Here is a 141,656-nt window from a genome sequence, read left to right on the forward strand (position 1 = left end):
ACGCGGCGATTGAACAAGACAACGCGCCGCCCGCACAAATATTCGAAACGGAAGAAACGAACAACGATCGTTCCTCAAACAGCGAGTTCTCGTCGGACGACGAAGGCGCAAAGAATAAAAAGGAAAAACAAAGCAAAGCGGCGAAACGAAAATTAAAGAAACAAAAACAAAAAGAGTATCGAAAGAACAAGAAGCTGAAAAATTCAGACGACAAACTGAAAGAAGCACTGAGGAAGGAAGTGGAACACACAAAGAAGACGGATGAATTTTTGCGAATGGACGAGAGAAAACGTCCGTACAACAGCATGTATGAGGCAAAACCACCGTCCGCCGAAGAAATAGAAGCGTATCAAATGAAGCGCAAGCATTACGAAGATCCCATGGCTCACTTTCTCTAAACGCAACATTTATTATTGCGCTTGTTTTTATTTTTAATTAGACCACGTGCGTTAACATACGTTGTGTATATATGTATATGTAAATATTTGCAATGGCATAAGTGTACGAAAGCACGGGACAACCGAAAAGATTGAAGAGTGTGAAAAAACGTGATCGTAACGACGATCCAATGACTCGCGCCTTTCCGAAATATATATAGAATATTTATTTATTTTAATTTATATATGTATATATATAATTATTCGTAACTATGTGTATAAAAACAATTATATATGTATATACATGTAAATATATGTATAAGGAAAAATAATTTATTTGTATAAATAGATATTGTATGTATAAATATATGTATCTGGTAGAGAATGTGATTGAAAGTTTTTTTGTTCGTTCTGATTCTCATCTTTCATTGAAGTACAAAATGTCGCGCCAACGGTGATAGCGCGCTTTTCAAAAAAAACGCAGCCTATGAAAACCAATTTATTATTATATGAACCTAACTGGGAATCGATTCTGTATCACGCAGTGTAGTAAAAATTACAAAAATAAGCGAATTCACTAAAATATCTATGATCTCATTGGTCAACAATTGGTAAATTTGCTTCATCACTTTTGTAATTTTCATTAGATCACATGGATACGGAATCGATCCCCTGGGTCTGTGTGTTTTATGTGACTCGCTGTAAAGCAGAGCCTTTCAACTGATCACGTGACTGCATAGACTTCATAGCTGGAACTGTTGGAAGCGCAGTTACTCGCAGTTACTCGGTTGGTTGATCGTTGATATTTAGTACGTATCGTACGTATGTTACAATAATGGCGGGGTCTATAGAGATACCACTTCGTGACACGGATGAGGTAAGTATTTTTTGTTCTACCGATCATATGCTTAATTCGCTTCCTTAACAGTAGTCTACTCACAAATAGAAAAATATGTTTAAAGTGCAAAAGTTTTTTAACACAAATGATAATATTATTACAAAGTCTCTCTTAACCTCCTCAATGCAGACCGTTTACTGCCTATGTAAAAATTAAGATGTTTAATAGTCAACAATATTTAATTACAATAGAGAGTTTAATTTCTTACAATCTTGCAGGTCATAGAACTTGGCTTGGATCAGTTACCAGAAGGGGATGAAGTTTTAGGAATTCTACGACAGGAACATGCTCAGCTCCATATTTGGGTTAATTTGGCTGTATGTGTAAAAACTGATATATATATTTTATATACGTGTGTATTTATATTTTGAAGCAAAAACAAAAGTATATTTGTAGATGTAGTTTTCTCACTTATCGGGATTTATTTTTGTTTTAGTTGGAATACTACAAGCAGCAAAAGATCAGTGATTTTATTAAGATACTTGAATCATCTCGTCTCGATGCAAATATTGACTACCGTGACTATGAAAAAGATCAAATGCGTGCACTCGACATGTTGGCTGCCTATTATGTTCAGGAAGCCAACAAAGAAAAAAATAAGGACAAAAAGAGAGATTTGTTTACAAAAGCTACATTATTGTATACAACAGCTGACAAAATCATCATGTACGATCAGGTACGTTTCTTCAATTGTTATTTTTACAACAAATATATTATTTTGGCTTCAGTTTTTACACTTGCTTCAATTTTATTTTTTACAATTACAGAATCACTTGCTCGGCAGAGCTTATTTCTGCTTACTCGAAGGTGACAAAATGGAGCAGGCTGATGCTCAGTTCAATTTTGTGCTTAATCAATTGCCAAATAACATACCTTCTCTACTGGGCAAAGCCTGTATCGCTTTTAACAAAAAAGATTACAGAGGCGCTCTTGCATTTTACAAAAAAGCTCTGAGGACTAATCCGCACTGTCCAGCTGCCGTCAGATTGGGAATGGGTCATTGTTTCATGAAACTGAACAACCAAGAGAAAGCTCGACTCGCGTTCGAGAGAGCTTTGCAATTGGATGGACAATGCGTCGGTGCGCTAGTTGGTCTTTCCGTTTTGAAACTGAATCAACAACAGCCCGATAGTATAAAAACTGGCGTACAAATGCTATCAAAAGCCTATACAATCGATTCGACGAATCCTATGGTACTGAATCATCTAGCGAATCATTTCTTCTTCAAGAAAGATTACAGTAAAGTTCAGCATTTGGCTCTGCACGCGTTTCACAATACAGAAAACGAAGCCATGCGAGCGGAATCTTGTTATCAACTGGCTCGAGCTTTTCACGTTCAAGTAAGTTTGTCGAAAGAAATTTGTTTGAAAATTTATATTCCGCATCGGCGCGTTTTAAGCGTTCAATAAAACGGTAATATCTATCTATCATTTCAGGGTGATTACGATCAAGCGTTTCAATATTACTATCAGGCAACGCAGTTCGCTCCGCCTGTGTTCGTATTACCGCATTTCGGCTTGGGACAGATGTACGTTTATCGCGGCGATTCCGAGAATGTAAGAACAATACACACGCCGCCATGTGTGTGTGTGTGTGTGCAAAATGTATTTTTAAAACTAATCGATCACAAATCCATAAAGTAATACTTTTATCTCTCTAATAAAAGGCGGCACAATGTTTCGAAAAAGTATTGAAAGTACAACCCGGCAATTACGAAACGATGAAGATTCTGGGATCCCTGTACGCGAATTCGAGTTCGCAATCGAAACGCGACATCGCGAAAAATCATTTGCGAAAAGTAACGGAACAGTTTCCCGACGACGTCGAAGCCTGGATCGAGTTGGCGCAGATATTGGAGCAAAGCGATCTCAACGCAGCCTTGAACGCTTACGGAACAGCGACCAGAATTCTAAAGGAGAAAGTACAGGCGGATATACCACCTGAAATTTTAAACAACGTGGGAGCGTTACATTACAGGTGCGCATGTGATTTACACATTACACGTTAATTTCGTTAAAAATACACTAACCACCATGTATTCTTTACATTCATTGTATTCAGACTCGGTAATTTGGAAGAAGCCAGAAAAAATCTGGAGGAATCTTTGGCGCGTTCGAAAGCGGATGCCCTGCACGATTCGGTCTATTACAATTCGATAGCGGTGACAACCACATATAACTTGGCGCGACTCAACGAAGCGTTGTGCATATTCGATCGAGCGGAGAAACTGTACAAAGACATTCTAAAAGAGCATCCGAATTACGTGGATTGTTATCTTAGACTCGGCTGCATGGCCAGAGACAAGGGACAGATATACGAGGCGTCCGATTGGTTCAAGGACGCCTTGAGAATCAACAACGAGCATCCGGATGCGTGGTCCCTACTGGGCAATCTGCATCTGGCCAAGATGGAGTGGGGTCCCGGTCAGAAGAAATTCGAAAGGATTCTCAAGAATCCGTCAACAAGCACAGACGCTTATTCACTGATAGCTTTGGGCAATATCTGGCTCCAGACGTTGCATCAGAGTGGAAAGGACAAGGAAAGAGAGAAGCGACATCAAGATCGAGCACTGGCTATGTACAAACAGGTACAAAGAAGAAACGCGTCACGCGTGGACAGATCGTTCAGAGTGAGATTGCAATTTAATACATAAGATTGTTTTTGTTAGGTTTTGAGAAACGATCCGAAAAATATCTGGGCTGCGAACGGCATCGGCGCTGTGCTCGCGCACAAGGGTTGCGTGAACGAAGCGAGAGATATATTCGCTCAAGTGCGGGAAGCGACAGCGGAATTTTGCGACGTCTGGCTAAATATCGCGCACATTTATGTGGAGCAAAAACAATTCGTCAGTGCTATTCAAATGGTAAGTAGTCGGTGCTATTCAAATGATAAATAGTGCCACACATGTGTATAATTGATAAATACAAGCTGTGTCGATGTCAACCTTATTTTTCTTTATTTTGCAGTATGAAAATTGCTTGCGTAAATTTTATAAATATCATCACGTGGAAGTGTTGCAATATCTCGGTAGAGCTTATTTCAAAGCTGGCAAATTGAAAGAAGCAAAACTAACGTTATTGAAAGTAAGTAACGCGTTTGTGTGTGTCTTTTAAGTTCAATGAATTATTTTCCAATTTTGATGTTTGTAACATGTAATATTTTATGTTGATGCAATTTTTAGGCGCGCCGAGTAGCCCCACAGGACACCGTGTTACTGTACAACATCGCTCTTGTACTTCAACGATTAGCCACGCAAATCCTGAAAGATGAAAAATCAACTCTGACCACTGTACTTCAGGCGGTTCACGAATTGGGTCTTTCGCACAAATATTTCCAATATTTGTCGGCGCACGGCGACAGAATGGAGCAACTGGCCGATGGCGAAGCCAGAAGGTGTCAAGATTTACTGTCGCAAGCTCAGTATCACGTCGCGAGAGCAAGAAGATTGGACGAAGAAGAAAAAATGTTGAGGCGAAAGCAGGAAGAAGAGAGGTACGTCACGTTCTTTCGTTTGTACTACAATTTCTTTGAAAAATTACGTTATTTTATATTACACAAAAAATTCCTAAATTTATAGACAAGCTTTCAAAATGCGTCAAACGGAAGAGCAACGCAAACTGGAAGAGATGCGACGTCAAAAAGAAGAAGAGATGCTGCAGAAGCGACAAGAATACGTGGAGAAAACCAAGAACGCGCTTGTATTCGGAGAAATGCCATCGGAGAAACCTGCGAAGAAAGGCAAAAGACCTCGAACCGATCAATATATCAGCGACAGTGGAGGATCCGGCGTGGACGAAGGCGGCAGGGATGAAACAACGAGAGATAGAAAACGCAAGAGGAAACCGAGCGGCGAAAGCAAAGATAAAAAAGGCAGAGGTAAAGGAAGACGCAAGAAGGAAGCTGAAAGTGGCGAAAGTGGTAAGAAAATAGAGTTTATTATTATTACACTCGATCTTTTTCGATCGCACGAACTACTGTGAAAATGACTCTTCCACAGGATCGGAAAGCGATCAACCGAAGCCTAAACGCGGCAAGAAAACTACCAAAATTAAGAAAGAGAAACGCAAAGGTGCGGTTGAGACGCTCAAAGGTAAATTGGTTAAATCAAAGGAAACTATCTCGACGAGTGAATCCGACAGCGATTCCGCCGGTGGCCTTAAAATCGCTAGCGGGTAAGCAGATTTTCGCGTTTGGTTTAAAAGTAAATCAAGATTCAAATGTATAACACGATTTATATGATATTGTATAAAAATAATAATTATTATTATTACAGTGCTGAAAGCGGCAACGAAAACCAAGCGCGCAGCGGCAGCAGCAGACAGCGAATCCGATCCGATTCGGAAGAGTCTCGAGCTTCGCGCTCGAGATCTCGTTCAAGATCCAAGTCCGGAAGCCGCTCGAGAAGCAGTTCGCGTTCAGTTTCTCGATCTCGATCTCGATCCGTTTCTGGATCCAGATCCAGAAGCGTCTCGAGATCGAAAAGTAGATCGGCATCCGGATCAAGATCAAGATCGAGATCAAGATCGAAATCGAGATCAAGATCGAAATCGAGATCGAGATCAAGATCAAAATCAAGATCAAGATCAAGATCAAGATCAAAATCAAGATCAAGATCAAGATCAAAATCAAGATCAAGATCAAGATCAAGATCAAAGTCAAGATCAAGATCAAAGTCAAGATCAAGATCAAAGTCAAGATCAAGATCAAAGTCAAGATCAAGATCAAGATCAAAATCAAGGTCAAGATCAAAATCAAGGTCAAGATCAAGATCAAGATCAAGATCAAGATCAAGATCAAAATCAAAATCAAAATCAAGATCAGGATCAGCGAAAAGCGGGTCGCGTTCAAGATCCAATAGCGGTTCTCGGCGAAGCGAATCGAAAGCGAGATCAAGGTCGAGCTCGAGAAAGAGCGGTTCCAAGTCCAGATCGCCGAGCGGTTCAAGAAAGTCACGCTCGAGATCCAGATCGAAAAGTGGCTCGCGCTCAGGTTCCGAGGAACGTCGCCAATCGAGAAGCAAGAGTCGGTCGCGGTCCAATTCGAAATCCGTTTCAAGATCCAAGTCCAGATCGAGAAGCGGCAGCAGATCTCGTTCACGCTCTAGATCAAAGAGTGGTTCCCGAAGCAGGAGTCCGAGCGGATCGGCGCGGTAAGATCGCGGTTGTTGTATTCGCGCGCGCGCGCGCTAATTTTAAACTTTATTAGTTTGTATTTTTTTTTTTCGAGTGTAAAACTTTATTTTCCTATCACTTTCGCCACTTTTAACTTCCTTCTTGCGTCTGTCTTCTTTAACTTTTTTTTTCTCTCTGCTTTCACCGCTCGCTTTCCTCTTTCTCTCGCTACGGAAAAATGACACAACTTTTGTTTACAGATCCGCATCCCCGGTATCTAGAAAATCAGTGTCGGGTAGCGGCGGTAGCGACAGCGAATAAAGTTATCGGCTTTAAGCTTGTTCTACATTGATCGCAAGCGCAAAAACGCAAGGAACAGGTCTGGTAGAATTGATCAAATCAGCCAATTGACCAGCAAGATTGGTCAATTCTACGAGATCTACTATACCTTGCGTTTGCGCTTGCGATCAATGTAGAACAAGCTGTAGAATGGGCTTTAAGGAAGAACCAAGATTATCACACATAGAAGATATATCACCCTTAATTCGATCGAGTGACATCTTCATTATTTTCTACAATATTTCTTTTGTTATTGTCTTCTATATTTAATCGAATATATTATTAATACATGTGCTACTGTGTTTAAATATATATATATATATACCTATAAATACACATCCGTTTGTATTCAGAGCATGTTATATTGTTTCAGAATAAAATATTCTTATGTATATAAAAAATCACGAAATTAACTTGGACCAAGGACATGTGTCTGCTATTAAGAAACTGATCAAAATCTTGGTCCAAGTTCTAGACAAGTTACCTTTGTGATGACTTTTAGCAATTTCGACGGATTGAAACGCTTCCGAAACGATTGATCGCGTCGCGATGAATCAAGATGATCGTCGATTTGTCAAATTGGCGCCTTCGATCGAGCGATTCGACTCGATCGAAAAGAAAGTCAGAGCGCAATCGCTTGTTTACTTGCGATTGGTTGACTTCCTGTGTGTTATAAAATTTTCTTCCGATAATTCGGTTCGCATGTAACCGCGCCCTTATACCGGACACGGATCCTTAGCGCTAGATAGCGCGAATAACGTGATCTTCTCGAACGCAACCTGTCTATGTTCATCTATGTTTATGCTACAGTCTATTGATGACAGATTTCTTAACCTCTTGAACGTTTTTATATGAATAAGTTCGATTCATGTTTTAGATGAATTCTTTTTCTTACTTCGAGTGATCCTTTTGGCTCTTGTGATCTTGCGTTCTACATAAAATCGAAGACAAATGAGCACAAGATCGCTCTCATTTGCCTTGAAAGACAAATAGGAAATCATTTGTCCTACAATTTAGAGAGTTGTATCTCTCTCTCTTCCAGTACTATCTTCAGTTCTATAAAACTTATGTTTTTTATTTATCGTTGCAATAATATTTCTTTTTTTTTTTTTTTAGTAATGTTTATTTTGCACTTTGTAGATACTACATGTGCAAGCGGTAATAATGGACAGTCTATTCACGCAAAATGTTCTTGATGAAGCAGAAGATATACCACAAATAGATGAGTCTGTTTGGATTCTTGGCAAGAAGTACAACGCTATAAAAGGTATGGGAATTATTTAAACCGCAATTATTTTGAACATAATAATTTTTAATATTGTATTCAATTTTAGAACTCGATGCAATACGCAGAGATATCCGATCAAAATTGTGGTTTACTTATCGCAAAGGTTTTATTCCTATTGGTGGTTGTAGCTCTACATTCACATCAGACAAAGGTTGGGGTTGTATGTTGAGATGTGGTCAAATGGTGCTTGCTCAAGCTTTAATCACATTACATTTAGGTATAACAAATACAACACCTCAACAATGTAGTCACATTTAGTAAAATAAATTATTTGTAAACCTTATATATATATATATTTTTACATATATAAAAAAAAAAAATAATCTAAGTTTAAATTTGAGTCATATGTGTAGGATATATTATATAAATTATTTTATAATTCAAACTCAATAATATCTGACATATAAAATAGGTAAAGACTGGCAATGGATACCAGAAACAAAGAACAGTACGTATATAAAAATTTTAAAACGCTTTGAAGATAAACGAGCTGCTGCCTTTTCTATTCATCAAATTGCATTGATGGGTGCATCAGAAGGAAAAGAAGTTGGACAGTGGTTTGGACCTAACACCATTGCACAAGTATTAAAGTATGCATTACTAAAAATACTTTTAATGAAAATCAACAGACATTTATCTACACAAAATATATGCATGTATATATTTGTGAAAACTAAATATATGCATGTACAGTAGGGAGCACCATATCGTGCGACTCCAGGGGAAATATTTTTCGGAAATTTCTCCTTTGGATGCTCTGTACTATCGCGCGCCGTTCTTCTTCGGTCTCCGCCAACGGTCCGAGATCGAAGGAGAAGAGCGCGCGGTAATAGGAGCAGCTAAAGAAGAAATTTCCGAGAAATANTTCCCCTGGAGCCGCACGATATAGTGCTCCCTACTGTATATATTCGTGTAAACTTCAAATCTTTATTTTCTCTTTTTCAAATACATCATACAAAGTCAAATTAGTATTAATTTAGTTTTATTAATAATTGCACATTTTACTTATTTAGTTACTTATTAACTCCTTCACTTAATGTTTTGATATATTTTATTTTTCAGGAAATTAGTTGTGTATGATGAATGGAGCTCCATTACTATACATGTTGCGCTAGACAATACATTAATAATTAACGATATTTGTAAGTATGTAGGTCTATTAAATGTTAAAAGTGTAATAATTTATTTATATTGACAATATATTTGTCATAATGTGTGTGTTACAAAATACGTACATATTTTATATAATTTATAAAATAAAAAAAATCTATTTACTCCCAAACATCACATATAGAAACCACATAAAAACCATACACATATATGTTTGTGTTATTTATGTGTATACATATATGTATATTATACATGTGTATATATATATGTATATAAAATTGACACAGTGAGACAGTGTAGAATAGATGGGGGCGTGACGGCGGAAATAGATGGAGAAATGCCCTTGAGGGCACCTAGTCAATGGAAACCTTTATTGTTGTTAATTCCTCTGCGCCTCGGACTCAGTGAGATAAATCCTGTGTATATTAATAGTCTTAAGGTAATATATAGCAATTATAGCATAAATTAATTTTAATTGACACAACTTGGTGAAACTATTAAGTTATTTTAATACGTACACATGGAATTGTATGTAGAATATTGTCAATTAGAAAAAAAAAACAATTTTTTCAGACATCATTTAAGATTTCACAATCTCTGGGAGTGATCGGAGGAAAACCTAATCTTGCTCTATACTTTATTGGTTGTGTAGGTTTGTATAAGCTACTTTCTAAAATTATTTCTACTAAATTTATATTAAATATTAACAGTTTTAAGAGTATACTAGATTTTCACTTAAAAAGATTTACTTTTATCGTAAATATTAAATACAAATTATTATTTAATAATAATAATTAAATTGTAAATATAGATTTAAATTATTTTTTATATTTTATATCATCACGACAAAACTTTATTGAGATATAACATTTATATAAATATATATATATATATGACATTGTATAGAAGAAAATTTCTGCTATATAAATTTCTTTATGAATTTTAAAGCTAATAAAATATAAATTCTTTACGATGTTATATTTTAAGATGTTTTTTTGAAAGCTATAAAATTCACACAATAAGCATAGCTATGTGAATAAAGATGCACGAAATAATGTTCTTAGGAGATGAAGTAATTTATTTGGATCCTCATACTACACAGAAATCAGGAAATATTGAAGACAAGACAAACGAAGAAGAAATCGAGATGGATGCAACGTATCACTGCAAAACAGCTAGTCGAATGCCTATTACGGATATGGATCCTTCTGTAGCACTTGTTAGTATATAGTTTCTCATTTATATCACAACAAACTAACTTGGAATAGAGTGAAGTTGAAAAAAAATTGCCAATAGGAGCCAAACACGCAGTGTACCTATTTAATTATTAAATATGTTTTTCTTGTCTTCACGCTTCTAACAAATAAGCCATAGCTTATATATAATGAGAAACTCACTCAATCTATCGTGCATACAGACGACTATTGTTATTTCTACATATTGTTTTGCGATTTGATGATAAAAGGTTTTTAAAAGAAAGAGTTTATATTTGTCTATTTTATTAATACAACTTGCTAAAATTTGGAAATTGATTGTTAGCTACTTGCGTTTATATATTGTAAACGTGCAAATCTACAAAATGATTATAATAAAAAAAAAAAAGAAATTCACAGAATTCGTAATAACTTTTTACAATTCTAGTGCTTCTTCTGTGCCACAGAAAAGGAATTCAAATCTTTATGTAAATCAATGCAAGAAGAATTACTTTTGCCAGAAAAGCATCAGCCATTGTTTGATCTTTGTACAGAACGTTTGGTACACTGGTCACCAGCGAAAGAAGCTGTTTCTGATGTGAAAGCAGCTTCCAGTTGTAAGTATCTGTCACGAAGATAAACAATGTGTAAACATCGAAGAACACAGAGTTTATATTTTTGTTGATATAATTCAAACTGCATGTGCCGTACGTGCTTCATATGTCTATAATATCAAGCTTCTTATTAATGTGTCATATATATTGAGTTTTCATATTTACTATAGCAACATTAATATCTAAGAAATATCAACTACACTTAGTGTAGTGCATTTTAGTCAAACTAAATATTGATAAAGTTATTTTTAGAGATCATCACACACACACACATTATTTTGTTATTAGTTTATTCTACACACAAATTTAAATTATTTTTTACAGTTGTAGACTTTGAACACATTGAACGTCAGTACGACACATCTGATGAAGATTTTGAACTGCTTGGTTGACATCTATCTAGTTCATCTAGTGTTATATGATAAGATGTAAAATAATAATTTAATATTACATGATAATATATGTGTGTTTTTAAAGACAATTTCTATTTTTGACTAGCGCAATAAAAACTTCAATGTTAATATAAAACAATTTAGTTATGTACATATATATATATATATATATATATTTTCAACGTGTAAATATATGTAACTTTTATCATTAGATTTATACACACACTTACAATGTGATTATCATCACGTATATAAATTTGTACTTTTCATGGCACAGAGATTGTATTAATTTGAGATTGTAACATTTCATTATAACTATGTATTATTTTTAATTAATTATATATAATACTTATTTTTAAAAGTAAAAAAATATAAATTACAAGTTTTTTAAGGACAAGTTTTTTTTTAAGTAAAAACTTTATATGCTTTCCCACAAAAAAAAAAAAAAATTTGTGAGGAAGGAAAGTACCAAAGAAGTTGAAAATACTTGCGCGTGGAAATTTCAATGTAAAACTATACATTTACTGCAATTTTTTGTCATGCCAGATCATTTAATGTTTTATACATGTAAGACATTGTCGCTTTATTTATTTGTTTAAAACTGTCGACTTTTGCCGTATTAGTTCAATTTTTGTGCACTAGTTCGGCGCATGCGCCAATCACTCATGTGGGCATGCACACGTGATCTCCCGGTGCATCGTAGGGATATACGAGTGCTATATATCGGCAGCACACACATGGTTTTCATTTTAACTCGTTTCAACTGTGTAGTTTTGTCAAATTTGAATTTAAAGTGCAAAAGTAATACAATTTAGTAATATTGTTTAAATATGGGGGTAAGCATTATTAAATCTAAGTATATTTTCTTGAATTTGCAGAAATTAATACTCTAGAAAAAAAATATTTAACCTCTTTTTTTACAGAAACTTAAGAAGCCAAAAGTCAGTAAGATTAAGAAAAATAATCAAATAAAGAACAAACTCACAAAACAAGGAAAACTTAAGACTCGGAGATACAAAAAAAACCAACAAACTTCTTTAAAAGGGTATGATTTGTATATAAAACAAGAAAAAAACAAAAATTGTTATTAATTTCTATTTGTAATTTTAGGACAAGTAAAGGCAGAACACAATCAGGTAAAAGCGAGGTCTTCGAAAAACAGAGCAAAGATGTAAATGACAATCAAGCAGAAAAATTATATGAGAACAAAATATTAAAATTTATGGAAGAGGATGCTGGAAAATCATTTCGCTTATTGCTCCCTGTGAAAACACGGATAGGAAAAGTAGAAAAACGTCTTCTTCCAAAAGATGATGACATTGCAGACGAGAAAGATGATAAAATTGCAAATGACAGTGAACAGAAACAAAATAAAGAAGACGAACAGGAAGATATTAGTGACATGGAAATTGATATGGATGCATATGTAAGATCAAATTATGTTCTAAATATATAATAAGCACACACAAAATATAAATCTATTCGTGTGTTCACAGAACAATTTGCAAGAAGAGACTGATAAGCTGACAGTTTCTACTGTGGAACTTCTGGCAGCTCGCAAAGAACTGTTACAGTCTACACGTTTCAAAATAGGAATATTATCAAGTGGTATCTTGGAAAATCCCGAGCAGAAAATAGGAAATCTCAAGTTGTTGTTAGATATGATGGACGAAAAATCTTTTGAGATTTATATCACTGTGAGAAAACTAGCAATGGTGTCTCTTTTAGAAGTCTTCAAAGACATACTACCGTCGTATAGCATTATTCAAATTTCTCAAGAAGGAGTAAAGTGTACGCAAATAACATTTAAAGATACTACAATGCACGAAAAATCGCATATGTTTGCTATTCAATCAATAATAATTTTTCGCGAATTTTGTTTGATTTAGTGAAAAAAGAAACTTTGGCGCTGCAGAATTATGAAGGTACATTGTTGAGAAATTACAAAAATTATATGCGAAAACTCGAAAAGATGACAAAGATTTTGATTCGAAAGAAAGGAGACACGCGAGTGGTGAAGGAACGAGAAGTCAATTTAGGCGAAATCGCAATATCGTGCATGTGCGAACTTATCACGACTCATCCGTATTTTAATTACTCCGATAACATAGCCAATTATATTATTCCTTTCTTGGATAATAAGCGGAGTAGTGTAAGAGAAAGAGTAGCGCAATGTATTTCTCAAATATTCAAAGAAGATAAACGTGGTCAACTGTCACTTACGGTAAGTATTTTTTGCATTATAAAAATCGAAAATCGAACGCTTGATTTCTCTAAAATTTACATAAATTCTTTCTGATTAAATTGTAGATAGTTCGAAAATTAAATCAGTACATCAAGTCAAGAAAACATTCCGTTCATCCTGAAGTGATAAAAGTGTTACAATCCTTACGCTTGAAAGACGTTAATCTTGATAAGGAAAAGGAAGATGAAATGAAACAAAAAACGCTCAAGTCTCACAAACAGAGAATCATCGCGTTAAGCAAACGAGAAAAAAAGAAGAATAAGAAACTGGAACAAGTGGAAAAAGAATTGCTCGAAACAAAGGCTGAGGAAAATAAGGAGACAAAACACAAGATTCTCACGGAAATAACGAGCATAGTATTTACCATATATTTTCGAATTCTGAAACAAGCTCCTAATAGCAAAGTATTATCGACGTGTTTGGAAGGTTTAGCCAAGTAAGAGACTTTTTTATATCACACATCACTTGGTCATAGTTCTCGCGTCTGTTTTCAATGTTTTGCCGTACATTTTTTCAGATTCGCACATTGTATCAATATCAATTTTTACCAAGATTTAATAACTGCTATAGATAAGGTAATAGAAGACGGTAATTTGGGATTGAGAGAGCAATTGCATTGCGTTCAGTGCATATTTGCTATATTTTCTGGCCAAGGTTCAGCACTGAATATCGATGTGTACAGGTTTGTATGTAAATCTAATGTTTTTTTTTTTTTTTTTTTATGTTATGTGTTTCGTACAAATTACATTTCTTTCTGATATATATTTTTTCCAGATTTTACGTGCATTTGTATAAAAATATATTAAATGTCCATTGCGGGAAAACACACGCGGAAAGTGAGATTATATTGAAGACGCTGATAATGCTTCTTACACATCAGCGAAAGAGAATCGCGCACTCACGTTTGATAGCCTTTGTGAAGAGAATAAGCATGTTGACGCTGCAATCGCAACACAATGCGGCGCTGAGCATTCTCGGTATTATCAAGCAAATTATGCAACTCGATAAAGCGTCTCAAATCTTACTGGACACCGATTGCGCCGCAGACGGTTATTACCAGGCCGAAATCGAAGAACCTGACTATTGCAATGCACATTGCACCGCATTGTGGGAGCTTGTTGCTTTGCAGGTACGTGGTTTACTTCCGTTTGTGAACGAGATTACTAAATAATAGATACGATATATTCAATGCCTCATATTTTTACAGCGTCACTATCATAGCGTCGTGAGAGAACTCGCTAGAAATATCGCGTACGAAGTGCCCACGAGTGGTGAAGGTAGTTTATCTATTGAAACCGCGAAGCTGTAAGTATTGATGCTTTCATCGATTGTTATATTGTATTATTTTCATATATATATATATGTATATATTCGTTTTTTTTTTATGAATTTTAGAACACCGGAGGAGCTTTATACAGAATATGACCCGACTGGTGTGGCATTCAAGCCTGCTGTACCCGTCCCAAAAAAAACTACTGCGGTTAAGAAAAAATGTACGGACTGTAACTTAAGTCCTATATTCGAAGAATATATTGGCACCATCGACATTGACAAGCACTTAATTACAGACGAACATGTGGATTTTTATAAAGACTATAAATGTAATTTGTATCATATACAATAACAGAAGTACATATGTATATATATATATGTAGAAAAGAAGAAGTTTTTTCTATCAGTAAATTTTGCAACGTAATAGAAAAAATATATCTGATTTTTGTTGATTCAAAAATAAATTGAATTTCCTTTCACTTTGATCTCGATGATGAGAAGAGTGCACTGAGGTGTTGAAAGTGCGCAAACCAGAAGTGTAAGAAATCTGTCCGCGACACAACTGCTATCTTTAGGCGGTAGTGATAGGAAAGACTTCGTGTATCTGATACGTACGGGGCACCATGTTGATGTGCATGACAGACACTGACAGGTCAAATTAATGTCAAATTTTCATTCAACAACATTGCGATGTTTACGCAAAACAACAAGAAAGAGTGACTAACACATCGATAAGATTTGTTTCCGCGGTTATGGTTTCAAGATTCGAGTAATTAAATTTTCTCTTCATTTTATGTGTAAATACTAAAAATTAGATCTTATCCTATAGAGAAATACGTTCTTTCTTTCTTAAAAACCAAAAAAAAAAGAAAAAAAAAATTGGCATAACGATGACGTTCAATAGCAACCGTTACGGTGTTTTGGTGATGCGTAGAAGTTGCAATAAAAGGGAAAAACATCAGTATCAAATTGGGTTTTATAGAAAACGGTAGGAGCAGAGAAGTGAATATTTACTTGTCAGTTTTGTCAATGATCAATCGCAACATATTTTTCGTCTCAAATTCTGACCATCTCTATTTCGAACTCCGCATATATATAGCTCTAATGTATCACACATACATATCCGCACGCACGCGCGCGCGCAACACGCACACACTTTCTGTCACTCTCAGATATAAACAAGATATTATCGAGTTATGGCATTCTTCACTGTATGTTTCTATTGCTGTTTGAATACATTTCTGAAATCTATCTTGATGTTTGCGCAATCAACATCGATGAATGAAACAACACACTTACACATTATCACACTCCTTCTCTCTAAAAAAAGAATATCTAATCTAATTAATGTATTTTTTGTTTTTTTGTTTTTTATAGATCGTGCATAATGTATATGGTTAATGATATGGGTATTCTAAAGTAAGAGTAATCAGCAATACATGTCACAGAGTTGGATCGCTAGAACATGCTTGTCTGTTGTTTGTATAATTTTTGTTAAGTGACAAGTCATGCCAGGAGAACCATCAACTGCAACTGGAAATAAATCCAGTACTAAAGCAAAGAGAATCTCTGTAGAGGATCTCTATAGAGGACCTCGTGTTCAAAGTAGTACTGACACAGAGCTACAGAGTCAGAGCGGTTCGACCCCGTTGCAACCTACGTTGCACTATGTCAACTTTCGTTCCGAGTTAGAGGACACTTCCATCCCGTCGGCTCTGCGATGCCGTTTATATGATCTCTTTCAACAGATAGAAAAAGAATTTGAAATGTTGTACAATGAAAATCTCGGACGTACGTACAAGATATTTGTAATCACTTTGGTTTTTATTATATTTATTACGTATTAAAACTGTATTTTATTTCATTGCAGTGCAGGAAAAGATTGACATCTTAAATGACAGACTTGAAAGAGAGTGTTATGGATCAGGTGAACGAAGTTTACCTCCTAGAGATCTCACAGATTATCCAGAAACAAAAAATCTTTCTAAACAGAAATGTAAGACTCTTTGATTAATGTATAATCAAATATTATAGATAACATAATTACCTGAGAAAAGTATTTCATAGCGTAAACCAATTTTATGCTATTTATATATATAATTTTATATGTTATGTATTATCATACATGAAATTGAGACTATCTGTCATATATGATTGTATTTAAATCGTGCATCATCAGATATAGAATTTTCCCATGTATGAAGAACTTCTTTTCAGATTATTAGATTATTCTAGTACATTTAAGTAAAAAAGAATAATACATTTATGCCCGATTCTTCATACCTCCCGCTAGCTATATTCTCTGGATAAAGATATCTGTCAGTTACTAACACATTTATTTCATAAAGCTTTATAGAGATAAAGAAAATTGATTCTGAAAGATATCTTTTGAGTAAAGTTATTGAGAACTTATCTAGAGGTGAATACATTGGACATTAGACAAACATGAATGACAGAAGATAACAGTCTGTAACACCAGTATCTAAAACAATAAGTGATATAAGTAGTATAAAACAAACGTTGCTTCGTACTACTGATGTATTAATCAATTCTTGTAATTAGTAAATGATTGTTTCTCTATTTTCAGCCATGGGTGCAAACTCAGTGCAAAAGATTAAGACTTCTCATAAGTTGAAAGCGCAGACTAGCAAAATAGTATCAAGCTTCAAAAATCCGTCTATGTCTTGCACGATGCAAAAAGAATACGTGGGTCATCGGGATGGTGTGTGGGAAGTGTCCGTAGGCAGATCAGGCCAGCCGATTGTAGCGACTGCGTCTGCCGATCACACAGCACGCATATGGGCGATAGACAGCAGTCGATGTTTACTGCAATACAACGGTCATAACGGATCTGTGAATTCAGTTCGTTTTCATCCAAATAGAGAGCTAGCGTTAACAGCGAGCGGCGACTGTTCTGCTCACGTATGGCAGGCCGCTGTCGATTGGGACATACCGAAAAGAGTGTCGTCATTGGAGGAACTTCCGACGGTTGGTTCCGAACGCTCCGCTACAAATAATCTGATCGGTAATAACGACGAGCAAGACGATCCGCCGACATTGAGAACGCCGATACGTGAACTTTTGGGTCACACGAATGTCGTAATGGCTGCGGATTGGCTTGCCGGTGCCGAACAATTGGTTACAGCCTCTTGGGATAGAACAGCGAACTTGTACGATACGGAAACCGGAGAGATAATACATACGCTATGCGGACACGATCAAGAAATGACATACGTGTCGACGCATCACATGCAACGATTGTGCGTCACTTCTAGCAGAGATAATACATTCCGATTGTGGGATTTTCGAGAACCGATACACTCGGTTTCGGTGTTTCAAGGCCACACGGAGTACGCGCGTTTTATATTATCTGACAATTCTTCTTCGCAAGATTATTGTTTCAATTGATAAAATATTGATATTCAAACGTTTCTTACAGAACAGTAACATCGGCGGTTTTTACAAGAGAAGACAAAATAGTGTCCAGCTCGGACGACAGGAGCGTAAAAGTGTGGGAGTTACGTAACATACGCAGTCCGTTAGCAACAATACGTGCGGATAGCGCCGTTAATAGATTGTCAGTTTCTAGTACCGGGATAGTGGCAATACCGTATGACAATAGACAAATACGTTTGTATGATTTGAGCGGTCAACGTCTGGCGAGATTACCTAGAACTAGTAGACAGGTAAAACAAAATCTATGACTCTGTAGCTATATTGAAACAATTCTTTAAAAGTTCCGCAATGTTTTATTAACACATTTTATGCCTCGCTAAGTTATACGTAAATAATTTATAAAAAAAAAAAACACAGTAGCAATAATCTCACTCAAACGTCCTTCGTTACTGAGAGTTTGCAAAAAACTAATAAGTTACATATTTCCAAGTGAACTCAAATATGTTTTTGCATTTTATTATTTTGCGTTTTATATCTCGTAATTATTATTATTATACACATCAATTTTATATTAGACATATGATTATGTGCTTACAGGGACATCGCAGAATGGTGTGTTCCGTAGCTTGGTTGGAAGACAACAGCATCAATTTATTTTCCTGCGGTTTCGATAGACTAGTATTAGGCTGGAGCGTTCTTCCTATTAAAGACGCTTGAGAATTGCGTAACTCGATCAAAACATCGTATGTCATATTAATGTGATTTCGGGCATACGTATGTGAACATTAGAAACGGAAATACATATGTAACCGTAAACGAGAAATCCAGCAATTAATCCAGTCAACGATCCTCCCTTCCCGCTCTTGCAGACGACTGCAGTGAAAAACCAAAATATATATATATATATATCGTATATATTATTGAACAATATTTATCAGAGAAAAATAATAAAAATAGAAATTTTAAAAGTTAGTCATAGAGAACTGTGAGCGTCTTGTTTTATATAATACCGTTACCTGAATATGCCGTGAAAAGACATAAAACAGTATAGCCTTGAACAAGAAGATAATATGGACCCGAAGCTATGTGTCTCCAGACTATTCCTAAACAACCCAGCAATTTGCCGCAACCGCCGATTGTTAAAGCACGGATTAGATCTTTTACATTGTACTTGTACGGCTTTTTGCCGCCGATAAACCATTTCAGTTCGGTCGTTACAATAACGGCGTAAATGAATGCCGTAAATGCGAGCGCTGTGTGAATCAGCAAATCGTAAAAATTGCAATTATCATGTGCGTTCTTATCTAGATCGATTCTTGTATCGCAGGAGATCCAAGCCCTGAACGATTCGAATATCCATAGTATTACACACAATTTCCAATATGACTTAAACTTGCTGTTGTACAAGAGATGTCTGTAAGCTGGTTTTTCGATCAGAATAAGATCAACAAAGACTATAACGGGATCGTATTCGATGTATTTGTCAGCTATTAAGTCACATTTCTCCTAAAATATTCAAACTTAATAATAAAAGATTTATTTCAATTTATTAATTTAATTAATTTACATATCATTAATATAGATTTTAATATAAATATTAAATTATACATATATTGGATCATTAAATTTCTCAAATTTCATACTTAATGACCTAATATATAGATTTTCTCACTTATCTTTTTAGTTTCTTATTTTTCTTATTTAAATATTTTCTTATTTTACTTACACATTTTAAGATTTTGAGTACACTAGGGCAGTATCTTCTGTATAGCTCTTTACGTTCGGCTCCGCAATTTATGCAAACGTACATTTAGACAGATTAAATATTATTTCTGAAATAGAGCAAATAAAAATCGGTAAATATACAGAATAAGAGAGCCCCCTCCGATCGGCTTCTCGCGTTCACATATATTATTAAGATTATCTTCCTGAGTAACAATATGAAGCTTTTAGTCGTCGCTCACTGTTTATAAAAAAGTTATGATCAAAAAAAGTTTCATAAATAAATCTTTTTTCCCGACAACATGTACATTTTTTGTGTGTTGAAAGCATGTAGGCAGGGAGGGGGGCTGCGCTCCCCCGCAGGTGGAGGGGCTTTGCCCCTCTCCCCTGCTCCTCCCTAAAAAAAATTTATTTATGAAACTTTTTTTGATCATAACTTTTTTATAAACAGTGAGCGACGACTAAAACCTTCATATTGTTCCTTCGGAAGATAATTTTAATAATATATGTGAACGAGAAGCCGATCGGAGAGGGCTACCCTATTCCGTATATTTACCGAAAAAATTAAAAGTATGATCTCAGTTATTCTACAATACGTATCTATTTTCAAACACAATAGAGCATCTTTGTATCTGCTACAAACTCTTTTCTTCATTTTTAAGATAAAAAGAATATAACAATAAGAAAGATAGGGAAAGGTCGCAAAACGAGCAAAGACAGTAGGTGGTGTATTAAATAAGTCTATTAAAACATTAAACAAATAATAAACGTTTCAACTTACAATGAAGTCTTCTTCAGTCGCAATAATAAATAATAGTAATAAGAACAAAAATTAAAATAAAAATAAATCTAAAAATACAATGAATGAACGCACGTAGTTACATTTTTTTATACATAAAGATCTTAGTAATAGAGATTAAGGTCATACAGTACTTGAAAGCCGCCAGGTTGTCCATGATATTGAAACAAGTCAGTTTATCGATGCAAAGTCAAATTGATTACTAAGATTACTAATATAAATTACTAAGATCTTTATGTAAAAAAATGTAACTACGTGCGTCCATTCATTGTATTTTTAGATTTATTTTTATATTCTTTGCTCGTTTTGCGACCTTCCCTATCTTTCTTATTGTTATATTTACGAGCGGTTTCTGTTTCTTATTTAAAAAGAATATAATTAAAACCGTGGCAGACACAACGCAGAATAATGCTGGGAAAGAATGAACAATTAATTTTGAGACTTTAGAACGTTTTCGTCAGTGTAATAATTGTTTGCGACCAAACACGTTCTGTTTAACATTTTTATTCATTTTTTTATCTAAAAACAATACAGCTAAAACGTTTATAATTACATGGCTTCAAATGACAAAGCCAAAACATTTTGGAAACAATATACATTCAGTAAGCTTGCAATATCATTCTGCGTTTTGGTTTTGCATGTTGTTTTTCTTATCTTAAATTTAATATTACACAACGTTGAGAAACGTTCTACATGATTCTTCATTACATTCAACGAGATGTATACACTGTTGACAAGAGTGGGGCAAGAAGACGTATAAATAGACCTTCTTGGTAGACCTTTCATGAAAGTTTGTGCGACGCGCGCTGTATTGAAATACGCTTCATAACTACATACATCAGGAATATGGCACTACATTCTAGTATAATTATGTCACAAGGACAAAAAATGCCTATTCTAGGATTCGGAACATGGAATGTGAGTATATAACAAACAATACATATCTCTTCTCTATAAAGAAAAGTCATCATTAACGACTTACATCACTTTATTTTTCGAACTGGCTTGTGACTTGCTGATTTTTTTTGTATCTATAAAAAATAGATTTACCGCTAACTGCGCGAGTAATGATTTACGTTGCATATAGAAATTGTTAAAATAACTTGGTTTACGTCTCGTACATAGAAAATCCTCTTCTGAACTACGCATCCACCAAAACGTATTATTTTTTCCTCACATTTCTCTTTCATCACTTTTCTCATTATTTAAATATAAATTACAAATCATCACAGATGACAGATCGTGCCGGACAGTACCGAGAGTATCAAGGCGAGGTACTTCTACCGCTTCGATGCTCTCGAACGCAACACTCGAGACCGCGCACGGACACGGACACGGTTTTTCCTTGATGTGTACGAGAGCATCGAGACGATGGGGGGTATCCCGCTTTGATAATCTCGATGCTGTCCGGCATGATTTGACATTTTTAATGCAATCGAAACTAACGCTAACGCTTGCACGGGAAGTCTTTGCGAATGCGTGAATTAAAGAGTGAGGAAAAAGCGGAAGTATACGTTTTGGGAAGTTGTATTGTAATTTGAAAAACAAACATATCGTTGTAAAAACATAGTCAAGAATTCAGACTTTTCTTGTTAAAATCAAATAATGATGTTTCACAACGCGATGAAAGCGAGATAAGAATGTCAACGTGTCTTCTTTATCTGATCTGAAATAAATTAAAGATAAAAGCTGAATAAATTAAAGATAAAAGCTAAAAAAAAAACAAAATTGAATTGCAAATACAGTCGAACAACTCGACAACTCGAATTTCAAGGGAAGAGCTAAAATTTTTGAGTTGTAAAGGTTTCGACTTATCAAAGCGTTTTTTTTCCTTTCCGCGGAGCAGAGAAGGAAGTGAATAAAATTTCTGTCTTACAGAGATTTTCGAGTTATAGAGGTTTGACTGTACTTCTAAAGGAACAAGTATTTTCTAATTATACTAAATTTCCTCACTTCTGATAAGTTCTCGATAAATTAATCTAAAAAAAAAGATAAAATATCTTTTTGTATATCTTTATCCAGAAGATAGCTATCGGAAGATATGAAGAAATCGGGCTTTGGAGATATCGGTTTGTATCGCAGTAGTTTTAAAGTTTTGCAATATAATCGATTTAAAGCACAATTTTGTTATTGCATTATTGTATTTGTGCTAAAGATCCAGTAGGAACTTTTTAATAGATTTTGTTTCTGTTAAATCTTGATTTGTATTAAAACATTTTTCACAACAAATATTCTCTATTTTACTCGCGTATCAGGGCTTATTTTTTTTATGTTAAATTAACCAAATTCTGTGTGTACTTATTAATGAAAAATATTTAATTAAATATCACAACTATAGTGCAGCGTTTATGATTTTTATCAATTTTCCACCGAACGAGTAAGCAAACATTTTTAATCAACAATAGAAAAAAAAAAAAAACATTGCAAACCGGCGCATAATTGCGTTCTGCTGACCGCGATCATTTTTCATTTTACATTTTTTCGCGGCTATTTTATATAATATTATCATATTTGTTTATTTACCAAAACGTCGAACGCGTGAGTTTAAGATAAAAAAAAAATATAATTTTATAGTTTATTATAATACATATATTATAAATATATGTTTTAAATATTTTCATAAACATAGGCTAAAGAGGACGATCTAGAAGAAGCTTTGAATGCAGCTTTAGAAGCCGGATACAGACACATTGACACAGCTGCGGCTTATGAAAATGAGCATATCATTGGTAATGTCTTGAAAAAGTGGCTCGATTCTGATAAAATCAAACGATCCGATTTGTTTATTACGACAAAGGTATTATTCTTCGGGATTTATAAATTTTATATAAGTATACCGACACACGCGCGCGTATGTAACTTTAAATAACGCTTTTTTTTTTAGTTGCCGCCCAGCGGCAACAGACCGGAAGACGTCGAAAGATGGCTCAAAAGATCGCTGTCCCTGTTGCAACTCGATTACGTTGATCTTTATCTTGTACACACCCCTTTTACATTTGAAGCTGACGGAGACGCTATAGTAACATTTAACGAAAAAGGAGAAGTAAAACTCGATCTGACAACGGATCACATAAAAGTATGGTCGATGATGGAAAAACAAGTGCTCGAAGGACGCGCCAAAGCAATTGGATTGTCCAACTTCAACATTGCGCAGATAAAACGAATTCTGAATGTTGCTAAAGTACCTGTTTCAAATTTGCAGGTTGAACTGCACTTGTACTTTCAACAAAAAGAATTAGTAAGTTTTATAATCCTTACACATTTAGGTTTTAGTTTTCATTTAGTTTTGATAAATAGAAAACTTATGTTTTTTTTTGTTTGTACTTTTTTGTAGGTGAAGTTTTGTCAAGATAACAATATCAGCGTAACGGCATATTCTTCTTTGGGTACACGTGGATATGTTCAAAATATGAAAAAGACAGATTCTGTGGCAGATTTGCTGCAAGATCCCACTGTGTTGGAGATCGCGAAAAAATATAATAAAACACCGGCTCAAGTAGCGCTGAAACACATTGTTCAAATGGGTATAGCAGTTATACCAAAGAGCGTAAATCCAAAAAGAATTAAAGAGAACGCACAACTATTTGATTGGGAACTTGAATCTCAAGATGTTAACAAATTGATTAATCTTGACAAGGGAAAATCTGGACGTATACTTGATTTCAAAATGTTCAAAAATATCGCAAACCATCCAGAATATTCATTTTCTTAAGATTGTTGATTTCTTATTATTTTCTTTTTCATTCTCACATTCCACGTTTCTAGTTTTCTAGATTTCTTGATTTTATAAATTCTTTGTTTTGTTTGATTTCAATTCTTCGCTTTCTGTACGTGTATTTCTGCTGTTGGTGTGCATATTCTTCTACATTGCAATACTTCAATATATGTTATAGCTTTTGTTCTTATCAAAATTATAAAGCAACAATATGTATAATTGTAGATACATGTAAAATAATATGAAATACAGAAATACAATATATAATAAAAATATCTAAAATATTTTTAATATATTATTTTAACATCTCCCGATTTAAATCATTAGAAAAGATTGTTTATTTTTGAGAACACCATTTGGTCGTTCAATATATGTATATGTAAAAGTATGTATGCAGAGAAAGTCAAGCAAATAAAGATTATCCAAAGTAGGTTGCCCACTTTCAAACGTTACCTACTTTTATCGCAATTATATCCGGTCTCTCAACTCTTGTTATTACCTTTTTATTAAAAAAAAAAAAAACACGTTAAATAAACACTTATCAGTAGATACATATTATATCACAGTGACCTCGTCGTTATTTTAACTTTGTTTTAACTTATCACTGGCTATATTCTATATACATTTTCAACAAACATTGTGTCTTTTTAACATGTTTTTTTCCACAAGAAAATTACTAACCATACTTTCAGAGAATACCTACTCTGCGACTTTCAACGTAAGCAGAAAAAAAACTAACATACATACTAACCTAACCTGACACGCGCAAGAGAGACAGAGAAGAAGAAGCCAAAAAGAGCGGCCACCTTTTGTGTTTCCATAAAAGCACGTATATTACAAGTTCCCGAGCGCCTCGATGTCCACGTTTTGCGCGTCTCAACTACAGTGAACAAAACTGGTATCTTAACCGATTGAGATTTGGTTCTGTTCCGTGTGCGCGCGTTTTGCCGCGCACGAGTCGATTCAATATTTCGATTATCGAAATATCGCGCGCTTCGATACGCTTCAAGTGGCGGGCAGCGAGCAGTAATGGCGGACGCGCGACGAAGAGCTGTGAACTATGTCGGGAATTGTTCTCGTATTATCGTGATTGTTATCGTCTCGAGCGCGAATATCAGTCGCACACGCGTATCACAAAGCGGATCTTTGTAAGTGATACATGATTAATACCGCGTATTTGCTCTCTGTAAACGCAATCGACGAGTATATACAGTGAAATTGTTTCGTGGCCGCGGTTCTGCGAGACGCGCGCGAGAAAATGATCGACGCGCGACGCCGAAAGAATTTCTCTCGAATTGGTTCGTATTTTTCATGATTATTATCGCGGAAATCGTGCGAATATCATAAATCGGTTGTTTTTGTTGATATTTAATTATTGAATCGCCATACTTGACCATAACGGCGAGCTTGCACGGTGCAATAATCGTATCTCTGTCTCTTGCGTTTTCCGCAACGCGCGCGCAAGAAATTAAATTTCGCGTTTTACTACAAACTATATGATTGATGTGACCGAGAAAAAGTGAAACTTTTAATGAGCAGCAGAATTTATGACTACCGAGCAATATTATGAAACGGAAGTGTAATCAAGTAAGTACAACTCTTTAGATTATCGTATATTTTGTTGCTATTATTATTAAATATAAAATTACTTAGTGTATTCGCACTTCTACAGGTGAATAGCGAGCTGCAGCGGACGTCGATTCGATAAATAAACCGGGCCGATTTGTGAAAATTAAAACGAGGACATGAAAGAAAATTAAAGCAAAGATCTGCAACTTTCCACACAACATATGTGTGATTGTCAAGAAAACGAGAACTTAGCGAGCAGCATCAGAATTTATGGAGTGATATCAGGTATCATCTCCTTGTATATCATCATTTGCTGTCGCTTGTTTTATGAATTTAATTTTTTTATTTTTTTTAAAAACATTACATATACATATGTTACAAAATATATAACAAAAAACATGTACATTACAAAATTGTTTTAACGGTACACAAGTATATAATGTATGAAAAGTTGCAATTTCAAGAAGGGTTGCAATTACATTTTTTTTGTTGTTTTATTAATATTCATGTGTCACGAATGTTACAATTTTTTCAATTTTCATTTTACAATGTTTTTCTTTCTTATACAATATTACAATATTCTACAATACATAATCCAATACAAAAAATTTACTTACATATCAATAGTTGTGGTAAAATTACATTTATTGTATATCATCCTCTTTATTGCACAGAGTAATTCCGCGAAGTAAATTGTATTTAATATGTCGTGATTTTTTTATACAGTTCGTATCGTTTCTACTATTTCATTCTTTTACACATGTTTTACACAATAAATGTAATTTAACCTTACATGTACGTAAATGTACTTAAATCTTACATCTATATGCATATGCAGTGATTTATATCAATCAGTGCAGATGCATTTTCACTTATTTTTAAACCTATCCTATTTACCTATCTTACTATTCTTATTAATTAGCGCTTTACATTTGTATTCCTACCTCTATAACCCTAACTTAAGAAATTCTTAACATATACTTCTAATTCCTGCCTACCCGACCTAACATTTTCTAAAATTTTATAGATATATATTTCTATCTATTTTTTAGGAACGATTTTAAAACCTACTATTATTTTACGCGAGGGGCAATTTTTTTAAATAAAAAATATTATTGTGTACATATATTGTTATACCCGAGAATTTTTTTTATATTTCATAATTTAAAGACAAAGTATATACCCACTCCATAAAACCTAACATGTAATTAGTGGGAAAAAATAAAATATATATATTTTAAAAGAAAATATATATATTTNAAGAGGATATATATAAGTAAAGCACAAGTATAGGAAAAATAATATTAAAAAAAGATTCTATGAAGAATCAGTTCTTTAAGAGAAAGTAGAAAAATGAGTTCTTTAAGAGAAGAAAAAAAGATTCTATAAAGAATCAGTTCTTTAAGAGAAAATGAATAAAAATTAGTTCTTTAAGAGAAGAAAAAAAGATTCTATAAAGAATCAGTTCTTTAAGAGAAAATGAATAAAAATTAGTTTTTTAAGAGAAGAAAAAAAGATTCTATGAAGAATCAGTTCTTCAAGAGAAAGTGAATAAAAATTAATTCTTTAAGAGAAATTGAGTAAAAATAGATATATAAATAAAGAAAAAAAATATTAAACTTTTTTAAAAAATAATAGATAAGTGCAGAATAAATTTTATACAAAAAAATGTGTACAATGCATGTACAGAGATTATTTAAATCACACAATATAGAATATGTACAAATTTNATTAAAAGAAACTATTGAAAAATCAGTGCGATTACTACACATGCAATATAATTTATTCTTCTCAGATTTTCATGATAGAGAAATAGAAGATAATCGTTTAATTATAAATCATTACCTATTTTTTTTAAAAGTTTACAATAACAATTATCAACTTTGAAGTTGTATTAACAAAAATAGAGTTTTAGATATATAAAGCAATGTATTCAATTAACATGTCACTCACGTTTTTTATTATATGTATTTTATAGCANAATATATAAAAATGTGCATTTTATTTGAATTTACGGTGTGAATTTTACATAAACAACTATCAACTTTAACGTTGTATCAACGAAATCGACTGAAAATAATAAAACTAATCTATAACGTTTATTCACCTCCGAATTCTCTTCAGTGGCAGTTAAGATACAATGGTACCGCTTGCATCCAAACTGCTAAAGAGGAGAATTCGGAAATGGATAACCAGTTATAGATTTACCGTGGCTTTCTCACTAGCCTGCAACGTAACTCTAAGTTTTCTCTGTTTGTTTAAATATTAATACCGAAATGTAAAATTCTACTGTAAAATTCAAGTAAAAGACACATGTTTCAATATATGTTATAAGATACTACAATAAGAAATAGATATTATTAGTTGATTCGATATATTCCGAAATGACAATGATTTATAACTTCTTTATGTGTGAAAATTTTATATCAAGCTATAATTATGAGACTGATAAGATCTCATATATTTAATCTGACATAATAAGATATAAAATGTGTCTGTATAAAGAATTTTTATTTTGAAATATTATAAAAGAAACAATTTTAGAATAATTTAATTTTTCTCTTGTATCTAAAATTTATTAGATATATATTTTGTGACTTTAATTACTATAATTGTATAAAATGCTAATAATAAGATAAAAAATATGAATATATAAAAAGGCAAACACTCTCTAAAAGTGAGTTACCTTTTTACTTACTGAGAAGAATAAATTATTTATAAAAAAAACAACGTACTGTTGTGCGTAGTCCCTCGGCGTCCATCGACGTATCTTCTACTCCAGTCCCACGTAGCAATCAGGAACCTACCTTTACTGTCCCACGATGCGACGAGTGCGCGCCCACGACGAGATGACCGTAGTCCCACGACGCGGGACCACGTTTAACCTTACCGGTGGTCCCGTTGCTGTAATGTTACGCGAAAACCGCGAAATCGCGAATGACTCTCATTTAACTTTGAAAAAAGTTGATAGATAAAATTTAGACAAAAGAATGTGAAAAATACCGCGGAATAAATAACGTTATTTTAAAAGATAGAATATAAGAATAATAATAATAATGAAGTGAAAAGTATAACGATATAGAATTTTATTCGCGACTTTATACTTTATGTTTAAATATAAAAAATGTGTAGAGAGTAAATGTGTAGAGGGTAAATATGTAGGGTAAAAATGAAAAGGATAGAAGAATAAATTGAGGAATCTTACTTTTGAATATTTTCTCTTTTTTTTTCTTTTTTTTCTTTTTTTTCTTTTTTTTTTTGATAAAGGAAGGGTATAAGATAGGTGGTATGTATAAAAAAAAAAAAATATATATATATAAAATCAGTAATAAGTGATCAAAATAAGTAATCAAAAAGCACGAGATATATAATATANAATTTTACTATATAATTTTTAAAATATTCTGAAATAATACGTCGCGTGAATTTTATACAAAACTTANTATTGAAATTCAAAAAGTTTTATTATTGATTGTTTAGTTAGAACGGAACGAAATTTATTTTAATTATAATAGTAATAATTTGCGTACTTTTTACGCAAAACAGATTGCTTCGCAGACTCTCTGCAAAGACAGTCTCGCAACTTTTGCGAGAGTCACTCCGCTTAGCACAGCGAAGTATTTTGCTTCGTTAGTTCAACGAAGCACCAGTTCGCAATTATCTTGCGAAAATGATTTATCGAAAACGGAACGAAAGACGAAATAAATCAGAAAAACAACGTCAAAAGTACATGTAAAACTTNGATATCTATATTCGAAAATCTAAATAATGTTAAAATAAAACGCGATCAAAATTACAACGTAAAACTTTTCGTAGTATATGGACTTTATCCTTCTAATTAATATAATCGCGTATATTTGACAAATTTCAAAAGTAAACATCGCGATAATAATGCTAAATAAACTNGTTAAAATTAAATATTTATGTCGATTAAATTCTTTCTCGATATACTTTTCGAAAATCTACTTGTCTCAAAAGATTTAATTTTTCTGTAGAAATACTCGCGAAAACTTTATTCTTTCTTTAATCTCGATATTAATATAAACTACAATCAAAAAAGAAAAACTAGAAAAGAAGAAATAGAAGAAATAGAAGAAATAGAAAAATCGCGAAAACTAAAACCGCGTACACGACCGCGTGATTTCCTCGCAACTTGCGAGGTCCAGGGCGTCAGTTTTGACGCAAGGCGAATTAAATATGTGCAATTTGTTGCAAGTGAATCGTCGAGAAATAACATAGTCATTAATAAATAAATCATTGTAAAAAGATCAGTTAGTATATCTTTGAAAATGTTATGAANTATCTCGAGAACTGTATTTCTCTTTAATTATACTTTTATTCCGATTAGTATTTAAATGTATACATACGTATATATAAAACACGAAAAATAAATTTCTACTTTAAAAATATAAAAATATTNTATTTGTATTTCTCGACGCTTCAGGATGAATATGCAAAAACTATGTATCGCACTGATTTAGAAAAAGAACCCATCACCTACCCTAAAGGTGTACTCACGTGCGCTGGCCACTTCTGCTACAACACCACTCTGTAACAAACAAAAGAGAATTCTATCGTTAGATTAAGAAACTTGAAGAAAATAAGTTATTTAATACTCTTTTACATATAGTATTTATAATATTAAAAAAAAACCATGTGAGAGATATACCTTCGTGCCAGCATTTTGTTGCCCGAACCGGCTCCTCCGGTACTGCCGTTGTCCATCAGGAGGTACCGCCGTTGTCCATCAGGAAGTACCGCCGTTGTCCATCAGGAAGTACCGCCGTTGTCCAACACCAGCGTCATCAAATGGCACTTTATTCACACACGCGTACACACTTAATTCATACGCAATGAAATGATTTTCTTTTGTAATTTAAAAAAAAAATGCTTTTAATAATATTAAACGTTACTTCACGATGAAAAATTTCACGTATATCAAACAATTATCTTATCATTTCGAGATTTTTTTGATTTTGTAAAATAGAGTTTTAGATATATAAAGCAATGTATACGATTAACACGGAACTCACATTTCTCTATTATATGTATTTTATAGCATAATATATGAAAATGTGCGTTTTATTTGAATTTACGGAGTGAATTTTACATAAACAACTATCAACTTTAACGCTGTATCAACGAAATCTACTGAAAATAATAAAACTAATCTATAACGTTTATTCACCTCCGAATTCTCTTCAGTGGCAGTTAAGATACAATGGTACCGTTTGCATCCAAACTGCTAAAGANGAGAATTCGGAAATGAATAGACAGTTATAGATTTACCGCGGCTTTCTCACTGTAGCCTGTAACGTAACTCTAGTTTTTCTCTATTTGTTTAAATATTAATACCGAAATGTAAAATTCTATTGTAAAATTCAAGTAGAAGGCACATGTTTCAATATATGTTATAAGATAATGTAATAAGAAATAGTTATTATTAGGTGAATCGATATATTNCTTTATGTATTAAAAAAGTATTTTAAAAAATAACAAAGAAATTACNAAATGNAAGATTAATTAGTTATATGCGCGAAATATTTAATNGCGATACGCGGTATATCTGCGATAAAGAAGTTGTATGTTAATTGCGAAAGAAAGAAAGAAAATCAGTTTTAGATTTGCAAACTNTTNCGTAATAAGTTGCGATAAAAGTGTACGAAGAAGAAATTTTGAACCGCGCACTCGAAAACACGTCCGTCACTCGTGAGCGCTCGAAGAGAAGTGACGCTGCGCTGCGCAAGCTTCGCGCTGCGCAGTGATTTTTCTACTACACCTAGATATTTTCCACCGCACGCGCTTTTGCGCTTTTCGGTTTTTCTTCGCGTCGTGAAGTAAGGGAAAAGAATTTCTCGAGTGTCGAAAACAACAAAAGTATTCGTTGTCGGAAAAACATCTCGGTCGTTGACTGTAATTTACACGCAGTATATTTTCACGTTGCGTATTAAAATGAAGGAAATTTATCAAATTTTGTTGCTCTTGTTTTTTCCATAAGTAAGTCGTGAATAACAGTATTTGTCGCTAACAGTATATCTATTTCTCCTTCGGTCAATCGCGAGAATAAAACGTAAGAACTCGGAATCGAGATAAAGTTATATCTTTTCCTATAAACTCGAATAATCAATGTAATATATTTTTTCTTTGCTATCAAACAGAAGTTTTAATAAAATATTATTTGAAGAACTTATAGAATTTTACGAATTGCAACGTATAGAAGTCCCGTATACAATTTATACACAAAACACTGTTTTTTTTCGTCAAAAATATTTTACATCAATTATGCGAGTATAGGAAGAATAACTTTGTTGCAATTTCGAGTTCGTACGTTTTATTCTCGTGACTGATCGAAAGAGGATCATAACAGAATCATATTTTAGTAGCGAGAAATATTGCAATTCTCGAAAACTATTTAGAAAAAGAAAGAACGAAAATTTGATAAATTTCTTACATTTTAATATGCAATGTAAAACGTTTATATATGTATTATTATACATATTCAACGACTGACGTGTTTTTCCGACGAGGCAAAAGGTTTTGTTTTGACGCGCGTGATCGGGAAACTGTTTTTCTCTTTTTCTCCTACTGTGCCTACTCACAGTAGAGCTTTAGTTCTTTTCGAAGAATATAAGGAATTGAATTGAAACTTAGTAAAATACTTATTGTAAAATGGTAAGAGAAAAATGAGAAAGAACAGTGTTGAAGTGGCGTTTGCGGCACCGGAAAAGTTGATCCGGGTTATCTTAAAGCAGTATGAAGGTCAGTGTCGTATTTTCAAGTGCAAACCAACATTTCTGTCGTAAAACTTGAACTTTCAAACTATAACTTATTTAAAGATTTAATAATTTATCTCGTAGTTAATTCTCTTTATTAACTTGGTGTTTCAGATGCAAAGAAGAGGACTTGTTCATGCAAGGAAGAGGAGTTTGCAGTACGGGGCAGTTGGTTCAGGCAATGGGGTGCTGGCACGAAGGTATGTTGTTTTCGTAGTTATTTTTTATGCACAACTTATAACCGTCAGCTACATTTTCTTTTATAGAAAATTTCGGAAAGGTTTTTTCTTATCTATTAAAGCCACATATATTTAAAGAAATGTTAAAAAACGTATCTTACATTTAACAATAAAGGAGAAAATTTTCTTTTTGTTACAGAGTGGTGTGTAGCAGAAGGTGGCCAGCGCTCGGTAAGTACACTTCAGGGTAATGGTGATGATTCGAAATCAGTGCGAAACGCGTGTAGATCTTTTACGAGTTTTAAAACATTGAGTACGCAATTTGTATGTATTTTATACTAATATTTATGCAATTATATTTTACATTCACATTAAAATATTATAACTGTTTTTTAATATGATAAAAATTATGCTCGAATCTATATATAAACGAAAGAAAAAACAGATATACTGCATTGTGTCGGTTTGTTTGTAAAACTTAGTAGACATATATATTAGTAATATGATTTTAATATATATATTATTGGTTGTTTTTATAAATTAATTCGTTCTCGATGTTTTAATCTTCATCAAAGCGAAAGTTTTGTCCTATGTCGAACTCAACGTTTGAATTGCGCCACAATTTGCGAAGCTTTTTAGAATAAAATCGCGATTATTCCGCGGAAGATAGACTCACGGTGTTTATCATATTATATTATTTATTACCGCGTTTACTCTTTTCCGACTTTCATGGTTTATTATAACTACAATTATAAAGTCAAGTTAACAATTTATAAAGTTATGAGAAAGAAAGAAAAATATCTTAAAAGATTATTTGTTCCTTTTTTTATTAAAATCTGATTGTTAGTTTTACGAGATCGATTTTTATCGACGCGAGTGTTCACATTCGAGTTTTCTCATGTATTTGCAATTATTCAGTTCTTTTTCAATTCAAATTTGCGATATTCTGAAGTTACACGCGTATTGTAGAGTCACGAACGTTTTTATTATACGATTCGCAATAGTTATATTTATTATGCTTCGCTTGAACAAAAGGCGCACTAGCAATAAGTCTCGCAAGACTGCGGGAAGATCTTCGCAGTGATACACTGCGGAATCACATCGAGCTTTGCGTAATAATAATATTACGCAAATATTGGATCGCGCATCGAAATAAACCGAAACATTCGTCCCGTCATAAAAATAGTGTGTTTAAATTCGATTCCATATATGTATAATCTTTTTGATTATTATGCGAGTTTTGTGCCAAATTTTTACATGTCGCATTAGTTTAGAGAATTCGCGGTATTCATATAGTTTCATATGTTCGTAGCTTTATAATTTCAAAATTTATTTTCGGTTGTAACTTTTGGAGAATTCGAGCTTCGAAAAATTCGGTAGTTAAAGTGTGGACTTTACAAAAGAGTAGGGAGATAGACTGTAGAACAATTTGAATATCGCGTGTGTGAATATAATTTCGCGTCTTCCGCGTCGCGAGTGAAAATAAAAGTGCTACGCGACGTGGATTACGTGGGACAATCCAGGCGTTTATCCAGTGGACCATTCCCGAGGGCGATTGTTGCAGAAGAAGATACATCGATGGACGACGAAGGGACCGCAGAAATATGAGTCATATCAAAAATCACATTTTAAACAACTTGTTTCTTTTAGCTGTAACTTCTTCTTTTTATCTTTAATACACATTTCATACGTTTTAGTAGTAATTATTCAGAGTTAAATTTATATTTAGAAAAAAACTCTGTTCCACCTTTTTTCTACTTTTCTTTTTATTTTTATTAACACTAAATATCTATATAAAGAACTTTGTGAATAAAGATGTATATGTAACTATATTCAATACAGCCGAAAGGATCAAGTTTTTAACATTGCATGCGTAGTATCCGTATATTAATCGCACTGATTTCTAATGGCACAAATAAAGACAATTATACATCGTGGTGTGATTTTCTTTATTAGCTATTTTTATATATAAATTATGGTGTGGTGCATATATAAATCTTCATTCTTCTCAAACGTAATATTTTTTTATTCATGCTTGGTTTGCTCATTTATTAATTGTATATGTACACTGTTGAATTTTTCTGTTGTGTGATTTTTTTAAAATTTTACGTTTTATCTCTCCACTTTGTTAACTTTTTGTTTTACATTTCTTTAATATTTGTTGAAGGCTTTTGTAATTTTTCTTATATTTTCTCTCAACGTATCAGATATCAAACTTATTTGTTAAAATAAATCCTGTCGGGTTAAAAAATATAAAGTAATATAAACGTACAAATATATATTTATATTCGCGTATGTATAAAATCGCGAGAGTGACTCTGATGACGTGAAATTCATATCTGGTGTTTCTATCACTTGTTTTTTGTTTTTGTCTATAAGCGTTTGAATTACGCCGCCGCGTGTGGCTCGATGACTTCGAGAATCGCAATATATCTCGCGTTTCGATATATTTGTTCCGACGAACAGACATAGTGGACGCGGAGCGAAGCTTCTCCGTGAAATGTTTCGCTATCTGTTCGCGTTTCTCACGAGAGAAACAAAACGACGCGTGACTGGAGACAAAATCAAGTTTACACAATGTGTGATTGTTCTATTCTAAAATTTAGCAATTAGAATTCCTGGCAATATGCAGAAAAGAATCCAATCAGGCGCATCTCCTTAGGTCATTTCTTTGACATAGGCATTCAAGGAATATCCACTGAATATTTTCTGGATAATGCAATATATTCTGTAGATAATTCATATTCTCAGAATATTGTGTGCCACATGGACTTCTGCTGTAATATTAAATAATATACATTTATCACACACGTTTAGCCCTCCCCAAGTACGACTAAGTTGTAAAAAACAAAATCTATATTTTTCAAGTGTAGATAAGTCAAAAATGTTAATATCCTTTATTCAAATTTTATCCGTATTTTTCACAAACTTGATACATTTGATGCAAACATTACATAAACACAATCGCATTGAACATTTGCTGCGCACTACTTTTGATTATCAAAAAAGACTATGTAAATTATATAAGTCTCATATATATTTATCTATATAACAACTGAACTAATAATAAGTTATCTTTGTTTATTTAAATTTATAATTTTGATTGAAACTTGGTATTTGATGTGTTACATCAGAAAAACCGTATGTACGCAATTACAAAATATATTACAATTTTAAGCGATAATAATATATACGACGAATAAAAAATCGCACACCAGTCCGTCATTTCTCTATGTGTGGCTTATGAGAGAGCCAATATATTTTATGTCACAACACTTCGGTAAAATATTGAACACATTTTATATTACGCAGTTAAAATTTAAGCAAACGTTTAACCATAAAACATTTAAAAATATCTTGCTGAATTAGCACCTCAATTTTCCGACTCTATAACTTGCGCGTATTATATTTAATTATTGTGTAGTCTTGTATATATAATATCTAATAATATGAATTTATATTGAATATTACATAACAACACGAATTATCGTATGTGTATAACAGAGAGACAAAAATTTAAATGTTTTCTCGTAATTAGTTTTGTAAATTGTCTTCTCACCCTGTAAATCCTTCGCGATTTCACTACGCCGGTTGCAAATTTTAACAAAAAAGTTATCAATAATTGCAAAAACGATTCAAGATTCTTGTTATATTTGAATATTACAAACGAGATATAGAGCAATATTCATATATATGCGTTTATATATACAAGTATATATAGACGTTTTAAAGTAATTATAAGTTTTTGCAATGTTTGTTGTAGTTGCGCGCATAAATATCGTACTGTGATAATAGAAGAATATCATACTTTTATATATAGTTCTCTTATTACATGAATATTAATTTTGCTAAACAAATCGGTTCTTTTCTTTTCATTATTAATGTGTGTAATTTATAAATGCCTCTGTGCTTGTATAATGTTGTGCGTTACGGGCAATAATTATTGTTAAATTATTAGTCGCGCTAGAGCTGCATAAGTGCTTGAAAACGTGAACCTCTTCGCGGATATACGATTTTTGTTTATTACACTGCGGGTATATGTCAACATTCATTGTAACAGCAGCTGACCTCGTACGTTATCACTCGTAAATAACCTTTCTTTTCGTCACGAAGATAATTCGTGTTAGAATGTAAAAAAATTCAAAATGTGTATATATTACCGTGTATGCAAAACGTGTAATAGACACGCTCGCGCTTACACACATTCTTCTAGACCTAAAATCTAGATCTATAAAAAATCGAACGCTAACAGACTTTGACATTTGGCACATTTTTTACTCTCATAGAGCTAGTTTATTCGTTTGTAGAAACAAGAGTAGAAATTTCGATTAAAAAAAAAACAGGTATTGATAAAAATCCTAATTCGCAATATATATTTTTGATTTCATTTTAACGTCGTATCAACTCTTTATAACACAAAGACGGTTATCTTTTTATCGCGTCTTTATCGTTAAATATAATTATTGTTAGTAATGTTTTTTTTTTTACACACTAAGTTATTTCTAAACAAAATGTGTTATAAACACTTTTCTATATTTTTTTTCTCTCTCTTTTTTTCTTTCTCTTTCTCTCTGAGAATCCGATTTTAAGAAAGTATTTTCGAGTCGTATTTTTGAATAATAGAATAATTCGCGCGGCATTCCATTTTAGGCAGTCGTTTTCCTTCCGCTTATTAATTACAGGCAGAACCGTTGTTCCCGTTCGCAGCCTGAAAGCGTCGATAGATTTCATTTACACCGGCTTTGAGTGTACGTGTGAATAAATAAAAAGAAATACGGGAAAAACAATTTCATCAGAGGCAGATAAATTATCACGCAATTTAAACGTTTTTTTTTTTTTTTGCAAATCCGATCTGCTCGTTACGACGAGCGCATTCGCGATTTGAAATATATCTAAGAGTAACACGTTTACAAGTTTTATAATTGTCGCTTAGCTTTATTATCGCGTAAGAGACAGTTCTGTGATTTTCCATACAGAAGTTTTGGAAAAAAACAAATCTACTGGGTTTATCAGAATTTTAACTGTTTTTTTTTCTGTGAAAAGTTTTACACGGTAATATAATAAAACCATGTTAACACATGGCGGCGATAGGGGTTACGCTATAAAAAAAATTAAAATCGATTATTCCCGCGGACTACATCTGCCTCGGATATCCGTGAGATCGCCTGAACCTTGTACCCGCGTCAAGTTCGTCCCCGATCGGGACGATCTGATCGCGTTCGTGTCGAGATACGAATTGGATGATACACGTGGCATCGATCTCGATGCTACCTTTAAGTTCGCCTGACTGCCGTAAAACGAGGTAAAGGCCGTGTCCGAACTGACGCTTAAGGGTAAACTCGTCGCATCCATTGTCTCCCTCTCGCTTCCGAGGGTGGACGCTCTTATATCGAGGGTGCCGCTCACACCGGACATCCCGGAACTCGTTGCCATCTCCACTTCTCCAACGTCAGGGTGAGATATGTGTCTAAAAAAGATCGTCTAAGAATATACACATATTTATAACAAATGAGAGAGAGAGAGAGAGAAAGAGAGAGAAAGAAAGAATGAAAAGGAGGACAAGAAAGTAGAACGAGTAAACGTCGTTTGAAAAGTAACGCGTAATCTACCTGTAATCCGGAATAGGTGGTTCAATGTGTTGCGTCCGTGAGGTCGTCGACATAGGTGTTCTCTTTATGGCATATATGTATATGCCAATCATTGTGAGCGCATATGAAACGAAATACAACGCGTGGAACTAGAACAGAGGCAATTCAATCGCGCGATTCAACGTGAGATCTTTTTTAAAGGGAAAAAGTTAAACTAAAATTAAAAAATGAGACTTTATAGCTCTCGTACTCTGGATGTGTATATGCAAAATAGATATATATTTTAACGTGTAAAATTAAAACACATATAAATAACATATAAATCTTAGAATTGTTATTCAATTCGAATTTTCTATACGTATTAATTTACATTAAAAAAAACTATGTACAATATATTTTGCATCTAGCGTACACACATCTATAAAGTCCTATCTCTTGATTTTTCTAATGATTTCTAGAGAAAAAGAATAAAAAAAAAATAAATAAATAAATAAAAAGAATAGAAGATTACTGAAACGCGACATTAATTAGAAAAAACGCGTGTCTCTCAAACTATAGAATCATTTTATGTATTTCGCACACGTGCGAAAAAACCTACTACAATGACTTATGAATTAGTTGAACAAATTATATATTCGTGCGTGTTTACCGATGCGACCGCGCATCGTAACGTGAGAATTGATTTTGTTTACCTTGTAATAATGATTAAGCATGCCGGCTAGTATATTGAACGAGTCCGAAGTGAGTAGGGCCAGTTGCAAAGCGGTAGCGCCGGACTCGTACAGTATTACCGGTACCAGAGAGAAAAACATAAATTGGGTGATGCAGTAAAGAATTAGAATCGTTATCACCGGTGCATTGTCCCAACGAAACGCTTCTATTTGAAGCCTCTCGAGCACGGCACTTTATTGAAACACATGTGAAACGATCAGATCACGATGTGATCATATTATTGAACATCTTTTTTTTGTCATATTTGTGTCATATACTTACATCTGCATGCAACTTAATATCGTGCCGAAGAAACCGATCATACCCAGGTATTCGATAATATCGACCGTTTTGACAACCAATTCTTGTAGAACCGTCGTAACCGAGAATAATACCGCTCCGCCCAGACAAAGCATGTCGCCGACAAGTTGATTCTTTCCTGATGTCATGTGATAAAGCACACAGTATATCAATTGTCTTTATCTGTTTTTTTTTTTTATCACAACAACAATTTTTATCGGCTTTATTATGTACACGTGATAATTACCAGTTGACGAGGGATCATTGTTGTTGTCTATACCGGCCCAAACGAGACATCCCACACCCATTAAACAGACGGATACGCCAACGATGTGCACCATTCTATATCTGACACCCAACACCAGAAACGACAATACCAAAGCAACTGGTATTGCCACACAGTCAAGAAGCTGAAATATTGTTTAATTTTTTATAGTAATTTTTTTATGTTACGTAACGCAATTTAACTTTGTTTAAACATTAATATATCTTTTTAATATGTTAATGTTTTAAACATCTACGTGTTAAGGAACGACAGTGAGGCGACAATGAAGTAACGTTGCCCGCGATTAAAACTAGCGATTTGTAAAAAAAAAAAAAAACAATGAGCCCTTAATTGTCTGGTTAAAGTGTTAAATTAATTGATTATATAACAACTGAACGAGAAAGTATTTACTTGTATACTGGCGAGGCTGGTAAATTGATGCGAGGACGTGATAAGCGTGCACGCCTCGACGTCGATTAACGCCAGAAGCAGATATCTCCAACCACGGGCCCTTATCACGGAAATTAGATCATTTCCCACACCTCTGCAGGACATCCATGTCGTGTAAACTAAACACATCATCACGTAGTGCGGAAGATTTTGTCCTGTTTCGGAAAGAACAGATGTGCTTTAACACTTTAAAGAGGATTTTTTTTTCGATTTGCCACACTTTTTAACGGGCTTAAGTTTGTTTTTTTTCAACGAGCTGTATATAAAAACAAAAGCGAAGAATCGTTAGGTGAACAAGTTACCTGTTGGAAGCGAGAGCTTGTAGGGAGCGGTGGTGTTTATGTAGTGATTTACGAGCGTCATAAAGCACAACACTATCGAGAGAAACTGACCCATTATTATCGCTCTCCATACCGCCCTGTTTTACAATCAGTTAATTATCAATTAACAAATCTCAAGAGAGAGAGAGCAATACTTACATGACACACAAGAAACTACCATAGAATTAATTATAGAATAAATTACCTTAAATATATAAAAAATTAGATCGTTGAAATTGTAATCAAAATAATTTCCCGAGGAAAAAGTCGATAAAACAAATAGGAGATTACTGAAACGCAACATTTTTGTTAGAAAAGATACGCGTGTGTCTCAAAATACAGAATCTCGTCTCACGTATTTCGCACACGTGCAGAACCTACTGTACTGACACTAGCGCACGAGTTTCTCAAATCGTATTGTTATATAGATTTATTGTCATCGATCGCGCGCGACATATTTTTTTTTTTTTCGCCGAGAACTGAATCTAATTCGGAATTACGCCGCGGGGTTACACTTCGTTACAACGGCAATCGCGAGCAAGTTACACGACGAGAGCTAAATATCACCCGCCACTTTCACCCCGGGAAATGCTCAGGTCGTTCGCCCCCTTCTTCGACCCCACCCTCTCTACTGCCTACAGCACAGGGAAAAACACACACTGTGGTCCCTGCGGGTGTTCAGGGCGGTCACCCTCAACAGCGATTACTCACGTACCATCGACCCAGTTCGGATATGTAATTTTCGATTTTATCGCAGACCCCATTCCTGGCCTGCATCGTCGGGTTTTGAACTCCGTAACGATCGCTCACCGGACCTCTCATGCCATGGTGCATTTTCGTCCTGAAGACTCCTCGCCGGCGAGGGTTCGTTGGGCCGAGGCGCTTGCGCGTTCTCTTTCTTCTCCTTCTCCTTCTACTCTCTCATTCGACTCCGTTTGCTCTTGTCGCTTTATTTGTTTTTATTTTTCTCGAGCGTACAACAAAAAAAAAAGAGAAATATTATTTTACTATATGCGGCACGTGGGATAATGAGATACCGCGACCGATAAAACGACGCGTCGTCGCAACATCGCGTCAAATTTCGAAGTCGAAGCCAATTCTCTCGATCGAAAAATAATTGATTGCGCCCTCATTTTCTGACGTGAAAACACTTAACGTGCGAAAAACTTTTGGAAATTTAAAGATCGATTCAAGATTTTTTGTCTTCTGTGATAATTTGTTCTCGAATGAGCTCGAGAGAGTAGCATTTAATAATATTATAACGCGTCGATAGAAGGACGGAGAAGAGTAAAATGACAACGTAAAGAAGTACGTCTTTATTTGTATATACCGAGTAGTTCTTTCGTAGAATTTTATTTACAATATATTTCAACATTCTCGGATGTAATGTGAGCGCTCGGTTCACAATTATCCGATAGAGTTTGCACTTTTACACAACGATCTTTTTTTGTCAGAGAGATTTGCATACACACGCATATACACACGCACACGCACACGCACATTATATAAACTTTACATAAATCTTCAACTTACTTATATTCTATGTTTATTATATATCTCAAACTTGTTGTTTTGCTCAGATAAAATTACAAGTGTAGATCTTTCGACGTATGAAAAAGAAGGCGATTTTAAACGCTAAGAATTTGTGCAATCGATGTTTTTTTTTATCGATTCGAATAATGTACCGCTACTCGAATATAACGTTGGTTGGTTTTTTTTTTTTTTTTTTTTTTTGTTAAATCTTCTAATGATTGATCGCCCGTGTACAAAGAGGAAATTTCGAGATTTAATATCGTTCGAGCGTGCAGTCGCGCGGTTCACATAGAAAGTTGGAAAAATAGTATAATTTAATTTTTTCCACTAAATTCTCCGATCGCGCGTGTTCACATTGCACACGCCCGGAATAAATAACGCGCGAATTTCTTATTCTTGCCTGAAAAGACATTATTTCACTCGCGAGATATACGCACACGTGAATATACGTTCGATTGAAGTGCGGGCGCCGGATATTATACTCACACGTCGAAAAACTCGATCTATCGGTTAGTCGGAATAACGATAAAAAGTCGAATGGAAAAAACGGAGACAGAAGAGTATACGAGGTAAAAATTCTTCCTTCGTCACATCGTGTTTTACGATGCAAAATGTGTAGAGTATTTGAAATTTGATTATTTTCGAGCGAACGCCGCTTAATTTGTTTACTCCCGTTCGATATGAGCAATAAACAATTATCGAAGACTCTGAGGAAGAGAAATCTTTTTTTCGTCGATTGACAAATCGATCGATCAATTGGTCACTTTAAATCAGCATTAGAATTAATCTTATTTTTTCTTGGCCTCCTCCTCTACCGTCTCGTTCTGTTTGCGGAAACAATCGCCCACCGGGAAGAAGTCCCAACATCTTTGTTGATACATATTCCACACGTAGGTCTCCTGACCTGTGTACTCGGTATCCGGTTTGTTGATCAGGTGCATGAGAAAGAACCTGTTAGAGGAAAAATTACGTATTTAAAAAAATCACAAAATATATTAACACAGAAAACAATTAATAAATATTCTTTTGGCAAGAGAATAAAACGAGATGTCGTGCGAGACATTTCGTCGTTATATATATTTACATGTAATTTGCTAAGTTATGCTCTTGCTGAACGTGGGTGTCGAATCCGTGCGGTACCGCGTCGAAGTATTCTTTTCCCAAGCCGCATATGAAGCAGTTGCTTTCCATATTTGTCTTCACATTGTCGAGCTGATCTCGAAGTTCGCCAAACGCGTCGATAATCAAACCTGTGAGAATCGACAAATATCGAATCACTCAGTCTCTCTTACAAAGTCGAAGAAATCGACAGGGTGTTATATATACTTACCCTGAATGATAGCCAACAGAATAACAATCACGAAGAAGAAGAACGTGATGTCGAACATGATACGATAAACCTCGTAATCGTCGCCGTCGGGCTCGCCGATCTCATCACCTATGCCTCCGCCGGCTCTCACGCCTTTGTACAGGTGGAAGACGAAACACTGTCGAAACAATGAGAGAAAAAAATATATATATACAACAATACGTAACAAATCTGTGAAATTAAAATACTTATTAAAAACATTTTTTGTTTATATTTCTATATAACGTTTTGTACCGTTAACATATGATGACATTTCTTGTCGGGTTCGTCGTCTTCCTCCTGTATGTAAAACTTGCGGAAGAAATTGAAGGCTATTACGGTGTAGATGTACACCACAATTGTAAGCAGCATCACCGTCAACACCAGCTGCTTGCCGTTGTGCGTAACAGATTGCAAGATCGTTCTTAGCGTTTTAAAACCGACCGCAACGTCCAGCAAGTGAGCGGCGAAGAAGAAGTTGTTGTAGTTGCCCAAAATTGAAAATGTGAAGTACCACAAACTGTATAAAAATGCCTATAAATAAGAGTAAAATAATTAAGTACAAAAGAGCATATACACACATAATTTTAATCTCATTATCCTTAAAGTGCACATATCTTCTGTCGTAGGGTTATCGTATTTTAATAACTTTAATTAATTAAATAAATTTAATTCAGAAAAGATAGTTCTCTGAACTTCTTATGAAAAAATTAATTTTAATATTGAGAAAGTCTACGACTTATAAATTATATCTTTTTTTTCTGTTTTTATAAATTAATAATTTTTATTCTTCTCCAATTTTTATGACTACTTATTCAAAAATTTTATAATTACAAATCCAGGATTGTCCGAATCAATCCCGGACGTCTGATAACTCTACACTATCGCACTGTGGGGATATTTATAAGTATTCTTCCGTATTTTTCACCACATGTTAAAATATACATAAATGCGTAGAAAGTTCAACAGTTTGTTTGCAGAACTTCGTTTTGTTTTAATTGCACAATGAAAGAAAAAATCAATTTTCTAGGCTCGAAAAAAAGTTATAAAATAATTTTTTTTGTATCTCTCTCTATATGCACTTTAAGGGTTAAATTAATCTCGAGTGAGCGCTTACGTTATCTGTGATGGTAACGCCGGCTTTCCAGATCTGATATCGCCAATCGATATTTACGATGCTGCAAAAATTAATTTTTACGTTTTATAAAAAAAAACTATAAAAGATACATATTCATGTACACGTCCGTGTATAAAACTTACAAGTGTATCAAGCCAGAACCTTCTTCTTCTTGCTGACTGAACGAAGTCTTTTCCATTCCAAGCAAATTACTGATGTAATCGAAATCGTACGTCTCGCTGTATTTCTGACGGACTTTTTTCTTGACGAACTTGTCCCAATAATTCACGGGAAATGTTTTCGCCGATATCACCATTTTGTCCCAATGTGCCTTGATATCGTCCTCTTCCGGCGTCTCGGCTATGTACAAACCGTCGAATTCTACTCTACGCGCGATCTCCTTCTCTCGTTTGAAGATAGCCAACGGTACCTGAATAAAAAAAATATTTGTGATTCGAATCGCGACAATTGTTTGTTAATCACAACGCGAGATCGCGTTTTGTCGTCGCTTGAATTACCTTTAGATGATAATACGCCACCAGCATAGCGAGCGAAACGATAGAATGAAGAGCAGCCAATAGCCTCATTACGTGAGCCATGTAGTAATAATCCTCTGCCACTTCCACGAATTCGTTAGCCCCGTCGTCTTCCTCTTCGGAATCATTTTCGCCGCTACCGCTACTCATTTCCATGCCACTACCTCCTATTCCTGACGGGCCTTCGCCTGACATTTCCGCCAACAAATCCGCCATTTGTCCGCTACCTTCCTCATCTGAGTCTTCGGTTAAAGATGTCACCTGAAGTGTGAAGATAACAAACAAGTAACGACACGTCAGTTTTCGAGTTGTGTGTGTAAGATTTTATATAAATTATCTTGCGAAATATTTTATTCAAGACAAAATGTGTGCAAACAAATTGCAGTTTTGCAAACCTTGTAGAAAAGCAGCATGAAATTGATGCAGAAAGCGAGAACCAATGCGACGTATTTCAAATTGTAGAAATTTCTGGCCAAGAAGGATACCACCCGATGACTGTATTGGGAAAGATCGATACTAGATCCCGTGGATGGTTCGACCGTAATTTCTTGTTTCGCTTCAGCTTCAACCGCTGCCATGGCGGCTTGTTGAGCCGCAGCGGCTTCAGCCGCCGAAGCGGCTTGCGCTCGGGCTTGTTCCCCACTGCGGGAATGTTGTAATGAAAGATTTATTTTTAATTAAAAAACAAAAAACGAGAAGCATACACCACAGTCAATTTTGATACTATAATTAGATCCGCGAGAGCAGCATTAAATTTAAGAAAAAACTTGGCTCGCGTCTATAATTTTTCTACGCAAAGATTTTAAATAATTAGTTTACTTTTATTTAATTGTATTTTTTAAATTTTGTGTAATATATTATATTTTACATAATATAATATATTACATAATAAATTTCATTGTACTTAATAATAATTATATTCTATTATTACGTACTTTAAAAAATTTCTGTATTGAAAAAAAAATGGAGCTTAAAATTTATTAATTTATTGGTTTAATCGCTGTATGCACTTACCCGAGTAAATCGGCCAAAGTGACTGGTGCCTCGCTCTCTCCTCCCTCAGCCCTCGCTCCGTCTTCTCCGGTACCTTCTTCGGGTGTACTCTCGCCAGTTTCTTCGATACTAGATTGAGGCGTAGATGTGCTCGATTCATGAGGCGCTATCTTTATCTGTCCTCCTTCTTCTTTTGTTATATCCATTCCGAACGCTTGCACCTATATACGAGAATTTTTTTGTGTCTTAGAGTTATATTATTAGTAGAGCACAAATAGATACATAAATTATCGAGAAAATCCTACCTGTAAGTTCGATTCATCCGGTGTCGGTGGCAAAGCGGGCAAATGCCTGAATGGTTTCTCTTCCTCTTCTTTGACGACTATAGGCTCCTCCACATGTGGTCCTCTCATTAGTGTCAACAAAAGTTTCATGAAGTATTTGATCACGCAACCGACACCAAAACCAGAATAATAGAACGCGTAGAAGATCATTTTGAAGAAACCGACAAAAAGTTCCGGAATCGTCATCTGTTGCATCTCGGCAATTTTGTTCTTTATATTGGTCGGTGAGAACAGATAGAAGAAGTAATACACGCCATCCTTGAACGCCTGTATGCTACGTCTAATCGGATCTTTTCTTTCCTCATCGTCTTCGCTCATGTACGTGTACGAAGATTCCCTAGCTTTGCCAATTCCGCTGCTCTCCTCGACGGTCATTAACGCGCTCGCGTGTTGCATCTCAAAAATAGCATCCTCGCAGAAGTTAATGAACGTTTCCAATTTTTCCTTCTCGCCGGCCTCGACCACCGTGTTGTAGAAGTAAGTTCTTTTCGATTCTTTGATCTGCGGTTTCTCCCACTGCTCGATATTTGACTCTTTGATCTCGAAATACACGCGCTCGATCTTCTTGTTGCCGCCGAGAATTTCGATTCTACCCAGAAATGGTTCGAAGTAATTGAGAACGGAACCGGCTGTTTCGAGAAATTTGGCTAGTCTAGGCTCGTTAGGCATGTGCTCGGACAGATTGGTGAGCAACACAGCCAGATTGAAACCGATCTCCTTCGACGGTTCGTGAAAACGATCCATGAAAGCGACGTAATCGATCTTTCCGTCGTGATTTGTTTCGCAACAGGCCAGAAGAAAATCAATTTCCTCGCTGAAAACATTTCAGAATACAATATACAAGATATAGATATCCGCACACGTATTTATGTGTATGCGGTTGATTTGATTCGCGAGGATAAAAAAAAAAAAAAAAAAGAATTTTATAAACGTACTTGGTGTAACTCTTTTGTTGCTCCATCTTCTCTTTGAAATCCTTGGGATAGACCCATCCGTCGTTGTTGAGATCGACTTCCAAGAAACTCGGAGATGATACGAGATCCTTCAGCTTCAAGAACATATCGAAATACTTCAAGATCAATTCCACGTTGCTGGCTGACTCGACCAGAGTGTCAACCATTTGCTTTCCGATAGTTCCGTTCACAACGTTACCTGTGACAACAAGAGGCGAATATATTGAACTGTTTCGTTAAGTTCTCTGAATAGAATTTGAACAGAAAATCTTTCGTACACACCTTCAAGCATAGAAAGCATCATGGTGATCATGTCCTTCTGCAAGTTCAGCAACTCCTTCAAAAGATCCACTTGACTGGAATGCTTTGACAGCTTGTCTTGCATGTGGGAGAATAAGAAGAGAAAACCTCCGACAGCGTCCCACAATCTCGAGTGTGCCAACGCTTGTTGATTTTGCGCGCACGGACCCTGAATAACTTCAGTGAGAGTGTTGAAAACTTGACTGGCTACGCCAATAGCCTTGAAGAAGTTTGCCTTGCCGGCGGGATCGATGAGTTCTTTGCTCGAGTAATGCCAGTAAAAGTCCATGATGGATTCCTGCAGTCGCAACAGGTAATCGACGGTGCAGATGACCACGTTCACCGTCGTCGTGTTGCCAGCCTGCGTTCTGAGATAATTCTGCCAATCTGTTGCAGACAGAAAATGAAAGAAGAGATTACGAGATAATAACAAAAAATAAAAAAAAACATCACTCGATTTGATCTATTTTTTGTTAGAAGAAATGACTGACTGCTCACCGAGATTGTGACCCTCACAAGTCAACTGAATGAAACGGAACAAGGCGCAGGTGAATTCGGCGTCGTGCATATTTTTCTCGCCAGCCGCACCCTCGGACCCGACACCAAGACCCTCGGCCTTTGTGTTTCTCTCGAATGCGTCCAGATCCAAGACGCTGCAAGAATTCATCAGACCCGCGATCGACGTGAAGAAGCCGACGTCTTTCTTTTCCTTCAAATGATTCAACATTCCTCGCTGGATCTCAATATTGCCGCCGCGCAGGATCGAAATTCCAAGTTCCAAAGTCTTCATCACCATCTCGCTTGGGACACCCTTGCACGCCGATATGTGCAGTAGAACCATCTCCGCCACGCCGCGATTCGCTAGACGAGCTTGATGGAACAGCAGTTTCTGCTTTTCCATTTCTTGTTCCTGTGTCAAACACGCAAACGCACAAATGAACGCAAATGCAAAATAATGTCACAAAAATAATACAAAGTACATCGAGAATTACGCAAGAACGTGTGTAAATAAATTTTGCAAAAGGACGTACAATTCACGATTGCACGTGGAAATGAATTGAATTACATCGATTGCGATATTACAATAATTATTTGCACGCACACGCTCGGAAGTAATTTAAATTTTAAAACACGATTTTACAACGTGCACGCGTGTAGGTACGTATATACATATATAAAAAAAAAAAAAACATGTACGCAACCTCTTACCATTAGTTTCTGCATAGTCCTCTTGAGAGTCACGTAAAAAAACACACAGAGTGTACAGTTTATTTTATAAATACGTTATTACGTTAGCGAGATAAGTCGATGAGAAAGGAAAAAAAACGATCGCAACAGCCTACAATGCTTCGCTCGTGAATGATTTTGTTTTTTTGTTTTTTTTTTTCATATTGCTTAATTGCTTTGATAAATAGGACAATGTAACAATTCAATGTCGAGAGATGTAAACGTGACTATAATATTTTGGGCTTGCGAGCGTATTATTACATTAAGCGGATGGATATAGTCGCACTAACTACTTATTCTTACCATAAGTAGCTTATGCGCCGGCTTCTAGTGAGTTAGAAAAAGACGGGAATTCGTTAATATACGGTAGACAGGCTGTGAGAATTCGAACAGTTCCATTTTCTCACTCGAAGTAGTTTTTCTTTTTTTAATTCACGAGGTGGTTGCGATATCGAAGATGCTTACATGGATCGAGGCTCCGCCTTCCTCCTCACCGCCTCCCTCCTCCTCGCCCTCTTCCTCTTCCTCTCCGCAAGATTTGGAAATGATCTGAGCGTAACTCATGTAAAGCGGATCCTCTTGAAGCGCACCCGAACGTTCGGTCATGGCACCGCGACAAAACGTTGTTACCAACTGCGTCAGCGGATCCGGCTTGCTCTCATCCTCGGCCTTGTCCATCTTCTTCAATTCGGCATCCTCGAAGGATTGCTGAAAAATTGAGATGCAAATAGTTTTTTTGTTTGTTTTATTCAAAATTCTAGTGTACAAAATTACGCGCGTAATTTCTTTTTTTTTTTTTTGTTCAACTTGAATCACGGGAAAAATAATTGATTACCGTGAGATCTTCGATCATAACTTCTTGACCCACGTTTTCATCCTGCAGCCACAACTCGTAATATGTTCGCGCGAAAATGTTTATTGCTCTGTGCCTATCGTAACAGAAACGGGATTTTTTGTTAGAAAAAAAATTACAATATCAAAAATATTTTTTTAAATAATAAGTAGTAGTAGTAAATTTTAAATCCGCATTAAAATCGTACCTTCTTAATTTATACAGAGGCTCACTACGCAAACATGCAATCGCTGCTCTTTTTCTGGCAGCGCACAACACGCGTTTCCATCCATCTCGTGATGGTGGCGGTTTTGTCGCCTGTTAGCGTGCACACAAATAGCAAGCGCACTCATTAAAAACCATCAAACCATCAATAGTTATTGTTATGAATCGTGTGTGGCGAGATAAAACAATTAGTTTTTTTGTATTAGCGCTAAACACTGAATGTTGCACTAAAGTTCTTGTCGTCTAAAAAAATTTGCTCTCTTCTATCGACAAAAAAAAAAAAAAAACTAATATTAGTTACGTACATTCTATGCGTATGTATGATGTGGCTAATTCTCGTATAACGTTTTTATCTACGCAAAATTCAAAAAAACACACTCTAACACTCAAATGATTTTCTTTCTCTCTCTCTCTCTCTCTCTTTTTCTCTCACTCCTATGACGGTATTAAAAAAAAAAGTAAACGATGATACACGACGACATTACGCAATTGAAAGATTAACTGAAGCGCAAACGTAATAAGATCAGCAAAAACCAAAAACCCAAAAGGATACCTGGGCAAGGAATGTAGGGAAGTTTGACGAAAGCAAGCGATTACCGCTCGTTTACGTTGGATCGACACCACGGATCTGTACTGACTCTTGCTCTGCTGTTGTGGATGATCTATCTACTCGAGAACATAAAAAATTACGTAGAATGAATGACGAATGTCTGCGTGATCGCTTCAAACAAAAAGAAGATGACGACGATTTTCTCATTGACACTCTCCTCTTTCATTCCTCGATGATCGATAAAAATACAATAGCAAATTAAAATAACATTAACAGAGATCCGAAGAGATTATTCTTCTCTCTGAATAATCGAATATCGAAGAATTAAAAAAAAAAACTCTATATATATATATATATATATATGTACACGCGCGTACGCACACTCGCGCAAGTTTGTCACGCGACAAGACTAACCATATGTAAACCGTACAGGACTTTGGCCATGTCGGTGATTCTGGCAACCACGTCCTCCAGTTGTTGAGCCTTGACAGGTTCTATCGCGTCCTTTTTCTGACCGAGTTTCGAGTACAGATAATGCTGCCAAGACATTTCGTCGGCAGGATCGATCTTATCCGGCAGGGTTAATTGAGTTTTGGCGAATTCCGCGATCTCGTATTCCGGCATCTTCTTCAAAAATCTATCTTTGCAATGTTGCACCAATTCCTGTTCGCGACCGGCGAACAGATTCAAACCGACGGGCAGCAATCGCTTCAGACAAGCAACCATCAAAGAGGCTTGCACTTCTTTGTCCTTGTCTCTCTTCTTGTCGCGGTGCTTCTTCTTTTTCTGGAAATGGATATTTAGTCGGTCGGTTTAGTTGTTTCTCTGTTCACAAGATCGCGTTTCAGGGAAAAAAGTTCTTCACACGCGGACAAAAAATTGTCTCAACGTCAGATATTTGATTTATAATCGGATATCAAATTTGTTCAGGATGTGCAGGAGTTTTTTTTTACTAGAATATTAATTGAACGAGATTATTATTATCGAATTATCGAAATATTGTACAAACCTTGCCACCTCCGGAAGGTGCGGTGCCATCGGACACCGTAGCGGGTCTTCTGGTCGCGGTCGGCATGATGAGCACCATGTTGTCGATCTCGTTCGCGGATATGAAGTTTTGCTCTTCGCGCAAGAAGTACTGCGACTTTGACCAGATGTTAAATATGGCCGCCACATGATTGTAGAGATCCTCCGCATCGGAGATGTTGTTTCTGAGCCAATGATTTCTCTGAAGATCGACGTATTTGATCAGCAGCGGATAGAACGAGTAAATATCGCGAACCAGTAACTGCCAGTCTTCTTGAATTTGCGCCTCGACCTGCGAGGTGTCGTCCGTCGAAGATTTGATAAAACCGCGAAGAGATTCCTCTTTGTGAAACATGGTGTCCGTTCGTTTTCTAACGCGTTCGGCAAGAGGTAGAAACGGATCCTTCAGCAACTCCTCCGACGAGTTGATGATGATCTGCTGCGTGTAAGCAGCGATGCGCGTCATCCACGGCGCGTTCTCGTTGCCGATGTTCTTCTTGATCAGCTTCAGCACGTTCTTCAACAACTGATTCATGTGATCGCTCGTGACCATACTGACGAAATTGCCTTCGCTCGGAGTCGCGTTGTCCGGTCCCTGCGCCCACCAGAATGGCAAGTACGAGCAGAGCAGAGGAAGTATCACGTCGACCACGTGAGGCGCGTCGTTGTAAGTCTTCTCGGATTCGACGAATTGATCGACCTCGTTGAGAATGGTTTCCAGAGTCGGCATGCTGGATTCCATCTTCGTCATGATGTCCTGAGCCTCCAACGAATGATCGGCGATACGATTTAGAAGAGAAAATTGATTGTGTTTGTTCAGTTGCGGCTCTAAGAAAGCCACCGGGAAGCAACTCGAAAAAGCGCCCAGACAAGAGCCCAGATTGGGTTTGTGTCGCTCGATCTCGGTCTTCAAGTACTTTCTGTCATGCGTTAAAGTAGCGTCTGTTCCGAGAGTGTAGAGAGACGCCAGCATTTTGTACGACGCTACTTGAATTTCGTCAACTATCGGATGAAAATAAATTAAATAATTCATCAATCGATCGATCGATCAATTGAAATACAATATTGACACAAATATGTTCGCACATTGAATACAAAAATTTTTGAAATACTTACGTAACAAGTCGCTTCCGTATTCGCACGCGGCAAGATGATCGAACATTGCGGTTAGCACCGGCAGAACTACGCTGTTGACGTACGACAGCGACGTGGAAGTTTTCAGATGAGTACCTCGAAGATGACTGTATTTCCCTTCCTGAAGATTCAGAATTGTGTGGCCCAAATCGTCAGCGGTGTTGTTGAAGAAGGTTAACATCGACGTTCTGATGAATTCCGGACAATTCTTCACGAGACTCTTCGCGTCAATGCCTTTCACGAGCACTTGCAAACAACGAACCGTTATCCTCACATCCGCGCCGAAAGCAGCGAGTCTCGATCTCAACAAACTCGCCAACTTGCAGAAAAGAGAAGCCACCATCTCCTTCTCCTTCAATGACGCCGCGCCGACGTTGTTCGTCGCAGTGGCAACGGCGATAAAGTAATTTCTATGAGTGCTGAAGTACTTCTCCATGAGCGGCAAGACCACTTTGCTAAAGAACTTGATGTCTCTTGTGGAGGTCTTGAAACTGTTTCTTCGACTAAACGTGTCGGAAGGTTTCAACAACTTCATGTTGATCGTCGCCTTGTCCAGATAAGCTATCAACTTCTCCAGCAACGAATAAGCGAATCGCAACTCGACCGACGGAATAGCCCCGGCCACTTCTGTCTCGGCGCCACCGCGATTAGGTTTGTGAAGTTTGTAGCCTTGGTACTGCAAGTACTTGAGAAACTCCTGCGATCGCTCGCGATCCTTACGTTTCTCTTTGTCGGTCAGCAGATCGTAAGGTACCAGTTGTGGATGAATACCACCTCCTGGAAAAAAAATTATCGGAGAATGTAATTTAACGAGATAAAATATAATAATCAGAAGGGGCGTTGTGTCTCAGCGATCTGAGAAAAAACTAACCGCAAGTCACGAGTTCTTCCTTCTTCTTCTTCGCCCAGATATCGTGAGCGTTATCCGCCAGACGTTCGGCCATATTCTGCATTTCTCTGCTCAACGTCAGATTAGTCATGTCCACCGGATGAGGATTGTAATTGAACGGATTTGCGGAGTCGCCCTGTAAAGGCACCGCATGTTAGCGCGTGTTCTCTTTCTCTCTTTTTTTTGCAAGAAGTATAGGATAAATATTTATTCTGTATTTAAATATTTTTATCCCATATATCGATTTTTTCTTACCTGACTCTTGGAAGATCTTCTCATAGAGCTTCGGTTGGTCGACGGGACGTCGACCTCTGCGTGTTCCACGCTCCAACCAATCGCCAACAGAGCCTTCAAACTCTCTCTCACTGGTTCCTTGTATCGTTCTCGCTCGTAATCATTCAACATATGATACGGTTTCAATCTCGGATGGGTTTTATTCACGTCCGACCATTGATCGCCGTAGGTCCATCCGTTTTCCAACTTACGACTGGCCCAAGCGTCGTGGTAATGCTCGGAGAACTTTTGCACAATCTGATTAAGATCGTTATTGAGCACCACACTGAAAAAAGATTGTAAGCAAGATGTTGACTATACTCCGTGTGAGATCGCGAATTCAGAGATCTCCCAAAAAAAAAATCTTAGAATTATCGCCGATGAAAAATTTGACTATTCACGCATAACTTATTCGCGTGTGCAGACACTAACAAAAATTCCACAATTAAAATAATAAAAAACTAACCTGGACGTGTTGATCGGTTGTGGATTGTAAGGTCCGTCGGGCGATTGCGTGGAGGCCGATTTGCTGCCGTACCATTCGTCGTCGTAATTTTTCGACAAAGAATAATCCGGCGGTAAAGCGCAACCGATAGCTGTTAGGCAAGGTAGAGCTTTTCCGAATAGTTCCGGATCGTAATCCATTTTCGACAAAGAATCGAATATATTGCTGAACAAGACCATCGTCAGACGTTTCTCTTCGTCGCTCGATGCGCCGTACGTACCTTGACCGCCTCCCCCAGTTGAACCGTAATATTTAGCGCAACGATCGTAGTGTAGAGTTAATAACTAAAAATTAAAAAAAAAATCTTGTATTACAGTAAAGAGATTCGAGAAAAAATCCTGCACATGTGTAGACAAATTCAAATATTTACTTGCAAATATTAGAAACAATATTTAAGGACAATATTAAGTTATAAATATTAAACAATAAGTAATGATTATATATATATAATTCGAAAATTATAATAAACCTTGAAGTTATTTAAGTCCGTCGATAAAAGTGATTTGTAAAATTAAAAATAAAAAAAAACTTCTCAACTTTGCAAAGAGAAGTTTTTTCAATTTTCAGTTTTTAATTGTATGACTATTAGTTTTTAATTCAACTAGTACCATCGGTGGACTATAGCTTTAAGATTTATTTTAATTTCTGGATTTTTCCCAGAAGTTTTCGAATTAATTAACTTATAATATTGATGATTAATAATTATATATAACTTAGATGTGTAGAATTTGTGCACATATGAAGAACTTTTTCTCTTCTTAGAAGTAGAATCAACATTAACAAGCGCGTTTATTATTGCGATTATTAGATAACTTTTGCTATGCAGTGCGTGTATAGAAGAAGACAACAAAAAAAATAAACACTTCATCAAATTATTGACGTACTCTGAGAGCAACGGTAGTATATTCCGATAAGTTGGACACATCGACGGTCAGCTTTCTCAGCAATTTCAACAACATGCTCGGTTGCATTTGGCTGCAAGAATACAATTAAAAACAATTTTTTTAAATTGAATTTAAAAATGTAAAAGGAGTGTTAATTAAATAACACGAACTTTTCTCGAAGAAAAAGCGGCAAAACTGCTCGATTTTTTTAACACAAAAGAATAGAATTTAAAAAAATTAGAAATTAAAAAACTTCTCCGTTTCACCTGGTCAATGCGACGAGGAAGTCTGAAACAGCTTCGCGCTGTCCTTTGGTCAGCATTCGATTTTTACTCAACCGATAGACTGTATGCAACGTGGCGTCGAGTAAACTCGCGTAATTGTCAGCCTCGTTGTAAAACTTGGAATGTTTGATCAGCAAAGGCAGAATGCTGTTTCCAATATATCGGTTCATGGCGAGAGCCATGTCGGATTCGTAGCCATCGTTCTATGAAAAAAGAAATTCAATCAAAAGACAAATAGGGAAAAGAAAAGTTGAAATGCTTAGTCATAATTGAAAGGTGTCGTTGCAAAATCAGCGAACTCTACTCGCGTGTAATTTCAAAAGTTGAAAAACATAATTTTAAGTAAAAAAACAAAACTGCAGTAACTGCCCATTTTCAAACGTTCAAATTTATGATTCTGCTGCTTCAGAAACACATGTGTTAATTACAGTATAAGATTAGTTAACTATGCGGAGAATTATAACAATTAAAAAATTTTGAAAAGTGGAGATTGATCGCATTTGCAACGACGTCCTCAATTTAACATTTTTTCATCTTCTTTTACAATAAGATTTTTAATTCTTACTCTGTCAAGCATGGTAGCAGCGCGAAGATCTGGAAGAAAGGCTTCTTCCAGGATCTTGTAGAACAATTCCTGCGTTTCGATGCCATAAACGCGTTCGAGAAACAATACTACGCTCTGCTTGTGTCCCGGTATCAAACCGGACGGTGTGTCACTTTTCGGTCTTTCCTCGCCAGCGGCGGGATTGAGCAGTGTGAATCGTAACGACAGTACACCCTGAAGATCGTCGAGAGGTACTAACGATCTTAAAATCGCTCGAGCTCGAAGTGATTCGTTCTTTCCTGAAACAATAACGTGGACGCTTCAGACACGATGTTTACACACGGAATTAATTAACTCAAAACAAAATTTCTTCGTTTTGTATTACCAACGGATTCTGAAGCTGTCATCTCTTTGTTGGTCATTGAGAAAGGAATAAACGTTGTTATTAGATATTTTAATTGCACTTTGCATGTTTAAAATGAAATTGTCAGTGCGTGTCGCAATAACGTGGCTCTTATTTTTTTTTGGTGAAATTTGTTTTTGAATTTTTTTTTTTGCTATTGCTAAAAAAAATAATCTGCGAAAAAGTTCAGCCCGACCGAATAAGAGAAAAGGAAACTCCTCGGCGCTTAAAAAAATTAAAAAACTTTTTTAAATGCACAAATCGATATTATTTGATTATTTTCTAATTCATCGATTCTATCGAAAAATACTTTAAACGAAAGTTAATCTGGGTAGGATGTACATTTTTTTTTTTTTTATGAATTTTTTTTCGCGGCATTCTCTAGATTGATTCCACAGATTATTTTTTTTATCAGGTGGAACCATTCTAGAAGATGCCGCGAAAAAAGTTCTAAAGTCGAAAATAAGAGTCACTTTAGTGTCGCAAGGAATGAACGCACGTGTGAATTGAAGATGCCAAGTACAAGAATTTTAGAAATTCTAGAAGAGTTGTTAAGATTTTAATCCGATTATATTCGCAAGTAATTAATGCAAAAAAATCATTTACTATCGGGAGTCAGTCAGTAAAATGAGAACGTAATGAAATTGTTGTTTTGAACTGTGAGGTAATGGAAATGCGAATGTTCAAAATTCTTTATCGAATCGTGTGATTAACCTTGTTCTATGACGGAAGAATCCGGAGCGCATCGACCTAATAAATCGACGAGTGTGCAATAGAAATTTAAAATCGCCGCGCCCGTGTCTATGTAGTCCTCATCGTCATCCGATTCTGGAAGTGGATGCTCGAATTGCACCATCATGGTGCCCTCGGCTTCGTCATGTACCTGTGCAAAATACTGAGTTGATATCGTGTTAATAAAATATATCAGATACACATGTGGAAAAAAGAATTACAAAAAAAAAAAGAAAGGATCAGGTAAATTTCACAAATAAGAAAATATCAGTCATTTCTTCGGTTAAGAGAAAATATCAATTTATATTAATTTAATTAAAAAAAGTATGATAAGGATTGACAATATATATATATATATTTTCCGTGGTACCGTGTTTGAAACATCAGTTAGAACATATTGCTTGAGGAAATTTTTGTTTGATTATAATTCCTTATACTTTGCAATCAATTAAATAAAACAAAAAGTCAGCTCTCTTGCAGTCTCACAACGTGACTTACTTTTCTTCTGTCGGCAATACGTTCAGACATTTTATTAGCGTCTATGATAGCTCTCAAGAGACCTTCACCTTCACCCCGAAGAGCCGGGCCTAAGCATTCTGGTCTTCGAATTAGCAAACGAATGACCAAATTGGCATTTTCCTCCACACTTTCACCTAGAATGACGTAATATTGAAAATAAATAGGAAGTTTTTAATATTAGCCCGCGATACACAAGATATATATATATATATATATATAATAACAATTGTATATATACATATATTTGATATTAGTTTGAGACAAAAGAGAGAATTAAAGGATAAAAAATTTACCATTGACCCACACACAGAATCTCAAGAAATCAAGATATCGTTCACCCTCAACAGGATCCCAGCCCAAGTCAGGATAGCCTTTTTCCACCAATTCTGAGTTAGACTGCAAACCGCATCGCGACAGATAAATAGCGATCTTCTCCAAATAATGTTCTCTCAAGGCTAGAGCTAATTCGGTGTTTTCCATAAGCGAGGAATAAGCCACGTCCAAGGGCGTGGATCCTCGCAGCGACGGTCTAGCCAGTAGAATATTGCTGTTCTCCAGCAAGAAATCAAAATGATCGAACATTGCTTTTTGATTCTGTCTGGATGTGCGACAGAAGTAACAGAGAAATCTGCAGCAGGCCACAACCATCTCGTGAGATGTATCTTTCTCTTTCGAGGCCGGTTCTCCCTCGGCTGCCTGAGCTTGTGTCTGGGCGTCTGATTGCGCCTGGGCGCGTCTTCCCAGTGTGTTCATCATAATGGCCATCACATTCTCGTGAACTCTCAGAACTCTAATAAGATCGGGATGTTGGAAAAACGTGTGATTGTTCACCAACTTCCACAATCTCTCTCGAACCAATTCCTCTTCTTCCTGCGACATCTGCACAGGTAGCAAGGCGCGAATTTGACTCAATCCGATCCACATTAACGCGACATCGTCCTTAGTCTTGTTGTTGACGACGTAGGTTTTCTCCAAAGCTCTGATCAATTCGCCGACATTATCGTACTGTCTGACCAATAAGCTAAACATTTCCCGCACGAGTTTTGGCGTCTCGATTTGAGACTCTTCGGCCCAGCTTACAATGGTCGATATCAGCACTTTGCGGAAAACCTCTAAATTACAAAACAACTTTAAAAGTCTTACCTATTATTATCTACTAATTAGAAAATGTGTAAAGTAAATCGAAGCAAGAACTCACCTTCCGGCGTTTTCTTCGTGGGTTCGGGTTCAGGTTTGGGTTCTTCTTCGAGCTCTTTGACGGCGTTGATAAAGTTGAAGAGCCGCTTCATAGCACCGGGTTTCTGAACCTCTTCGGGTGACTCGTTAGCAGCATTGTCTGCTTCTTGAAGAGCAGTCAGAGACACGTAGGACATCAGCTCGCCGTGAAACTCGTTCATCTTTACGATCAAATCTTCTCCGCAAGGAGTATTCTCCGGATCCTCTTCGCAGTCGAAATTCTTGAAGCTCAGAATGGCGTTCATCTGCTCCCGCGGAGGACATCTGAATTCTCTGGTCTTTTTGGCAGCGATGGCCGACGGTAAATCCGACTGCTTGATCTCGATGTAACGTCGTAACTGATCGGCCTGCAAGTCCCCGACAAAATCGGAAGCGAAGGCGATGATAGATTCGACACGATGACGCAACTGAATGTCGTTCAGATGATGAAGCAGATAGCACATTTGTAGTTTCGCTCCCTCGGCCATTTTCATGTGTAACAAACCTTTCCGATGCTCGTCTTTCCCTTCTAAAACAATGTAAAAATTGTCATTATTACAAATATTATATGTAATTATATTATATTATATTATATATATATATATAAAGTAACACGAAGAAAAGAGAGAAATTATATCATCATACGTTTTATATCGATATCAATCAAGAAATTCTTCGATAATAACATTTTAACGGTCTTTCTCACCTTTGTCGAAAGTCGGATCCCAAGTTTCGGGATTTATCATGATGAGCAACTTGGATATATCCTCGTTACTGAGCAAGCCTACCAGGAGCAGCCTGTCTACCAACTTTAAGAGCGGTCTGTAAATGACGATAAATTTAATATCAAGAAACATTCGATCGTTAGATGAGCGCCGTAAGCGGTGCAAGCAGAAAATTAGAAATTCATTCATTTAGAAATTCCTGTTTCGTCCCTTGCCCTTATCACTTTTATCGGATTTGCCCGGAAAATCGCCCGACCAATTGTGTGCGTCACTATTGCAATTCACAGTCCAATTGTGATAGAGGCGTTAAAACAGGGCAAAGGAAGATTTTTCAAAGAAGAAAGAAAGAGAGTAAAATAAAAATATTATGTTCGAAGATAAACGACGTTTCCATTGACGAAGAACAGAGTTACATCAGCGGCAGCACGCGCAGCATCAGTCAGATTTATCGTTTTTACATACAGAAAGAGATTCTCGTTGCTGCCTCCGATCGGATCTCGATTGTGCACTTGATTCACCTCGACGGCTTCGTTGAGCGCCATCATCACGTAATCCCGCACAACGTCGAGCGGGAAATGCGGGCTGTACAGGCTCCGTATGTTCTCGATCGCTTGGTCGCTAGAAGGAACATCCCTTGATGGCGACTGATTAGTAGGGATCTCTCATCTACTTGGAGAGGGAAAGTTTTACCTACCTGATTTCCGTCATCTTCATCTGCGGCCGAATGGACTCGGTCTCCAAGTATCTAAGACTGTGTCTCATCTCGGAATCCTCGTAAAGGTCCTTTAATTCCTGACCTAAAAAAAAAAAAAAAAAAGAAAAACAGAAAAATTTTGTGAAAACATCGAGAACAACGTTTGTCTTCAGATTCCGTCTTCGAAAAATATCAAACGAAGTCTTACCGAGCGGTATTATGTACTCGTTCTTGCACACTTCCATCGTCGTCGCATGCGACTCGAGATGCAAGGCGATGAGCAAATCGTAAAATCCTTGTCGCAGAGGTCCGGACATGTACTCGGATCGTATCGCGTACAACAATTGTTTTTGATCAACATGTTGGCAGAGAGCGTGGGCCGCTCGGTAATTCGACTGATAGCACAGAGCTGCGTACAATGTTAACGTGTGCGCGTGGAAACTGCATATATGAAACAAAAATAAAAAGCCAAAAGAAGACGAGGTAGATTTTATTTAGAAGAAGAAAAGAAAAAATCTGTGCGAATCGAGAAATGTGTAAACAAATTCTACTAGCTTCTTGATTGAAAATTTTTACCTGAGCAGCTTGTCCATTTCGATGAGCTCCAGAATATCGATGCATCTGTCCTCCTCGGGTATGTGAAGAGCCAGCATCGAGATCGCGTCTTCGCACAGCATTGACCAACCTCTGATGTCGGAAAGTTTAAGCGCGTGCACTTGAAGCGACTGATTCGGAACTCTGGCCCACTGATGCGGTTTCAGACACTGCACCTTCAATCTGGGTGGGAATTGCGGTATCACGTGTCGTTCGGAATTCTGCAGCACGGCGGCCGAGAGCGGGAGCGTCGTCGAGGTTCTGCCGAGTTCGATCTGGAGAATCTCCTTGCTGGTGGCCTCGACGAAGATCGCCGGGAACAGCTTCGTGTCCGGCTCCATCTTGAACTTGTGACTTGTTTCCTTTCCCTCGCAAGTAAAGGACACCCAGCCCGTGGCGGTGTCCACGAAGCAACCAACGAACATACCCTGAGACGCGCCCTTGCCCGACGCGTCCTGAGTGACCTCGTTGTACAATTCGTCCGCTCGAACCATGTAACAACTTTGTCTGTCGACTCTGTAATGTTGCGATGTCGTTGGTTCTTTGTTTCTTTGCATATTTTACATTTCGTTCTCTTAACGCCAGAACAACCGGGGTTGAATGTACAATATAGTTTTTATCACGTTCGTCAATTTGACGGATGTGTGAAAAAACGTTAAAAAATTTTATTTAATATTTTCGTCATTATTTTTAATTTTTTTAAAATAATTAACAACGAAAAGTTTCTGCAGCTACAAAGATTTTTGATATTTCACGCTTGTGTGTTTTTATTGTTGAAGTAAAACTACCACTTAAAACATTTTTTTTAATTTAAAGTAAGAAATCTGGAATCTCCCGTCATTTTGACGTTTGATTGTTCTAGTGTTATGATACGAATTGCGCGCGCGTGATGGAAACATATTTAAACGTACTGTTCCATGAGACGATCGTATTCGTCGATAATGGCGACGGAAGCTTTTCTCACGCGGGACAGATTGAAGTCCTTCGTATGGAAATGATACTGCGACGTGACCCAGCCGACGTAAACGTGAGTCGGGTCCTGGCCGGGAAATATCCTCACGCCGTAGAAATATTCGTTCATCATTTTCATGCACTCGGCGTCGAAAATTTCATTACCGATCGCTTCGACGCCACTTCCGGTCAAAACGGACATTGCTTTCGGCATATTACGCTCGGGAATTTGAGGTGGCACGACTTTCAAATCCGTCTACAAGAGAGAAAAGAGAGAGAGAGAGAAACAGAGAAAGAAATGTGTATAAAATTATTTTTTTACGAAATTCTTAAAATACTATTACGTACATGCGCGTGCAAACGCAGAAATTCGATCGAGTAAAAATTAATTTATAAACTTTTCACAAAGTGTTCGTCGAAATAAGAAAAACTTTTCAGAAATATTTTTTAATCCGGATATCTACTATCTATTTACGCATATGTACACTCACAGTTGAAACACGAACTTGAGGAGTTTTGGCACTTTTGCCACCTAACATACTTTTGTCCGAAACGTCCGAGCGAACTTGCGGTTCGGGTGTTTTTGCTTTGGCTTCCGGCGACTTCGTTTTTCGGGAGAAAAATCTGCAAATGAGAGATAAGAGCCAATTGATTGAGCTCGTCAATTAAAATCGTTAACCAATCGAAGCATTACTGAATTGCCACATAAAATAAAGATGAAAGAGAGAAGAATAGGTTTGTTGATTTATCAAATATCACAAAAAAAAAAAAAAGAAGAAAAGATGTAAGAGCAGTTCTAACTGGTTCTAAGGATCGCTCTTAGAATAAAAAATTCAATATGTTACATTTCATATTTTACATATGCGAAAATCAACTCACGGTACATCCTCCATTTCTTTGCTAAGCTTGCTAACAAAGTTAAGATATCGTAGTTTGATTTGCAAATATTCGCAGCAACATCAACAGCATTACCTCGATATTAACAAATAATAATAACAATAATATTTTCCAAAAAGCCAAAACAGAAGCCAACAGGTTGTAAAATCGGCTCGAGTGACGCTCTTAATTGTTTTTTTTTTTTTTTTTGTTTTTGTTTTGTGCCTCCGAGCGACCGAGATAGCTTTTATCAAGAAATTAACGACTCTATTTCTTTTGTTATTAGCGAATTTTCGGACCAAAAGTTTTGCTAGTATCGAGGTAGCGTGTCTTGTAAAAATAATATAATTGAAGCTTACCGGAAAGGCGAGCGACCGCGTTTCTTCTTGTCGTCCTTTATATCGCCATTCATCTCGCCGTATCCATTCATTTCAGCGTCGCTAATAGCATTATCTAAATTACGCGATCCGTAAAGAGAATTTTTTCTAGGCGGTCTCGCAGGTTTGCCTCTTTGCATAGGAAGTGGCGACTCCTTCATCATCTCGTCCACCTCGGCCGCATCTTCCGAGTAATTTCTTTGCAATCCTGTTTTTATTTTACATTGCGAAACATCACACAGAGATAAGATAAATCAATAAAAATTGAATTCTTTGTGACTGACATTAACGCGAAAAATAAATCGTCAATTAGGTTTGACGGTTTTTTTTATTTTACCTTTGATATCGCTCATACTGAAACCGGACTTTATGATCTGTTCCAAATGAGCCGACGGCGCGGCTTGCTGCGCTTGTTCAACCTGCTCGGCGAGAAGTCGGTTTTGTCGCATTTTGATGTCCTGCCACCTTCGTAGCTTTTCACCTTCCGTTACAAACGTAGATTGACAAATCACGGGTAGCGACAATCGGAGAAATTCCCAATTAGCTTTCTCCATGGTCTCGAACGTGTTGTGAGAAATTTTTAGACACGGAGGCGTGTCGGAACCGGCCGGTATTCTTGCCACATCGATTCGCGTATCGGCCATGTCGTCGGTGTTTTCGAATATTGGCTGATCTTTCGTGTACCAATATGTAACCGGACGATTCATGTTTCTACGATACGTGCAATTTATTTATTGTGACTATGCGATATTGTGACGTAAATTCTTTAATTAATTCTTATAATTAAAGAAATTAACTCACACGCAGAATGGTTCATAGCCTTCTTGCAAACCGCACGTGGTGAAGAACTTTAGAGTGTTTACATCCTGACCGAATGTCAATTTCGCCTTTTGACCGACTCCAAGAGTGAACGCCGGTACGAATGAGTCTCCTTGCACGTCGGCGAAAGAAGTTTCACCGCCGAGCGCGTCCATGAGCAGTTCTCCATTCAGGGAGAAACCTGCACAAATCCCACATTTGTAGAAACGCGACGTGCTCAAACATCGAAAAGAGTCGAAACAAATAGTTGACAATAGGATGAGCAATAATACACCAAAAAAAAAAAACATGTAAGAAAATTTTGTTTAAATATCAGGTAGAACAAAAATAATTGTCTATCGGACAACTTTGTCGACTGATACTCCGTCTGATATTTGTTTCGACTTGCAAAAACAGAACGAAAAAATTCTACGTCAAGCAACCATACACATAAAGCGATACATAATACACATGTTACAAACAATAATTTGTGAGTGCCAAATGTTACACGATAAATAATAACATAGATTTTTTACTTACGATAATTCGTACAAATTATTGTAAGTAATTCAAAAACAATGAGAAACACACATTCGTACTGGAATTTTTAAACTTTTTTCAAGCACTTCTTCTTTTTTTTTTCTAGTTGTAAAAAAAAATACATTGAAATGTTTCCAATAATTGAAAGCATAAAATTACAGCAAAGCAGATGCTGGAATAAAATCGACCAAGTGAATAGAGTCAAACAAGCTTATATTTTTTGTTTCTTTTTTTATCTAATTGCACAGTTAGTTGAATGTTAAAACAAGGCGATAAAGCATTTCTGTATCTTGATTTTATTCACATACGTGACCTATTAACATAAATTCAGATAATACGCATGCAAGCGGCGTCACTCTTGAAGAAGCTTTGCCAACAACCCCAAAAAAAAAATATATATATATATATACATATATATGTAACGGTATCACATAGCAATTATACATCTTTTACGATAACAAAAAATAAAATAAAATATTTATTAATACTTAACCGGGATACAAAGAGAGAAGAAAAATTATAAGAACACAAGAACACATCGGATTTCATCTGGGAAATTTTGTTCGACTGTACGTTTTCAAATATATTTCGTGAAATGTGATATAATTTTCATGTCTACGATGAGTGTATGTAATTTTGTACACTAGTAACTTGATGCAGGTATACAACGACTATGTGAAGATATTTAATTCGGGAATTGTTTCTGATTACACAAGTGATCGATTGGAGGCACTCGGGTAGTTAATGATCGTTAGTAGTTGTGAATTATATGGAGAAGCACCGTATATAATCATAATCGTATACAACAGAGTTTTCCACTTCTCAAGTTCTTGAACCGACTCTCGTTACTTAAGATCATTCGGTTTTCAAGTTCTTCTCTCCTCGTGTTATTTACTCCCATTAAACTTGCAAATTGATCACACGCAGAACGAACACTGCGGTCGATATTCACAATCAAATCTCATATTTAACATCGTCTCAAGTTCCTCTTTAGATGCTTTGTACCAATAAAAAACGGTTCACCGTTTTAAGATGAACTTAGAGACGCGTATCGAGCGAAGCGAAATTATATTAAGAACGAAACTCGAGAATTGAGATGAATAATTGAATTCCCGATCACTTGAGAAGTGGACGAACTCCGCTACGTAAACACTGAATAGAGTACTGGAAAAGACACGGGAAAAGACATTGGGGAGACGTGATTTTCGATTTGATGACTGCCGATGACAGAAACCAGGACTGTCTCTGGTTTTGCAGTTATAAATCCAATACGTTAAGATGACAGTGCGGCAAGATGAAATAATTTTTGTGCAACATTATAGAAAAAAACGCATGATCGATCGTTTCCGTCATAACGGAGTTTTACTTTTCGTGTAATCTTAAGCACATTGATGTTTATTTTCAAAGTGCTTGGCGCGAAAAGTGTGTGCTTGCTCCGAACTTTCGCAGATAGAGAATGATTCTATCTAATTACAGCTTATGACCATGTTTTTTCTATTAAATGTTTGTTTTAATTTTATATGTTTTTTTTCTCAGTGATATCTGATAAACCATGTATAATTGTTTATTTTGTATATTTCTACATTTCTATATTTTATGCTATTACTGTCATATATGTGTTATGTATGTCTTTCTATATCTCTACTTTAAAAACATTTTCACAATGACAAAAAAAAAGAGTAAAATTAATTAATCTGGAACGTAAATCTTCAAAAACGCAAATATGAACAAGATTGTGTTAAAAATCGCATATAGGGTGCGGTGGGGTGTGTCTGTATCCAGTAATCTATCTTCAGATCTCAAATTATAGCTTGAAATGGCAGCTGAAAGCGTTTCGCTTAAAAATTCCGTCTTACTAATCGTTCGGTCAATTAGATCCAGGAAAACACCGACAACGTCTCCGATTTGCCACTGTTTGCCGAACGTCTCGGCCGTGCCCGAGTAAACTTTTTCCTCCTTTAAAACAAAATATTCACTGGTTCAACACTTCTAATATTCGTGAAGAATTCGGAAACAGATTGTTCGGCAATTGGAATACATTACTTTTGGCCACGGCTCTGGGTCTCAGATATCTCTTCTTTAAAAAAAAAAAAAAATTTGTTCTTGCTATTAATATAATTAATGTGTATATGTACATTTTCGTGCGAGATTACAATTTTTGTTTTTTTTTTTTTGCACATTACACAAATGAAAAAATTTCGCGAATTACCCTGATCATCGATGAGAGTCAAAGCCACACGTCGCCGAATGAAATTTCACCAGCGATTTTATTCGTCTGGGACACAAAGGATGCAAGAAATATAAAACCAAATCAACACGAAAGAAACATATAAAAGAGCGACAGACAAAGACAACAATAGTGACGAGAAAACTCAGAAAAAGAAAAATGTGTGTATACAGTGGGGGGAGCCTCTAAGACCGGCTTGTTCGGAAAATGGGACTCTTACTGATCGTTCGGTCTGCCACGTCAATGAAACATCCAACTATGTCGCCCACTTGATATTTGTGACCAAACGACTCGTGAGTTCCAGCATGTATTTTGGTCACCTGATATTTACGTTGTTTTTTATAGATTATTCGCATTTCACATATTACGAGCCACGTTATGTTAACACCATAAAAAAGTTATCAATATGTATAAGGTGAGCAGTGTCTCATGAGCTCTAAGATCTAATCATATCAAATTCTTACCTTTTCGTGAGTGACGAACCATTAAATCTCAAATATTTAGTCTTGTGTGTCAATACAATAAAAAATGTAACATATTGCGTGTATGTGTGTGCGATATCTTTAAATTTTTGCACTTTTTGTCTTTGTAATTTTTTAAATTCTATAATTAACAAATTTTTAATTGCAAAAATAATACGAGACAATGTCAATGTTACTTACGTTGTAACCGTCAAACGCCCACGTATTCTCGTCGCTACCCAGCATACTTCCCGGCGTGCAATCAGCTTTCGCCCAACCAACGCGCATCGGTCCGGCTGTGAGAACCTCGAACTCGAAATACCATTTTCCGCTAGTGACCGCGTAATGTTTCTCGACCCTGTAAGTCCTGAAGGATAATTGTCGTAACCTGCTGGCCTCCAAAAGCAATGCTACAAATACCAAAAAAAAAATAAAAAACATTATTAATATGCGTAAAAGTGAGATCCCAAAAGACCCAACAACATATCCTCAAAAATCAAAATGTTGCCTCGAATCGTTTCAATGCGAAGCATTAAACATTAAATGTCGAGAAATTAAAAACAAATTAGAAAAATAATTAGGTAATTATATACAAATCATAAATTTTAGTTATTATTGACAAAAATATTTTTCAATTAAATGTATAAAGCAAGTAAAATCGTTGTCCACGATTTGTGATAAAAATAAGCGGTGAGATCGTCTATTTATAACAGATATAACAAGAGTAAAATTTTTATTTATGTCGCTTACCCTCGTGCTGTTCTCCGGTGGGTGGATCAAGCATGTATCCATAAACCAATAGCGTTCTGACAGTTTCGCTGGCTGTATCCCGATTAGCTTTTTTGATAGCGTCGTCGACTTTCGGATAGGGTACTAAATGAGGACTTCTTCTCATTTCCGAATCTTCGTTCAAACCGTACGTCCATCCTTGGCTGATTCTCTCCTTTGCCCAGAGATTATGCGTGTTCTCCGCGAGTTGATCAACGAGCTCCTCCATCTTGGGAGTTAACGTGATCGCGGACAGATCGAGCGGAGCTGGTTTGTATCCGCTGCTTTGCAAAAACGGCTCGTTCGGCAACCGCAGAGTCTTTATTCTGGACGGTGGCTTGTCCATCGTGATGTAATAACCCAGAGCCAAAATGGTCTTCAGAGTCTGCACGGCCAGTTGAGTGTCGTAGCGTTTCTCCGCAGCCGGTAGTCGCTCGAACTGAACTATACAAGGATGTATCTTTCTAAGATCATCTCTGACTTCTCCATAAATCCAACCAGCTTCGATCTTGTTCATTGCCCACATCTCGTGAATGTTCTCCGCCAGCTTGTCTCTGATCTGTTCGACGTACGCGGGCAGATTGACCATAGAAGTGTCGACCGGGGCTGGAACAAAGGCAGTGTCGTCCTCTACAAGCCAAGGACCTGCCAAGACCACTTTGTTCATGTTGCCGAAGTAGAAACACGGATCCAGCGAAAGAATCTGCTGCGGCAGCAGACTCTCCACCAACGGCGAGAATTCTTCCGGCGGAAGAAACTTCAGTCTGCCGTGATCGCCGCCCAGTAAAAATCTACACGACAGCTTGGACGAACAGCTGATTGCGGGAAAAAACATGCCGTCTAGATTAAAGTTTCGAAATGAGCCCATGATGCGAGTACCGTTGAACGTGAACGTTATCACGGGCACCGTCAGATCCAAGGCGCAGCCGATCACGTCGCTTTTTCTGATGAAAGGTTCGGTGGTGTTCTGAACGACTTGGGTCTTTCTGCCACCTGTCCATAGATAAGCGCCGTCGAATCCGAACGAGTACAAGTCATCACCGACACCGTTTCCACCCCATTTCTCGCCACCACCGGGATAAGGCATGTAGCTGTTCGCAAAATAGTTGTAAAATCAATCTCTTTTCTCTCTCTTTGTCTCTCTCTCTTGACATTTCTCGAAAAATTCAAAATTAAATTTTATTACAGAAGTGTCAAAAGAACGAGTTCAACAGGTAAAAAATTTTTTATCAATATTTTTTGACGCTTTAAATATATAAAAAAAAAAGTTGTAAAAAATCTGTCTTATAACAAAATTTACCCGGCGGTATTCGCCCAGCCGATCCTAAGATGCGGCATCATGTGAGTCGTCTGTTCAATGTGATCTACGGTTACTTCGAAGTACCACTTTTGATAAAGAGCTGAACCCTCCACTCTGCCAACAAATATATTTGGTCTGACGCTGGCCACGTGGTCCACCAATTGCGTCTGGAGAAGTAGATTTTTCCCAGGCAGCAAAAAGTCGCAAATGTTATTCTGCGAAGAACGCACCGCGACGCCATTACCGACGCATAATGAACATAAAACGTCCAGAACCTTTGGATCCCTGCCATGTTTCTCGAGCAGAGAGATTATCACTTTTATGTGCTCGTCCTGAAAAATAGAATTTAAATTTCTCTTTCACTGTATTAGAATTTTTACATTCGTACAAAGATCGTTATCGTTCGCGCGGATCATTTTTGATTAATTTCCATTGGAAAATGTGATATGTACCCTCATCATGTTCAAGGCTTCCGGCGAATCAATTAAAACGCAATGAAGCACATCCAACATTCCGGTTCCCTCGCTGGAAGCCTGTGAACCCAATCGGCTGAACAGCCAATTAAGACGATTGCTGTTAGCGAACTGAGCGCAGTTGGTGTGATTGCCTTTGATAATGGCCGCTAGAAGTTGATACAGATATCCGGATATCTGATCCCAGGCCTGGCCGCTCTCGTCGCCGGAAAGAGCGACGAGAAATCCTTGCGAAGTGATGACGTTAATTTTGTCGATAGCTTCAAGGATAAGATTCAATATACCCTCTTCTTGAAACAGATCCTGACGATTTCTCAGAGCTCGGAATTTGTTCTGCTTCTCTTCGTGTTCTGGAGAAATTAACGATTCGCATTTTTGAAATCGAAACATTTTTACGATTCTTTTTAAAAAGTTTTCATATCTATTTTTTTTTTTTTTTTCCTACCCATGTCGTCTTCGGGTTGAGCGAAGTAATTGATCAAGTCCTCGAGGCACATTACCATCTCATTGAGATTTACGTTTTGAAAAAACATGGACGCTCTTCTGTCCACTTGAAGCGTTTCTAGGCCTCTAAAAGACGTTCAATATTTTTAGCGATTCAGTTTTGTTAGATCTGTGTATATTTTCCTTTGAATCGGTACATGTTTAAATAACTTTTTATAATATATTTTTTAATTACTTACGTGATAAACTGTGTAAACAAACTGCTGCACTTTCTGATGACTCGAGCAGTGCGAGATTCTTCTTCCTGAGACCTGGAGAAATCCAGACCGTCGTCCATCTTACCTTCTTCGTGAAGCACCGCTTGTTTTTCTTCGACTTTTCCGACGCCTTTCTTCTTTGTCTCGTATGACTAAGAAAATAATCACGTAAATAATTATTACAATATTTAACGCGAGAAAATTATTTCAGTTTAATCAAATGTAATCGTTGATTAAATTTTTTTAAATAAATTCAAACCGATATGATTCTCTCAGTTTAAATTTATTTAAACCGAAATGTATATCAAATATTTAATTTAAATTTATTTCTCTATAGTCTTGTACCTTATAAGACACCCAAAGACACGTAGTGGCATGTTGCATTATAACGGTGGAGTCGCCGTACTTGATAATTGGCATTCCGATGACTTCCAGATCTTTATCTTCGAGAACAATCTTTTGATCGTCCTTTTCTTGTCGCAGCCAAAACGTCGAGGTTTCGATCGTCGCTTCGTTCCTTCGAAGAAAGAGGATAATCGCGAATTTAGGAAATATATTATCACATGAGCTTTTTTTTTTTTTTTTTATAAGGATCACCATGACCCTTGAACTTTACTAAAAATAAATATGAACCTATCGACCAGATAGAGCTCGTTGTTCTCCTTCACGCCGAGATAACGTCCGGTCGTCAAATGTCTGATTCTCATGGGATGGAGCCAGTTGATAAAACCACCCGCCCATTTCGTCCTGGCGAGTTCTAATCTCCACAGTGATCTCGCCTGGCTCATCACGCTACCGCCTTCGTATATTACAAGACTGGAGAATAACAAACAAAATTCTTACAAGAAGGAACGCACTTTTCTCATCTCGAGAAGATTTTTGGGGACAATTTTTACGATCAATATAATATAAATATTATAAATAATCAATAATATGCATGTTAATCTTTTTAAATTCTTCAAAAAAATCTTGGCTACACACTAATTAGAAGACAAACAATCACTTTTGAGTAGGATCCGGGCTCCAATTCGAAGGTATCGTCAAACACTCGTCGCCGCCGTGGAAGAACCTCAACACATCACCCCCGAAAACGTAACCGACGTACTTCATTCTGCTGATACCCGTACCGTAAGGCTGTACCGACCAATGTGTCACATGGAATGATGCGTTGACCACCGACAGATCGTTTTCTTTCGTCGTATGCTGAACAAAAAAAAAAGAAAGAGATTTCTTATGTATTTCTTGTTTCGCGCAAATCGTCTCTTCGTCAAGTGTATGTGTTCGTGACTTACCAAATATCGCTCGGTAGCGACGGACACCAGGATAAGATCGTCACCCACGCGCACCTTCTCACCTTCCGATCTCTGTTTGGAGGCTGGATGCACGGTCCACCAACATGCCTCACCTGCAAGAACGATGTTGCTTGAAGAAATCAATTCGACGAATTACGACGTTCCGTTCGTGAAATACTTCTTGAAGAAATTTCCAGTAAAGCAACTTTAGATTCAATTTTAATTGTTTTTTTTTTTTACTAATTTTTGTTAGAAGTTATATGTGACAAAGAGCAATATTTCTCAGTGAAAAGAGACGATAGTAATATAAAATTTGCGAATTGGAGAGAAAAAAAAAGCGTTGCACCAACCTTGAGAATGTTGCTGCAGACCGACATCGAAGGCTAACTTGTCGTTCGACGAACTCGTGGACAGGCACGCCAAATACTACGGTAACAGAGTCGCGCATACATGAATGCAATGTAATTGTAAAGTGAAATTTAATCAACAAACACATATAGTATAGTAGCGGATATTTTATGATAAGAAAAAAATGACGTATATATACCATGTCGCTATTTAGATGTCGCAGTAATATGGCGTTACCGTACAACAAAGTTCTGTGGCCTGACCCGGTGCCCTTTCCCTGAAAGCAGGATTAATCAAGACCTCGGCTAACTCTTCGGCAGTCTTTACAATATATTTTTTATCTACATATATCTCTCGCGCGAGATATTTAATATCTCGCGAAAAATTAATACTTTCTTAAACAACATCTACACAAGCGTACTGATAAGAGAAGGCCATAAATGCTGAATATTACGTCAAACTACAAAGCAAGAAGATTTTGGCTTTTATATATATATATATGTAACGTCGACAGTTAGTGTATTAAAAAGCCAAACGTAAGAAAAGAGTTATTGGCTCCAATGTATATGTGTAGTGTTAATTTTGATTAATCAAAGGTTTTAGCGTGAATCGTTTCTTAATCGATCGATGTGGGTGAACGAACACGAATTCGCAATCGTGTCAAACCAATTTGTAAAATTATAAAAAAATTAATCTGGAAGATTTACCAGAGAATGATTTTTACGAAAGTTTATTAGATAAAAACTTATTTTTTTGAATTATTAAAAATTAAATAAAATTTGAATTATTAAGAATGATCAAAAGTGTTTATACTTTAGAGAAATAATCGCGAGTCAAGTGTGAAAACTGGACTCGCATTTGATTTCTGTTCCAAAAGTTTGCGCTGAATATGTGCGATTTTATTGTACAATGTTAGACCGATGCAACTTGAAATCACGTTTGAGCTATAGCGCTAAATACGGCGCTAAATAGAGACGCGAGTATCATATTTCAAAGTTTGACTGAGGCCGCGATATATAAACGGCTTAGTATTTCCACCCAAGCTCGATCGAATATTATGACGTTCCAAACACACAGACAAGTGATCGTTGTTTTACCCAAGAATGGCGCTCCGCAGAAACACGATACGTAAATTATACTTACTAAACTGTCTTGCTGCTGCAAAGAGAAACATAACAGGCAATGAATCTCCTTCATCAAATATCGATCCGGATTTATTGGAAAGAGAAAAGAACAGAGAGAAAAAGAGAGAGAGGAAGAGAAAGAAAGAGAAAACGAAAATGTGTATAATTTAAAAAAACGATATATATGTATCGTATGGATGTTTGTCGAGATGGGTGTCTCGGTTAAGTTTTTTAAATGATAATCTTATATTTTGTTCACGAGGCTAGTGTGTTTTGATGAGCGAAATCACAAGTGAAAATATAAAGAACAAATCAAAAAATGAACGAGAAGAAAAAATGGGAAAATTGTCTTATGTACGGCTACATGGATACATGCCACAATCATACGGACAAGGGGGTGGTGCAATGGCGGGGGGGTTGCGTGCGAAAATGCATTGAAGATAAGCTAATATTCCGATGTATCAGGAACTCTCTTTGGAAATTATTCGGCAGAGAAAAAACTCGAGCAGGCCTCCGAAGATCCAAAAGACATCTTCAGCTGTCTCGAACAACAACGTCGAAAAATTCTCTGCGATGACTTTTTCGACGTTTTTAAAAAAAATGTCTTTTAGAGACAGCGTCGGGGGATTGCTGTTTCACGTTTTGTATAAAAAAGCACGGGACGCGTTTTTATGGCCTACTCTTATGCAGATCGAGCACGTGTACAAGTATTTAATATCTATTTTTTTTATTGTACATTACGATTAATTTGGAAATGAGTGATAAGAACTTTTAATCGCAACTTAGATGACACTACTCAGAATTAGCGGAATGCATAAGTTAATGCTCAACTACACACTATCGTTCGCGTGTGATCGAGAAGATAACTCTCTTCAAATAAGGGAATTACTAATTTTTTGTTTTTTTTTTTTTGTTTTTACGGCATGTGAAGATGTCGAGTAGAATCTAACAAATATTCCTTGGAGCTACGGGAGTTTCGCTGGCATGGTTGAAGTCGACGAGATACGAGAACCCCTTGTACGAGTGTGTACGAGTTTAGGTAAAAGAACTTTATACGTTACCGTCTCGGAGCCAGCGGCGGTGACCAATTCCTGCAAGGCTCTCACCGAGAGAGCCTGCTCTATCACAAACACGCATTGCGACAGGTCCGGTGGTATGTTCTGAAAAAATATTAGCAATTAAACGTTCGACACACAATGCGAGATAGCAAGGTGTCAGAAATTGTCCGTGGAATTCTCTTTGTTCGTTACCTTGTCCGCGATATTTTCGAGGAAGCAGTGTCGATTGCCAAAACCTTCGGCCGCGAGACATACTCTCTCTCCTGTAGCGGTACAGGACAGACATACCATATCTTCCTGTAAATTTTCAATTAAGTCTTCATGTATTTCGAGAAAAAAAAACAAGAAAAAATTCATTCTCAGATTAAGTCTTTGGATTTTAAATAATTGTTACAAATGGGTTTGGTGTGTGAGGGAGAACCTCAAGGGAGAGAAAACTGGCGTAAGATTTTATTTATATTGCACGTGAGAGACTTTTCAACTATCTTTGCATTGTTCATCTCGCACTTATTACATAATTGCCATCCTGAACTTTAATTTTTGCTAAGTTGTAATACAATTTTTTAAATTTATTCTCTCTCTTCTCTCCTTTAAATATTTTACAAATTCAAAATGATTTCCGTTGATTTACAGACACACGGTTTCTAAATTAACACGGAGAATATTCGGCGCGAATTTCCGCTCGTCACGTATTCTATGTCGCAGTGCCGCAATAGTGCGCAATATCGCCAAACGATTTTGCAATCTGCGCAACAGATGGCTCGCGGGGCAAGTTTTCTAAGTTGCGATTTGCATAATGAAAATTTGTGACCGAACGAAAATAAGAATCCGTCGAAATATCGGCTAACGTGGCATAATCGTCGATCTGTCGATTGTGTTTTGGGAAAATGTTCTCGTGTTTTTTTTTTTTTTTTTCAATGACGGAATTTTGCGAAATTTTGCGTGAATTATGTTGCGAGCCGAACGACAGAAATGCGGCCGTCGTGCCAAAACCAATTTGGACGACCTCAAAAATACACGAAGACCAAGTACATAAGTATGCCGATTTTCGAGTGAGCTAATCTTTGGACACGCCACATAGCGTGGTGGGAAAATAGTATTTGTGTTGCATCGCTTGTAATAAAATGTTATTTAACTCGTAATCTCGCGCTATACAAGAAACTCATCGAGTGTGAGTCACACGATGTGCGTCGCTCGATTTTAATTCTTGACAGATGACAAAATCTCTTTCTATTTACTCATTCGTTATTTGCAGATTCAAAGATGTCGACTCGCTTTTTTATATTTTTCAAACAACATTCTCAATTCCGTTCAATGATTCCACTTTTTTTTGTACTTGAGAGATCGCGCGGTATTGTTTGACAAAAAGTCACATGTACGCACCAACGTGTCCTTCAATCGCAGAAAACTTTAAAATAGAAATATTGAAGATAAAGAGAAAAAAAGAGAAAGTCAATTGCAATTCGTGAAAGTTGTGTGAACGACTATAGAAACTGAAACCGAGCAAAAAATTGTTTATCCTGTTATTTCTGTAAAACATCTAGATAAAAAAATCCCATTACTCGATCCATCTCTTCTCTCACTCACTCTCTCTCTCTCTCTCTCTCTCTCTCTGGTACACATCTATATATAAATTATGTGCGATGGGTTTGCCGATAATGTCATACTGTGGTCAACAATTTCTAAGCCTAGCTTTAATAGTGTGTGTGGAAGCAAAATTAATTTACGATAACCGCAATCTATTCCGAAAACACAATTTTGCACCTCAAGCTACGCACGAATCAACCTAATAATCATTAAATAACCGATCGTTGTTGTTAAAAAAAAAAAGAGCGGAAATATAAATCTTCACGCGCACTCGTTGAAAGAGGAAGATTCTCTATTGAGGAGACGGTATTTAAATTCAAATTACGGGGTGTAAAACATTGAGCTATTATTAGACTAATAAAACAAAATATGCCGTAAAAATTATTACTCTACAACATATCATAACAAATAAGTACCTGAATATTGTTAATATCTTGTTGACTTTGTGGTTTACAAATGTAACTCGAATTTTTGAAATATCTTCCAATTGCAACGATAATTAGTGCTGTTTATTTGCAATCAGGAATGTGGCAACAACAACATAATCAAGACAATCATTCGATTATAGAGTTTAATTGAAATCGATGACGCAGCTCGGGTCGCAACGAAGCCACCATTCGTACGAATAAAACGTTCATTAGTGCACTAACTAGTGTTTGTTTATTCGCAATCAAAAATGTGATAACAACTTAATCAAGGCGATCATTCGATTACAGAGTTTAATTGAAATCGACGATATATGGTGGATTCGGATTGCATTTCGCGCGAAAACAAAATTACCATTTGTGTACGAATAAAAAAATTATTCAATTCGAAATTACTTTCTTTGAATGAGAAATATTATATACGAATTAAAAAAACAATTTTTGTACGAATGCGTTCCTCGAATATGTAGTTGACGTGTGCGTGCGATACACACTGTGTTTCTTTTTTTTTTTTTTTTTGAAAAGAAACAGTTTTCCCGTTCAAGCGTTCCAAAATTAATATGCAACGAAGAAAGACGCATATATAATATAAACGTAACTGAAAGGACGCATTAACATAACTTCGTGTCTTGGTTTAAACGGAATTGCACGCGATTCCGTCACATACGTGAGCTCGTACATTCTCGCCCGGAGACACGCGAAGTACCGAAGGTTTCCGCGCTGGAAATTTGGCAAGAAATGTTTGTGCAATCTTGTTCATCGAGAGATATAAATAAAGCGCAATCGAGCGATCTGGACGCGAGTGACCTTACGAATCGCCAGCTTTGCCAACTTTCGATAATTATACGAAGACACTATATTCATTCATCAAATTTCTACACATTCCGCGAGTTCTTTCTTCGTGCGATTCGGAAACTAAAGAAAATATAGTATTGTTAGGTTTTTTTTAAATAAATTATAAACGGAGTAATATTCCTCTCACTCTAATGTTAGCTCTTCAATAATTTACAGTGTTTTTTTTCTAAAATTTCTCAGGTATCGATTGACTTGAATCTCTAATCCGACGAAAATAGAAAATCGAAGATAACGTAAGAATGTAATTGGATGTTCAGCGAACAAACGTGCGACGCGCGTACATTGATAATGAACCGGTGACTTCCGACGTCCGACAACCGATCGAAGCTACCTATCACGGTATAGGTCAAGGATATACCTGCGTTTTATACGAGCAGATAATCTCTATGTTTCTATCTAAACTAGCAGACGTCATAAATCATCTTGACTATTTACGTACGTTGGATTTATTTGCTCGGTTATGCGCGGAATTCGAAACTTGTCGCTTGCAGTTCGTTTGACAGAATAAAAAAATATACATTTGATACAAAAAGAAGAATGCAATTTCGAAATTTATGAAAATTCTTACAAACGTCAGTTTTTTTCTCGTTTAATTTGTAAGAAAAAATTAGTAATTCTTTATAACTCCGCAATTTTTTTATCATAAATGTCAGTCATGTGTGCGTATAAGTGTATGTGTGTGTGTGTAGCGAAGTATTCAATAAATATAGAAAAATAAGCTTTGTGTGACGTCTCGTGGCATCACTTGAGCTTGAAGAGGATTAAAAAGGATTAAAAAGTTGTTGATGTACAACGTGCTTTCGTGCGTGCATTATATACCTGTCGTTTGTTGTTCAATATTTGCTGCATCCACACACACGAAGTATCGTAATGAAGTAATTATAAATTTATCATTTTTTGATGTGCTATAAAAGGTACGCGAAGCCATGTTGATTAGACGAAATAGAGAGAGAGAGAGAGCGAGCGAGTTGCGCTCATCAAACATTAAAAAATCAATCAAAAATCAATATTTTTCTTGTTTAAAATATTCTTGAAAATAAATGAACATTTATTATAAAGAAAAATATTAAAAAAAAAAAATATTGATTTCGTGTCAATGATAACTGGAAGAACGCGGGTCAGTCGGTCAGTTGGTCTTATTATACGAAACCAATGAATTGCAATGCTGACGTAATCGATAGGCTTGCAATCGACTATTCTCGCGAGCGTGCGAAGTGAGAGAGATATTGAAGTTCGTTAAACTTCAGATGTTTTCGTACGAACGAAATTTCTTTTCGACGCGAGTCGAAATTATCAAGTGAGAAATTGTGTCAGAAAAACGAAAGAAGATGGGCGATCAAAACACTTACGGAGGCGCGTCCGAGGGAGGCAGGTGAGCGACAGTCCGCGCGTTCTGTGTTGTCCCAAACAACGCCCGTAATAATAATTCATTTCCCAGAGAGAAGGTAGCCTGTCAACTGAGCGCGTAATTCTTTTTTTATAAAAAACGGCATCTCTCCTGACACTGTGCCCGTCCGATTTCACGTGACACATTTTATCGCGACGCGAATCTCTATCTCGAAGATCTCCCGCACACTTTGCACGCGATTTATCCACATTGTTTCAGCAAGAAACACGAAAACTCGTTCAACACGGGAGAACTTGACAGTCGTGACCGCGCGTCGACGAACGAAATTAACGCCGTTCAACGTCACGCTCGACGTTCTTTCTTTTCTCACGTATTCCGTAGTCGGTAAATTTTTCCATAAATTGGTGGAACATTAATTTTGCTTCTCGCAAGTTGCTGAGAGTTTTTCGAAGAAAAGTCGGAGAATCCGCGGGAATCGCGATAGTCGTTGATCGCTTCGACTTCGATTGTCCGCGCGCAACAGAGAAATTGTGTAAACGCGTGAAACGTATTGTTGTCACTAAGGGTGTGTGCGTTTTTTGAATATCATCTTGAAAGGAGAAAGAATTGTTTTTTTTTTAAATGTCAACTGTAATTTACGCAAAAACTCTCGTGATAATAAGACATATGCAGTATCAGATATATCGGCCGAAAACTCTTGTCACAGACACGTGGTTGAGGAAACGGGCAAAGAGTTAGGCGAGCCCATGGAAGAGGATGACAAGACACGAGAAGATCGTCGCAGACGAAGAGACGGGAGACGAGGAGGATGCGATTGCGTAACGAGGAGAAGAGGAGTTCGACGAAAGATTATTTCGCAGAATCCTTTTATCATCTTCTTTCTCGAGATGTACTACAGGACGCCCGACAAACATGTGACCGATGTGGCTCGCGAAGCCGGCAAGGCGTGGCGCGCCTTGTCCATAGAAGAAAAGAAAAAGTACATACTTCTGGCGGAAAGGGAACGAAAACGACGAGGAAAATTGCGCACCACGTGGGAGGAGAGAAGAAAAGCTTTAGACGCGCTCTAAGTACGTGAAAAAAAGAAAAGAAACCGCAGCTTTCGGACATCGTTAAATTTCTTTCGAAGAGAATCGCACGCACATTGAAAATGAGATACGGGAGATATTTGCGGTAAAATCTGCGACTTTTAAACAGTAAAAAAAAAAAAAAAAAAAAAATGACACGGACGTATCACAAACTAAGACACTTGGAATCGCGACTTGATTTTGTGGATTATAATTCGTAGCGCATTATTATGTACAACGCGACAATATTTTTTGGAATTTTTTTTTAACGTCGAATTACGTGCTCTAAATGAGAATGCGAATATGAGAAACAATGGCGAGCAAACACAAAGAGAACAGAGAGGAAAATACAAGCGAGTCATTGTACAATTTTGTGAGAAACTCGGTGAACCTTTTTAAACCTGTACAGTTTTTAAACAATGTTTTAATTAAATTTTACTTTTGTTTTTACAAGTGGCTACACTCTACAAGTCTCTATACAAGTCTGCTTTTATTATAATTAGATCGCAAATGATCTTTGAACTTGAAGTCTGTTGACAAGATCTCAGAATAAACAATGAACTATTTAGAACACGCGCTTGCGTTGACCAAACATTTCGGTTAATTGCGTGGAAATTTGATGGGAAAGCAAGCAATTTGAATATCGCAAACAAACGTGCGAACGTAACAACTTAAACACACAAATGTGCGTCGAACGCGACGAGCAAAAGCGCAAGGTTGTACCTTGACCGGTACAACACAACCAACATTTGATTCCCTGAAGTTTAAACGGGGTCAAGGCCGTTCTTGAGAAGGAACTTTAAGTGCTTCCACATTTCGTTAAAAAAATTTCGCAAGGTTTTTACTTTCCATAATTTTTCGCATAAATGTTTGCACGCGAGCGTTTGCAAAACGCTAGAGCTGAACGCAGAGCGCTCTCCTGATTGCATATCTCCGCCACATATTTCTGATTTAATTCGATTAGCCGGAAAATAATCAATATGTTATATGCAATAATTTATTGGATTTTTCGAAGTATTAATTTTGTACTCGCGTGTGAATTTGAGTTTTGCGTTTTAATTGTTTTCGACAAAACTGTTTTGTATAAATTGTACGCAAATATTTTCGAAATTTTTTTCTTGATGATAGATTGAGAAATTAGAAACACGCTGTCGTAGCAGCTGCGTCGATGCACCACATGCATAGTTTGCTCCTCGCCTCTTGAATAAAGTTTCACCGGCATTCATTCATTTTCACGCGACGAGCATATTGCATCAACCGCAAACTAGATAACCTCATGTTTCAAAGCGCGCGCTTTTCGTGGCTACGCTCTCACAAACAGTGTCAGTTTTGTATTAATGATAACAATATTCGCATTACATTATCTCTTCAAACTTCGCAAAATTAACGTCGAGATTGAAATTTCGCAACTTTAATTTACCGCAGATTTGTTGAAACCAAAATCATGAACCTCGCAACTACGTACGTTTTACAAGTGGAGAATGGACTATATAGTTTATTGAATAGAATAGAGAGAATAATAATTCAGGAGAGAGAGAGAAAGAGAAAACACACACAAATTATATTAAATAAAAACGTGCGAGCGCAAGTTGTACCAAAGATATAAATTTTATATTGCAATTTAACTCTCTTTAGACAAATTTAACACAACAATCTCTGCATTTTTTTTTTTTATTGTAACTCTTTTATTAACTTCTAAAATAGCAAAAACCGCAACAATCTTCTCGGTATCTCTCATTTGTAATCTTTGCGATAGTCTCCTGTGTGCGCGGAAATAACATTCTGTTCTCTCTCCCATGCTTCCTAATAACAATAATCCGTCGAGCGTTCACCGTAGATTTTTTAAGCCGGCTCTTTGCCACGTAATCTCGGAGACAATCATAAGCTCGTCCATGACAAAGTGGAACTTACCGTGCGGAGAAATGATACGTCGTCCTGTTCGGAGCCACCCTCGCTATCGGCCATCCCGTCGGCACGTTTTCACACGACGAGCCTCGTCTGTGTCACTTGTGTGTGTGTGTGTGTGTGTGTGTACGCGCTCGTACGCACGTATGTACGCGCGAGTGCGTGTGTATGTCACTTGGTGTGCGAGGCACCCTTATCGATACTAGAGCGAACGATCATGCAAAGTTCCGTGTAGTCAACATGTTCGCGTCGAAACACCCAGGCGGTCTCTCCTCGTCAGCCTTCTCGTCTCGTCAATGAAGCCGACGGCAATGACGATAGCGATGTCGACGTCGGCGCACTACCCCCCGACGTTCGTTCAACACCGACGATCACTTACTGCTGATCGGAGGGCACCCTAGACCTCTCGACGTCTCTCGCGCAAGCGCTCCACACCTTTAATCAAATACGGCATATTCGAGATTCTGTTTTTTTTAACGCAAACCCCTCTGTCGCGCAGTTTCTTTTCGCTCATCTTAGCGTAAAAAATGTTGCGGGAATAGTCTCTTTCCGAGATCAATCCGAATGACACGACGAGGAATGAATTTTTTTCGATAAGGCGAACACGTTGCGAATGTTGCAAGTAATAACGAAACAATTACTTTTTTCTCTGGTTTTTTAAAAGATTTTCAGCAAATAACTTTGAAAACTCATCAGCATTGGTAATTCGATAATACACAGTCTCTCTCACGTCACTTCAAATTGTCACTTTGATTTGCACATCTTAATGAAAAATTCTAAACAGCTTGTGAAACTATTTTGGCTAGACATTTAAAAATAGTTCCGAGCAACACAAGTTTTCTTTTAAATACAGAAAACGAATTTAAAAATTATTTAAAAAATTATTAAAAAAACAAACAAACAAACAAACAAATGTTGATGTTATAAGAATAAAAATTATCAGAGTTTTCGACGAGTTTTCGTACGAGTTGAATCGCATCCAGCAATTAATGACGTCAATTTGGCAAATCGACTAGTGTTGCTTAATTTATCAAACTGACGTCATTAATCGTTTCGGAAGCCATTCAACCCTTTTGAATCGATCACAAAAAATCATCAATACATATTTACACATACGCGAGATTACATTCAACGAGTAAATTATATGAAATGTTAAAAACTATTACAACATTAATCTAAATAGAATTATTAGATTTAAATATATAAAATAAGAAAAATAGGACGAGATGTACTTGTAGCTTTTACTTATATTTTTATATCAAGTGGTGTATATAAACAATTAGTTTTAATATCATTGCACACAGATAACAGATAGAACAGTGGAATTAAAACAATTAGATTGTGTCCGACTTCTGTTAACATTCATCATGGAGAAAAAAACCGAGAGAAGAAATTGACAACTCAGTTGAGCGATGCGATGCGTCGATGTAGAAATATATGCTCGGTTTGATTTTATCTTCTCAAAGATTCTATTCCCAGCAACAAGGCAGAAATAGATGCATCCGCGATGGCTTCCCGAAAATATCATTACGCGCTTAGCTTCATTCTCTTATTATCGCGTTTAATACCTTAATCAAAGGTTAAGGTTATCTCGCGAAACACGTGGTGGTTTTATCGTTGCAAAAAAAATCTCAAAAACAATACACCTACATTAAGTTATGGTAATTAAAGTACTTGTGCATTACGTATCCCAACGGACGTAAATGGCCTTTAAAGTTGCACCACCACAACGTCTCAATAATATCCAATGAAGGTGCAACTTTTTTTTAATGTGTACAAAGACATTTACGCCGTTGCCTAGTACTCGCATTATTCATCGCGAAATAAAAATTTCATAGAAAGTCGATAAAATCTCGATACATCTCATGTTCTATAAATATTTCTTCATACTTCGAGATATATATATATATATATATGTATGTATATTCAACATTCAGAACATAGATATATATTTATTTAGTCATATTGTTACAAAAAAAAATTTTATTAGAACAAATTACGCACAATGTGGCAGTTCGAATTTTTGCAACAACAATCGAGAATAAATTTGGTGAGTATACGCGCAAACGTAATGTTCGATTTATATCGAAATACTTTAATTTTGGCAATTAATTGTTTTTTGTTTAACAAAAAATATTTCACCCGCTGAATGTTATTTTACAACAGAGGCCTCTTTCTGGCAGACATCTGTGACATCTCTTTTGTCTGGCAGAAAGCTGTTTCGAAAAAATAACACATTGCATAAGAATTGAGAAAAACTGAATTTCTAATTTTAGGATAACACAACCGTACGAGTTTATTTTCTGTTAAATTAAGAATAGTTCGAAAATTGTTTCTCAATTTTTAATTTGTCGAGTCTAAGTATGTTTTACGCGTGTGTATAAAAATTTAAAAGTAATATACTTTATCACAAATTGAACATGTAACTATTACCAGGTTCTCTTGAGGATATTCCAAGTTCGTTAAGCGATAAGATCCGTTTTTGTTGAACACTTTCAAAGAATTACTCTAAAAAAAAAAAAAAAAAAGCAACTATTCTCGATCGGAAAAACACGCACGATAATCGTTCAGAAGCATCTCTCAAAATATTGCTCATCCCTCATCAGTGCACATACATACACTCACACGTACACAACTGTGTAAAGGGGAACGCGCGGTAATTCTCTGCAGATTTTGTTTTCGCAAAGTGTGTGTTTCAAGTGGGAGGATTGATCGCGAAAATTCACTGTGAAAAGACTCACCTCGAGCACTTCACTTTGTCACAAACTTCCGTTTCGCGTGTTATTTACTCACGTGATAATGCGGAGAATTTCACAATCAACCCGAGACGAGAATGGTCGTATATTTCGCGCTCGGCCGAGAACTATCTCGAAGTGGCGAGCCTTCGTTTCTTCTTTCGTCGCGAGAGAGACGGACCTCGCGACGAAATTTCTATCGAAGCTCAAGGAGCTATACCGAGCAAAGCGGAGCGGAGCGAGAGCGAGCGGTTCTTCAGCGGCTATTTTCATCCTCGAGCCGAGCGAGCGCTCCGCTCTGCACGCTTCACGTCGTACCCTGAGGAAAACTCGTAAGATCGGCGACAGTGACGTCGGACGTCACCTCAAAAGTTGTCACTTATTGTAACAATTACCAAAAGTTGAAAAAAATCATTAAAGAATTGTGTTCTTGTTTCATTGCGTTATTCTTCGTATGTTCTACGTTTTATTTATCTTGTTTCAGGAATTGTTTCTTCGACAAAACTAATTAATTAATTTTTCTTCGTTTTATTTTTTTTTAACAACTTTGTTACATTTATGTTTTATTAATTTAATACACATTTTCACTAAGATAAATTGCATCGACATTAAAATAGAGGTAAAAGAACAAAGAGAGAACTTTAATTTGAAAGTTCTAGTAAATAAATCTATGTATTTGACAATGTTGGATTCATCAAGAATCTCAAATTACAATGACTATTATAACCTTGTAGCTTGATTTTGTTGCCATCAACCCTTGCCAAGAGACTTTCAACCTGACATATCTTTCTTACGAAAAGACAAACAACATGATACATTTTTTAACAAAAAGATATACATATACACTATATGTAAATAAAACATTTTTTAAAGAAGTTTATGTATTTCTTTGAGCGGCGATTGTAAGTTTGACGTTTGCAAAAGTATTTACATATTACAAAGACTTTTATCAATAATGTGGAAGTATTGATATGAAGAGAAAACATTTAAATAAAATTTTTATTATAGCAAAATAAGTTTTGCATAAGCCGATAATTATTTTTATGTATCAAATACTTTCAATGATTTTGCACGAAATGATACGCTTCGCAGGGAGTTTTAAATTACCGCTGTTTTCTCGAGTTTTGTACGCAGACGCTGCAATCAGCTGACGTGTCTTGACAGAAGCAGCCGAAAGCATCCAACGATAATATTTCGTTTATGTATAAAATTTTCATTGTTAGGTTAAGTTTTTGGCAAATAATAGAATCATGTTGGGAAAAATAAAAACAAAACAGGAAAAAACAGGGGGTAAGTGAGAAAATTATTTCAAAAGTAAAACGCAATTGGTGGAAATAAAAATTACATACGTGTCAACGAGAAAGGTTATGTTTGTTATTTGTGTGTTCTGTGTTTCAATTTAATTGCAATTAGTCAATAGATAAATTAATTCAGGAACATGTAAAAGAAAAATTGCTTAAGAAAATAAATCTCTTATTACAATTAAAATGAGTGGAATATAAATAAATAAATATATAAGTTTTAAGAACATACAAGTTTGTAATTTTTGTATTAAAAAGTATATACTGCTATGTATATGCTTGTGTGTATGTGTGCGAACAATGTAGTAAACTAGTACAAAATATAATATTTTTTTTGTATTGCAGAGATTGTTGCATATAGCGAGGCAGCACTTGTAAACAATTCTGCTATTGTAGAATATTGTAAGATATCAATGGCAGCTCTTTCAGGTGGTACAGCTGGTTTGTTAGGATTGACAGGATTATATGGTTTCGGATTTTACATCTTTGCAGTTTTAGGACTTTGGGTAATCTATTATCTTGGGACACATATTACAGTATTTATTTACATATATATTTAGTATTTATTTACATATAATATCATACACACATTTTTATAGGCAATGTTATTAATGAAAGTTGGTAGCCAGTGGAGAAAATATTTTATTAGCAGGCGAGGTCTTCTTACGGGAGGTTTCTTTGGGGGACTTTGTGTATCCTTTGAACCATATATATATATAAACCTAATTTTTACTTTCAGGAATAAATTGTTTTCCTTAATAGCAATTATTGATTGTGAATTCTACAGACATATGTATTATTCTGGACGTATCCTTTTATATCACATATATTTAACACTATTCTAAATATTTTACACACATACACACACGTGTCATCTGAAGGCTAAAGTGTTCTGTATTAATTTTCCACCAAACATCGAAAACTCTAACCTTCAAATGACAACACATATATTTCTTATATAATTCTTAATATTTCTTAGATTTTTATATGGAATGGTCCATGTTTATTAGGAAAAAAAAGGCACGGATAGCTTGAGCGAAATAACGTGTAACAATTACACACCAACATATAGCATTTATATCATTGTGGATACTGACCAAACAATCAATAAAAAACGTTTTCTTATTGAATAAGTATGTTGATGTGTATTTAAAAAAAATGCACTTTTATTAATATAATAAATAATTGTGTCATTTTTCACTTATATTTACGTATAATATTTTAATATATAATGTAGAAAGACAATATGAGAAAGACAATGCAAACGTGAGTAATAGAATATTTATGTTCTTGATTGGGAGAATGTGTATCATTTTTTTATTTTATTATACATTTATATATAGTCAGAGTTCTCGGTAAGTTATATATTTGTATGTGCAACATGTGAACACACATTTGTGTAAATAGTAAATTGCTATTGTTTTTAATCACACAAAAAGAATGTTACAAGAGAATCTTAAATTATTCATAAATATATATTTCTTCAATATATATATAAATATTTTCTATCGGATACAATACCTTACACGCTTTCTCTCTACATATCCTACATTTTACTGTACATCTTTTTGGTATTCTTGTGTTATTAGTTTTTGAGAATTAAAAGAGTACATACAGTAAAACACTTTCTCTTATATGTAAATATATATAAGACAAAAAATAAATTGATATATAAACTTTCATTATACTTTGTACTGAATATGCTCATATTCTCTATTTCAAAAAATGTAACTCTTTAATCCATCCTCATTAACGCGCTACAAACAGAGAGAGTTGTATATTTATATATACTATTATAAATAAAAATTTGTGTACATCTATAGCACATCTTGATATGTAATTACATATTTTACTTATTATTATGTTACTGTATATTTTACATATTATTATATTTATTTATTAATAGGTACACACAAGTAATTTTTCGAAATTATTGATAAAACTTAAATTACGAAGAAGGAGCACGATCTCTCGGCAGTGAAAGTCAATCATATCGTACAAATATACTGGCGCACAGTGATATTTTTGCGAATTGACTGTATCGAGAAAGTTCTTAGAGATTTTAAACTTTTGTTTCAGAAGTTTGTTCCGCTATCTCTTCTTGTTGACAGCTTTCAGTAACAGGCGGTTGAAGAGGAATGTCGGGAGGGAAAGTTCCAGTTTCTAAATTCTCCAATCTTCGCTCCTCGTCCATTTTATCCAGTTCCGCTTTGCTCAAATGATAAACTATCCCAGCTCCGTAACCATCGCCCAAAACATTGATCGATGTCCTGATTCGATCCCTTTAAAGCAGAGCGATTGCTTTAATTTACACAAACGCGAGAGCGCAATAACACGCGTGCTACTTACAGCATCCAATCGATAGCAAATAATAGAGAAACGTCGTTCGTGGGAAGACCCAAGGCAGTCAACACCAGAAGCATGGTGACCAATGCGGCACTGGGGATGCTTGCGGCCCCCACGCTCGCCAAGGTAGCTGTAAGGCTACGATAAAAAAAAAAAAAGCCAATTAAGTCGTGAAAAAAATATATTCTTTTCGATTCAGTGAATTTGAAAATAATAAAAAAAGATCGAAATAGTTTTTTTTTTATCAATAATTTAGGACGCAATGTGAGAAGAAAATGATTTCACGTACCTGACAGTAATTATTTCAACGAATCCCAACGAGATCCCATTCAATTGCGCGATGAAGATCGCGGCTACGGCTTCGTAAAGGGCTGTCCCATCCATATTCACGGTAGCACCTACAGCTACGACGAAGCGTGTCACTCGCGGATCGATCTTGTTGTTTTCCTCGAGACAACGGAAAGTTAAGGGCAAGGTCGCTGCGCTATATATCCACACATACATATTATATAAAAGCTATTAAAAAGAGAGAGAGAGATAGATAGATAGATAAAAATCATTTAATCACACGCTACAAAGATGAATTTTATTGCACTTTGTGCAATTTACATTACGATCGCGTGCTCTAAGATAAGAAAATATGATTACGAAAATATGAAACTTCGTCAATGAGCGAGTTAATTAAACGTAACAAATCAATAGCCTTACCTCGAAGCCGTGCCCAGCGCTGTAACCCAGGCTTGCATCATGCCTCTGAAGAACACCGCTGGATTTTTTCGTGTTATAAACCAGTAGATCGTTGGCAGCGTGATGATAGCGTGGATCATCAGGCCCAACACAACTGTCACCATGTAAAGACCTAACATCTGAGCGGTCGCCGCTAGATTTGTAATCGACATGATTTTTCCAGCTATCAGACACATAATTCCGAACGGGGAATACCTGATATGGCAATTGTATAGCATTACATTAGAGAAGATACTTCTCTTTAGATATACTATAGAAGACGGGAGAGAGAGAAAAATTGTTTTAGACAAATCAAATTTTAGCGCGCATGTTGTACATCAAATGATTAACGAGAAAAAAAAAATTACTAGACATCCGCGGTTGTTTGTTTACTGATTGACACGAATTTTGTTTCTCAAGCAATGACGTAAAAATGACCATTACCAGACGACGACTATCGAGACGAGCTTCATGATGATCTCGTTCAGCACCACGAAGAAATCTACCATCAGTTTACCGCGCGGACCGATCTGGCCCGAGAGCACGCCGAAGATGATGCAAAACACGATCATGCCCATCACATTCGTGCCGTCCTTGTAAACCAAAATCGGTTGCATCATGTAATCGGTCTTGTTCGTGCCGAACACAACTATCTTCTTCTTCACGTATGATGTTTGAACCTGCTGGAAGCACGCTTGCACCAGATTTTCCGGCACCATGTTTCTGTGAATGTAAGATTACGAATTTCGAACGAACGGATTACAAGGACAAGATTCTCTGTTCTCTCATACCGAATTATGTCGAGAATCGCGTCCAGAGTTGAGACTTTCGTCTCCTCGGTCTTTACCACAGCCGCAACCGTGGTTTTGATCTGCGGATTGCCCGGATGGATCATCAGCACCATCGCAATGCCCACAATAGCGGCTAGTATGGTCGTCACCGAGTAATACGTTAGCGCTCTGAGGCCTATTCTACCCGATCTCTGAACGTCCAATTGCGCCATTCCTGAAATTCCGACGTGTCGTGTCTCAAGATAGAAAGAAATGGACGAGTGTGAGAAAAACTTTTTTTTTGCATTCCGTCATATCTGATCAGACTTCCGTACCGGAGATGAGCGACGAAATGATGAGTGGCAAGATGAACATCTTGAGCATTCGCATAAGGATCTCTCCGGGGAAGCTGACGAGGATTATGGACTGTGGCGAAAGATCGGCCAATCGACCCAGAAAACCGAGACCTAGGCCGACCAGAACTCCAGCGACGGTCAGTGCGAGGAGCATGTTACCTTTCATCCATTCTATCACCTGCATCGTTCGTAAATGCGCGAGAAAAAATTTAATTCACACTTTATCCGAAAAAAATTTATATCTCGAACTTCTCCGATATATTTTATGTTTTAGGCAACTCGACAACATTTGGTTTTTAATTTTTTAGCCGAAACAAATTTTAAATTTTAATTTTAATTAACGAGAAAGGAACGCAAATCAAATCACGTCCTGCAAAACGTTTGCATTTGTTTTTAAAATCCGATCAATTATTTAACTGCGCTGTTGCCAATTTATTTATTGTATTTAATAGATCTCTCGTTCAAATTTAGTCGTCGCACAGTGATTGGATAGCAAATATTTACTAAATACCATCTGCAATCTGTCTTCGACCGTCGCTTTGCGCGGTTTTTCGACCTCGATCTTTTCCTCGGACGTCGTCTTTTCGATCTCTTCCGCATGTGACCTGGAATACATTCCAGATGAGATTGACGGCAAATTTCCATTAATGTATGTGTGATAAAAATCTGTTTTTTTTTTTTTGTTTTTTTTTTTGTTTACGTGTGACCGCCTTCTTTGGCTTCCGTCGAGGTTCCTCGAAGAACCGCAACAGCGCCGGAAATGCGTTGTCCCAAAGACATCTTTCAGGCTTTGCGGAAACACGTCGCTTCAGAATATTGTGAGAGCACGGACGGTTGGAACACAGATCCTTGCGCGAGTATCATCCCGCTGCTTTCATGATTGTGCCGCGTCTTTCCATGACGCGAATCATCTTCGTTCGGATGTCCGAGCAACGCGATTCACAATTTTTCTAGATTATCTGGTGTGCACAAGAATAATTTTTTACTTTTGCGTTTGTGTCGCGTAACAACGTTTCTCGTATGTTATCGCGTCGATTGTGAGAAATTTCGAAGAGCTAAGATAACGCATCTAGATGTGATCGAGATGGTCTCGGTAAAGAGGTACGGCGTCGTACCGAAAAAACCGTATCATCGATGATTCGAAATTCTCGAGGCGAAATCTTGGTAGTCCCGGCTTCTAGTAAGAGTCGGAAACTATATACTACCGTAGCTACACTTATTGAAGCGAATATAAACGAGACCCTTTCGTACGCGTATATTTTAGCGGTACAAGATTTATTCACGAAGCAAACAGAAAAAAAGTAAAGAGGTAGCGAACGGAAACAAGATAAAAAAAAAAAAAAAACTATGGCGGGCGAGGAGTTAAATAAATTTAAATAAATTATATTTCGAACACCGCGTGTATTGTTACGAAGTTTTTAAATAAAGAATCGACCTTCGACCCGCAAAGGATTGATTGATTTCAACAATAAGCCAAAGATCGTAACAGTTGTATTCTCACAGTCGGCCGTGACATTTTGGTAGTTTATATACGCGCGAGCGTGATATTTAGTTCTTTAAATAAATCTTTTTTTTTCACTTTTTTGTGTATTTGTCAAAAGTGTGCGTCATTTATCAACGCGGCGAGCATCAGTTCATTAGCATCTTCGATCCGTTCCGACTCTTACGTAAGAAACAAAGCAAAAATGTTTTTTATTTTTTGTTTCACAATTTTAATTATTAAAATATAGAAAATAAATGCACTATTTATCGCTGCGCATGAGCGATGAAAGAAGAAAAAAAGAAGGAAAGAGTAAGAATATTTTTTTCGCGCGCAAAAGTTCTATTTTATAAAAGATACACAAAAACTATATATATGTGTATATGGATATGTATATGTATGTGTATATATATATATATATATATATATATATATATATATATATATATATGTATATATCCTTGAGATTGTGTAATATTTTTATCTCTCTTCTGTTTTATATCTCGAACTTCTTTCTTTACACTTTCGAAAATCGCAATGGCGGACACTTTTCTTGACGAATAAATCGTCAAGATGCGCGCAAATCGTTCGCGTAAACGTATCGCGACACACGGCGATGCTTTCGCGCGTACTAGCAAGACCCATCGCGGCAGATCGCGCACAAGGGGGTAAGGCCCCGAAGGAGGTCACACCTGATCTGATTACATCCAGGATCATTGCACCGCACTATTGCAAACGACATCCGCAAGAGAGCTTCCGACGGGCTTTTCGCGATCGACAGATCGGTCAGATCTGCTGGTGGGCTGGATATCGCGGATCTGCCTACAATCAGCCAGATAATGCGCCCCATCCAGGAAGCTTGATTAGTGTGCGCGGGGAAGCGAAAGGCGCTTATATCGAAAGGGGAAAAGGGGACGTAGACGGACGGAGATGCTTCAAGGGAGAAAGAAAGACCGGTAGATCTCACAGGAAGAGGCCACTCATCGCGGCGGGTCGCACGGCACCGAATAATAAACGCCGAAGAGAGGAAGAATGCAGTCGCATTTCGCAGAAAACTGCCAAAATATCGAGCCGCTGCTCGACACATCGGGCGAAAAGTGAGAAAACGTGAGATGATGATAATAATAAGTAGAAAAGAGCGAGAAACTCTCTCTCTCGTCTCGACGCTGAGATAAATTGTCGAAACTGACGTCGGAACGTCAAGTGCTGAATGTTATCTCATAACGCGCGTAATTTATAAGAGCCTGCATCAGATCCGGAACATATGTGACGCAAAATTGTTGGGGGGGGAGAAGGATGGGGAAGGAGAGGGAGGGGAGTACCGTGTGTCTCTTGGAGAATACAAAATTTATACAACACGTACGCGTTCACAGAGATGTAAAATAAAAATCTAATATTACGTACATGTAATTACGCGTACAGAGGGCAAATCATATTTTTGAACGTATACATGCAAACAAATATATTTTAAATTAAAGTTTTCAACAAGATTGCGCGCGATTTCTCAATTGTTTTTTTTTTTTTCCACGTAAGCGATTGTTCGCGAAAAGAAGAAATACACACACGGAGACTGTAACGCGGAAATATATTTACATGTGATTGTTTTACACGCACGTAGGATACGACCATTTACCAGACCCCTTTCTATATCCGTTGAGAAGTAACCTAATTCTTCTGACTAATGACGGCTATGACTGTGACTATATATAGACCAACATTGAGTTCACGGTGGTAGCGTAATGTGAGGACAAATCGAATTTCCCCGCGATAACGCATTTAATAACATCTCGTGGACGCGAAAGAGAGAGCGAGCGAAATAAAATTAATAATGCGCTCCGGGAAATCGAGTTATGCAAGACGCACGTTCTTGCGCATCTCCTACATTTTTTATTTTATTTGTTATTTATCACTAAATTGTGCGTTTCGTCGTTTTAATTATTTTGTCAACTATATCTGTAGTCGCTAGAAAGCTTAAAATGTTTAATAATTATTACACAATAACCAACAATATTTTACTTAACGTTAATATTATAATCCGGTTTAGAGAATTGTCCGCCACTTTAAAATAAATCTAATATATTACATTTAATACACGTGATTAGATGATCTAGAAGATAAAAAATAAAGTGATAAACCAAGATAGAATTTATATACGTGAGACACACACACTTTACATAAATTTTTTTACATAACTAAAAAAATAACTTGTTTAATAAAACACGTTAATGAATTTTTTTCTAATATAATTTTTCTATGACACGCGAGTAAAATATTTTGTGATATCACATCACAAAATGTACTGCAATGTAGTGCGCTTTGGTGATTTCTTTGACTTGTCAATTTACGCGCGAATTTGCGCGTGAGAGTCACGTGATCTCTCGCCGCTACCCTACGCCGACGGTGTCACGTGTGTGTGTTTACTCTTGTGATCGCGACGATAGACACGGATTTCTATGGTGGTGTAATTTATAGAAATCTGTGCGCGATGGATAACGTAAACAAAGATTCGAAACGCGAGAAATACTACTTCTACAATAGTCTGTCGATTCTACTGAAAGCCGTGGAGAAGCAACAAACGACAATAGATTTGCGAAATGAAGCGTACATTTTTGGCACCGTCGAACACGCCGATGCGTACGTAACTTTTATCGACATTGTAGGGAATGCAGGGACACATAGAAAACTGCTACGTATCGATTACGTTCAGAAAACAACAACGGTTGCAACTGTTGGGTTTTTTTTGACAAAAACGTGATCATTGTTAAAAAAAAATTGAAATATTATTGAAAAAAGAGAGATGTCACGCTTGGAAAATTAATTAGTTTACAAAATTCTGCGCTCAGTACATGTGTACTGATTACAATAATTCAATTTTAAAGACTTTCACCTTGAAATTCGATTATATTTACATCGAAATTTTGCGACGCATTTGTGTTTTGTTTTGTTTTTTTCGCAGATACATGAACGTCGTGATGAGAGACTGCGTGTTCACGGATCCGTGCGGAGACTCCTTCAAGTACGACATGTTTTTCGTGCAAGCGAGAAATATCCGTTGCGTTCATATCCCGCTGAACGTAAGTATTTTATCACTGAAGAGATTTTGTTCAATGTTTTTCCGTCGGTAGGTAACACTTCGAGATGTCGAATTTAGGGAGTATGTGTGTGTGTGTGCAATTAGGTGCGTTTGATATCTCGAAGTTGCCGGTTCCGAATGGCCTCGTTGTTGGCTACGATTTACAATGTAACGTGGCGATGGCGGCGGCAAAACTTGTGCATTAACACACACAAATTGGTTCATCAGATATGATTAGAGGCTTCGGCTCTTATCGTAATACCGCAAAGTTATGTGCAATTAAATACACTTCCGCACGTAAAGAAATACCTGGTAGACCAGAACTAGTATATACGGTGCATATAAACATGGCAGTAAGTACATCTGCTGATAACATGAATGTTTTTAAGTTCACTGATTACGATTGCATCGGTTTTGATCTGGATAACACCCTGCTACGTTACAATGTCACGAATCTGACGAATATGGAGTACGAGATGTTGGCTAAATTCTTGGTGAATGAACGGGGATACAGTAGCAAGCACCTGTTAAAACCACTGACCGATGATGATCTAGATTTCATGCAGAAAGGACTGTTGCTGGATTTTGAGAAAGGAAACTTATTGAGGGTAAGCCCGGACGGTGTTATCCGTAGAGCTTGTCACGGCTCGCATTTGTTAAGCACAGATCAAATAAGAGAATTCTATCCAGAACAAAGATGGGAAGTTACGGATGCCTTTTGTAGTGACATACTGACAACCTGGTACGGTCCTCTGTCTGAGAAAGTGAGGAGTTTATTGGATTATTTTGATATGCCAACAAGTGTTGTGTTCGCACGAATTGTGGATATGCTTGACGAAGAGCATGGCTCACCCTTGGATGTGTATAATATCTGGCCTGACATATTGGCTGGACTGATGCACATGTTCTCCAGAGAGAAGTTTCAATTGGACGACGGGATCTTTGCTCACATTAAACGAAATCCAGAGAAATACTTACGAAAATGTAGCGAGAAAACTGTGTCGTGGTTGAGAGAAGTTAGAAAAAAATTCCCAACTTTTCTTCTCACTGGATCAAATGCAGACTTTGCAAACTTTACAGCAAGTTACTCTCTTGGAAAAGATTGGCAGTCTCTTTTCGACATTGCGATATGTTTTGCAAAGAAGCCTGGTTTCTTTACTATGAAACGACCGTTTTTGAAAGTTGTAAATTATAACGAGACTGATATAAATATTTCGAGCCAAGATTTAAAACGGGGCGAGTTATATAGCCAAGGGAATTGGAGCGATCTGTTAGAATTTTTTTCACGCATAACAGGAAAAGTTGATCAACGATGTTTGTATGTTGGCGATAATTTAGTGCAAGATATTTACGTGCCAAATGCGTTTGGGCGTTGTGATACATTAGCTGTGATCGAAGAGCAAATGGCAGAAGGAATGCTTTATCAACGGTTGACTCATCCTGACGAGAAGATTTTGAATTCCAATTTATGGGGTTCTTACTTTTGCTTGAAAGACTCAACAATTAATGTAGACTCTCTGTGGGGACATTTAATAAAGAAACACGCAAAACTCTGTATACCAGAAATCGATGTGGTGACACAGAAATCTTTGCAAGAATCATTTCCGTGTTTTGATAAAAGTGGAAAGTCATATCACGGATATTATCCTGCTGTGCCACTTAGTATATCGGCTATGTAATGCAATAATACATACGATTGTTTATCTTTTATTAATTAGTAGCAAAAGTTACAGGTTTTACAGACATAGCACTGAATAGTTTTTTTATATATGTAATAGTTTTTTCATATTTATACACATGACATTTAAAAAATATACTGTATTTAGAAGACCGTTTTACAAAATTTGTTTAATGCCGTGTTGTTAAAAACATCGCAACTTGTAATAAAAAGTTTAAAAAAAAATAGGAACTTATCTTTTCACGCTTTTTTGTTTAGTCTAATGATAATATGTATTTCACTTTAAGATACGGATTATACCAGCTATCAAGAAGCAATTGAAGCAAGTCGGCAATTCGTCGAGGAAAGAAGAGAATACAAAACCTACATACAAACAAATACGTGACCAGCAAAGACAAAAGGAAAGTCTAGCAGCTGTAGAACAAATTTTTAAAAGTAGAAGTACAAAGAAACATTAAAAACAAAGATTAATAAATTTTTTAATTAGTGTATGAGACTTGGGAACTCAAATACTAACTAGTGTATGAGACTTGGGAACTTAAGCGTAATGTTTGCTCATATTGATTAAATTTGGAGACATGTAGTTGAAACTTTTTTTTAATTTTTTAACCATGTTTAATATTTATACAGAGTAAAAACATTTTTATAATATTTGTATACTTTTTTCTTAAATATTCTCACAATGTATACAAGAGAATACTGCAACATATATACATTAATATGTATTATATACAAGTATTCATAAAACACTATATTGGTTTTGTTTTATAAAAAAGAATAGATAAATAAAATACTTAATATATTATATATATATATATATGTTACATATTCAACAACCCTATGTTTTGTTAGCAATAAATGTCGCTATGATAAATTTTATTATTTAGCAAATTAACACATAAACAGTGATAGTTATAAGCAATAAAAGAATTATTGAAATTTTATGTAAAATGTGTGTGTATATTCTACACATATGTAAATACGTATATATGTATGTATGTACATATATACACTGCACACACACATGTATGTATATTATGTGTATATAAGGATAAAATATTTGTTATTTTCTTTCAATAGCAATAGCAATGCCCATTCCTCCTCCGATGCATAAAGACGCAACACCTTTTTTCTTTCCAGTTCTTTCTAAAGTGTACAACAGTGTGATCAGTACTCTTGTTCCTGAAACGAAAACATTTATTTTTCAAACAAAAATTTGATAAAAGCAAATCGCATCATGTATTTTCTGTGTGCATACCAGACATTCCGAGCGGATGACCCAGAGCAATGGCACCACCGTTTACGTTAACTTTCTCAGGATCTAACCCAAGTTCTTGAATACACGCAATTGATTGCGCTGCGAAGGCCTCATTTAATTCGTAAAAATCTACCTCTTCTTTTGTCCAGTTGGCTTTTTTCAACTAATAAAATAAATTAAGCTTTTTCAGTTATAAAGAAAGTCTATCACATCGGGATACAAAAGTAAGTCAAAACGAAACATGATGTACCAACAGGATACGAAAGTAAGTCAAACGAAATATAATGTACTAACAACTAATTTCACAGCTTCAACAGGACCGATGCCCATTATATGAGGTTCACATCCCGTTTGTGCAACCGCAACAATAGTGGCTAATGGTGAAATTCCTTTTTTAGCAGCGGTTTCTTGTGACATAAGAACTACAGCAGCTGCACCGTCACTTATACCAGAGGCATTACCGGCAGTAATATATTTCTAAAATGCAATATCAAAAAATGTTATATCTCTAAAAACTTACATAAAATATTATGAGGAATGACTATTTACGTACCAGATCAAACACTGGTTTTAGTTTTGCGAGTTTCTCCACAGTCATTCCAAATTTTGGAAATTCATCCTTGGATACGACAGTGGATCCTGTTTTGCTTGTAACAGTTACTGGGACAATTTCTTTGTCAAAATGTCCAGCAGTGATAGCGGTCTCTGCTCTCTGCTGAGATTTGCACGCGTATTTATCCTGTGCTTCTCTACTTATTGCATATTTTTTAGCGAGATTCTCAGCTGCAATAAAGTGAAGATATAATATTCATTAACCAGAAATACGCAAAATTTTACGTCCAGACGTAATAGTTTTCAAACCTGTGATTGCCATGTGAATGTTATGGAAAGCATCTGTTAAACCATCCTCTAACATTGAATCAACTAAACTACATTCGCCCATTTTTGTACCGCTTCTCATATAAATAGTATGTTTAGATCTACTCATGCTTTCTTGACCACCAGCCACAACTATATCACTCTCTCCTAATTTTATGGAAAAAAATCCAGTTGCTACAGACCTACAATGTATTACAAAACACTTATGTAATTCACATTTTCTCTTATTGAAAGAGTTGCTATGTGATATTTAGCAAATAAGATGAATAGCTGATAAGATAAAGAACTGATTTATATTGTGCATACTTCACGCCAGAACCACACAGCATATTTATTTGATGTGCAGGTACATGAATAGGTATTCCTGCATTTATAGCTGCTTGCCTAGCTGGATTTTGACCCATTCCAGCAGTGAGTATCTAACAAAAAATTAATATATGTACATATCATCTATTTTATATGTGCATAAATTAAGTTTTTTTTTATTGGCAAGAGCCTAACATATTGGAATACAAAGTTTGAATACCTGTCCCATGATCACTTCAGAAATTTCACTTCCATTTAGCCCAATTCTTGACAGACTTTCCTTGATTGCAATACTACCCAGCTCCGAGGCTTTTAATGAAGATAAAGAACCACAAAATGACCCTGGTAAGATAAAGAATTTTGTTATAATAATAAAATGCGATAATAAAACAATTTTTATATGTTTTTTATTATATAATGAGGTAAAATCATGTGCTTTCTTCGATTTACTATATAAAAGTGTTCAACTCGTATTGTTAAAATAATATATTTTATGACTCGTTTGTTTATTTTACAATTTTTTATATTTTTTCACAATTATATACTAATTTTACAATATTATAGCGTACAGATAGAACTTTTACATTATAAACAAAGTATAATAACCTGAATGAGCACACTAAACACTTTTATCAAATAATAAACAAATGTATTCTGGCTATTAAAGCAAAACACTGTTGTTGATGTGCGAATATTTAAATCAGTTTATTGAAACTTAGTAGCATTAACGAACCTAATACAAGGTCGAAAGCGTTAATGCTACTAAGTTTCAATAAACTGATTTAAATATTCACATATCAACAACAGTGTTTTGCTTCAATAGCTAGAATACATTTGTTTATTAAAAATTCTTGAAGCTACATTCACTTAACTTTTATCAAACTTTGCAAATTCTATAATTGTTTACATTTCAGTTTTTCCTTAAACATTAGCAAGTGTAAGTTGAGTAACAACTTAGACTGTATGCGTCATTCTTACCTATCGGGGTCCTAACAGCAGAGACTATTACCACACTACGTTCGCTCATCTTTAGCAGGTATTAACAGATCTAGATGTGCGGATCAACAATGGAAAACTGTCGCTATCGTACTGACACTACTGAACTGGCAGTGGCAGCTCTCAGCTCGCACATTCTCCCACCAAGCGGCATTTTACTCCTATCTATTAGGTTTCGATCGGTACGGGTTGAATCATTCCCGGAATGTTTAAAGACGTCATATTTTCGCACATGTGGACCAATCGTATTGCTTGATTTACCTAGGTGACGTAATTAATCGCTCCCGAAGCGATTTAACTCGTATCGAAAATGTCAAAATGAGAGAACGACGCGGGAATATATGCGTCGACTTCTACGTGACGCTATTAGAAACGAGAACCTGTCAGGATCTGTATGCGAGAAATGACATTGTGAAAGCGTGCCACGTGTGCACTTGCGTGGAAGAGGAGCACAATTGAGGTTGTTCTCTGTCTCTCTCTCTCTCTCTCTCTCTTTCTCTCTCTCTCTCTCTCTCTCTGTCTCTTTCTCTCTTTTTTTATAAGTTTATTAAACATGAATACAAACGTAACTTTATATGTGATAATCATGTGATAATGTATGAGAGGAATTACCTTTTATCACACAGAGAGTTAAATTTTATATGAAGGCGATCCTTGATACGTGCGAAAGATAAAATACATGTGCATACATATACATATATGCACGTACGTACATAATACATGCATTCAAATTTAGTTCTTTGCTTCTGCGAACACATATATATGTACATACATTTCACGTACACACACACATATCTATTTCTTTTTTATTTAAAAAGAAAACTTATACATAATTTGAAAGTGTGTCTCTCTTTTGTCGAAATATTATAATTAAATATTTCTTTCTTCAAAAAACATTTGCGATATGTGCATACGAATGTTATGTGCAACACAGAAACAAAATAAACATATATGTTTAATTTCGGCGATGCATATTACATATATTTATTATTCATTTTCATTCAGAGGAGTACAATATATATACGTGGATTTTGTCCGTACACACAAATACGATACACTAAAAAGCCTCCGTCTGCCAAATATTGTCAAAACTTTGTAACGCAAATGCATTACAAACGTACAGAGTTAAAGCCGATCTGACAATGGGACAAAAACTCGTGAGACGATAAAATAAAAATGCTGTGTACAATAGTAAAAGAGGAAGGTCAAAGGAGAAAAAGATCAGATTGGGAAGCGATTTGTCACACACGTAAACCAAGAGCGATGAATTTTATTTATTCATTGTAGATGTGTAGACGCAGTATTAGAAAAAACTAAAAAGTGACGTGTTATATAAATAGAGCGTCGCCATCGAATGCGACGCACTAGCATCTTTGTAAGATAGAGAAGTGGAATAGAACTTTGTCCACATGATTCTTCTGGCCACCTTGATTCTTGAAAAATATCGCACATGTGGATGTTTTATGAATTATTTATTATATTAGAATTTATTATCTATTATCATAATAACAATGGATCTAATATTTTTTTTTCATATATTTCATAAATATCTAATGATATTATATGCGATATTTTTCGCGAGATCAAGACCGGCTGCAGGCAGAACGTCAGTTTCGTTCTACGCGCAGCTAGAAGCCAATCGATATGCCGCTTTTCCACAAGAGCAAAATGCTGATTGGCTTTTAACGCGTTGTTTCTGACTTAAAAATTACATCTTTTGACTATTATAAACATGGACTTAAGAACTTAAAACAGATGTACAATTTGTGCTAAGTTTAACCCTTTCATTGCTATAGGCGTCTGTGGGTGCTTTGAAAGTTTGCTCAGAGCATATATTGTTGGGAAGCGCCTTTAGACGCTCAACCGATGCTCGCTCAAATGATGCTAAAGACTCTTCAAGGCGTTTCGATTTATTATCGGTATATTCATATATTTTTATATAAATGCGATAATATTCAATATTTCGACGACTTTTGTATTATTTTCTAAAGAACCTTTATACTTTGCGCACCAGCGAAAATTTCTGTCATCTGTCATGTCTGCGATTTTTGCCGCAGCAAAAGGGTTAAAGATTATCGTTAGCGCTCTGTAAGTGGTCTAGGCGTTCGACCAGTCATTAAGTTGTGAGTTAAGATAAGAGGTATACGTTTACGCAATATTATTGAAAAAAAAACAGAAGATATGATTCGATACTTTATCGAAGGCTGCAATAGTTCAGCATATATATAAGCACAAAAAATTTATATTTAAAAAATTGCAATATGAAAAACGCATTATCATTAATACACGCAACTCGAGAGAGAATTTTTAATATTACTCCGAACCAAAAGATACATACGAAATTGTATACGTAAGATTGCAAAAATTTTCACATTAATAATTTTTCAATTAATAAATTAACGACGCGTTATATAAAAATCGTTGATATTTTTACGCGCTTAACCGTTAGATATCTCTATATCTTTAACATATCTCCGCAATTAGAAAACATTTTTAACACTTAAACTGCATCATTATAGTAAAAACAACATTGACAGTATGTTTTAAAGATCATTAAAACAAATAGAAAATATGCACGTCACGTTTGATTGTGCTTCTTTACACACATATTCTCTTTTCAAAGACTCTTCTCTCTTATTTTTTTTTTTATTGTTGCATATTAAATAGCGCTATTTTTATGAACATGTTCATATTTACGTCTTATATATAAATATAAAAAACAAGCATACATAACATACGTAACATTGTATACAGCAATTATTGATATATTAACGATTATTTTTGAATTTCGCGCATTTCTCGTATACCGGACATGTTGACGCGCTATAGTTTATGCAAACCGTTACAGCAGTCGATATATATATTTACACAATCGAATATAACATCTATATATATCTATGATAATCATCGTGTTGAATCATCTGACAGAGTTAAGTCCGCCGCGATGCCGCAGGTGTCGCGGCAAGCGCGGCGCGCATCGCGGAGCTCGAGGCGCCGCGGTGCGGCAACGGTTCGTTTGTTTTTACCCAGCGTGCATTGTGGGACAGTGACTGGTGCTAAGATGGCTGACAACAGGGAGGAGATTTCGGAGCTCGTCGAGAAACGAGGTATTTGTCGGCGCGTCGCGCCTATTATTCACCGTGATATCGTCTAGTCGCGGCGTCTTTTGATCGCGCGTGTCGCCGTGACGACGCGTCGCGTTCCCCAATTGTCGCGAGACACGCGTGCCACCGCCGCAGCTGCACGTCGCGCCGCAACGGTCGGGAAAATGCGACCGATAGTCGTCCGCTGATAAAATTCCGAAACCGGCTTCCCACGAGGCTAGTTCAGTTTTTTTAATTATTCGGATGAGACACGCGACGTCTCGGTGACGTCGCGTTTTGTGTCCGCGGCGGTTGTCATCGTCTCGACACATCGCTTGTCAGACGTGTGTTCGGTGGACACGCGTTTGACAGCGCCGCGCGACTCGGTCGGTCGGTCGGTCGGTCGATTGGTCGGTCGGTCGGTCGTTCGAACCGCACGACGACTTGGCGTAACACGTGAATGAATAATTCTCGGACCGCCAGCCTGATTGCTCATTAAGGTCGCGGCCTTGCAATTCGCGTCGCCGCGACGTTTTCTACCAACCGCTCGAAAATTACCGTTATCTGTCTTCGTCTGTCTTGCCGTCTCCCCCGTGCGCACGCCGTCGCATCACGTTGTCGCACAATCGCAAAATTTAATGCCGGCTAATTCGCTCGGTGCGTGCAACGCGTTTTTCGGATCGCCGCGGTCTCCCACGTCATCCGCGGATCCGGTCCCGCACAACGTGTTCTTCTCGTTTCTCGTCATCGGTGCGTTCAGTCAATGCGCGTTCCCCGTTGCATGTGTAATATTAACGCGTTGAAAATATCGACCGATCTCTACAATTTCGACCTCAACTTTGCAGTTCACATACAAACATTGCTTCGTGAATAACTTCTCTTGTCTCTCATGATCATATATGTAATGTATGTGTTATCTCGTTTTGTGCCCGATGACTCACGTTGCGTTTTAAATACCGTGGGTTGCACGTTTTGCGCGATTGTCACTATGGCGTGTCAAAGTGCTAGTCACGGCTCAAACGCGTCAACGACGCGGTATGGGCGATTTGAATTTTTTTTGCAACTTTATAATCGCGAACTTGCGAGCAAACTTGGACGTTTGATTCGGGATTTAATTGTGCGATAAAAGAATCTACCGCATCTACTCGAGTTTTTTTCTTTTAGCGTCTACTCGCCGCACAGAGGAAAAAGTGACTCAAACAATTTTTGAAACGTATCCATGAAGTAACTGCAAACGGCGATACTTCCAAGTCGCCCTTTTATGTAGCTAGAATAGAAGTACACTTGCCTTGAGGGATATCGGGTTTCGTAAAAACGCGTACCAACACATGTCAAAGTCTTCGTATCGATTACACACACATCTATATTTTTCGAAGCTAAATTATGTGAGCTGCTAAGTTGATTATTTTATATTTTATGTTACATTATCTGTTTGTATATTGATAGCACTTATATTTATCTAAACAAATTTTTTTTCGTTTGAACTAACTGTATTGTGCGCACAATGTCTAACTATGTGTACATAATATACATATTAATCATATTTTATTATATTATACGCGTATACATATTATATATACATATACTATGTGTATAGTTTGTAAAAAAATATATTTGAAACGGACGTTTTACTTGAAACAATCGCGACTTGAAAAATATCTATTTTTCCATTTCAAAATATATGTGAACGCACGCGTGTTCGGTGTCTTAAATAGAATCAATTAAAATGTTAATTGACTCGGTAACGGAAAATTTTACTGGTGTGTATCGCTAATTCGTAGTGATAAAGATAACACGTTTGAATTCTAATAGAGCCAATTGTCCCGAATGTAACTGAAATGCGAAATTTTCGAATCGCGAGTGTTCGATAAACATCGTACATAATAAGGCACATCGAGACGAATAAAAATCGCAATCACTCTTTGCAATAACTCTGATAGAGCTTGTTTCGTAACGAGATCAACCAAAATAGACGTGTCCAACCGATGCGCCGTGTGATCTTGCAACGCCGCGCGATGATTTACACAATCGAACCTCCAAATTCTGACAAAACTTATCTGTGTGTTCTAAACAACACTTCGAGTTCGAACGTAATACCGACAATTAAATCACATCACACTCTCGTGACATTTCCTTCGAATTAAAAAAAAAAAAAAAAAAATATCGTCGAGTCAGGTTTTTGAGACTCTCTTCGGAGATAAATTATATTTGACACAGAAATGACATTTCAAACGGACATTCGCGGACGAGAAAGCTTTCGAGTAAATAGCGTGGAATTTAATCTCTTCGACAGAATCCTTGCAGGGGACAGTTTTTGTGACGCGAGATTAACAATTAATCGATAAACAGTTGAATCTGATACTTCGCGAGAAATGTTGCTTTGTTTGCAATCGGTTATTGTAATAATTTCCGATATGAGTTAACGATATTAATTCTATCGAAAATTACGTGGAATGGAATTTTACCGATATTTTTAATGGACGGTGTCGATGCACATTAAAAAGACGAGCATTTGAATATAGTTACATTAAACTGTATGCAATATATTGCTCTCTCTCTCTCTCTTTCCGATTCGCTTCGAAATCAGATAACGCGATCACTTTACATCGGCGATTAATACTCGGGCTTTTAGCAACGACCTTGTTACGTTGAATGATAGATAAATTTTCTTACGTCACGCGTAATAACATATGTAAATCGTAAGTTACATCGTTAATTACCGCTGTTCGAGCTTGTTCCGCGTTTTATATCTTGTTTTGAATCCATGAACGATGCACGGCGGATAAAAAAACGTTGCACATGCAAGTAAGCCATTGGTCGCTTGCGTATCCGCCAGATGGTTTTGGTGCGTGGTGTGTGTTCAGCGAACTTTTAAACACGGAAGGAAGTCGGTCGTTTAAGCGCGTTTGCGGAAAGCGTCTCGGTTCGTTCTAAATCAACTCGACTGTTTTATCGGGATATATATATTTTTTTTTATGGGTATTTTTTTATTACATTTCCCATTATCATTATTTAAGTCCGTCACTTTTCTGTATTTTTTCTGCATTTTTTATGAGACTTTTCCCGGAAATAAATAAGCGAAAAACAAATGTACACACATATAAGTTTATTTACGTAGTTTCTATTTTTTTTTTTTTACACAACCGTACGTATAATGATTCTGCATTTCACGGTACACATTCGTGATGTGGTGACATAACTTGTTACACTCGAGCACGGTTTTTCACGGTTAACACATTTTCATCTCAATACGTGCGATATCGGAATTTTATCTAAAACAAACACGCGATCGTAATTGCAAAATTGTATCAATTGCAAATTGAATGAAAAGGTATTTCGACGATCAGATAAGGTATTCAACTGTCTGTAACATATACGTGTGTGTGTGTGTGTGTGTGTGTGTATTGTTATATGTAAGCGAGCAAACAAGGAAATAACATCTCATTCGATAGCTGAGAATAATGTGATGCGTTTCTCAAGCTTCGTATATTCTTTAAAGTTCCGACGTTTCTATTGTGTGTGCACGCGTGAGACTTATTAGCAGGATTTTCATCTCTTTCGTCAAAAAATCCAAGTCTGTTGACTTCGTCGATTCACTCTCGAGGCGCAACATTCGATAGGTGTGTTTGGCATACGAGTAGCATACGAGCATGTTTAATGAACGCGCTTAAGTAGGTTGAAGTTATTTATTCTCGTAACACCCGTATGGGTTACTGTGCGTGGTATAAGGTATTGTTGTGCTCGCCTCCATCTCTCGCGTTTCAAAATCCGGCCATTTATTAATGTTTTTTTTTTTTTATTGTTTTCCGTCGTTAATCCCTCAGTGTCGAATTCTCGCGGTGTCCACTAGAAAAAAACGCAACTTACCGTCTAACGGATCCGCGTGTGTATCGACGCGACCACTTCATTTTAATCCCTTGCACAGTAGTAGAACAGCCAGAGTGAGTGTAGTTTTGCCACATTCGTCAATTTCACGGATCAAAAAAACTTTTTCATTATTATTTTTAATTTCTGTAACATTTAAGTAATTAATTAAAAAAAGCTTCAAGCTACACAGAGATTTAACGAAGATTTGATTTTTGAACAGTTACACATTTAGATCTAGATTTAAGAAAAAAGACATCTTATTAATTTTTTTAGTTATTTAAAATAAATCTGAAATCTATTAGAAGCATCTTATCTTAATTTCCTTATTTATTTAAAATAAATCAAAGGTCTATTATATGACTAGTTATTTTAATGCTGATCTTATATGTATATACAATATATATACAATACATATATATATATGCGCGTACATATACAATACATAGGTATAATTCGCATTTTCTCTCGTCTTTGTTTCTATTCGAATTTAAAGATCGGGTCTCAAAATAAATTCTTTTGGCAACTCGTATTTCTATCATGTCACACATCCATTCAACTTTTGACGCTATTATACAGACAGAATAACAGACGCTTGATCAACAACGTCATGTGTGACTCTCATTACACGTTTATCAAACGACAAATTTGCACACGTAATTTTTCAAGATACGCCAAGTCAATTTATAAATCAATCAATACGAATTTGCATGTTACTTGCTCGCGTCAGTTAATATCACGTAGCAAGCAATCGCGCGGATCAGAGATGTAATAAACAGGAAACGATGTGATACGCTTTAAATTGGTCGACATTCGTCGACTACGACCCAAATCGACAGAGGGAAGTGGTGCCCGCTTTAATGAATCGTCCGTTTCGCATCACGTCGCCGTTGTGTCATGTAGCACCGATAGGTCCGAACTCTAGAAAATGCTCGATACGGTTCGATATTATTTTATATACGTATGCGCATGTATGATGAACTCGAATTACTCCTTGAATCTTGTTACCTTGGAGAGAAATACACGTAGATATGCAATCAACACATTTTTTTTCAGCGCAAGGTCAAGAGATCTCCAATTTGAATTCTAATCTCTATAATGAATATGTTCAATCGCGAATCTTATTGATTTCTAAATAATGATAGATGATAATTGAGCAAATATTAGAACAACCAGAATGTATATATCTAGTTTTATCATATCCGTCATAATTTGACGAGTGTTTGAAAAAATTTTATTTGTTATTATTTTTCATTTCTTTATCGTTGAAATAATCAATAAACAAAGAAGCTTTTAGCTACACAAATTTTTAATACTTCACACTTATTTTTTTCTTTGTTAAACTACTTTGAACATTTTTTGCAAATAAATTAAATTTCTGAAACCCGTTATTTTGACGGAGTTTAATTGTTCTTTCTTTTGGCGTTAAGGAAATAGCTTTTTTTGACGGTATAATTTCACATAGATATCTCCGCTTGCCTCTTCATTTTCATATTAATTACTTTTCATCGCGCGGAATAAATTAAGATTTATTGGAAGAAAAATTAAACCGGCTGAGAAGCTAGTCATAGAACACACACGTAAGAAGAAAATTAACGTTTCGTGCGGTTTAAAACATTCCGCGTTTCATCGCGTTTATATCTCGTGTTCTTGTGCAGCCTGTTGTCTCTTGCAACCGCGCGCAACGCAAAAGAGAAACGCTACGTAATACGCACTAATTATTTTAACACACACTGTTTTCCGTTACGTAATCTTCGGTCGGCCGGTTAATTTTCGGTTGGTGTTTTTCATCGAGAAATTGCCTCTTCTCTCGAGCGCGACGGCTTTAACAAAAGAATAAAAGAGGAATGACCGAATAAAGATCTCCCGGCTCACCGCTCATCGTTATAATTATGCATAATTTATCAGATAAGATTGATCGATCGACGCGTCTCCCTCGATCCTCGCTGCTATCCGCACGAAAACGCGTTACTCGCGTTGCGAACGAGTCTTGAGATAATAATCCGCGCGCGCTCCTGTATATTTATTATATTACACTTGCTGCAACAAGCAGGATTTTCTATCCGTATTTTTCTCTGTTTACGCGAATCTCTTCTCAGAGACTGCTCTTTGAATTATTTATTTATTTATTTATTTATTTACGAGAAGAATCTTATGAAGAAATACGGAAAAGAAAAAACACAAAAATATGACGGATTTAAATGACGATAGTGAGAAATGCACGTAATACGTAGTATATAAAAAAAAAAAATAAATATAACATATAAAAAATTAAAAGAACAATGTGGAATAATTTTCGGTAAAAGTTTATTAGCAAACTTCGAAATTGCTTCTCGTCTTCGCTTGAAAAATTTAATTTTCATTTAATTTTCTTTTAATTATTTATTATTCAATATCTTGCACACAACACGAGTGACGTGTATCGTGAATCTTCTCTGTCGCGCATATTGCGTTTATTCTTTCAGGCCTGCTTATCTTTTGTATTACATTTTGAAATATCGGAGTTTCGCGACTTATTATCTTGTGTCACATTATCTTGGCTCTATTTTTATTAAATGTCTTACCATAAACCCACACGTACTATACTTACGTAACTTTATCTGTGCCTCGTTTTTCTTATTAAATCCAAACTCTAAACAATTAGTTTTTTAGATGTTTGTATTTTTACTCATCGTCTTCGCGATGACTCGTCTCGAATAGCGTCACCTGATAAATATATCTCTCATCGCGGAATGCATTTCTCGTTTCTCATTACCGCTTTTGCTATCACTTACACAATTATACTCGGTATAATTTATTGAACATTGATGTCGGCTTATCTCGTCGCAAGATAACGTTAATTTTGCATGGAGTGTTCTTGTTTGGAAGTGTTTCTTGCATACGTATTCTCTTTACATTTATATTGGCTGGTCTTCTAACACAATTTTAACGCTTTCGCGTACAATGAAACAAACAATCGCGATCTGCACATAAATACACGCACGTTTTTTTAAACGATTTCTCGAACGGGGGATCTAAATAAACGACAGAAAAGTATTGCGCGCGGTGAGTAAAAAGTTTCCCGCGCGTACTCGTGATTACATTTTGAGAAAACTTTGATTTGCTCGGGGATTGGTGAGGAAATGTTACGGTACGTCGCGTACAAAGTGGAACCGATCTCGTGCGGTTGTCGTCTTATTAGATACGCGACGTTAGAAATCGCCCCCGAGAAAAGTGTGCGAGCCGCTCGCGCGCGGTGCTAGAAACCTCTTCTCTCAGTCACGTTTTCACACATCCGTGCGTTAAACGCGCCGCGCGATTGCATGACGAACCGACCAGCCCCGTTCCTCTCGATTTCTATGCACGGCACCATCGGTCACTGGTTGTCCGCTCTGTCGAGCAATTCCGCCCCGTCGTAAGCCGTTGCTCCGTGAAAGTTGCATCGTGCTCACTTCGCGCGGCATGTGGCACATTCGTGCGGTATGGAGATCGTGAGTTATTGCTCGCGAGTAATTACCGGCAGTGCCATTTTTTTTTTTTTTTTTATTCCTTTCCTCCCCATCCACATGGATAGAAAACATCTTTTGCTACGGAATTTCTTTTTATCGCGTCACAGCTATGCGTGACGCTTTCTATTCTTTAGCGTTGTTACAAAATAATGAATGAAATAAGTCCGACGCGTATATACGAACGTCTAGGTGCGCGATTCACATTGTTTTATTATAGTTTTTACTCCAATTTGTGATCACATTTTTCGTGGATGGTTTTTTTTTTGCAAAGGCTGATCAAAATTTGAATTTTTCGTAATGTTAGTTTCTTTTTTTTTATTATTATTAACTTAAGAGGGATTTTTTCTATATGTATGAGATGCAAATGAAGCATCTCCGACATAGATTTTGCATAGATGTAAAACCAAGCATCCGATGTAGATTTTCGGAGTAAAATTAATTCGAATAAATATGTGCATTAATTTAAAAAAATTATTTCTTTATTAAAAATTTAAAATTATTTTTATTTATATTAGTATATATTTATCCAGCTCTTAGAGACTGTTATTTAGTTCGAAATTAAATAAAAAAGGATTGAAACGTCAATATTGGAACTAACTCATTGAAGTAATTCTACGTTCAACAAACACACACGCACACCAGCGGCCTTGCGCTCCTTATTTTCTTTATTTTAGTAATTTGCAATTAGAGAAGATAACATTTAATTTAGAGGGTTTACTTTTGTTCATGAAAGTCAGAAACGTGTCGCAAAATATAATCGCGTTCAAGGGTTTCGAAAAATAAATCTCACTTGGAATTAAATTCAACTTGCTACGTAAAAAAGCATTTTAGTTATGATTTCACCAGGTGTGTGTGTGTGTGTGTGTGTGTGCGCGCGCGCGCATGGTGAAAATAGGCGCAAGATTCATCAAGTGTTACCATGAATCTCACGTGTTCTCCTAACACATTATCTGACTCAGTCGTTGGCATGTTTTCAATGTCGTCACACACGTCGAGCTTCGAAGCTTGCGCTAAGTAGAAACGAAGATGCTTAACCGCGCACCAAAGTGCCGACCTCTTCTCTCTTGTCGTCTTTGTTCCCACGGGCTCTTCTCGCTTTTTTTCTAACTTTCAAAGACATTTTTACGCCACGTTAATGCTATAAAACAGTCATCTCGATGATGTTTCGTTAACTGTAATCTTTCTTCGTTATCTTTGCGGGAGAACTCGGTCATTCAAGAACGGAAACTACTCGAACAAGAGATCTTTAGACAGTGTGAGCTGTCTGCATTTCACGAATCGGTAATTAAAAATAGAACCTCCTGGTGCTTGTGACCCTTAGCAGGAGTCGTCGCGACGATCGTCGCGGCGACACGTCCGTTATATTATTTTTCGCTCTCGCGAGGGCGGGGTAAGATCCGCGTCGGAAGGGACAGAGCAGGGAGAAGGCCATCGACTCGGGAAGTAAAGAGGGGGTTAATTCATCGCGGAGACCCGCTCAGCACGCAGTCGTGGAACGAATCTCGTCCACCTCGATCCTGAATTCGCGAGTCGGCCGACCAGTTACGCGTCTTCCGCGCGAAAGTCAAGGACGCTGAGGTGTGTGTTCCGGAATTCTCTTTGACCTTCGCGAATACGCGCGCGCGCGCGCGCACGCATACGGTAGATCGAAGTAGAATCGTGTACTTCGCCGAGGTCAGTGAGTGTTATCGCGACGAGAAACGGGAATTCTCAATTGTTACTGCGATTTCTGATTTCCGTAAGCCGTAAGATCGAGCTCTTTAATTTTTCGTTCGCTCTCTCGGCTGGGGGAAAAAAAAAATTGTCTCGGAAGAATTTTATGTTATAAATAAATAAACCGCGAAAGAAATAAGAAGAACAAATAGAGATTCTGTAACATCGGAAAAAGTTTCGGAAAAAATTAAGAAAAACATTCTTTTGTGAGAAAAAAAAAAACAATCTTGTAATTGACTCGCACACTCGCATTTTGCATTTGTATAAATGTCTCTCTTTGGCAAACACAATCGTGTTGTCGCGTAGAGTCATGATCCGCGCGTTATACAAGGTTTGCACACACAAACATTTGCGTATACAAATTGTAATAATGCTAATTGTAATAATGTAAAAAAAGCGAGACACGAGTTTAATCTAAAATGTTTATTTTGATCGAATCCCGTGTCGCATTTCAATTTTCAAAATTAATTTAATCGACAATATCTTGCCGATATCGGTGTAAGTTTTGCTACTTTTTTTTGTTGCCACTTTTTTTGTTGCACTCGTTGCGTATCACTGTTACGTAAAATTAAAGTATAAACCGTATTATATACCGTCTGGGATTATATAAAAGCTCGTGCAAAATTGTCCTTAACACAAATTACGCTCGTCTAATGACGGCAATACGTGCGGGGTCTTAACGTGTGTGTGTGTGTGTGTGTGTCTTAAATTGATGATTCATCATCGTTTATATCGATGAATCGTAAACACACGGAAATCGCACAATTACTTTCTTTGATCATCATCTGAATCATGTTTCTCGATCTTTCGTCCCGATATCTCGCTGTCTTCTTTTAAGTGTGAATTATATCGGTGGTGAGAGAGATTAGTGCGCGCGAAGGAGTTCTCGAGTTGAGCGGAAGTTCACAATGGTGGTCGCGATGCTAGAAAAATATGGACAATCTGATCGAGGTACGTCTGAAAAGCGCAGAGATGTTTAAATATCTCACGCTTGTCTGTTTTTTTTTTCCTTATTAAATCGAAACCACTCGAAAACATTTTTGTTTACAATCAAAAGAAATCGGAGAAATCCGTCATTTTGACGCATTTTTTCTCGGGTTGGGTTTTTTTTTTTATATCGAGTCTTTATCTCGTCAATGTAATCGCCCGACGTTACGTCAACATTACGTTCCACTACGACGAGAATATTTTGAAGAATTCTTACTCATTTTCAAAAAATTCAAAGAAAAATCTTTTCACGATGTTGTACAAATCACACACGCAAGGCTCTTCTAGTAAAGGTAAAAACTCCAAGTCTGGATGTGCACGCGAAACAATATTTAAAGTAATAAAAATTAACTTCGTGGACAGACTCCAAAAACGAATCCATTAGTTTAACAGACTGGATCTGTGTAAGACTGACGCGACTTTAAAATCGATATTTGTTCAATTTGTTGTTTTTTTGAGTCGAAAGGTCGAACAATTTTGCGTCGATCAAACAAAAAATTTCTAAAAAAACAACTAATGCTGACTAGAAACACCAATTTGAAATTTTTGAGTGGGTCTGGGGGGGACCCAGTTCGTCCGCGAAAGATTAAAGTCCGTTTTTTTTTTATTATATCCCAACAAAAAACAATAATAAAATAATAGCTTTAATCTCGAGAAGTTTTAAATAAACGCAAAAATGATTTTAATCCGACGCGAAAAAATCGACTCGTTAAAACGCCTTCGCGAGGAAGGCGCATTCGCGGAAATCGCAAAGCGTAACTCCAAAGCGTGCCGCGTTTAGCGCGATTTTTCAGCGTAACGAGTGTAACATAACTGTTAAGAGCCGAGTATTCAAGACGGATGCAAAATGTAGGATGGAGATAGCGAGACGATTCAGAGGGAGCCGGAATGTTTCTTCTATCATTCGCGATCTACCGTGAAGTCTGGCATGAAACGAAGCGCCGTGAATTTCTGCCTCGCAGTTCGCGTGCTCACGCGATATCTTACACCCGTAGGTAATGTAAAGGAAAGGAGAAAGGGGGAAAGGGGGAGGAGGTGAAGTGTGTAGGAAGAACGATCGAATATGGTCGCGATAATCGTCGATTCGGGACACAGCTTTGCGGGGTTAACCTCGGAATTTATCTTCCCGCCGTTGTTGCACGAGTCGCGCGGATATCGCAGATCGATAATAATCTCGTCCGCTATCGATCGCGGCGGAAGCATTAAATCGCACAAGTTGCGCGCGGCGAGACTCTCTTTGTCTTCAACTGGAAGCGTACGCTTCCTGCGCAATTGTCGTTTCCAGAGTCATAATCAGAGGAAAAAGATATATTGCGCTTACACACAATAGATCCGCGCGAGACGCTTCTAACTGTGTGAAATTTTATAATGTACCCTTATTTCACGCGATATTTCATTCTGCAAAATCAACGACGCGCGTCGTTGGTATGTGTGTGTGACACAATTTTAAATACTGACATTTCGATATTTTTCTGTTTCAGGTAAGTCCCTTTATGCGGATTCCGTGAACAGCTGCGCCGGCGTGTGCGCGACGCGCGCAACAGCGAGTCGTTGTTTGTTTTGCGAAAAATGCGACGGTAAGTTTGCGTCGAGAAAACAATATTTGAAAAATGTGCAACTGAGTTGCTTCTTGCGATTAGAATCCAATATACAAAACAAAAAGGAATTTTCAATTTCAATGGGGAGGGGGGGAATTAAAGGTTAAACAAACGTCAGTTTTCGCTTTCGTTGACAATAGGGAGTCGTGACAAAACGGAATGTTGACAATAGGCAAGTTTGTAACTACATCGTTTTAATTCTCTTCGCATATCAATTTATCTTTGCTGACAGACCGCGAGCGTCTCTTTGCATAGTTGCTGTCGATCATTGTCTGCGTTTGAAAAAAAAAAATGCAAAATAATTCCCATTGAAACAATTAAAGCGCAAACGTTGTTTGAAATACATTCTGAATTGGAAATGCAAATTACATAGTAGCGCACCAACGCGTCTCGAGTTTTCACGCAAAGTGAATTATTTAGCATTCAATGCCCGCTCGATGAATAGACTAGGACTAGGGTTCTGATTCATCGATGCGAGAAGCAAGCCGAGAAGAAGTAAACAAGAAAACTCGCTTGCGTCGAAGATTTCGAAACGCCGGTGTTGCGTGTAGGTCAGCAGGAGGCAGATATATTCGATCGCGGCGCGATAGATTCCCACGATAGGCGGGTTCGACGAAGGTGCTGCACTTGCATTTCTCGATCGAGGAATCCGTGCCAGGGGAACGGTCGCTATCACGAACGGATCGTTTCCCCGCGGGCAGATATCATTTACGCACAAATCGTTCTTGTCACTACAAATCGTTCGTATCTCTCTCGCGGATCTGTGTGGTTACACGTTTCTCTCTCTCTCTCTCTCTCTTTCTCTCTCTCTCTCTCTCTCTCTCTCTCTCTCTTTCTCTCTTTCTCTCTCGCATTTAACCTTTTCATGGTCCCGTGCGTTCACAGACTACTTTTAACGGTAGAGAAGAAAGCAGACGTCATCCGATCGTCATTAGAAACATTGTTCAGTACATTGGAAATACAAATATCGTATCAGCGCGTCCTTTAGAGAGAAAGAGAGAGAGAGAGAGAGAGAGAGAGAGAGAGAGAGAGAGAGAGAGAGAGACTGATAACAAAAGATAATCGCGGAATCGATCGATTCGGTCGCGATCTTCTTCGCGAACGACAGTCACGTCGATGACCGTCGACGAAACCGAGATTCATTTCTGTCATACGATGCGATTCTGATTCCCGATCGCGAATTCGTTCTCCGCGGAATTTTCTCGTCGATGATTAAACGCGCGTACGACAGTAATTGCGAGGAGAAAAAAAGGACTCTAACGTGTTGGTACGGCGAGAAAATCCCGCGATGTGCATTAAAACGAGCAGCAAACCGTCTCGCCGACTTGATTAGCATCCGCGAATCGGACGCCGTTAATTATTTCCATTATCCCGTGCCATTCATAATTCAACGGCGCATAATTTCATACGGTTGCGAGACCGTACGCGTTCGGTTTAGCGGAAGGAGGAAACTGCCTGGTTGTTTTTGCTAATATTTTTACACCCGAAGGAATATCTGTCGCGCATACGCTTATAACCCGGTGTGTAATAATAATTAACAGTTTTTGTGGAGGGGCTCGGTCATTATCTGAAAACTGATACTTGTGTGACGCCGGTGATTCTTCATAAAAATTAATCTAAACAACGCGCGTATTGTGCGAATAAATAATATTTTGCACGCAATGTATTTAACGAAACTTCATCGCGCGCAATTTTTATCGAAGCGATCTTTTCCGATCGATTCGAACGTTCGAACGGCAAACAACAACGAGTGAACTCGTCGTCCGGTTAATAAAATATTAAACAGCCGCGTATATACCCATCTCGCAAATGTTAATCACGCGCTCTTTCCTTTCACGTGCTCATTATTGTTTATATCATAATGAGCTTTTTCACATGCGGTGTAATAATTGTTCATTATTCGCAAGTCGGACGTTTAATGTGTTTTTTTTTTTTTTTTTTTTTCCTAACGATTTTCATCTGCGCGCGCAATATTCATACATTCACAGCGATGCGCAAAGATGGCGCGCAAATTCTTCGATTTCGTGGCCGGAAGAAATTAAACCCTCGCGGAAACGATAAGCTTCCTTGAGCGTGTCCGACTAATTTTCTGAACTGCGGATAACGATAAGAGGCTCGTTAAATTTCATTTAATTGCATCCCAAGCCGCGGCTGGCGCTCGTGCAACTTATTCATCGCGATGATCTCTGGTAAAACGGTACGTTTCTCCAGGCTTTTCCTTAGAGATTGACGGCTTAAAAGCCGCATCGGATAACAACGCATCGATTGGGGATGTTTGACGAGCGAGTGTCGCTCGTAAACTATCGACTTATTGCTCTCGGAAACAGATTTACATCTCGGTTCTTTTTTTAATTTCAAGCTTTTAAGCTGTTATTTTAAACGAAGTTAATTGACTCAAGATCTCAAGTTTTTTTCGCCAGAAAATTTGTCAGCTGTTCGAGGTGCAAAAATAACGGAGATTATTTTCGATGCGCTAAACGCATTCGATTTTTTGCGATTGAAGTTTGAAGTGTGAAAAAAAAAAACATCAAATTAAATTACACACGTGTATAATATTCGATAGTTGAGAGACAAGTGATGATGTTTCTGATTTGCTTTGGTGTTTTCCCTTGCAAAAGACATATGTTCTTGTTAAACGCGCGGTGATGGATAAAACCTCATTTCCGTATTGGTGGGCGCGGCATAACTCAAGAAAAGTGGATTTTACACATAGCAAAAGCAAGTCGACACTCTCCAATAGAACCTGATACATGTACAGGCTTGGTCGACGGATTTCTCAGTAGCGTGATAAGAGGTCGCGGAATGTGTTCGCGGTAATTTGTTTCCTCGACCGAGATGTTGACCGAAGATAAATTATCGATCATAATACCAATTGCAACGAGATAATTTCAAGTAGCACACCGAAACACGTATTCGCGATATAACGTAACGTGCTCGCGAAATGCTCGTTTCGATACTTTTCTCACGAAATGGGAATTTATGTTTTTTTTAGATTGTTTTTTTTTAGACGCGAAAAATAAAAGAGAGTTCGCTTTGTGAGAGAACACACGTTGTGTGTGACATAATTGCGCACTCGATTTAATTCCACGAGATCGGAAATGAAATATTGTCTCTCGAGCGACGACGGGGGGAATAGGTTTTCCTCGAGGAGGAAGTTGACAAGTTGTCGCTCGCGACAAAGAAGTCCCTCTTCTCGTTTGCAACACCGTTGGGTTTTTTCGCTCGAAAACCACCCACGTACTTTCCGTTCTCGCTTCGAGGCATTTCTTCTCTCGTGCGCTCCGCGCGCTCTCTTGTGCAATCGTCACAGCGGATTAAACGCCGACAAATGAGAAAATCGCCCAGAACGTTTTGTACACGAACGCAGATATTGTTTCGCCACGGTCGTTTACCCTCCCGTCGACGCTCACAATGCGATTGTTCACTTCGCGACACGCCCCGAAGACATTGAAGAATGAACCAGCTTCAAATTTCGTCGAATTTGATTTTATCGTCTAAAGTTGCAGTAGACGTTTACTAGAAGATTTTATATTTGAAAGAGTTAGTTTTAATTTGAAGGCTTTTTTTTTTTAATCGAATTGTAGAATTGATTTGTGCGTTTAAGGTCGCGTGAAGATCAAATTCTAATAACGCTTTTCTCCTCAAAATGATGCCACGTGTGTGCATCATTTTGCATAGAATCGCTGTGATGTTACTCGATGTATTTCCTCACTCTTCTCGGTCAGACTGCTCAAGTTCGCGGATGACCTCAGGAGCGGACAGAACTTCGCCCACGTCTCATTACGCGATTACATAAACATGACAGAGTGATTGGAACGAGCAAGTTATTCAGCACAGCCAACGCGCGCGGAGGCCAATGATGTTAAATGCGAAGGCCCACTTAACGTCACTTTAGTTGGGTGTGACCCTAGCTGCGCGATATACGTAACACACACATCTTGCCGCGAATCGCGGAAATTGATCGTCGTGTGTGTGTGTGTGTGTGTGTGTACGAGCGAGATCTATTAACGAAGAATGTGTGATTTTCGAAATTTGTTCCGCGTCGTGACACATTCGATACGTGTATCCTACATCGAACTTTCACGCAATAGTCCAACAGTGTCTTAACAGTGGCTTAACACCAGACAATCAAATTCGTCAAAATGACAGATTGCGAAAAAATCTGTTTGCAGAAACTGTTCTGAGTGATTTCATTTTAACGAGGAAAAAAGCTGGTAGCTTTTGTTGATTAATTATTACAAAAAAAAAAGACATAAAGAGTAAAAGGTTTTTTGAATAAAAAAATTGGACGGATGTGATGAATCCATACGTTGAACTCTGGTTGTCTGGTGTTAAAAAATGAATGAGAGATTTCAAACAAATTCATTCTCTTAAACTTTATGTTTACGTGAATACTAATTTTTGTTATAATATATATAGACATAAGGAATATTATTTCCGCGAAAAGACTGTATTGCTAATTGCGTCATGTAAAAAAGTTGACGCAAAAGGGGGGGGGGTCCTTTGAGTACGTAGGATAATGCCGCGGCGGCATGGTTGCACTTGCGCTTCGTGGGAAGATGCATACAATAGTGAGAAAAGATGCGAGTCGAAAAAAGAAAAAAAAAGAAGAAGAAAAAAAAACGCAATTTGCCATGGAAAGGCGTCACGCCGCTCCTCGTTCGTTATTAGCGCGAACACGTGCTTGCCGTTGTGATAATATCGCGTGGAAACAATAGGAACGCGAAACGGTCTCGCTCGTTGTCAGCGGAGATTTCAGTCAAATAAATCGCCGTAATCGCCAATTCGAATCTAGAAAACGTTTCTCAGACGTTTGTATCTGAGATGTGGGTATTAGTCATAGAGCAATTTAACAGTTTAACTATGCGGACGGTTATTGTATACAAACGATAATTTAACGACTTAAACGCGAATTTTAACATCCCATTAGAGAGAATATGTAAAAGCGTCTTCTAAGAAATTTATTATCTCCATTAAGAGAACATAATTTTTCTTCTTGGACGCAGAAAAGCGGATTTTTCGGATTTGTGCTTTTAGAATTTTTTTTTTCAAATAATACGTTTTTAATAATAATTTTACTTAATAAGGCAGAATGCGATAGACGACTTGCGAGTGTAACGCGTTCACGGGAACGCTTCCGGGATTGTATAACGTTGGAAGGCATTCATTATGCTTGTTTGGCGAACCGAGCGGAGACCGCTTGTGTTGTTGAAGGTGCATCGTTCGTTCGTCCATCTGGTTCACCTTTGCTAGGACGCGGTCAGTGCTTTTCAAGGCCGAGGTAAAGGTCTTTCATGAACTCGTCGTCCCTCTCGCCAGTCGGTCTAGGTCGTTGAACAACAGAATGGACAATCACGGTTTCGTCTCGTTGCTCCTTTAATATCTTCCATTAATGTCGTCATAAATCAAAGATAAAAGACCGAACCGCTATTAAAACTTGTAAATCTCGAATCCTTATCGGGTGTCAAATTATATATAAGGTTTTCAAAAACAACACTTTTAATTATCGAAATGTATTTGTTGAAAAACAAATTAAAACCAACACGTGAACATTAGGTCAAATTGTGTTTTGATTTTTTATAAATTATACTCGTTTAAATAAACATCGACGCAATTGTGCAATAAGTTTTGTACATCGCGCAATTGTCACGATTTAATCGAAAATTAAATATACATTAACTTTTTTACGTAAACGATGTTAAATGGAATCTTGTCACGTGTAATTTTCCTCGGCGCTCGGTTTATCAATAGATTGTTCTCTCGATCTCTCGACATGTAAAAAAACATATAATAATGTGTTTTACATTTATGAAAATATCATCAAACATTATCTCGGGATCTCAGCGTTTCTAAACGCTTAACCAAAAAAACATTTGGTCTAGCGTTTATTGAGTTAACTCAAACGAATTTTATCTGTTTCTGTGAGACTACGTGTCATATCGCGCGTACAATACTATAAATCTGTTTGAGATATTACTTTGGAATTTGTATACGTACAAGAGAGTTGATATCATCTCGACGGACAATTCCGCCTCGACATGATCTACGATATTAATCTTGTACCGTTATTACTTCGCGCACGTCAGTCTTTATTGTCTCCGGAACTTTATGTTCGGTCTTCGTACTTCCGCGATCAGCTGTCTCATGCAATTTTATCAAACCGACACTCGTTTCAGCTCGCACTTCCACACGCGAAGCGTAATATTTCGAACTGACAATTGAGGAGCGTGGAATTCGAAACACACAAAGCGCAAATGTAATTTGACTTCAGGCGCTTTGTGATTATTTTCACTTACGTGCAATAATAAATAAAAATTATATGACATTGATAAATATTCACGTAATCGTTTTGATGAATCACAATTTAGTTCAAAAAATAAGTGTGAAAGTGTACACATGTACTAGGCGCTATTAAAGTTCTAATTAACACATTCGTCACAATTGTAATTAAGATAAATCCCCTAGACGAGTTTATATCTGACGCGGTTTTTTCATTGGTTAAAAAACGTTGCCAGAAAAATTCACGGGGTTTTATTCAACATTTTATATTGAGGAAATAACATTAGGTTTGTTATATTTTTTTTTTTTTAGTTTTTAGAAATTCTTCCACTAAACAGTTAATGAGATGTTCTCATTTTCAAGACTCGCTCGGACATTAATGTCCGGGACTTACGGGAGATTGGGGTTAATGTAATAAAACACTCAAGTTTATTTCTGACGAGTGTCGCAAAACATCAGACAAAGATTTGATGGAGATTTTGACGCGACGCTTGGCGAACACTCAGCGAAATTATTTCTCCGTTACGCTCGCGAATTGCCGATTCGTTATGCGTAAATATTTCTCACTTATTACACGTCCGCGGAATTAATTACGCGAAAATGTACGCGCGCGAGAAACCTGAACAGCGTGAAATCCGACGATCGCTTCGATATTTTCAAATGAAAAAATAAAAAAAAAAATCATTGTCCGTGTTTAAAAAGATTCGCTCGACGAAGTTTCTCTTTCGGACAGTCCGCGTCGGTCCGCCTTTCTTCGCGACTTTACCGAGCGCCATTGTGCCGTGTAATTATTAATTTTCCACGCTCGCTATCGTACCTATTCGCACGATTCGAAAGAAGTCGGGACACCGAGTGTTTCTCTCGACAGGTTTATCAGACGAGTTGCACCTAATTATCCATTCTCTCCGCGCTTGAGATGTTTCCGTTTCGCACGATGATGCGAAAGTACTCATCTAAGGGGGTCTCTAAGTATCTTGTATCAATCTCACCGTGTTGCGCATCGCGTAATTATCCATTTTGCTCGCTCGATCCCGCTGGTTATTGGCGAGGGAAGGAACGCGCTCGATCTCTTTCCGCTATGCAGTCTCGCAGGTGTGTGTCGGTTTGCTTTACCGAGATCGATAGAGCTTGCCCGACGTGCAATAACCTGACGTTGAAAACGACTCATTTATGGGTTCGAAGGAATTTCGACGCCGTCGCCGCCGCCGCCGCCGCCGCCGCCGCCGCCGCCGCCGCCGCCATCGCGGCCGACGACGACGACGACCAGCGGTAATAGCAGAAGCTCGAAATAATCCGCACCGTACCGTGGCAAATCGTAACTTTCTTGCTCAAACGAGTCCATTAGGGAACTTACCTGTCCGCCGTTATGTGTCGATGCATCTTGGTTGATTTTTTCTCGTTGCATATTACAACTTTCGTCGCTACTTACGTCCTCTTACGTCGTCTTCCGCTTTTTTTTTAACAATTGTTTTTTAACAATTGTTATCTGTCTCGTAGTTCTACCATCGATTTGCAAAGATAATTTTCAGCAACAAAGTGCTTGCTTTTACTTGGTTTGTGTGTAGGTCCGCTTTTTTTATATTTTGGTATCATAAAAAAAATGGCATGTAAAATTTTTATTGACTTGATAAGATATTGGAAATATGACTTTTTTACAAGAAGATATTTTGATTAATTAATCGAATAATGAAGTTTTTTCCGCGTCGCGATTTTATCTTAGCGCGCAAAACGTTTAACAAATCAGCTTGTTTTATATATAAATTGTGTTGTATAGTTTCTAAAAAAAAAAAGGATGAAAAATTGCGCAGACGCTTTACCGAGACTGCGCGCACTTTGCTATTTAAAACCGATTGGCGAATTAATATCTCAAGCCGCGTGGAATTTGCAGTTCGACGGCTAAATGAAATTTCTGCCTTGCGTGACCTTTTCGGAACGCACATCCGCGAGCATGGTAACGTATGGTTATCGCCCCTCGGCTAATATTAAAAGATTGCGAGGTGTAGCTTCGCAGATCAGTGTGGTGTCAGTACTTCGTATTGAATAAAAGACGTGCCGCTTGTGCGCAATTCGTCGAGGTCGTCAATATTCTCTTCGTTCTCTTGAGTATAAATTCTCTGAGTGATTTTAATGACAAAAAAAAAGAAAGAGAGAAAGAGATAGACAGTTAAAACAAATCTTGTTTCACATAACAACGTACGTGTGTGTTTAATTGAAAATCTTTCGTGGCTTTGTTTAATTAAAAATAATTGTGTAATCGAATTTTGTTGTGTCAAAACGTGCATCTGTTTTTTCACTGATAACGATCGATAACTCAGTCGCAGTTCTATTTGGCTCTCTCTAATTATCAATGTCACGGCAAAGTGCAATTTTATTTACTCGTTTCTTTTCCGAGCTGTGCCGGCACAGCCTGGTCGTCGTTTCCTGGCGCTCGCTAACGTATTACCGTTTCTGTAACGCACTTTGTCCTTGTTTTTCTTACTTGAAAACCTTGAAACGTCTTCGGCACCGCTTATAGAGAAAATGCAAGCAAACTTTCGATTAAATGTCACGAACGTTGTACCACATTTATACAAGATAGGTGTATTTGTTTAAGGAAAACGTTTATGTCATCTTTTTGTTGAGTCTCCGAATTAAAATTTTGGCAATTTGATATCTGTATCAAATTTGAAAATATTTTGTGTTGCTACTGTATCGGAATTGAGTGTTGATTAAAAATTGCAATTTGTTATTTAGTCAAAATTCTTTGACATTAATTTATACATACATATATATACATATATACATATATTCATATATACATGTATAATACGGCAATGTTTAAAAATATAATTTTAATATTACCGTGTATATATGAATAGATAAAGACGACAAGTCTCTCTCTCTCTCTCTCTCTCTCTCTCTTTCTCTCTCTCGTATGTATTTAGTCCAAGATATATATATGTATATATGTATGTAACAATAAGCTTTTCAATTATGAAATTCTAAATTTGACCGTTTCATAGCTTCGAATACCAGACAGTGCGACGATGCACTATTGTCCAAAGAAAAGTATTAATGTACCATAGAACATATGCGAGGAATGCGAGTTGTGCTCGGTGTTCTGGAAAGCCCGAAAATAGCCATGTCGGCCGCGCGAGACATGTGCTTTTCCACGGGGCTCAGTGCCAACATTCGTTTCGAGTTTTGGTAGTTGAGCCACGTGTGCAATTCTCATCTATTACGCGAAAATTCGCCATATGCCTATTTTACAGCGCGCAAGAAATTTGACTTTTCTCTTCCATACAAAAAATTGCCGATTATTGTTTTGCGTGACAAAATTTATATTACATATATCTTATGTCGTAACAAAATTGACACAACAATGCACATGTGAATTTTTGGCGAGTTTCTAATGAAAAAAAAAAACAATTTATTCTCATTCGCCAAAGAGAAGAAGGATATATCAATATTTCAGCGCGAGGATATTTACACCCAATTTTTGGGAGTACAATAAATTTCTGGAGTCGCGAGAGCGTGTGCGAAATATTTGTGGAATTCGCTGAGAGACATTAAGCCCTCCGTGTTTTCCTTATTTTCGCCGTTCGATCTTCTCTCTCCGAACTTTTTTCTCTTATTTTCTACAAGGCTTGCGGCGAACCCATAATTTGCCCGATTAATCCAGTCGTGATTCGAACAAGCCCAACCAGCTTCTCCGCTAAGTCGGTCTGTCCGCTTTCGTGTCAAACATTGGATTTATTTTTTTTTTTTTTTTTGAGAACGTTAGCGGAATAAGAAAATCTCAGTGTCCGTGTGACTCAAGTTTTCGGAATAACGGCGTAACGCTCTTGAAATCCTAAATTTTCAATTGTACTATTTTACATTTGGAAACATCTCAAGCTTTTTAATCTTTAGCTGAGTTCAAAATCAATTTTAATCTGTTTTCGCAGTCAATTAATTTAATGAAAACTACGTAACGTCGAAATTTCGTATATTGTTTCGATCGATTTCACGCCGAGCGTTATCTCCGACAGTCGATAAGTCGCATCGCCGAGAAAAATCGATGCCCTTTTTCTTCAAGCCGACGTCATCGCCGCGACGGTGCTGTCGCGCTCGACGTACACATATATATACGTGTAGTCTCGAGGTTCGCGTTTTCATAGATTGTTCGCAATGTTCTCGGCAGCACCATCTTCTGGTTCAACCCTGGAACTGAGCGAAAACGGGGGAAAATCAACTTGGCGCGTCGCGTGTATTGACCACGGAACGTCGGCGCCGCGCAGCGTCGCGACGTCAGCCAGCTGGAGGTTCACTGCGCTCCACCTTTCGGAGCGAGCCGATGTGAGCCGAGTCAGAAACGGAGGAAGAAAGAGAGTTCGTTCGCAAAAACAAAACTAAAAAAAAAAAAGCAAAAAAATAACCAACGTCCGATCGTCCAGAGGTTTTTTCTCTTCGATTAAGCAAACGTGTTGTCGGTATATCGAGCCTCTTCCTCGACGATATGTGGTGTTGTAAGCGACTGGATGCTTCCGATTGGCCAGTTACGACCGTCGTCCGAGGTAACGTTTCCTGTCTGCACGTCGCTGCTCTGCTGCCGCTCTTACGTTCGAGACGTCGGTTGTTGTTTCTCGAGACTTCTTTCTCTCTCTCCCTTTCACGCCAGCGCTTCTGCAGCTTCTTTCAGTCTCGTTCTGTTCCCTCGCTGCTTCTTTGCCGCACCAAGAGAGAGAAAGAGAAAGAGATCCGCACGAAGAGAGAGAGAGAGAGAGAGAGAGAGAGAGAATTCGCATACCTGTGCTAAGGGACAAGACGAGATGAAGGCCGAACGGTGTCCACGTAAAACAGGTCGCCAGGTTGTAGACCCTCGCAATCTCTACTCGGATTTTGGCGAGATGTCGGATCTCACTTGTGATGAGTCAAGATTTCTCCCGCGGCGTGTTCTCTTTCGTGAAGACTGACGGATGATTTTACCAATCTTTCTTAAACGTGCGTTAACAATAAGTTAACAGGTCGTTGACCTGTACGTGTCGGATGCCTGTCACTGTACCGGTGAAAAAAAAAAACTAATTATCGCCTTTTAATGACGTGATGAGCTGACGTGAACGATGATAATCCGTTGCTTTTTGAAGAAGGTTAGCGAAATTGTTCGTGAATGTTTGCCGTGTGACAGACAGACATTTTTTTTATTCGTACGCTCCAACGTAAAAAAAGAACAAAAGCTTGTTTCAATCGATGCTTTTAGCTTTTTCCTCGGAAAAAAAAAAAAAATTTTTTTGTGGAAGATTAATTCACTGAACAACGAGGAGAAGAAACTCGCACTGGATTCTGCTTGAAGTTTTTGGTTTCATTAACAAAACGTTTTTTGTTTGATGTCAACAAAAAATTCAATAGACTCGGCGAGATCTTTCCTCGCTGTCTAAAAACGTTTTTTTTTTCCCCCCCTCATGTAAAGAGTTGAATACTCTTTGTAAGCATCCGTTCGATAATGCTACGCTATTCTTTTCGCGTGTCAAGGTCGGATACTGCGAAATGGATTCGTCCCGGATAAAACGCTTAGCGTTGAATAGGTGAGAGAGCAGTGACGAGATTTTCAAGAATCGACTGTGCAAATTCTTGACCCATTTGCAGAATCTAAATGTTATCAGCATCTATTCTAGGTCGTTTTTGTTTGTTTGTTTTTTTTTGTTTTTTTTTTTTTAAACAAAATATTCAAATAAGTTGTTTATTTGAGCTGTACACACGCTTCTGGCTTTCTGTGTGTGTTTTTATCGCACTATTTTTGCGGTTGATTTACTTAAATTAATTAATTAAATTAAAAATACACACAAATCAACACAAGGATATCGTTCGCGAATATCAGCTGTTAAATTCGCATATCACCTGACAGATTTCTTCGAGAATGCGAGATTACAGAGGGAACTACGATACGTGTGGTATCGATTAACTCTTATCATCTCAAGGCTTTTCGATCGTTGCAATAATACTCGCGCGCTAATTTTAGTATCAACGCGCGATTTTATGAAAACAAATTGCCCATAACCGGCTATGCGACATAATACGACTTTATTCGATCTATCGGAAGCCGCATATCGGCAATCGTTTCCTTAATCGCATTCAACGTTCTTTATAATCTACTACTCGATTTGATTCCGTGACGCAACCGGCGCGCAACCTTTCCTTCGCGTGTCGGACGATCATTGATTTTCCTCTTTACACTTGGAACGTGTACAGCGGTTGTCTGTGGTTATCGTTGCTGTGTTGTAATATACGAGTGACGTGCGCGCAACGGCAGTTCGTTGTAGCGCGGACTCTCCTGCTGGAAACAGTAGCCTAACAAGCCGCAATTGCTGATGACTGCGGATTAAGGCCGATGCTGCGTTTAAGACCGATTACGGTGATTAAAAATCGTAGGAGTTGATTTGCAATCCAATGTATTTTTGGGTTGGTGGTGATGATTCAATGATTTTGACCCGATAAAGGCTACGTTTGTCGAATTATATAATTATATAAACAAATTAATTATACAATCATATAATTTATTAATTGTGCAATTACATAATTAATATAAACTAAGGTTTTTTTTTTTGCCAAAGAATGTCTCAGTGAAGAACTAACATGGTGTAGACCAGAGCGGCTCTTATTTATTCTTGGTGAACATTTTTATGAATTTTTTTCGCTCTAAAATAATTCCAATTGCCAAAAAAATAATCGATAAAAAAGCTCGATCGGATAAAAGGAAAAAAGGAGCCCCTGGATCCCCTTAAGCATTGAAGAAAATTGAAATTGGGACTTAAAAGGTCGCGAAAAAATTCAAAAGTAAATAAGAACCACCTTAATGTAGAATTTCGTAACTGTGTGCACACACACGCATACACACGGCGCACACACAAAATATATATAAAGTGACTACAAATAATAAGTTCAATAGAAGAACGAGAAAGTGAAACTTGTTCTCTTCAACGATACTCGTCTCTCTGCGAGCAAAGAAGAAACGGCGATGTGTAACGACCGTGTCAACAAGTAGAATTGCGTTAACACCGGATGTCGTAAAACCCGCTTTAATTCCGGCCCCCCCCCCCCCGGATTTGCATCCGCGAGACATCTGGGACACGTTCTTCTTCGACTGGCGCGTTAACGCCAAGAAAGTTTCGCGGCTCTTTCCTCGATACTTTATATTAAGCCTTCGGGTAAAGCTGAATCATACGCGAATGAGTAATGCATATATTTCCATGTAGCTCGTTGCATCTGTGTCTACGTTGCAGCAACACAATGAAACGAGAACTTATTTTTTTTTTCATGCGATTTCTTCTCACAATTATTCGAAAGTTGCCGGTGCAATTAGTATTTTTTTTTTTAAATTAAGTTTTTAAGAAAACAAAGTACGCAGCTTTGTGTATCGCAATCTACTACTACGTGCAATATTGCGAGATAAATAATGTGATTATAAATAAATGTTCTCATTGATTCGGGTGAAAAAGAAAAGCGAGCAAAACAAAATAGCAACTTCCGTTATGACGCCGGTAAAAGTATTTGGCACACTTTTGACGTCACGTCCGTCGTGTCTAATGGCGTCGGTGTTTCGTGAGTTAATTCTGTTCGCGTCGACGAAACTCTCGCTGAAAGAATCACTTTGTTTCACGAGTAAAGTGCACATCAACATTGGCTACGTATTCTCTTCGTAAAATTTGTAAAATTATTAATGACTTCTTCTGTATTTTTGCGTTAATGTAAAATGTGTGTTATTAAATCACAGCTCAAAAAGAACACGCGCGGATTGGCTGGGGGGGGAGGGGAGTCGGACGAAAAATCTATTTCCGATTGTTCGGCATCAAGTGAGAAAGACTCGAGAAGAAGAAGAAAAACGTGTGTCGCATGAATTAAATAAACGATTATTCTCGACTTAGCAAAGACAGCGCGTCACTGTCTCTGCTTTTACAGACGGATCTTTTTTTAATGAAAAGTGAATCCAACGCGATCCGAGCGCAAAATGATCACGGGTGGATCTTAAATCCAGTCGATACTTCGATGATCGACTCCTTGTTTGTTTATTTCGAAATAAAAATTGAATTTTGCCTGAGAAATTTCCGTTACTACTAATGTATCGACCGACTTTACGTTCTTTATAACGTGTGGACAGTATTTTTGATTGTGATTTTTTTTTTTTAACTCAATTAAATCGCATCAAAGTCCAGCAAGCAATTCTCGCGTTTATATCCGATCGAGAGAGCGCGCGCGCGACGTTAAGAAGAGAGAAGGAAAGACGAGAAATCTATGGAATTTCATTGAGGAATCGTGACTTGCGAATCACACTTAACGCGGCGAACATTGCGGGGCAAAACTATGCCGTCGTGCTTACGTGATCTATGGCGAAATCACCAATCGCGATACCAATGCCCACATGCGCCGGCAATGGTTTCTTGAAGGAGCCGACTTTACAAGGACCTTATGCAGATAGAAATACAGGTAAATGTCCGCGCCCACACGTGGTTTCTCGTGTGTCATACGTGTTACGTACCGAGACGTATTGTGCGGCGAAATAAAAAGCCAACTCCCAAGCCAACTGCCATCCGGAAACTAAGTGGTGAACCGCTCCGTTCATGTATATTGATAACACATTATCCTTTCCATGCGTCTCGATACTTAAAATACATTCACATTAACGTTTTTTATAATTTTTACGATCTGATTTTTATGTAACGCGATTGATTCAGGTATTCGAACCGACGCATAAATATAGCGACAGCGATATCACATTGCTTGTTGTCGTTGACAGGTTTCATTCTTCACGAAGAACAAATGTCAAACGTTGGCTCATTATCGTGTTTGCGTGACAGTTTACTTATGTGTTTTTATATAAATGTTTTGTTTGCGGTTGAAAAGATATAGATTCCTCGTGAAAAGATCTTAAAAATGATGTGTAAAGGACCGAATGCGAGGAGAAGACAAGATGGTGTGGAAATATAAATTTTATTTACAAACAAATTAAACGTTTCACAGTTAACACTGAAGAAGATTCGAAACAGAGATCGAAACGTTTGTTTGAATAAAATTTATATTTTTGTACTCTCCTCGCATTGGCTCTTTACATATTTCTTTGTTTATATTTTTTATTTATATATTACATCATATATCTCTTCAAGTTTTGTATCGACTTGCTTCTTGTTTGTTGGGGGGTTTAGTTTGTATCTCGACGTTAAGAACTTTCAGTCACGATGGCTTGAGGTTTTAATTGAACGCGTTTACTTAAAAAAAAAAAAAATTGATTATTATCGTTATTTATTTTCAATTAATTATTTTTGCTATTATTTACTTTCGCCAATTGCGATTCGGGTTTAAAAAACATCGTGCGATGTAAAATCATCGTCGCGCGAGTAACAATCACGTGAGACACCCGGACCGGCGCGGTGGCGAAGCGATGCCTCGTGTATCGTCAAACCGGATCGGGGAACAACCGATTATGGCGGGCATCGGTGGTGGCCCCTCGGGCATGTCCGATCGATGGCGTTCGTTACTATCGTTTACTACGATCGAGTATTCATCGAAACGATGATCGTCTAACAATCAGCGAACTGTCTCTCTTTCTCTCCCGTCTTTCAACCGGCAGAAAACACAGCTTTTCGTCTCGCGAATTTCGTAATTCCGGTCGGAGCGGATTCTCTCTCGGATAATAATTACGGGCGCGCAATCGGGCAGTTGCCGCTTGAATCGACACGACGAACGACGAACCGGCTTGTTTATCAGTCGCTCTTTTCTCGGGAGAGAGATTGTTGTCTCGGGACGAGAAAATGTTTTACGCCCGAAAAACATTCGGAAACGCGGGAAAAAATAGAAATAGGTATCAACGGTATATTACGGTTTGCCGCAAGAAATTAAACCTCGTTATTTTATCGAGTTTAGTTTGCTTCACTTGAACCGTTTATAGCGCTGGAAATAATCACACTTCTTACCGTAAACGACGAAATGAGTCATGTTCTCCCTCCCCCTCACCCTCGATAAAAATTGCAAAGAGTCCGTTGCATGCGGCGAGAAAGTTAACGGATGAAATATATATAATGATGCGAGATCACGATGAAAGTTTGTGCGAGAAACGAAAGCACGAGAAGCGTCGATAGCTCGCCTACGGTATCGAAACGATACGATCGCCGATCACAATCGCCGCCGCCGCCGCCGCCGCCGCCGCCGCAGTCAGATTGTCAGATCGAATCGATGAATAACACATTGCAGTCAGCTTGTTGTAAACGACGAGATTCGTTTCTGTCGCGTCTAACGACATATATTATGTGCTGCAAGCACACACGTGCTACTTAGTTGGCGATCCACAGCGGCTACAGTGGCATAAATCGAAACATCGAGAAACCGTAACCAAGTCCATAAATCATACGTTGTTGCGGCGTTTTTCCAATAATCTCTCTCATAAACTTTTATCCACCCTGCTGCGCGTGCCCCAATTGACAGTTGCTTTTTCTTTCTCCGAGAACCAAGCGTTGCGAGACAGACAGATATTATTGAAGGCCACACAGCGCAGGGTTTGATTACAAACGCATATAATTGCGCGCTTAACGGATCAGGAAATCTGACATTTTTCTGACCGGTAATTAGAAAATTGATCACCGTTCGTCCACGGCTCTCTGTTCGTTCCACGATGGCTTCTCCTTTCTCTCGCGCTGCCCGTGTTCTCTTTTTTCTCATCGAGAACGAAGCGATGCGAACTGTAGCATAGTTAATAAAAGTGTCGGAGTTTCACGCTAGAACAATCGCCTAGAGTCAGTTTATGACGGATATATTTGAAAGACATTTTTGTATTTTTGTTTTAACTTTTTTTTTAATATCCGAATAATTAATTAACAACAAAAGCTTCGAAGCTACAAAGATTCTTTTCTGTCAGAGTTCAACAGACGCGGACAAGAGCGTCTTATAATAAATTTCTGTAATTTCAAATAAAACAATCCATCATATTTTGTCGGTTTTGTTTTTCAACAAAAGAATGCTGATGAAACCTGACGTGCATCAGTCCATTTAATTATCGAGATCGTTTCATCGCTTGTTGACCGTGTTGTCTGCTCCGCCGACACTGTTATCGATGATATATATATATAATACGACATTGTTGTGTAATAGCATTTTCTGATACGCGTTGTCAATTCAGTTTGATTTTTTGTTTTGATCGAAAATACATTTTTAAGTTTGACACACGACAGCTAAAGATAATTTAATGGAACAACTAATCGATTTTACACGCGCTTAGCTGCTGTAAAGCGTTTCGATCGCATCGGTAAAAAATGCAACGAGGTTTAACGAAAAAAATTTTTGCACAACCGAGGGTAAAAACTTATGATCGATTTTTATCGCTTGCAAAGAGAAACCGAAAAACGCCAAATAAACGTGTATATACACTCGCTTTCTCTCTCTATATATCGGTCGCTCGCTCTACATAATCGGTCTCATAACGTGACAACACAATTGCAGTCAATTAGCTGACAACGAGAGATTGCTGTAACGATGCGAAGTCACGCACCTAAAAATAGTTCCACAGACTTGTTTTGCACCGTGTGCGTGCGATATTATTTATTAATTTATTTTGTACAAGAAGCAGCGCTCGGTTCTCACTTAATTTTCTTTTTCATTTAATTTTAACTTCGTGGAGTCTATGTATTTTTTTTTTTTTTTTATTAATTGTGTTTCGTATTGTTTTTATGCGAAAGTAGTGTTTCAAAAGTATTGAGATAGAAGAACCACTCTTGGGTTAACACATCGCCAGTCGTATTTCGCAAAACGGCTGTTACAACCGTTAATTACTGCACTTTTCTTTTCTTTTACATAGCGTTCGCGGTTCATTTGCATTTCGCGAACCGATTTGCATTTCTCCTCTGTAATTGGGCCTCGAATTCTCGAAGTCGTTACAATTCGCTTAGGGTCAGAGATGTCAAAGTTGGGTAAAACCAACCAACGTCGAGAAGTGAGAACAAATCCGATAGCGTTCTCGAAAAACATTTACCAGCTTATCTCGTGGCATAGCACAACGTGTCTCGTTTATACAGCCGTGACACAATTTTCCGAAGTCATTGTTCGCGTTCTTATATATTCGTCCGCATCTCTGCCGGAATTAATCTCACGCCAGCGAGGTCGATGCGCGATGCACCAATGTGCGGCTACGTGATTTTGCAATTAGAACGCGACAGGCACGTTTTACCGGTAAAAGATTCAAGGAAAATCAAATTAATTTTCGTTTACAAAAATATCCGTTTCGTGTGTAGCAAAATCTATAAATATCCGGTTTCAAGCACGGAGATTTAAATTTCTTGCGCAAGTGTGTCGCGAATTCTCTCAGTTAGTAAATATTGTAGATATTTATATTGTAGATATTTATGTAGATTTATATTGTAGATATTTATGTAGATTTATATTGTAGATATAAATTTTCTCTCTTTCTCTCGTGAGGTTTTCGTTCGCGGCGACGGTTGCTCACGTAAAATTGGCGATGTCATTGATGCGAGATTGATAATGCCGAACGATTGATGCCGCCGCGTCCGCAGGATAAACAAAAGCAAGGCGCGAGAGGGTGTTCGCAGAAATAGCCGGGACGAAGGGAACGCTGTGTGCCGATCGCCTCTCTGCCAGGCTGAAAATTCTATTTTTACATACCGATTGCTGTTAGTTGCGGAACAGTCTAAACTTGTACAACGAAATCAACTAATAGACATTTTGTACTCGTTGCATATTTTTGTTAACGTTAGATCTCACCGATATATGTGATCTTTTTTAGCGCTAAACCAAGCAAATCCGTCAAGATGACGAAAGATTTCAGATTTTTTATTTAAAATTACAGAAACTGCGTTTTCTAAACTGTGCTTTTGTTCAAATGGTTGACAGAAATAAAATCTCCGTTTTCGTTAATTATTTAAATATTAAAAAAATTAAAAATATAACAACGAATAAAACGTTTTTTTCACATCATCCAAGTCAAGTTGACGGATGGGATGAAACTGTGTGTACGTTCAACTCTGTTCTATTGTTAAATCTAAGTAGTAAACAAATAATGTATAAGAGAGAATCTTTTTCTAAGATAGAATCTATAAATATATGAAATGAATTAGAGAGAAAAAGAAGAAGAGAGAGAAAGAGACACGCTGTGTGTGCATCTACCGGCACGGTACTTATCATAGTTCGCATATTGCGACGGAAATAGGGGATAACAAATGTTGAGAGCGCGAATCGCGTCAGGTATCCAGCGATTCTAATTTTACGAACGGGAGAGGACGGGTCGATTCTCGCGATACCAACCGACAGAAGATCAGAGCGCTAAAAGCGGATTTTCGACGTGCGAGTGCCGCATTTTTCAAACGCGCCTCCCGCCTCGAGTCGTTACCGTCGACGGCGCTGGTCGCAATTTCTCAACCACGACGTCTGGCGAGCGAAGATCGAAAACCTCTGCGGTCTCGACCATCGGAGCTGCAGATTCCTGCAGTCATCGGCAAATAGACATCTCGTAGTGTGTACGGGTGTTTTTTTTTTTCTTATCTTGGGACTATACTACTCGGTAATACCATTTATTTGTAATAAATAGAATTTGTTTTAAAAACAATAATGATGAATTTAATTAGTTTTTAAAATATTTGTTGCTAAGCAGCGTTATAACAAAATATAAATTTTGAAATAAAAATATGATACTGTGTACACAAAATATTTTGCTACAATAGATGAAAAATTTTGTTTAACTCTTAGTTTCTAAAATTCAAATTAAGAAATTTTATTGGAGATTACATTTGAAATGAAAACAATTGCAAAGAAATTTGTCCTAGTTGTCGGTGCAACAAAGATGTTTTCTTCGAAAGAATAAACGTTTTTCGACGATTAAAGAAAAAAAGAGAGAAAGAGAGAAAGTGCGCAGTGTCTACGACATTCTGTAATGCGCGTTATTTTTATTGTAAACAGGAAACTGATTGTTGTTACAACCAAACGCTTTACCTACAACCGGAGTCCCGCTGACTATTTATACGTCATTTAAACTAAGATCGAGCGAGTTTTACGATCTCTAAGCGGCACCTTGTTCTCGTTTAAATAAGAGAAACAGCGAGCGGCATTATACGTTTGATCGTAAGAATTTTTCACGCAACCGCTTTTCCGTTCGGTTCGCTATCGACGCGTGTCGGCGAGCCGTTTAATTAAATTTCCCCGCTAGTGTGCAATCGAGCGTTGATCACTGTTTTATTACTGTATTATCACAAATGTACTTTCCTGTTTCTCTCTCTCTCTCTCTCTCTCTTTCTCTTCTTCGTTACATTCCAATGACTTCGATGTCTTATTCACAAACAACTTTCGAACGAGACGTTGAAAATCGATTTGAGGAAAATCCGGAATGAACAGTGAAAACTAGAAAGAAAGAACAAAAAAAGAAGTTGTTTACAGAGGGAAACTCTTCCAGAGGAAACGGTTAATCATTTTCTGATTTCTCGGTGATAAACGGTAAAAGGTAACTGTGTGTTCTAGTTTTGCGACGCGGGTCAGGTACTAATCGTAGAATTTTTATCGGGGGATAAGCGACTTAAATGCAAATGTCATGTGTAACAAAAAAAAACAAGAATCACACTTTTGCAATAAATTTTATACATACATCTATCTATTTATCTGTATGTATTACACGTATTACTGATATCGCGCGCGAATGAATTATCATTTAACACTGCGCCAGACTCGATGGCAGTGATATATACCATCGTGCGGAAGTCAGGTTTTAACGCGCGAACTGTATCATAAATTCTCTAATCCTTAAATATATTCCGCTACCGGTTGCCAGCAGTGCCAATTCATCGATATTCAAAGCGAAGATATATGTCGGCCGATAGACATAAATGCTCCGTTTCGTTAGACTCCAATGAGAAAAGTTTTATAAAAAAAAAAAAAAAAAAAGAAAACATCAAAAATAATAAATTTAGAATTTCATCAGAAAAAGCGTGTGTAAATAATTACAATTGATTGTTGTTTTTTCGATATTGATTGTTGTCACTTTTATCTCGACGCTGATTGGACGTTTCTCAAATGTGTTTTTCTAAAGTCATGTGTCTTTAAAAACGCGATTACAGTAAAGTTATGTGACTCAACTTTAGTCACGTGTTTTCCCACTCCTTTCTCTTGCTATTTTTCGAGTTTGATTTTCATGCGTTATTTCTGATATTTCTCATATGTGTGTTGTATTATATGGGGTATGTAAGACGTATATACTAGCTGTCATCGCGATGATAGATTATATTTACTGACACAACACGTAAAAATAAAAACAATAATAGCGTGCGCGTCTGTGTTGCGCTAGTGTAGATGAATAATTAAAAAAAAAAAAAAAAAAAAAAGTGAATGATGAATTTAGAATGTATTGTAAGCGCCAAAGTTTCGGATGGATTTCACGAAGTGGAAGACAGGATCGATCAATTTTGTTGGAAACAATTTATTCATTCTACCAGTAAGTAATCCCTATTGTTTTATATTATTTCTCGCTGTTGTGCACTTGGCGGGATGAATAAATCATGTTTTTTTTTTATTTATTTTTAATAAAGTTGTTTGGTTTTGTTTTTTCATCGCGAGAACCGTTGCGAACTTTTTCATTCGTTCAATATGTAAACTTGAACATTTTTTGTTTTAATATCACAAGAATATTTATTAAGCATTTACGTTATGTATGTTGCGGAAATTGTATTGTATAACGGAACTCGAACAGAAATCAATTAAGCCAGGAAACTTAAACGCGGTGTATTTAATGTGTGACGAGGTCGAAGCAGATACATGACGCAGCGGAAATTGGCGCAGATATACGGGCATTCAATTATTATCAGAGCCGGGGCAAAAAAATATATCAACAGCTAAAGTGAATTGTCCGTTAATTGTTATTATATTCTCGCTGAATTAAGATCAATTAAGGTCATAACGGTATATTGTGAAGCGATGGTGTGCGACAAGTATTATAGTATATGTACATTCTTCCAAAATCTTTTCTTCGTTACGAACGTATAAAAATGGCACGGTTTTTTTTAACAAGATTCATTTAAGTCGGTCGAAAGTCATTATTTGTTGTTCTTCTTACATGTGATTTATAATATAAAAAATAAAGTAGTAATATTTTATTAAATAAAACTAATAATACGCGCGTGTTAGTAGTTTCCGAAACACAAATTCTATTATCTATAAACTATAGGACTATAAAAATTACTGATCCGTTGAACAAAGCTGATTAGTACAGAGTCACGCCCGAACGCGAAATCTTTTATACTGTGATGTGTTTTAAGGGAAAGTAAAGAGGTTTTTTTATTTACGTGTATAAAATATACGTAATAATTGTGCCATTTCCGTCACGACGGGATAGCGCAGAGATGATTCGCATTTTTATTGCAAAATCGCGGTTAATCACGTGAGAAAGCAAAAAACAAGGACAATTTGTCGGCCACAGAAGGAACTACGTAGATACCGTTAAAATAGCTTCCTTATACGTATCCGTCCAGCTACTGTCATGCTCGTGGCTATTTGTACTTGTCGCATATAATTGGCAGGGAGGAACTCTTTGAGCGCGCAATTTTTTTTTTATACAATCTACTATGTATGTGCAATTTTTTCAAAACCAGATTGTTCTTTTTTTTTTATTCTTAATTATTTAATTTTTTCCCCATAACATTTCCTGTAACATTTTTTTCTCATAACATAATTTTCCCATAACATTTTTTTCCCACAACGATCGAGAGCTCTTTCTAAAGCCTTTGCAAGCAATAATTGCATTTCGGCGACTCGATGATCATTTAAGAAAAATTACACTTTATTCAGAAACTGCGCAACTAAATTCAACGAACGTTTGTTCGTTGTTTTATTTGCAATCTTATCGCGTCTTAATTAATAAGATTTCTGTTACCACAATTAGTTATGTCTCATAAACATTTAGCAGAACTACTAGAAAGCGTGTAAAAAATATTCAATATACGTATAATTAATTGCTGAATTGAGCTTCCCCGAACATAACCGAAGTTTCCGGCCGCTGAGTCGCGAGAAAGCGAATTATTTTCCTAATCCGCTGTCCTCGATTTCTGTGTATTATGTTTCGCGCGGACACTCGAACTACTTACCTTTGGATTAAGCAAAAATCCGATACGCATCTGCATTTCGAACGTATTCCTTTTATGCAAAACTTTTAACATTGCATTTACAGTAACGAGATGTTGCAAAACTCGGATTTACAAAATCGCGAATTGCGACAGTTTTCAATAGTTGTTTTGTTTTACAAAAAGCTTTGTAAAGATCGACAGAAATACACGTGTAGTTGGCAATACGTGAGAGACGTTAGTTACTGCCGAATAATCATCCGATATACGGTAGTTCCTGGGTACTCTTCAGACCTCTGAATATCAAGTGGGCACTTAATTCAGTTTTTGAGACTCAACACAGTTATTGCGAAATTAACATGTTAATGACGCGATTGATTTCCAGTGAAATTTATCTGTCATTGAGTCGATCAGTGAAATTTGTCTACTGGTTCACTTTTGAGAGAGCGTTCTTTTTCACTGCGATTCGATGAGTTGTTGTCACCGATTCCCAGTGAAACTGTCTGTCGTTAAATCAATTAGTGAAAGTTTTGCCGATTCTGCTCAATCCTCGGCAAAAGCTGTCATACAAAATCACGTTAATCACGAGTGAAATTTCATCCGAGTGTATATTTGTTTATTTTAGAAATCAAAACATTCTGATTGTGTGCGAATAAAATTAACGTTAACGGTGGTTGCGGTTTTGATAACGTTGAAACGAAATTCGCGCGGAGTGAAACTTCACTCGTGTTAAAGTTTAAGAGAATATTTCATTTTGCATTTCTTGTTTGTATATTTGTAAACATTTATAGATAATGACAGACTGTCGAAATGTTTTTGCAAGCTGACGACATTTTGAACAAAAATAAATAGACTTAAATTAATCGACAATTTTTTGCGTCGTGTGATTGTCTGACTTGATAACTTGGTTAGTTATTAACGCTGTGTAATTAGGAGCGCCGGCAAAGGTCGCGACAGCTTAACAAGATGTAACACGTGCATAAAAGACTCGCGCTTGTGTACATGCCGCGCCTGCGGTCACAGATGCGAGTTGAGTTACGGTTTATGAAGCCGCTTTGCTATATACATATATGTGTATATATATATATATATATATATATATATATACACTATATACTCTATATATAACGGTTATACCCTTGATTTGTGCATACGTTTCTGAATCACGGCTGATTTTTCGTAGACATTTATTTACGCAAATCGTAATCGCGCCCCATTCCTTTGTGTTGCTCCTTTGTTTCGCAATCGCGCTCGTTCGAGCGATAACGGTTAATTCGACACACAGCCAAAACGCGCGTGACGAGAATGCAAAACGTCTCGAAACGTTTCTCATATACAACAATAATTTAAACGTGTATATGCTTATTAGAATTCAAGACTGTGCGCGGATACTTGTGCGCGTTGAAAAACGTCTCGTTAATATGTTGAAAACTTGAACAATTCTTCGCAAAAGTGTCGCGTTAGAATTTTTCTTGCGCAGATTTTCGAGACGTTTGTAAATTCTCGCTTACAAAGTATGTGGAGCGTAAAGAGACTGTAAAAGATTAAAAAAAACTCGCGGTTGGGTAAAATTTTATTCTCGCACTCTTGTTGAGAAACGTCCTCTTCTCCCACTTCCTTTTGGCGTCCTCTCAAGATCGCAAATTCTAGATATGTAATGAGACAGTTGTAGTAGTTTCTTCTTGAAATATTGAAGTTCTTAAAAACTTGTTTCCATTAAAAAACTTGTTTTTTTAATGGAAATTTATATAAAATACCGTCTCTGTAATTTATTCGCTCGTTCAATTAAAGTTCTTAATGTTTATATTTTCAGTATTTAATTATCTCGTTAAATACATGCAAGAATATTTATTACGTTATCTTTGATGCATCTGTTCAGATTCCTAATAGACAGCGCATTTTCTCTAACAATTGTGTATTAATATCACGTTTATGTGGCAACTGAATGAAACACTGTCACGTCAGACTCTGCGGTAACTTTCGAAAGTGTCTAATTAGTTACACTTTCCGACGGCACTTCAAACTAAGACAAACGTGGCGTGATTAGTTACTGTTAATCAAAGTAGTTTGCCTTAATAATAAGTGAAAAAATAGATATATCCACGTTAATTAATGAAAAAAGTTTTATTTTGAAAAAAAAGTGAAATCGTAAAGTGTCACTCAATATTCGATAATATAATTTAATGCCTAAATTGTCGTAACAATAAAACAAACGCCAGATAAAAATTTCTCCGGCGTAAAAAGGGGGTTTGTTTCTTTTCAAGTGCGGATATCGAACCATTCGCTTTTTCTCATTACTCAGTCACTGTCCGAGATCTGATTATAATCTATAATCGCGTTTCGTATCGCGCATTATAGCCGCGAATAATATTTCCGTCTTCTGTGATTTTGCAATGTAATTTCTGTTTGCCGCTGCAATGACAATCTCTCTCTCGAAATGCATTAAAATCAAACCGATGTCGAATTATATCGCGTAATTTCCGCGCGCGAACAGTCCTTGGAAAAGTTTTACGAGTTTTCCCGTCACGGGATGTCGACGGGATTTATTACTCTTGTCATTCGTTTGTCTCATTTGTTTTGACGGCAAATTGCGTTTTCAGAAAATTAAAGCGTGTACAATTAGGGAATAATTAACAATTAGAACACGTTGTTGCGACATTGAAATTGTTCGAGGACAGTGTGTTTGTTATTGTATAAGTGCGTTTTCACAGATCTGGTTTAATTTAGTAGTAGTTTTTTTATTCACAAATCTCTCTCAGAGGTTTTCTCGAGCTTCTCTTTGCACGCACGATTGCGTTATATTTAGATGACAAAAAAAAAAAAAAAAAAAAAAACTAGATTATTTACACGTTGAAGAAAGCGTAAAATTTGGAATGTAACGTTTGTTTTTTTCTTTACAACTTACGGGTCGATAAATATCACGTACAAAAATGTCGAACAGCGCGAGATATCACATCGATGAAATCTAGTGTGAAGTTCGGTAATGATTATCTTTATGGTTTCCACGAAGGATGTCGTAACAATACCATCTCGTGCGTTTTTCTCTTTGTTCGGTGTACAGTCGCGCGTATTTACTGGGACGCGTACGGTACTCTGCGGATCGTAAATTTTGAAACTCTCGTCGCGCGCACCGGAGTAACGGCCGCTATTTCGCATTCGACTGCAAGAATCGCCAAGCGGTCCGTTTCTTCGGCAAATAAATATACCGACTGTAAAACGCGTCGCGCGCATATTATCTTTATCGTCCTTGATACGGTCGTATTGTTATGGATGCCGTTGTTGAGCTCGCGTTTGCTATATTATATTTGAGTGGCGCACGAAACAAGTGCGCGCGATTACGTACTTTATATTTCTTCGAAACTGCATGCTCCTTTTCGGAAGAAATAAACAATACGAACGCGAAAAGACAGGAGGCAACAAAACTCTAATCGTTAAAATTTACTTATATTTAAATAAAATAAATTTTTCAAATTTTAAATTTATTCTCAAAGCAAAAGAAAAAATTAAATTATTTCTAATAATGAAATTAATTAGTGACATTCACTCGCGCGGATAAAAAAAAAAGGATTGAAATTTCTTTTTTGTAATATTGTGAAGTAATTTCTCTTTTCAATTATTTTATTGGTGAGAGAAGCTCCTTTCCATTGGCGCGACAATTTTTAAATAATTATCTCGCGTCTTTACATTGCTACGCGTTGCAACTTTGTGAGAAGATATTGAATTCTTGTACGAAATTTAATCAGAAATGGTAGGTTTTGGTGGTTTAATATCGCGAACACACACACACACACACACAGTTATGAGAGTGGATTACATCTAAAATGCACAACGATCCTACCCCACGAAATGTTCGTCCTTTTGTACTTAAGCCGGCGCCGCAGCAACCTCTCTCTGAAGAACGCAACGCAACAAGAAATAACGGGAGGAGCCAGCCTTACAGATACGAAGAACAGATTGGTGACGTCGATATGATAGTATCGACCCTGTCAGTCTGGCAACCGTCACCGTAGCAACCCTCGTCGTTCCTTTTGCATAAGAGAGAGAGAGATCCATGGCGCGGTTATACGCTCCGGCTAGACGTCTGAAGGATTATCTCTTTCTCTCGTCCGTCTGTGCTTTTCATTAGCGTCACGGTCAACGGATGGTTTAGCACGCTCGAGATAAAGTTCAAGACAGCCGTATCTTCGGTTGACATCTAAAGAG

General features: G+C 37.0%; 14 protein-coding genes across 52 annotated transcripts in view; 9 read left to right on the plus strand and 5 right to left on the minus strand.

Annotated features, from left to right (window-relative positions):
• The window catches only part of LOC109853414 (pre-mRNA-splicing factor Slu7-like), a 2,268-nt gene extending 1,652 nt beyond the window's left edge, over window positions 1–616 (plus strand). For both annotated transcript variants that reach the window (XM_020425536.1, XM_020425537.1), the window contains exon 2: window positions 1–616. This exon is cut by the window's left edge. In XM_020425536.1, the coding sequence (XP_020281125.1) occupies window positions 1–398 (398 nt within the window). In that variant the 3' untranslated portion in view covers window positions 399–616.
• A 525-nt stretch (window positions 617–1,141) lies between these two features.
• LOC109853448 (RNA polymerase-associated protein CTR9 homolog) lies at window positions 1,142–7,019 on the plus strand. The gene is made up of 14 exons (XM_020425594.1): window positions 1,142–1,254; window positions 1,494–1,592; window positions 1,712–1,951; window positions 2,043–2,615; window positions 2,712–2,831; window positions 2,942–3,252; window positions 3,337–3,862; window positions 3,944–4,138; window positions 4,242–4,358; window positions 4,457–4,767; window positions 4,853–5,193; window positions 5,273–5,447; window positions 5,549–6,424; window positions 6,647–7,019. Exons 1-14 carry the CDS (start codon window positions 1,213–1,215, stop codon window positions 6,705–6,707), a joined length of 3,987 nt encoding a protein of 1,328 aa, XP_020281183.1. The 5' UTR covers window positions 1,142–1,212; the 3' UTR covers window positions 6,708–7,019.
• Window positions 7,020–7,482: 463 nt separating this feature from the next.
• On the plus strand, window positions 7,483–11,496 carry LOC109853488 (cysteine protease ATG4B). Its single transcript, XM_020425661.1, has 10 exons — window positions 7,483–7,766; window positions 7,866–7,992; window positions 8,060–8,230; window positions 8,426–8,603; window positions 9,076–9,155; window positions 9,411–9,562; window positions 9,697–9,775; window positions 10,188–10,342; window positions 10,765–10,933; window positions 11,255–11,496. The coding sequence occupies exons 2-10, from the start codon at window positions 7,890–7,892 to the stop codon at window positions 11,320–11,322; spliced, it is 1,155 nt and encodes a 384-aa protein (XP_020281250.1). The 5' UTR covers window positions 7,483–7,766; window positions 7,866–7,889; the 3' UTR covers window positions 11,323–11,496.
• A 293-nt stretch (window positions 11,497–11,789) lies between these two features.
• Window positions 11,790–15,254, plus strand: LOC109853486 (nucleolar complex protein 3 homolog). Its single transcript, XM_020425657.1, has 10 exons — window positions 11,790–12,158; window positions 12,246–12,367; window positions 12,433–12,748; window positions 12,819–13,113; window positions 13,212–13,546; window positions 13,633–14,003; window positions 14,085–14,249; window positions 14,342–14,696; window positions 14,775–14,872; window positions 14,963–15,254. Exons 1-10 carry the CDS (start codon window positions 12,153–12,155, stop codon window positions 15,189–15,191), a joined length of 2,292 nt encoding a protein of 763 aa, XP_020281246.1. The 5' UTR covers window positions 11,790–12,152; the 3' UTR covers window positions 15,192–15,254.
• Window positions 15,255–15,384: 130 nt separating this feature from the next.
• Window positions 15,385–18,966, plus strand: LOC109853487 (WD repeat-containing protein 37). Of its 3 annotated transcripts, none has more exons than XM_020425658.1 (6): window positions 15,385–15,491; window positions 16,217–16,630; window positions 16,710–16,835; window positions 17,427–18,189; window positions 18,279–18,525; window positions 18,833–18,966. In XM_020425658.1, the coding sequence occupies exons 2-6, from the start codon at window positions 16,348–16,350 to the stop codon at window positions 18,950–18,952; spliced, it is 1,539 nt and encodes a 512-aa protein (XP_020281247.1). In that variant the 5' UTR covers window positions 15,385–15,491; window positions 16,217–16,347; the 3' UTR covers window positions 18,953–18,966. The 3 variants fall into 3 exon arrangements, with proteins under 3 accessions (XP_020281247.1, XP_020281248.1, XP_020281249.1); XM_020425659.1 differs by having other exon boundaries at window positions 15,409–15,608; XM_020425660.1 differs by lacking the exon at window positions 15,385–15,491 and adding an exon at window positions 15,618–15,827.
• Window positions 18,962–25,189, minus strand: LOC109853490 (protein ARV1). Of its 7 annotated transcripts, XM_020425666.1 has the most exons (5): window positions 21,878–23,116; window positions 21,739–21,787; window positions 19,962–20,067; window positions 19,252–19,741; window positions 18,962–19,108 (listed from the first exon to the last, which is right to left on the minus strand). In XM_020425666.1, exons 3-5 carry the CDS (start codon window positions 20,043–20,045, stop codon window positions 18,984–18,986), a joined length of 699 nt encoding a protein of 232 aa, XP_020281255.1. In that variant the 5' UTR covers window positions 20,046–20,067; window positions 21,739–21,787; window positions 21,878–23,116; the 3' UTR covers window positions 18,962–18,983. The 7 variants fall into 7 exon arrangements, with proteins under 7 accessions (XP_020281255.1, XP_020281258.1, XP_020281256.1 ...); XM_020425669.1 differs by lacking the exons at window positions 21,739–21,787; window positions 21,878–23,116 and adding an exon at window positions 25,175–25,189; XM_020425667.1 differs by lacking the exons at window positions 21,739–21,787; window positions 21,878–23,116 and adding an exon at window positions 25,153–25,180.
• LOC109853489 (alcohol dehydrogenase [NADP(+)] A) lies at window positions 21,385–24,901 on the plus strand. The gene is made up of 4 exons (XM_020425662.1): window positions 21,385–21,674; window positions 23,386–23,553; window positions 23,641–23,994; window positions 24,091–24,901. Exons 1-4 carry the CDS (start codon window positions 21,603–21,605, stop codon window positions 24,466–24,468), a joined length of 972 nt encoding a protein of 323 aa, XP_020281251.1. The 5' UTR covers window positions 21,385–21,602; the 3' UTR covers window positions 24,469–24,901.
• Window positions 25,190–36,664: 11,475 nt separating the features above from the next.
• On the minus strand, window positions 36,665–41,489 carry LOC109853473 (solute carrier family 35 member F2-like). Of its 2 annotated transcripts, XM_020425626.1 has the most exons (9): window positions 41,342–41,489; window positions 40,609–40,724; window positions 40,268–40,461; window positions 39,839–40,001; window positions 39,574–39,730; window positions 39,273–39,483; window positions 38,602–38,729; window positions 38,264–38,459; window positions 36,665–37,700 (listed from the first exon to the last, which is right to left on the minus strand). In XM_020425626.1, the coding sequence occupies exons 1-9, from the start codon at window positions 41,458–41,460 to the stop codon at window positions 37,665–37,667; spliced, it is 1,320 nt and encodes a 439-aa protein (XP_020281215.1). In that variant the 5' UTR covers window positions 41,461–41,489; the 3' UTR covers window positions 36,665–37,664. The 2 variants fall into 2 exon arrangements, with proteins under 2 accessions (XP_020281215.1, XP_020281214.1); XM_020425625.1 differs by having other exon boundaries at window positions 36,665–38,459.
• A 794-nt stretch (window positions 41,490–42,283) lies between these two features.
• On the minus strand, window positions 42,284–84,499 carry LOC109853394 (ryanodine receptor). Of its 27 annotated transcripts, none has more exons than XM_020425481.1 (61): window positions 84,280–84,499; window positions 81,493–81,921; window positions 74,492–74,596; window positions 74,303–74,401; window positions 73,261–73,275; window positions 72,317–72,394; window positions 72,120–72,195; window positions 71,770–71,882; window positions 71,481–71,680; window positions 71,111–71,293; window positions 70,823–70,994; window positions 70,460–70,629; window positions 70,222–70,346; window positions 69,756–70,126; window positions 69,304–69,635; window positions 67,986–69,094; window positions 67,437–67,645; window positions 66,404–66,503; window positions 64,011–64,209; window positions 63,547–63,920; window positions 63,192–63,417; window positions 62,836–62,865; window positions 62,448–62,580; window positions 61,917–62,212; window positions 60,988–61,521; window positions 60,620–60,852; window positions 60,412–60,514; window positions 60,180–60,350; window positions 59,699–59,814; window positions 58,976–59,521; window positions 58,071–58,889; window positions 57,757–57,911; window positions 57,241–57,421; window positions 56,509–56,532; window positions 56,145–56,422; window positions 55,562–55,782; window positions 55,296–55,386; window positions 54,373–54,695; window positions 53,889–54,192; window positions 53,616–53,769; window positions 52,727–53,521; window positions 51,594–52,612; window positions 50,999–51,370; window positions 50,588–50,700; window positions 49,813–49,906; window positions 49,443–49,685; window positions 49,281–49,304; window positions 48,960–48,980; window positions 48,249–48,660; window positions 47,733–48,137; window positions 47,433–47,649; window positions 46,459–47,311; window positions 46,175–46,374; window positions 45,556–45,802; window positions 45,143–45,421; window positions 44,768–45,054; window positions 44,625–44,685; window positions 43,763–44,041; window positions 43,490–43,646; window positions 43,244–43,409; window positions 42,284–43,110 (listed from the first exon to the last, which is right to left on the minus strand). In XM_020425481.1, exons 2-61 carry the CDS (start codon window positions 81,544–81,546, stop codon window positions 42,948–42,950), a joined length of 15,429 nt encoding a protein of 5,142 aa, XP_020281070.1. In that variant the 5' UTR covers window positions 81,547–81,921; window positions 84,280–84,499; the 3' UTR covers window positions 42,284–42,947. The 27 variants fall into 27 exon arrangements, with proteins under 27 accessions (XP_020281070.1, XP_020281073.1, XP_020281077.1 ...); XM_020425484.1 differs by having other exon boundaries at window positions 73,261–73,272; window positions 84,228–84,499; XM_020425488.1 differs by having other exon boundaries at window positions 60,180–60,335; window positions 84,228–84,499.
• LOC109853396 lies at window positions 78,429–80,101 on the plus strand. The gene is made up of 2 exons (XM_020425509.1): window positions 78,429–78,538; window positions 79,221–80,101. The coding sequence occupies exons 1-2, from the start codon at window positions 78,495–78,497 to the stop codon at window positions 79,582–79,584; spliced, it is 408 nt and encodes a 135-aa protein (XP_020281098.1). The 5' UTR covers window positions 78,429–78,494; the 3' UTR covers window positions 79,585–80,101.
• Window positions 84,500–85,374: 875 nt separating the features above from the next.
• LOC109853447 (ER membrane protein complex subunit 6) lies at window positions 85,375–86,672 on the plus strand. Its single transcript, XM_020425593.1, has 5 exons — window positions 85,375–85,511; window positions 85,868–86,028; window positions 86,122–86,214; window positions 86,310–86,329; window positions 86,502–86,672. The coding sequence occupies exons 1-5, from the start codon at window positions 85,472–85,474 to the stop codon at window positions 86,530–86,532; spliced, it is 345 nt and encodes a 114-aa protein (XP_020281182.1). The 5' UTR covers window positions 85,375–85,471; the 3' UTR covers window positions 86,533–86,672.
• A 139-nt stretch (window positions 86,673–86,811) lies between these two features.
• Window positions 86,812–92,316, minus strand: LOC109853446 (excitatory amino acid transporter-like). Of its 3 annotated transcripts, none has more exons than XM_020425592.1 (10): window positions 91,893–92,316; window positions 90,421–90,679; window positions 90,232–90,325; window positions 89,700–89,898; window positions 89,386–89,599; window positions 89,039–89,317; window positions 88,577–88,810; window positions 88,158–88,352; window positions 87,872–88,006; window positions 86,812–87,804 (listed from the first exon to the last, which is right to left on the minus strand). In XM_020425592.1, exons 2-10 carry the CDS (start codon window positions 90,498–90,500, stop codon window positions 87,585–87,587), a joined length of 1,650 nt encoding a protein of 549 aa, XP_020281181.1. In that variant the 5' UTR covers window positions 90,501–90,679; window positions 91,893–92,316; the 3' UTR covers window positions 86,812–87,584. The 3 variants fall into 3 exon arrangements, with proteins under 3 accessions (XP_020281181.1, XP_020281179.1, XP_020281180.1); XM_020425590.1 differs by having other exon boundaries at window positions 91,722–92,316; XM_020425591.1 differs by having other exon boundaries at window positions 91,710–92,316.
• Window positions 92,317–94,324: 2,008 nt separating this feature from the next.
• On the plus strand, window positions 94,325–96,368 carry LOC109853443 (5'-nucleotidase domain-containing protein 1). Its single transcript, XM_020425587.1, has 2 exons — window positions 94,325–95,948; window positions 96,239–96,368. The coding sequence occupies exons 1-2, from the start codon at window positions 94,504–94,506 to the stop codon at window positions 96,270–96,272; spliced, it is 1,479 nt and encodes a 492-aa protein (XP_020281176.1). The 5' UTR covers window positions 94,325–94,503; the 3' UTR covers window positions 96,273–96,368.
• Window positions 96,369–96,951: 583 nt separating this feature from the next.
• LOC109853444 (acetyl-CoA acetyltransferase, cytosolic) lies at window positions 96,952–99,518 on the minus strand. The gene is made up of 8 exons (XM_020425588.1): window positions 99,373–99,518; window positions 98,615–98,736; window positions 98,395–98,507; window positions 98,071–98,270; window positions 97,763–97,992; window positions 97,504–97,686; window positions 97,210–97,372; window positions 96,952–97,133 (listed from the first exon to the last, which is right to left on the minus strand). Exons 1-8 carry the CDS (start codon window positions 99,419–99,421, stop codon window positions 97,015–97,017), a joined length of 1,179 nt encoding a protein of 392 aa, XP_020281177.1. The 5' UTR covers window positions 99,422–99,518; the 3' UTR covers window positions 96,952–97,014.
• Between the last annotated feature and the right edge of the window lie 42,138 nt (window positions 99,519–141,656).

The sequence above is a fragment of the Pseudomyrmex gracilis genome, unplaced genomic scaffold, assembly GCF_002006095.1.
Source record: "Pseudomyrmex gracilis isolate BER0280 unplaced genomic scaffold, ASM200609v1 scaffold_48, whole genome shotgun sequence".
In the NCBI taxonomy this organism is placed as follows: domain Eukaryota; kingdom Metazoa; phylum Arthropoda; class Insecta; order Hymenoptera; family Formicidae; genus Pseudomyrmex; species Pseudomyrmex gracilis.

Coding starts and splice junctions, on each gene's coding strand:
- LOC109853486 (XM_020425657.1), top strand. Junction 13,547..13,632: donor GTGGTCAACTGTCACTTACG/GTAAGTATTTTT, acceptor ATTAAATTGTAG/ATAGTTCGAAAATTAAATCA. Junction 14,004..14,084: donor TGTTTGGAAGGTTTAGCCAA/GTAAGAGACTTT, acceptor ACATTTTTTCAG/ATTCGCACATTGTATCAATA.
- LOC109853444 (XM_020425588.1), bottom strand. CDS start 99,421: ATGAGCGAACGTAGTGTGGTAATAGTCTCTGCTGTTAGGACCCCGATA. Junction 98,508..98,614: donor CTGAAGTGATCATGGGACAG/GTATTCAAACTT, acceptor ATTTTTTGTTAG/ATACTCACTGCTGGAATGGG. Junction 97,687..97,762: donor TAAAACCAGTGTTTGATCTG/GTACGTAAATAG, acceptor ATTGCATTTTAG/AAATATATTACTGCCGGTAA.
- LOC109853443 (XM_020425587.1), top strand. CDS start 94,504: ATGATTAGAGGCTTCGGCTCTTATCGTAATACCGCAAAGTTATGTGCA. Junction 95,949..96,238: donor CCACTTAGTATATCGGCTAT/GTAATGCAATAA, acceptor TTTCACTTTAAG/ATACGGATTATACCAGCTAT.
- LOC109853446 (XM_020425592.1), bottom strand. CDS start 90,500: ATGTCTTTGGGACAACGCATTTCCGGCGCTGTTGCGGTTCTTCGAGGA. Junction 88,811..89,038: donor GTCTCGATAGTCGTCGTCTG/GTAATGGTCATT, acceptor TTGCCATATCAG/GTATTCCCCGTTCGGAATTA. Junction 88,353..88,576: donor GCGCTGGGCACGGCTTCGAG/GTAAGGCTATTG, acceptor GTGGATATATAG/CGCAGCGACCTTGCCCTTAA.
- LOC109853473 (XM_020425625.1), bottom strand. CDS start 41,460: ATGCACCATGGCATGAGAGGTCCGGTGAGCGATCGTTACGGAGTTCAA. Junction 39,484..39,573: donor ATATTAAGTTGCATGCAGAT/GTAAGTATATGA, acceptor GTTTCAATAAAG/TGCCGTGCTCGAGAGGCTTC. Junction 38,730..39,272: donor TGCTTAATCATTATTACAAG/GTAAACAAAATC, acceptor CCTCTGTTCTAG/TTCCACGCGTTGTATTTCGT.
- LOC109853447 (XM_020425593.1), top strand. CDS start 85,472: ATGTTGGGAAAAATAAAAACAAAACAGGAAAAAACAGGGG. Junction 86,029..86,121: donor TTGCAGTTTTAGGACTTTGG/GTAATCTATTAT, acceptor ACATTTTTATAG/GCAATGTTATTAATGAAAGT. Junction 86,330..86,501: donor ACATATGTATTATTCTGGAC/GTATCCTTTTAT, acceptor AATATTTCTTAG/ATTTTTATATGGAATGGTCC.
- LOC109853448 (XM_020425594.1), top strand. CDS start 1,213: ATGGCGGGGTCTATAGAGATACCACTTCGTGACACGGATGAG. Junction 1,593..1,711: donor ATATTTGGGTTAATTTGGCT/GTATGTGTAAAA, acceptor TTTTTGTTTTAG/TTGGAATACTACAAGCAGCA. Junction 4,359..4,456: donor CAAAACTAACGTTATTGAAA/GTAAGTAACGCG, acceptor TGCAATTTTTAG/GCGCGCCGAGTAGCCCCACA.
- LOC109853490 (XM_020425669.1), bottom strand. CDS start 20,045: ATGTACGTTTGCATAAATTGCGGAGCCGAACGTAAAGAGCTATACAGA. Junction 19,742..19,961: donor TACTCAAAATCTTAAAATGT/GTAAGTAAAATA, acceptor TGAATATTTTAG/GAGAAATGTGACTTAATAGC. Junction 19,109..19,251: donor TCTTTTCACGGCATATTCAG/GTAACGGTATTA, acceptor TTTTCACTGCAG/TCGTCTGCAAGAGCGGGAAG.
- LOC109853394 (XM_020425481.1), bottom strand. CDS start 81,546: ATGGCCGATAGCGAGGGTGGCTCCGAACAGGACGACGTATCATTTCTC. Junction 71,294..71,480: donor AGCCCGGATCCTACTCAAAA/GTGATTGTTTGT, acceptor GTTATTCTCCAG/TCTTGTAATATACGAAGGCG. Junction 53,770..53,888: donor GAAGATCTTCCAAGAGTCAG/GTAAGAAAAAAT, acceptor GTGCCTTTACAG/GGCGACTCCGCAAATCCGTT.
- LOC109853396 (XM_020425509.1), top strand. CDS start 78,495: ATGGGCGATCAAAACACTTACGGAGGCGCGTCCGAGGGAGGCAG. Junction 78,539..79,220: donor GGCGCGTCCGAGGGAGGCAG/GTGAGCGACAGT, acceptor CTCTTGTCACAG/ACACGTGGTTGAGGAAACGG.
- LOC109853488 (XM_020425661.1), top strand. CDS start 7,890: ATGGACAGTCTATTCACGCAAAATGTTCTTGATGAAGCAGAAGATATA. Junction 8,231..8,425: donor TTTAATCACATTACATTTAG/GTATAACAAATA, acceptor CATATAAAATAG/GTAAAGACTGGCAATGGATA. Junction 9,156..9,410: donor ATTAATAATTAACGATATTT/GTAAGTATGTAG, acceptor AAATTGACACAG/TGAGACAGTGTAGAATAGAT.
- LOC109853489 (XM_020425662.1), top strand. CDS start 21,603: ATGGCACTACATTCTAGTATAATTATGTCACAAGGACAAAAAATGCCT. Junction 23,554..23,640: donor ATTTGTTTATTACGACAAAG/GTATTATTCTTC, acceptor TTTTTTTTTTAG/TTGCCGCCCAGCGGCAACAG. Junction 23,995..24,090: donor ACTTTCAACAAAAAGAATTA/GTAAGTTTTATA, acceptor ACTTTTTTGTAG/GTGAAGTTTTGTCAAGATAA.
- LOC109853487 (XM_020425658.1), top strand. CDS start 16,348: ATGCCAGGAGAACCATCAACTGCAACTGGAAATAAATCCAGTACTAAA. Junction 18,190..18,278: donor GTGTTTCAAGGCCACACGGA/GTACGCGCGTTT, acceptor CGTTTCTTACAG/AACAGTAACATCGGCGGTTT. Junction 18,526..18,832: donor TACCTAGAACTAGTAGACAG/GTAAAACAAAAT, acceptor ATGTGCTTACAG/GGACATCGCAGAATGGTGTG.